The sequence below is a fragment of the Ixodes scapularis genome, unplaced genomic scaffold, assembly GCF_016920785.2.
Source record: "Ixodes scapularis isolate PalLabHiFi unplaced genomic scaffold, ASM1692078v2 PGA_scaffold6__148_contigs__length_123643588, whole genome shotgun sequence".
NCBI lineage: Eukaryota > Metazoa > Arthropoda > Arachnida > Ixodida > Ixodidae > Ixodes > Ixodes scapularis.
In genome coordinates this window covers 14502439-14646617 of record NW_024609881.1, presented here as the reverse complement: position 1 = coordinate 14646617, position 144179 = coordinate 14502439, and the positions used below count along the sequence as shown (strand labels likewise).

Sequence of the window (144179 nt, the reverse complement as noted above, 5' to 3'; positions counted from 1 at the left end):
AACACAGCAGTGCAAAAGACCACAGGAGTGACGCCCTTCCAGCTGGTGTATGGCCGGACGGTGACGATTATGCTAGACTCTATGTTGCCGCACGAGTCAGTCAACGACGGGAGCGATGACGCCCAGGTGGTTGGTCAACGGGCAGAAGAGGTCCGCCAGCTAGTCAGACTACGAATTCAAGACCAGCAACATGTCGACGCTCGCCGGTATAATCTTCGCCGCCGCGACGTCCACTTCCAGCCCGGAGACGGAGTTTGGGTGTGGACGCCGATTCGTCGTCGCGGTCTCAGCGAAAAACTCCTGAAGCGCTACTTTGGGCCCTACAAGATCATCCGACGCCTCGGCGATCTGAACTACGAAGTTCTACCCGACGGAACGCGCCCATCTGCAAGACGTCAGCCGCGACCTGAGGTGGTGCACGTCGTCCGGCTGAAGCCATATTACGAACGATAGGACTCTCCACTCTCGTCGACGAGTGAACTGTGGACTGTGAACTCCGGCTAGCAATTCTGCTGTCCTTTTGTTTTTTGTTTTCCGTTTTTGTGCTGCATCGGGACGATGCACTTTTAAAGGGGGGGATAATGCCGCGCCCAGGGCTGAGAAAGCAACGCTCGGTCACGGACCTCCAGAAAGTTCTCGTTTATTCATGTACCGCATGTAACTTCTATCATTTATTCCTGCTTTTGTTTTCTAGAAAGTGCGTGTTCCTTCTCGCCCGATCACGCGACGCTCGAGCCGCTTTCGCCGAATCTTCGAGATAGCGACGCACTCTAGATAAGAGGCCGCCCGCGACCTTGTCGAGTCAGTTTTCGCCCAGCGTTCGACTCTGCTGCTACGCCGACTTTGACGCCCGCGACGCTCCGTTATTATATTTTGTACCCCTTTTATTTTTGGCACAAGTTCGCCACATTAAACGTTTATTTCTTTCTGTTTATTTATTGTTTATTGGTCACCACCCGTGACAATATTAAGGGTAGCGAAAATGTAGGAGCAGATTTTATGAGGAGGATCTGAATTTTTTTTTCATGCGTTATCTAGCAAATATGAGCTTTGTTTTGGTTTGTTTTTGGTTTACCATGTATATGTCCACCGGTGCAACTGGATTTTCTTTTCTGAAAAAGAAAAAGCTTAAAGGGGGGTTGTGTGGTGAACTGTGATCGGACGTTTCAACGAGGTGCAAGAAAGAAGAAGACGACGGGATTCGGAAAGAAAAGAAGCACGAGACAACGGGGAAAAAAGAAGAAGTGGTTGCTGGAACAACGAGGACGACGGCTGACTGGGGGTTGTCTTCCTGGGAGCCGTCGACGCAAACAGAAACGACTGGGCGTAGCTGCGAAGGACAACCGGGCCGTATCGTGAAGACGATGTTCCGTTGTCCCGGACGACTCCCAGCGGCGGCTGCACCGACCATGGAAGACATCACCACATCGTTGCCACAACGCCACGTCACCACGTCGTTGCCACAACGTCACCACCGTCGTTGTCAGGTGAAGTGAAGTGTCTCACTCTGACCTCCACAAACCTTTTTGACTTGAGACTGTCATTTATTTCTCAATGACTCATCAACTAGTTGTTTTAATGAGTGTCCTAAAGAAATTGTGTATCCTGTAACGTATTTCATGTTTTTCTCTGTATTTGTATCGCTATTGTTTTTCAACAGAATTACTAAAGCTTACACAAAACCAGTACTTGCCTCGTCAATAATTTGATATATTCAAAGAGAGCTTGACCTCAAGTAACAAACCTCCTCACAGACACCAATAAAGTACATTTATCGATCTTGTTTTTGTGTGTATCCTTAGTATAACAATATTTTTTGACAAATTTGGGGAAAACAAATAAAGAAAGTATCTTTGAAGTAACTTTACTTGTACCTAGGTACATTTCTAAGCAAGTACCTAGGCACATTTTTGTATGAGTAACTGTATTCTAGGTACTTTTTTAAGTAACTTTTACAACCCTGCTGTCAATAGCCCATGAGAACACACTTTGGGCTCTTGCGGCTCAACGATAAAAAGTGAATCCGGATACAAGGAGGCGTCCAACAATAGCATCAACGTTGAAAATATTCTTTTGTGGCAATCCTGCTTGGTTTCCGCGATTTCAGTGAAGCTTCAACTATCGCAGCATCGGAATAATACTCTCTGTCTCCCTCACTACACTCTAAAAAAAAAGAGGGAAAACGTGGCAATGGCGCGGTGTCCTCCCTTCTCCTGACGCACCCCCAAGCGGACACGAGAAGAAGGGAGGAACGAGACCTTTTTTCCTTCTGCAGGGAGACAGGAGAGAGGTTACCCCCTCCCGCCTCACCTTCTCTCGGTTTTGTTTTCCGAGCATGTCGCGCACCTTGTTTAATAAACGTTTTTGAGTTGATTGAGCTTCTGTGACATCAAAGGCCGCCTGTAATTCCACTTCCCAGTCCAAACGTGAAGACCCTGTCGGTTCCATTGACACGTTTGCCACTCACTTTGTGCAACGAGCAAACGGAGCCGTTAGAAACAGCGAAGTTCCGGAGCAGTGCCAGTAGGGCTACGTACGCTGGGCTAAGATGGCCGCCTCCGGATTGCGGAACTTCTGTGGAACGACGTTGACAACGTTGTGGAAACTGCGGAAACTGCATCCGAGACAGGCAGGTTTTTACTTCCGGGTGCCTGCCTGTCTTCTGTGCGGAGTTCCGTTCTGTTCCCTGATGCCGAATGAGAATCTTTAATCAACGTGGTTTTATATATTTGCGTGTCAGTGATGACAGTGTTGTTGGTTGTGAAGAAAGACTGCAGTTCTCGCCGATGTGACCGTGTGTTCGCGTACCAGTGGTGGAAACACAAGAGGAGCTGACGTAAACAGTCGGGCTTCGATGCCGCCGTTCGGGCCGTGATCGGAGTGGGCGGTGTGCAGGAGGTTAACATTCTGTTTTGGATTAAAAAGTTTAAGACCGCTTGAGGGATTGCGAGAAGACCTGCGGATAGACATGTTGGAATGTTCGTCTGAACCAGCTAGCTGCTATCGTACAGTGGCCAATGTGACTGTCGGTTGTCTCCTCCCCGAGAGTGATTGCGCTCTGTGGGAAGAACTGTACAGTCTTGAAATAGGAAGAAAAGTACGTATATTTACAGTTTGGAATTTTAGCATTTAGGGAGGATGTCAAAATCGTCAAAAAGCTATAATTTACTTTGCTTTTTAAATATACTACGGTTCCCGGAGAACCCGCTTTCCAAGTGGAGGGCTGGGATGAGAGAAGTTTTCGAGCTCACCACGGCGTAGCTCCGCGCGCGTAACACCTCCTGCGAGTCGCTGATTCAACTGCATTCAAGTTGATCGAAAAGCGATTTCTCTACCCATGGAGCATCGTTTCCAGCTGTGTGAATACCCGCTTACAAAGCTTAATTCAAGACAACAACGGCAGTCTCACGAGAACAGCCACACACAGAAAAACAATTACTACAAAAGAAAAGCTGTATACGACGTGCCGTGCGGGAAAGCAAATACATGGCTTGTATTTGCAGTGGAGCGCCTTATTTCATTGGCTTTTGAAATAATTACTGCATGAGCATTTACTCTTTTCTATGATATTCATCCCCTGAGTTATTCAAAATAGTTTCAGGGGCATGACATTACTGAAAACAAATCAAAATGCTGGTAATCAAATTTATTGCTTAGGTGATCACCGAGAAAATCCGTGCCTTCAAAACGACGAGTAAAAAAGGCGGAAACGCAGAGTTCTGAAGCAGTAATCTGGTTTGTTTGCTGTTGCATAATCCGTTGCAACTCAAGAAGGTAGGGCGAGCGAAGCGGCGAGTCAGGAGGAAGCAGACAGAACGCTGGAGAGAGGACGAGGTTTCCCCTTTCCTCTCCAGCGTTCTGTCTGCTTCCTCCTCCAAGGCCTTTCTTTCCCTCGTCCTACCTTCTTAAGTTGCAGCGGACTATAATGATGTTTGTATGTTCCGTGTGTGTGTATGCGCTGGTTGTATATATTCAGCTGACACTTGTGGTACGCGTCATGTGTCTAGATGTGTGATAATGACGGAAATAAAGCTGCCCGAATTGCAATAGTGGCGTTAGCGAGTAAAACTATTTCTCTAATGCATGAATCGGGTGGTATTTAGCGCCACCTAACCTAGCATCTTGCAACTACTCCGCCAGACCCCGCCATCTTGTGACGAGCGATTTAACCTTCTTTCACGCTAGCGGTACCGCGCAATAATGAGCGAAGTAGGTTGCTTTGAATTTGCACTTTTGAGAGCGGGTTTCGGTTTTGCGAATGGTTTATTCCTTTTCCATGATGTTCGGTGCTGTCGAAGGGATTGGGGCTCGAGGAATAGCAAAGGTAAGACGTAAAGTGTGCGAAGTAACTGGTTATTGGTTGCCTCTGTTTAACATCGCAGTGCTGACGACGATAAGACCAAATCGCTAATTTCGAAACGGAAGTTTTTTTTCTTTTTTTACCTGCGGTTGGCTTTGGAAATCAATGCAGTTCGCGGAAGGCTCGTGTTACGCTTTTAATCGCTACTTCCCTCGCCCCGTATACAAGAGACCTACGGTTCTCGTGGAGCCATATTGAGCTCGATTTGCCCGATTCGTGCCACCATAATGAGATGCAGACGACTGACGAACATTTCTCCCTTGCTTTCAGGGACACTTTTTTTTTCCTTTTCTGAAAGCACATAGGTTACATGAGCAGTCCTCCTTTTATTGAAACCTATAGAAACCCTTTTTCTTAAGGTGTACAGTCCCTTCCATACACCAGCAGTCAAGAGCAAGATCCGCCTCCGAACAAGGAACCGGATGCACGTCGACTAACGGGCACGGTCGAGCACGTCACAAAACAATAGATTCTTGTTTCTTTATTCATGTTCCCTTTTCAACGCCAAAGTCGAAGCACCAAATCACTTCCGCATAAACCGCCTTAAGAGGGCATAGTACCTCCAAGCGCCATAGAGAATACATGTAGATTTTTGACGTTTTCAAAAACTTCCTACCTGAGAACCGCTCTTTGTATTTGCTTGAAACTTTTACGATAAAGGGATTAATACTTAATTGTTTCATTGGCGCAGATCATATTTCTCAGTATTTAGCACAAATATATATTTTTAAATCGAGGAATCGACTCAAAACGGCAGTTTTGACGCTTTTGGGTTTAATGACGTTTTACATAATCTACCAATTTTTTAGAAAACAGTTTTGTTCGCGCAAGTGCCTCTAAAATTTAATACCGAATCGATTGGTATCAAAATAATTAGTGTAGGTTAATCCGTTTCGGAACTACAGCGATATTTTTGAAAACCAGTTTTTTTCTTTCGGAAAAGAAAACAAAAAAAAATGTTCGTGTGTTTTGCAATTTGTTTTCCTTCCGCTAGATGGCGGTCTCTGTCCGTAGTTGGAGTTCGGTGCACACATTTTGTTTTGTATTCATACGCGATCTTCTTTCGTTCGAGCGACAGCGAACGCGGTTCAGTTCAACGCTGCGGCGCTTGGCGTTTGGTGCGTTCGAATATTTGGCGTTCGGTAGTGTTGCGTTCGCCTCTGGCGTCATGGGTCGAAAGCAGGCTTCCTACGGCAAGCGACAGCTAAAGAAGTGCCTGATTGAGAATACTCGTAAGCGACAGTGTGTGGAAGCTTCGCACGTTGAGGTTCGTGGTGAGATCGAGCCATCGTGTTCCAGCCCGGATGGTTTTGTTAGCGAGAGGAGCAAAGGTGGTCCTCAAGCCGCGACCGTGCGAGGCTCGAAGTAAGGTGTTCTTCTGCGGCCGTATTCCACGCCCGTATCCTGTTTCATTGTGCCTGACAAGGCGTCAGCGTACGTGTCTCGCTTTCCTGGTTCTCGGTGGATAGGTCTCCGTGTTTTCGCACGTTGCAAATTCACCTTGGAGCTATGGGTCGAAGACAACCGTCCTATGGCAAGCGGACCGCGAGGTGTTCCACAATCTCGTGATCCGTCAATGCGTTGTGCTGTTTGTACTTTTTTTTTTTTTTCTGACGCAAAGTTTTATTTTCTCGTTATCTTTCACACAAACGTCCTTCCGCCTTGGGGTCGTGGAAGTCGGGGATGAAACGCGCACAGAGTAGATCGTTCTTTGCCTGCTTTATATTTTTCACGGACGTTCTGTGTGCTCCGTACGGTTCGTGGTCACCGCAATCTGACGCGGGGAAAACCGGGTCGCCTGCTCTGTAGTCAGGGTATTCTTAGGGGAGGGTGATAACTCGCTGTTCTTCTGAAAATTCACAAATATCCCAAAATGGTGACGTGGGTAATAATTAAAGTATGTTTTTTCCCGTGTTTATTTTTGAGCAAAAAGTCGGTGCATGTTTTTCGGTGCTTATTTTTTTAAACACCAGTTTATTATGATTGAACGTCTGGTGATGATGCTAAAAAGCGTTGATAACAGAGGAAGAAAAATGCGATTGGACAAGAACATTTCCAATTCTATTCACATATCTCATGCGCTCTTCTCGTGGGAGCATCTATCCCGACCAAAAATGCGTGTGAACGCATAATCAGTGTACAATCTTTTGGCCTAGAGAGCTATTGCACACGCTCGAACGCGCTTCACACCCCAGTAGACGAAGTTGGTGGCACCCAGAAGGCGAGTTTTTGAATGGTCTGTAGTAGGCAAAAGAAACAAATAACAATCAACGCATCTCAGTTCCTCAAGCGAAGAGGCGCGTTTCTAAGGTCAATGGTTCCGGACGACACTAATGTTGTTGACGTTGTCTTCCAAGAACCACACCGACCACTGAATAGGCACTGGAAGGATGGAGGATTGACGAGATAAAATGTTTCACAAACTTCTACAGAGGAGGCGTTTCGAAGAAACTAGCCGTCGCTAGGGCGGGAACAGTCACCGACTGGAGTGTTTTGGTTTTACCCAGGCCGGATAGAATATTTCGAATCACCTGAGTTTTTCGGTTGTAACCAATATAGTATTTTTGTCACCGGCGGATGTTTATCAACTCAGAATAATAAAGTTTCTCCTAAAATTATGTGTTTTTTTTCTTGGTGAATAGAGGTGATTTGTTGAGTTCAAAACTTCGCATTATCAAAATAACAAACATCGAAACCCTGAACACCGGATAATGAACCATTTCGTCGTTTACCCTGAGACTGTTTTTTTCTTTTGAAGAGCAGAAGTAACAGAAAAAACAGGCAGGTCTCAAATAATGAAGTTCCTAAAAGGCCAAAGGGATAATGAAGCTGCCAAAAAGCCAAAGCGCCGGGCAACCCTGAACTGCAACGATATTTATTTACTTCGACTTCGAACGTATTTTTGCAAGGCAAACTGAACGAGGGCAAGAAAGAAGGGAGAATGAAACCCTTAGCAAAAAAAGACCGTACTTCAAACGAAGTTGAAATATATTGAATACGAATATTCAATTTGTATTTATTCTGTATTATTTTGACCGCATTCGAAATACGCGCGTAAGGTATTCAAAATACATTATAAATATGATTCAAAAAATATTTTAGATATACCAAAAGTATTATCCCTTCACATTCAGGGTACCATTTGTGCATTAAAAACCGGTTACACAATTTTTTTTTTATTTTCGATTTTTTCAGCAAATGGTGTCCTTGTGGTATTTGAAGGCACTACTAAATACATCTCACAAAGCTACATTTGAAACGAACACGAACACAAACACCATGACGCACTGAACAGCTCAATCACAGTCCCGTTAGTTAGTTAGAGTATTGGGAGGAGGAAATCAAAGGAATTGTTGCTGAGCCGGAAGCTCAATATGTCACCTTTGAGTCCCGTTGAATGCTCTAGAGCCTTATATAGCCTACATATTGAAGGTAATCATTTTTTCGGTGACCACCTCTGCGCTTATTAAGGTTCCAAGCATTCGATCTTCTCATCGGGAGTCTGTCAAAAGGGAAACAGTGTTTTGAAGTTCGTGGACGATATCTCTTGCTGAAAAGCATTGGTACAACTAATAACAATTCGGCGCAGTCCCTAAAACAATATCAACAGAAACGGCTCATAAAATACATGTTATTGCTTCTCTGCGTAGCACCACTGAGGACAAAGCGAATCAAGGCAGCTTCTTCACTTTAAAATACTGTAAACGACTTTATTTTCGTGAGGACCTAATTCTCGCAAAGTTCGCGAATCACCTTCAATTCCGAAAAATAGGTCCAGTGAACAATTCCGGCAAAATGTAAAAACATTAAAATCTATATTGCGATCCCAGCGCGTGGCGAAAATTAAAATTCGCGAATTATTCCAAAATTCTAACTTTGACCTAAATCGCGAATTCTTGAGCCCGCGAAAAATAAATATTTTACAGTAGTTATTTTGCCTTTCCTTTTTAGTAGTTGACTATTTATTATGGTAGTTAATATCACCATATTAAAGTCACCACTCACATCACGTACAATAGTGAGTATACACGTTCAGTGAACTAACATTGTGCTAACAAAACCACGTCAAGCGTATCTGTTCACAGCACCTGCTGAAGCTTTCCAGCATCAGCAAATGTTGTGGTTGTAGTTCCCGAAACCCGTTTGTGATTGGTGTGCAAGGAACTGATCAGGTGTGTTCTTGATAGAAAAAAAGGAAAGAATAACATAAACTGGGCTGATTTATCAGTGCGATGCTGCGCAATTCAATTGACAAACTAATCAAATGTTGTATTTAGGCGCTTCAGTGTACTTCATATCTGCTTGAAGTGAACTTCTAGAAGGGAAGCTTTTCATTATTTCATTATCATTATACTACCAAAGTATTGCAGTCAAAAGGTACTTAGAGTATAACACAACAGTATTTGCGATTTTCAAGTATTTTAAGAGTATTCTGCACGTATTTTTGATTACTCCATTTTTTTTTAGGGTTGGAGTATATTTTGCATGAATTAAATAAATATTTCAAGAAATATATGTGAAAGGTATTTTGTGCCTATTAATTTAGTATTTACATATTTCAAAACGCATGAAGGGAATTTCAAATGTAGTTTAAGTAAAGGTATTTTAAAATCATTTTTAGAAGTATATTTTAGTACAAAGTAAAAAAAAAAGTTTATATTTTTGGTCTATTTTTTGTGTACTTACAATTATGAACTGTATTTCAAATACACTCAAATTAGAATGTGGTATATTTCAAACGTATTAGTTTTCGCTAAGGGAATGGCCGGGAAGGGAAAGGTAGTTCGGAAGAATAGAGTGAGGAGAATCAAGAGTTTCAGCAGATCGTTTCCGCAACCCGCTGAGCGCCAGTTTAGCTCTGCGTCATCCGCCACGAGACCTTGAACTATGCAGAAAAGACTGGAGGCGTGCATGCTCAGTTGCGACGCGTTCTTTGAGGATACCAATACGGAGGAGAAAAAAAGTGAAAGCTGCTTACAACTCCCTGTAACGCCGAATTAGAGCGCAGCTCTTGAGGAGGAGGAGGGAAGGGCACTGGGGGGGGGGGGGTTAAACTGACCAGGGGGTGGTCACGTGACCCTGGGGGGTCACGTGACCTTGGGGGTCACGTGACCCCCAATGCCGATGATGTCATCACTGAGGTCACTGATGACGTCATCATTGACGATCACGATGCGGGCACCGATGACGTCATTAGTGACGTCACTGATGACTTCACCAGTGATTATGACGATGCGAATGTCGGTGACGTCATCAGTGACGTCGCTGATGACGTCATCAGTGATGATGACGATGCGGATGTCGGTAACGTCATCAGTGATGATGACGATGACGATGCGGATGCCGGTGACGTCATCAGTGATGATGACGATGACGATGCGGATGCCGGTGACGTCATCAGTGACGATGACGATGACGATGTGGATGCCGGTGACGACATCAGTGACGTCACTGATGACATCATCAGTGATGATGACGATGACGATGCGGATGTCGGTAACGTCATCAGTGATGATGACGATGACGATGCGGATGCCGGTGACGTCATCAGTGATGATGACGATGACGATGTGGATGCCGGTGACGTCATCAGTGATGATGACGATGACGATGTGGATGCCGGTGACGTCATCAGTGATGATGACGTCATCAGTGATGATGACGATGACAATGTGGATGCCGGTGACGTCATCAGTGACGATGACGTCATTGGGGGTCACGCGACATCGGCGGGGGTCACGTGACTTCGGGGGGTCACGTGACCTCGGGGGGGTCACGTGCCCCCACGAGGTCACGTGACCCCGGTGGGGGGCTCGCGCGGTGCATTATGGGACATTTCCCATGATGCACCGGGGTCACGTGACCTCGGGGGGTCACGTGCCCCCCACGAGGTCACGTGACCCCGGTGGGGGGCTCGCGCGGTGCATTATGGGACATTTCCCATGATGCACCGCGCGGTTACGCCGACGGCGACGCCGACGGCGACGCCGACGCCGCTCAAGCCGGAAACGGGCCCCTAAGAGCTGCGCTCTAAAACAGCCTGCTGAATCTCGCTATCTCCAAAGCTGACTGGTAACGCCACGCACAGGAAACGGCGGCCAAACGTTCCGGGCGTTGAAAATCAACCTCCTTTCGAGATATGCTCATGAAGGTGGTGCATATGTTATGTTTGCAGCGACGCATAGCAAACGCCTCAACGATCGCGATTCCTTTCAAACTCTGGCCCACGCAAATGATAATCTACAACGCGGTCAAAAGCGATGTCTTGGGCACCCCGATAAGTCGTTTTTGTTCGCACTGCGGATTATCGGTTTCCCGAAGTTAGCACAAAGAAGTTCAAAGTGGGAAGTTTCTATGTGCCTAAAAGAAAATTAAGCACCCTCAACATTCCATAGCTTCGCTTAGTGAAGTGGCCTACTAATCCTTGGGGTCTCGTGCTTAGTTGTTCTGAAAACAGAGAGAAAAAAAAAGAAAGAAGGAACTCTTCAACGTTTTTGTTTAGACTTGAGTGACACACCCAGCCTCTTTCGTAACAAGAGTCGTAAGAAAAGTTCTACCTATCTCCAATATATGTGGCCTCGAAGGACCGCCGAGCTCGTCAAATAACCCCAGCGAAGCACAAGGAACCGCTCCCTTGCGGCAACACAAAAATATTCTATAATATAATTTGTACACTCGTAACTTTCATAAGGGGGTCACATACCTCATATTCTTATCTTCCTCCAGGACAGACGTACAGAGTCATACCGCAGCACGCAGATGTGGAACACACAGAGCTATCGCTCTCCTGTTGGCGGTACAGTAGCAGACGACACGACGTAGCTCCGTGGTCTATCAAGGGCATGGCTTTTTGCCCTCGCCCACGCACCTCCATAGGCAGGGGCGTGGGCGTGCAGCCGCGGCCGTTGAAGACTAAGGAAATGGTCCCGAAGAACCGGAAAATGGTATCTTGGGGGGGGGGGGGGGGGGGTATATAATAATCACGTGCCGTTAGTACACTCTAGTTGCTACGTCAAATAAATATTTGCAGCTTGTGAGAATATGTTTGCGTGACGATTTACCGTTCGCACTACTGACGGATGTTAGCGAATCCTTCATGTTCGTGGCTCGCAGTTATCGGTACCCCTTCAGATGGACTTCATCATATATATATATATATATATGTATTGCTTCCAGGGCGTTGTAACAATCACAAACACGCGAGAAAAAAACAACTTATTGAGTACGCGTGATTTTGGGCGTCGCAGCTCTAAAGATGCCTGATAAATGTCGTCCAGCTTGGGGAAAAACCAATCCTTTTTGTTGTAAGTTTGACTAGCGTATGCTCGCAGCTCGTTCCCTGTCTGTTTTGTCTATACTCCGTTTCACCGTAATTTGGCAAACCTCAGTTAGAGCTGCTGTGAGGGAATCACAGTCGCGGAGCAAAGCACGTGACAGCTACTTTTAGGAGCAGTTCTATGGCACCTGGAGCGCGTTTCCGACTGGTGTGTATAGCGTTCTATCCCGCCCACACATTAAAAGTGGTCCCGCAGTGGTAAAAAATGACGTCACAGAAGCCGGAGTGTCATGCTGTTGTCTGTCGCGGTCCTGGCGATTCATCGTAGAAATGCTGGCGAAAAGCACAAGCGAACGCAAGTTTCGCTGTCGCCATGGCGTCCCAACGAAAAACAATTATGCAATTTTGACGTTTTTGTAATTCGGTAATTTAAATAACTGTATATTTTTTTAAGGAGGTGAAGACATCATAATTAAATAGGAACTTCCATGCTAAAACATGCAGTGCGAAGGGAAGCCAACTACTTTTTTTAATGTCAAAAAAAAAAGAGGCTATGCTGCATCGTTCGTACAGTTTTTTCTCGCTCATTACGTGATGTTTTCTAACGCGAAAGTACCGACGTAAAAACACTGTGGAGACGACATAAAAAAAAAAAAAATTAAGTGAACCCAGTCTTGTAGTGAAACGAAAAAACTACAACAAATATTTAACGATTTTTTATGGTAAACGCTTCACCTCTAAGTAGAACTTCAACCAAGTGGCGGTTACGCGCTTTCATGCCCATTTCAACGAAGTTGGGAGAACGATGTATCGCGTCTTGTGAATACACATGTGGAGCAGCATGTTTATGTTAGAGGCATTGTGTGTAATCGCTGCGCAGTACCTGCCAAAAGAAGATATTATTTGGGCACAGTCTCCGTTTCCGTCTACGTGCGCTACGAATACAGCAACTCTGTTCGTAGAAGTGATGAGGAAATGGCGTGCCCTTGATGATACGATTGTGATGATAAAATACAATTTTTAATGAACCAATAATTGCGACCTGTCCGGTCGCCTGGAACCCCGAAAACTACTATCGTTCTCTGGAAAGTTTATTAGCTAAACCTACACCAGTTCCCGAATCCAACACAGCACTTTTGAATTTTAGTGCTGTAGATAGCTCTGCAAACAGTGTATACGTGTGTGCAAATATTCGTCTGACAGTTTTGCAACGGTGGAAAGCATCAGAATGATTCAGAATCACTGCGGAGTTGCTACTCGGGAAGATAAGACTGGTATTTGGGAGAAACGGACCGTGGGCATTTGAGACAGGGGAACTGCCGCGGGACAAACGTGCTACAATCGCATACCCTTCCAAGGTCGTCGCTTGGGCGACCGCGTGCGCCCAAGAAAACTTTCTTTCTTCTCTTTAGGGGAGGGGGGGGGGGGGAAGTGGTGAAGCACTGATAATCTTCCTCCTTTGTGGCTTTTGACAGACGCAAAACGAGACTGGCAGAACAAGCGCATGATTCATTTCTTTCGATGGAGGCATTCTGTCTGTGTATGCAAACATGATTTTTTTTTCCTGTTAGTAGTTAGTGTTTCTTGCCTTGACTCGGGTCCCAGTGGGTGCGTGGTCATTGTATGCCCATTATTTATTTATTGTTTTAGTTCATGGTAGTTTTTGCGCTGAGGGGGGGTATCAAGGTAGACGAAAAGAAAAAAAAATGACATTGTGCCTCAAAAAAAAAAAAAAAAAGTTGTTGCGATCAGGAGCGTTTTCAAAGCCCGGAGCACCTCGCCTTCGTTACCGTGACCATGTCGCTCGCTTTCGCATGCGCATGCGCACAAAATTCTCTGAAAAAGGTCAATTTGACCTTTTTCAGAGAATTTTGTGCGCATGCCCGAACTTGAGGAGAGGGTAGGAAAGGGAAAGGCGCCATCTTTGCGGGCTCTTGTCTTACGCTGCCCGGCTTCGCTCGCATTGCTAGGCGTGTCTGTTCGGCACTTTCGCGATGCCTCACCGCTGCTCGGTTGTTGGGTGTACAAACAGCAAGAAAAACATGCCGAACGTGAGCTTCTTTAGATTCCCGAAAGCTACCGCGCAGCTCAAGAGAATGGGTTCAAGCGCTGCGACGCCAGAACTCCGACGGGACGCCTTGGCAGCCATCTGCGAACTCGCGTGTTTACAGTGTCCACTTCCATTGAAGGTTAGTTCATTCATATTTGTTTGAACTCTGGAGATACCTGTTATACTCCGTGCGGGCCAGTCATTCATAGCAAGGTTTTTGTTCCTGCTTTTTACGATGCAGGGGTATCTTCACGAGACCAGAATCACCCGGACTTCGCTTCCTCCTCGTTTTCATACAAGCCGACACCTGCCTCCGCGCACCGAGTTTGCTTGCACGGTAGAGCAAGGCAGCGAAGAGGCGGGACACCAAGCCGTTGCCACGAAAAACAGATCTTTACACTGTCGCATAGTGCAAAAAGCAAGCCAGCTATGTGCTAGCATGTTCCGCTCAACCTGCAAAATTTATAGTTACGCTTGAAACTCATTAAAATATTGAGTAAAAAAATGTCCTACTACAAAATTTTATATCAGCACGTCATCTAGTTCGATAAGTAGATCGATGACATAGCTTGGCCATTTTTTAGTTGCATGCTGAAGTACCACGAAAAGACGAAAACGACAAATCTTTTTTTTTTTTGTTTTTTTTTGGATAACTTATAGCGTCATGCATAAAATATGATCAAAGGACTGGCACACACGGATCTCGATACAAATGCGCCGAAACGATAGTGACTATGGAGCTCACGTCCTACAAATATTGACACATCTTGTAATCCTTAAGACACATTATTACATCGCCACGGGTTTTACCGAAGACATAAACTCTCCCTGCGACGCAGTCGCAATACGTTTGAACGATATCGGCGCTCTTGGAAAGCGATATCAGTTGCTTGTAATGTCCCGACTTCACAGACGATGCACACGTGCTCCTTACAAGGTGAACGGTGTGATCGGGATCAAAGTTGTTCACCATGAACTTCTTGACGTAGGCTTCTTCTCTGAAGGTGCATCCTTCTCGGAGTTGTCTGCTGTCCTTCGCGAAGTACCGATCGACGCACACTGTGTTGACGACCAGTACCGATGCAGCATCGGCACTCCATCTGTCTTGAAAAGCGTACAGACGGATGAAGTCCGCAGTGTCGAAGACGGTTACTTTACTCGATCCTCCGGGATCGTCGTCAGCCATTTGTAGAGAATGACAGCCGGAAAACAGCCAGAAAATCTTTCCACAACGAACGCACCAAAACGATCGTGTCGAGGAAGCGAACGGAGTGACAGTGGTGACAGGTTGACGGGAGGACGGACTGAGCCCGCAAACGTTTTGAATTATCTCCACGAGGGTGCGCCACGTTCGCTTCAACGAACTCTGAAAAAGGTCAATTCTGAAGGCCACGGTGTTTTTCAGGGAAGGAGGCGATTTTACGTGCTCGCAGTGTTACCAAAGGTAACACTGCGCGCACCTAAGCGCACGAAAGCGTAACCCAAGCACTTGAAGAGAAGGGGAAGACGGAGCTCTCTTTTTATCGGGACTCTCTTTTATGGGTCTCCACGTCGCGATTGTCCTACAATATCAATTTTCATTTATTTCTCGCTCGTGGCTTCCGAGTACTGCGCGCAACTTTTGAGATTGGGTATAGTCATAGCCGATTAACACGGTGCATATTCTAACACACAATAGTTTTGCGAAATCAAGGTTTCGCTGAAATGGATAACTCGCACGTACAGTTCGACGCGAAATACCTTTCACGTATTGACTCGCGAGAGATGCTCCCAACACGGCTGAGTCTGGTGGTGTTCCAGACCTAACATCTACATTTTGTTGCCTTACCTGTTACTATTTCGCGCGAAATTTGCGCCATATCGAAATGAAAGCTCATGATGAAAGTGACGCTTGTTTTCCGAAATTTCACGCCAGCTCGTTGTCTTCGCTGGTACCTTGAGCGTTTCCTAGCGATGCAGACCGTTCAACAAGAAAAAAGCGTACGATGGCAACATTCGATCGTACACTCGTTACTTCTATAATACCCAGCCGTCTCGTATCCTTCTGTTTTTCTTTCATGGTACTAATTTATTTCTGCGCATTACGGCTGTTACGACGCCAAGTCTGGCTGCACCCTCGAATTTGAACTTAGCTTAGATCAGGGACAGACCAGTGTAAATCAGGAAAATATAATTAACACTGTAGCAAAGTAAATCCATCATATCGATCGGAAATACAATTTGACACATTCCATCTGAGCACATACTGTGCACAGCGAATGCAGTAGAGAGTCAGCGTGTAAAACGCCGCCACACTAGGCTACCATAACATCTAAGCGATTTTTGCATAGCACCGAGCACGGAAAAGAGAAACAGATATTCATTCACATAAACGAAGCAAATTTTTTTAAAGCCCGGCTTTAAAAAAACGTTCAACCTAGCTAAGGTTATCAATAGACTCGACCATGTCATTTGTCGAAACAGATAAAAGACATTGGCGAAAACGATTATACTAAATAGGTGAATCTAACGCACGTATTTTACCAACCGACGGTCGCGCGCCTTCAATACCATTCCCAATTGTCACTGCACACCTTGGACACACTTTGGGAAGCAATACATAATTACATCGCCGCCCGAGGTCTTCATTGAACGTGTAGTGCTCACCAAAATAAAATGCTAACCTGACTCTCAATCGCTCGCCGCAAAGGACGATTTCGACTGTAGGTCACTTGAGATAAAAAAAAAAAAAAAGAAACTCAAGCTATAGAAACGAGCGTCGTAAAAAAGGGGACCGCCATTTTTATTCTTACCTCCGAACAGAAACGAGCGCCACCCACTGCATCACACAGAGTGGAGGCCGGACTCGGCCACCGCGCGTATTATCACTGACATCTGATGCTATGCACTCTGAGCTGACTAACCGCAGACATACCGAGCGCGCGCGAGGGAGGGAGAAAATTCCTCCGCCGGGAGAACACAACACATTTTGGGGATCTATTTCACGTAGCGGATAACGCGGGCCTTTTCACACTTCGATTCTGGCCCCATCTAGAAATTGCTCGTTCAACCACGTTACGATCCGCGCGCCATCTGGTGGCTGAAACGGACGAATAAATAGAGGTACCGCGCCCTCTTAAGACCTGTTCACACATACCACGGAGGGCTCATGTGGCGCTTTTGCCGTGTGACTTAGTTCTAATATAGCGCGCGATTAGCGCTTATGTAGCGCTTTGTTAGCGCTTCAGTAGCGCTTTGTTAGCGCTTCAGTAGCGCCTTGTTAGCTCTTCTTGTACCGCGGTTACTGCTGCGGATTAGCGCGTGCACTGCGGTTCCGTTTCCTGTGGTTGGGTGCATCAGCAGCACCATGGCAGACGGACATGTGGGACGCTGAAATAGAAACGCGACAAATGCTCTTATATACGAAATTAGTACAATGTGTGAAGACGGCTTAACGCTTAGAAGAGCCTCCTGGGTGCGCGAAATATTTCGCCACCGAGATGCCGACGGGTACCCGGCGAACCTTGTTCCCAGGCTGAGGGACCGAGACACAGAGCTCTTTTGAAAGCGATTATTTTTAACTGCGTGTCTTTGAAACCAGGGTCACGCATATCGAATAGAAAGCGATGAGATTGTACCCAATCAATTAGTCGCTCAGAGTCCTTGACTCTGGATCGCCTGCCAGTCCATTTGCTTGGAGGGCTGCTCTTTTACTTCCTCACTTCCTCTTCTTTCAATGCCAAAGGAAAAACAACAACAACGGAATCGCGGTGCACGCGGTATTCCGCAGCAGCAGCACGGCACAAGGAGCGTGAGAGCGTTAACAACGCGCTCCTGTAGCGCTAACTAGCGCTAACAGAGCGCCACTGAAGCGCTAACCGAGCGCTACTTCACGCGCTAGGAAGCCCAACATGAGCGCTCCTTCAAAGAACACACGTAGCGCTAACTTAGCGCTCCACTGTATGTGTGAACCGGCCTTTAAGCAGTGTTTCAAATAACGACTGTAGGCTGTAGATTAACACAGTACAATAAAATAGCTTAAAAATCAACTTCGACGTTTACAGAAAGAACAAAAACTATTCTGACGAAACTTGGGAACAAAATATTGGTTTATAAAAAGTGTCTAATATAAGCAAAATGAAGCGCTACTTGCCAATAAATTTGGTCGAAGCATCAAATCTACTACTCAGCATATTAAATGCATGATCACTATTCTACTATCATAATAAGAAATGTTATCTTGTTTGTATAAAAAATACAACAGCACGCATATTTTAACATCTAATTTAGAATATGCGAACCGCAACGATATCTTGTATACCATATTGAAAACATCCACAATGATATGGCGTGACTAATTTCAGAAGTGGAATAATTTTAGGGTTTTGATATACTGCTGCAATTACATTAAGACCTTAGGTGGAGAAACCAAACACATCAACACAGCGACAGACTGATAGCCTTCAACGATCCTACTCCCTGGTCGCATTATAAGCTCCCCGTTCGGATAGAGGAGGACATACACCTAGACTTCCGGCTCCGCCCACCAGTACGTTATTTTGATTCGAAACTGTCTGCAAGAACATTTGTTGGAAGACCTTGAGGAAAACGAAAATCCCTTTGTTCGGAGTTACGACACATAATAGAGGCCTTGGGTTACATATAAATCCCAAGGGCTGCCAGAAATGTTGTCATTATTACAAGGAACCGTGTTGCTGCTTCTCATTTTGGGAAAACCGGGCATATCTGACACTTTAAAGTATGAAGACAGTGGCATCCAGATGTTCAAAGACATACCCAACGAGATCATCGCCTTACATGAATCGGGGAACGGCTTCATGGACGTCTTTGTGCCTGCAGACTGCCTCAAGGACAACACTGCGCTGTTCAAGGCTTTCCTGGACTCCAGAGAGAAACCGGTGACGTTCTGGACTGACGGCGAGATGCAGTTAAGGCACTGCAAGAGAAAGATATGCTACACATTTAGGAGGTCGTTTATTCAAATAGTTTACTTCATATGTGGAAAACACGATATCAATAACCTATGGCCTAGCCTTCAGACAAATTATTTCATGTCTGCTGTCATCGTAGCGGAACACCGCAAACGTTCCTCGAAAGGTAATCTAAGTTGTTTTAGATTGCCATTTTACCCACCGTACCTTAGAGCCAGCGGTAGATACATACTGAGTTTCGACAACGGCAGTCTCATTTTGACTAGCGAGTTCGAAAGGAAAGTAATCGAACACCAAACTCTTACGAGGGGTGTGTTAGAACGGCAAAGGGAGCTTAATGGGAGCTTAATACGCAACAAGAGCACGCTTGACAAGCTCACAAAGGCGACGGTACAGATCAACGGCATGTTGCGAAGAATTCGCAACCAGCAACACGGACTTAAAGAAAGGGAGGCCATGCAGCTCGTGCACGCGTTTGTAGTGTCGAGGGTGATGTATGGACCCCCACATTTAAACCTCACCAAGAAGGAGGTAGAGAAGCTCGACGTACTGCTTCGCAAAGCATACAAGAATGCCCTGGGACTGCCGGAATATGCAGCCACTAAAAGGCTACTTCAGTTGGGAGTTCACAACACCTTCGAGGAGCTGGCCAACGCCCAGATTGGAGCGCAAATCAGAAGACTCGGAGGAACGGACAGCGGTCGCTGGCTGCTCGATAAGCTGGAGTTGGCGAACCCGAACGCCACCTTTTTACAACAGATCAAGCTGGATGACCATATTCGAGCCGGTGTTCGAACAAGCAGAATCCCAAGGAACATGAACCCGTCACGGGACGCGGAAAGGCGTATGGCAAGGTCCGAGGCCCTCGCTCGGACCTGGGATAGCCGACCAGGCACCCTCTACGTTGACGCCGCGGGGCCTGTTAGTGGGGTGGCCACGGCAGCCGTGGCTACCTCAGACGGGAGGAACATCGTCACGAAAACCTCCTTCAGAGTGTTTTGTGCTACGGAAGCCGAACAGGTGGCCATCGCACTGGCTATCACTTGCAACCGAAAAGCAACTATAATATCGGACTCTCAAGGCGCCGTTCACAACTTCACCGCGGGTTCCGTGGGGGAGGTGGCGGCCGGGCTATGAGAAGACACCCCCCGCAGGCGGCTCAGATCATCTGGTCTCCAGGCCATATGGGGCATCCAGGAAATGAGGTGGCTCACGCCACAGCTCGAGATTCTCTTCCGAGCCGGGACTCTATTCCTGTCTCAGGCACGGGGGAGCGGTGGTCGTTCTCCAAATGTCTACTGGACATCCGACTTGCACGTAAGAAATTTCCAGCACCGCATAAGTTCTTGAGCAAGAAAGGGGAACACATCCTTCGACGGCTACAGACGGATACATTTCTCACCCCAGACAAGCTACACACCTGGTACCCGGACAGATACGCGTCGGCAGCGTGCCCGTGGTGCGGATGGCAAAAGGCAGACACATACCACATGGTGTGGGTTTGCGAGAAGAATGAAGAAACTTCACAATGTGAAGCAAGCGAAGAGGAATGGTATGCGGCGCTCGCAAGCGAGGACCCGGTTAAGCAACAGCTGCTAATCCGGCGGGCCAAGGCGGCGCAAGCAAGTGGAGTCCTGGAATAGGGTCACACAGCTAACTCCTATACTTCTTCTCTATCTCTTTTTACCCCTAACCCCCTTCCCTCTCTCCTGCCTTTGTGCAATAAAGATGTTTTCAACAACAACAACAACAACAACAATACACATCGCATGTGCAGGCGTTTACGCCTGCCTGCACCCGAGTATCAGCGTTACATTACAGCTGTTGGCGCACCGCAACGCTTCGGTTAAATTTGACGAAAACTTCCACTCTTGCGAGGCATATTTCAGCACATTTATAGATGGTTTGAACAATCGTGCAGACAGAGACAGCAGTGGATTCTTTGACCCACTTCATCATTTCGCATCGGCCGGTTTTTCATTTTATGTGCGCAAGCGTGAGCCGGTACTCAAGGAAACAATATTTATCTTGCCATTTTGTTGGGAGGTATGGGTTGGACTTCTGGCGTCTTGCTTATTGTTATTCTTGAGGTATGGCCTAATTGCGAAGTTTACGCTTAAGGGGGATGTGAATATTGCCGTCTTTGTATTTCCGATGGTGGCGGCATTCTTTCAGCAGAGCACTCAGCTCCACAGCAGCCTGCTGATCACGTCTTCGTTACGATTGTTGTACGGCATAATGGCATTAATGTTCGTCATGATGTCCACAGCATTCAAAGGCCGTCTCACTTCGCTCTTGAACGATCTCCCGCTCGATGGAGAAGCCACCCATTTCGTGTCAATTGAGCACCTTGTTGGAACTGGACATCGCCTGTGCTTCCTTGAAAGCCCAGGCGTCCTTGGTGCGCTTGGACCGCAAATCCTCTTTGGAACAAATAAGCCAATCCGGAGTCTTGGTCACTGCTACCAAACCTCGAACTCGGCTCGAAGTACTCCTCGCTCAATTAAAATCGACGCTGACGGAAAGGACACCTTCTTCACCTACAACTCGCGAACAGGTCCCAGCTAGGCACTGAGGCGAGAGCTTCTCGGCAGAAACTATGTCGAGACCCAAGGCGTCGTGTTCTCCTACCCCGTAGGGCCAGGAATGAGGTCATCTTCGGTTTACCGTCAGGACTTTGCTGCAACGTTGAGTCGGGCGATTGAGGTGGGCCTATACGAAAGATACGCTGCCCTAGCCTAGTTCAAAAGCATATTTTTTCACGAAAATAATTTGGAACATAACCAAGAATTTATTCTGAATTTCGACGATCTGAGACCGTTCTTTCTGGCTTGGGTCTTGGGTATGTCCTTCACAGTTCTTGTGTTTATTTTTGAGGTGATGTTATCGCTTGTGAAATGCCCCTATCGCACGAATAACGCAAGGATAACGCCCAAACAACATTCAAAATATGTGATACCAGTCCCACGCCTCACGAAAAAGTGATAGCAATCGCGTCCTCAAAAGAAACTAAAGGGATTTTTCTAAAAATGGTAATCCAGATAACGTTTATCTTTTAATTTAATTATAGAACTTCAATGCTCGAAACATTTTAAAACGAGCAGTGAAATTTTTATTCACTCGCTAGTTTTTTCAGAACTTTAAACTCGTAACTTTTACTCGTAATTCGTCGCGTTTGTATTATTTGTGTTTGCGTTATGGTTTTCAACAATTTTATAATTTATAAATTAAGATTCTAAAGTTCTCAAAATATTGACGGACACGAACTATCACCTTATAGAAACCCTGGACGAGGATTCGCTCGGGACAACTATTTATCGATCGTGAGAAGGACTCTATACACAATTTTAGACCAAATTGTTTTATTTTCTATTGAAAATTTGATAATGAATTAGAATATACTGTGAACCTGACAATGTTTTATTTAAAAACTCATATTTCTTTAGAATGTGCCTTCAAAGTGTTTTTTTTTTATTAAAAGTTTATTTTTATTTAGAATTTACTGCGCAATGAGGCACTAGCTAAGAAAATAATATTTCATTAAAAAAAAAACTGATTGTAGGAGATATTCGTCGAAGATTCATAACGTACTTATTTTCCCAGTAAACTGAACGTTGAAATCCCGATACGTCCTAAGGTTCAATCGGTCCCTGTATTTTATAATGAACAATCGTTGCCTCCAATTTGAGTATAAGCTATATTCTCCCTTCGACGGAAAATTGTTTTCACTTCTGCGCGTTACTTTGTGTGGTCGAGATCTTGTTAACGCAATTCTTAAAATGTGTCATAATTGATGATAAAGATGATTCTAAACAAATGGGGATTCAGGTGCATGTTTTATTCACTGGGTGTTTTTGTGCATAACATTTTTTCACAGACACAGGTGTTATTTCGAATCAAGGACAAAAGTGTTCAGAATCATATTTTCTGAAGAGGGTTTTGACGACCTGATGCTACCCACCATGTGAGACGCTGAAGTTTTGTGCAACACTAATCTGACGCTTTGAAAATATTGATCATATATGCAGAAACTTATTTTGGGTCATTTTGTGCAACACACGTGTTGAATATGGAGTCGATAAATGAAGAAATCTTTCCAACACCCTGACGTTTCGTGTAGTTCGCAAGGTTTTGTCACGTTTGGCATTGAGCCTTGACGTTTAATGGGTAGTCCCACTGAAAAAGTTGCCACCAAAGTCGAGTGAATTATCTGATTATATATCGCATTGAAAATTGCTGTATACAAAAGATTGATGTTAATAAATGTCGTGTTGCTGTGTTTGACATTTTTATAGCTCTGTTTTGTAAAATTATTTACTTAAATAAAGTTATGATATTGTTTACTTTAGCTATCTCTCGTTGTCTGGGATGTCAACAGAATTCTGGGATGTCAACAGGATATTCAATACCAGAATATCCCATGCATGCCTCCTGCTTCCAATCTATCAAGACATATTTATTCACACTATTGTCCATGACTTTGCTGGGAATGGGCGAGATAAAAAGTGATTCTCAATCAACCCCCGAGTACATCTATTTATAACCCTTAAAGGGATGCTGATTCGAAATCTGATTCCACAAAGCACGGCGGCAAAGCGTGCAACGGGATGCTACAAACATAGATACATCACTCATACAACAATGTATCGAACGGATGACCATATTTTTCAAAAAAAGGAAGCGCATTTGACAGATATGTTCACGTCTTCTTTCTCCGAGAAGGAGAAGGAACGGAGCTCGCGTCTTCTCCGCCTCCCCGCCTTGAGGGGGCGAAACGAAGAGAGGAGGAAACGAGATATCTTGACGTCACGCGCCTCGTCGGCCTCGTTCAACCTCGACCTTTTTCTCTAAAAATACGGTCGCGGATTTGAGGTATGAGTAGAGTTGTAGGAATTGCGGCGTCCCGCCTGCACTGTTTGCTGAAATCCAAATGTCGGTTCACCATCCCTTTAAAGGGGAACTCCGCCGATGTTTCGAGCTAGCTAATCTAAGGGCATCATCTAAATGCGGATGGCTTCCTGATTCCGAAAGGCTATCTCGTTCCCCCAGCTTCACTCTAGTTTATTAAAAAACAAAAAAAGTGATTTTTGTTTCCTGCCGAAACCGAAACGTCGTTCTCCCTAGTGTTTCCCCAGTTTTTCCTGCCACCAAAAAGTGACATCACCGGCGGCTCACGCCGCGGCTAGCTTGTTTCGTAAAATGTCTAGAAATTCCGTTCCCCTTTTATTAGAAGTTCGCAGTAACGTTGACGAAGAAATGTTGGCAAGTAAGGCGATGCATTTTTTGACAAATTGCCCGAGCAGCACGGAGAACGCTCGAAATGTGGTTACAGGTGCCCCACACGCTCGTCTTACCTGAAGGAACGTGCCATTTGTTTTAGAATTTCTTTAGGAACGTTACTATTGCAAACGCCAGCACGTTAACTACCCTTAAAATATGCGTATTCTCTTTTTTGCTTAGGTAATGTGACAAAATATCTATAGACCATTTAATAAAAGCGCTTCTGGTCGGTGTTTTTTTCAGCGTTCGTGCTTGTGGTGCGTACTTTGACCACCTTCCAAAGCGATGAACACACACGTGCTGGGCTGTGACCTAACACAAACAGGCTGTGATTCCCGTAAACAATAAAATGTATGTAATATAATGAACTTTCTTTGTGTAGGCCAGTTGGCAAGGTTTTATTCATGAAGATCGCACCAATATACAACCTAATAGATAAGGATAGATAACTGGGCGAGTTGGTGAGAGTTGATGTTGAAAAACAGCGCGACTAAGACGAGGACACAAAGAGACGAAGAGAACACAAGACAAAGCGCTGACTATCAACTGGCTTGTATTACACACTAAGGAAGAATGACAATGAAATGAAAAACATGGAGTCAAATGTTCGCGCGCTTGCTTGGCGCCTCGTGAAATATGTCCCTTTCTTCTTTTTTCTCCGATCGTAGATTGGTTTTCTTCTTTCTTTCCTCAGGAGCTTTTGTTACCCTGAATCCAAAAACTTCATCTCGCTGGGATTCAGAGTCACCGATGGTTAGCTCACACACGAACTGTTGTTCTTCGCGATGTTGTAGGCTTGTACCATCTCTCGACATGTTTGGTCGCAGTGTTGAAACAATATACTGGTGTTTTCGAAGCGTGGTTCGCAACCGCAATCTCTGCAATGTATCGCTGGATGTGAATTAGCGGTGCCCTTCAAGAAGCTATGGTGCTCTCTTAGTCGGATGTTTAAGCACCGGCCAGTCTGCCCGATATACCAGTGCCCACAAGAGAAGGGAATGCGGTAAACCACGCCTTTTACGCACGACACGAACTGTATCCCATGCTTTACCTTACATGTGTTATGTTCTGATCTTGCTTTCCCCTCCTTGCGTGCACGTACAGCGGAACATAATACTCTTAGTTTGTTTTGAGCTGAACGAACAACGTTCACCTCGTATCTGGACGCGACTTTTTTAAGTCCGTGTGAAATGCGGTGAAGATAAGGAATGACTGAAACTTTCTTTTTTTTTTCTTTTTTAACTGGTTCTTCCAGCATGGAATTGAAACTATTCTTTACGATTTTTATTAAACTATCGCATGCTGATGAAATAATCGAGTCTGGGTATCCTGAATCCTTAATTCTTTGAATTTGGGAAGTGAAACTAACCCCCATAGTGTGAACACATGATTTTGTTAAGGCGGATTTCAAACAGGAATACGCTATTCCCCTTTTGACGAGTTTCCAATGTGCTGACTGGCAGTTTAGCAAACTCTTTGATGTACTACGATGATACAACCAGCAAATGTGTTCTATTTTAAATTCAACGAGGAGATCTAAAAACTGAATTCGACTCTCTTTTGGGGTCTCATAAGTGAACGTAAGGCCTTGGCCGAGCTCATGGAATACTTTAAGGACGTATTATAGTGTTTTTTCGCAATCGGAATCTTCAACAAATACCAAACAATCATCAACATACCTAAAGATCTTAATGGTGTGATTTTTCAATTTTGGAACTAGAGCTCTGCCTATCTTCCCGAGGAAAATATCGCTTACTACAGGCGCTACTCTCGACCCTATACAAAAACCTGACTTTTGAATGAACACTTTTTCCTCCCACCCTATAAAAGTGGATTTTATATACATGGATAATAGTTCAAGGAAATGTTCATCTGTTATTCCGCATTGCGTTCTAAACTTAGTTTCGTTGTTATACCCCGAAATGCACCCTTGAACGCTTACCATGAGGTCATCATGAGGCAAAGAGTAGTATAAATGTTCTACATCAATGCTGAGTGCTGTGCACCCCTCTAGATTGCTGTCTCTTAGAAAATCGATAACCACCTTGGAGTTGGGAATGCGTAAAGGATCAACGATTGAAAGGGAATTTAGGTGTTCTTGTAAATATCCCGAGATGGCGTGTTGCCAAGTGTTGCGTTCCGATACTATGGTGTGGAAAGGGATTCCCGGTTTATGGGTTTTAGCGGAGAAAAACACCTTTAACGTGAGGTTTTCTCCTTTCTTGGCTGCTGACGCGACTTTCTCTAAGTTGAGTTGAGTAAGAAGCTTAATTGTTCTTCTTTTTATCTCAGCTGGACGTTCCGATACCTCTCTAAAATCCTTTTGGATCGCTAAATAAGCTTTCACGGAGAATAAACCATTAAGTATGACTACAAAACAGCCTTCTTTGTCGGATAGCATAACATTCAAGTTGTTGGATGAGAGAAAGTTAATCGTAGGATCTGACCTGCGGGATCTTTTGGGGCTACCTTCACTTTTCAGTAAGACGTTTCAGGGTAACAAAAGCTCCTGAAACTCGTCATAAGAGGAATAGTGTACTCCTGTTTGAAATCCGCTTTAACAAAATTATGTGTTCACACTGTGGGCGTTAGCTTTACTTCCCAAATTCAAAGGATTAGGGATTCAGGATACCCAGACTCGATTATTTCATCAGCATGCGATAGTATAATAAAAAACGTAAAGAATAGTTTCAATTCCATGCTGGAAGAACCAGTTAAAAAAGAAAAAAAAAAGAAAGTTTCAGTCATTCCTTATCTTCACCGCATTTCACACGGACTTAAAAAAGTCGCGTCCAGATACGAGGTGAACGTTGTTCGTTCAGCTCAAAACAAACTAAGAGTATTATGTTCCGCTGTACGTGCACGCAAGGAGGGGAAAGCAAGATCAGAACATAACACATGTAAGGTAAAGCATGGGATACAGTTCGTGTCGTGCGTAAAAGGCGTGGTTTACCGCATTCCCTTCTCTTGTGGGCACTGGTATATCGGGCAGACTGGCCGGTGCTTAAACATCCGACTAAGAGAGCACCATAGCTTCTTGAAGGGCACCGCTAATTCACATCCAGCGATACATTGCAGAGATTGCGGTTGCGAACCACGCTTCGAAAACACCAGTATATTGTTTCAACACTGCGACCAAACATGTCGAGAGATGGTAGAAGCCTACAACATCGCGAAGAACAACAGTTCGTGTGTGAGCTAACCATCGGTGACTCTGAATCCCAGCGAGATGAAGTTTTTGGATTCAGGGTAACAAAAGCTCCTGAGGAAAGAAAGAAGAAAACCAATCTACGATCGGAGAAAAAAGAAGAAAGGGACATATTTCACGAGGCGCCAAGCAAGCGCGCGAACATTTGACTCCATGTTTTTCATTTCATTGTCATTCTTCCTTAGTGTGTAATACCATAGCCTCCTCTATACGGAGAAAGCCTGGCGCGTCGCGTGAAAAGACGGCCGCCGTAAATGGGAAAGGAGGGGTGGAGAAACGGGAGTGGAGAGAACCTTTGCTGCTAGCGCCACAAAAGAGCGAGCGGCCAAACGCAGAAACAATCTTTTCTTCTTCTCTCTCTTTTCTTGTCGCTATCGTGGAGAGGAGAAACTCAACGTCCACCCTTTCCCGTTTCTCCCTGCGCCCTTTCGAATCGCCGCGCCCGTTTCTCCCGGAGTACGAAAACGACGGTGACGAAAACAAAAACAAGCGTGGTTCGGGGAGCGGCCGCTCATAACCCAAGCGCTCGCTGTCTAGGTCTGCCTTTTCTGCTCTGCGCTACCATATTGGTCACCGTTCGGCGCGCTCCTCCTCTCCTTTTTCCTGCGGCCGCGCGCCCTATTGCTCCGTCGTCGATGTGCCAGGCTTTCTCCGTATAGAGGAGGCTATGGTAATACAAGCCAGTTGATAGTCAGCGCTTTGTCTTGTGTTCTCTTCATCTCTTTGTGTCCTCGTCATAGTCGCGCTGTGTTTTAACATGAACAACCTAATAGAACTCCGGAACCAGCCAGCCATACATCAAGGTCAAATGAAAGGCGTATATGACACAGCAATACACTATTCTTCTTAAAATGAAGCCTACTTGCTTGAAATGTTGCGTAAAGTATCAAAATGCACTAGAAAATTTTCATTCAAAAGGAGTAGCGAAGTTACCCCCAAAACTTATTTAGCCATATTTCTTTCTTTTCACTGTTGAAGTAGTATGCAACACGCTCATCAAACACTCATCCACAGTGCACATGGGATCAGCGTAATTCTATATAAGATTATTTTTTTAATTGAGTTTTGGTTTTAAAACATTTTAGCCCCATATAACATTTCTCTGGAATAGAGTAAAATAACCATGTTTCCATCACCTCTTCTAGGAGAAACAATTGCATGCCAACCATTTTACAATCGAGGCAATAGCTGTATCGTATCTTAATGGAGCTCAGCACGTGCTTCTTAAACATCTGTAATACCAGACAAGAATAGCCGCGTGTCAAAAGTCCTGTCTAAGCTCCGACTTGAACGTTGTTTTGACGTTTCACTTCTCGTCTTCAAGAAATCGACCGCGTGAGTGGAACTCTTAGAGTAGCCCGAGCTAGATTCGATGTCGAAAACAAATAGTGTGTATAAAAAAATAAAAAAAATATCCCTGAAGCCATTAGGTACAACAAATTTGACTGCGCCAAATTCGGACTATAGTGTTAGAATGTGCGCTACTTTTCCTCACTATTATTAGCGCCCTTCTTTGGACGGATTTCGTAGTGGGAGCTGTTGGCTTGAGTAGGCGCAAGCCGCTATTGAAGCTGTTCCAGCTGCAGAAGGATACTAACACGCGGCGCTCGGGAATAAAGTATGTAGCCGCGTACTCAAGCATTCTAAAAACTATTCCGAGCACAAGTGATAGTGTTTCATGCGGCACAAGTTCTCTTGGCACACAGCTGGCGCAAACACACCTTGACGTGCCTGGCCTCCATTGCTGCCGGGGACAGCATTACTTTTTTATCCCATGAAAACAAGGGTAAAAAAAGAGGCTTTTCCTGGCACTGTTCTTACAATCTACTGCAGAAACCTCCTCCACCGACGAGGGCCACCTGCGCGGTACCGAAAGCGCGCAAAATGTGACGTCTTTGGTCCTGGGCTTTCTACAGGTCAGAGCCGCTAAAACATTCTTTTTGGTCGAAATACAAAATATAAATGGTTCGAACTATTTCAAATATTTATAAAAGCAGTTTTTGTTCAGTATTTTAGATCACAAAAGAAACAAATGCAGTTTATAAAGTACGGAAACAAGAAAGGACCCGTCGACATGCCCGCCACAGAGCGGTGGAAAAGGAGGCGCATACTAGAAAGGAGTAGTCGGCTCATGCATCGACAGGGAAAGGTCCCGGATATACGCGGCGGCGCTGCGGTCGTAGGGACTGCAGGATCCGATCGGCTCCGAGCGTTCCGAAGGCCTTCGGCGAGCAGCTTTGTCTGAGGGTTTGGCCGTTTCGCGGTATGGCAGCGCGAAGTGGCTCCCATTCTGAACTGATCTTTACCCCGTGTTTACTGTCGTTTGTGGCCAATGAAGTGTCATGCCAAATTAGTGTTTAATTGCGAAGCAAATGCAATGAGAGCCACTCTGGCTGCCCGCTGCATACAGCCTATCCAAAACACGCTTTAGTGGCGCCCTCTCGGGCCGTCGACATGGAGTGCGGCAGTCGCGTGAGCGCTCGTTGAGCTCACTACCCCTTCTTTAGTTCACGGCCACTCAAGCAACCAAGGACGTCATGAAGGAGGTTATTTTTTGCTTGTTGTTGTAATTTTAATTTGCCTATAACTTTTAAAACAAAGCTAAATTCGAGAAAAAACGTTTCATAAAGTTACTACGTTCAGTGCGCTCAGGTTCGGTGCAAATTAAAAATTAGTAAAAGAGTCATTGCAGGGACCTTTTAAAGGGTAAATTTTATTCTAATAAAACAATTTGGCTAGTAGTTTAGAAAGGGGGGTTAATGCGGTCTGTCTATTTCCAGCCAAATCGAAGACTATAAAAATCGGCGGAGTTTCCCTATAAAAGGAAATTTTTATGGGAGCACCGCAACCTTACCGTTGTCATGTAATGGCTGACTAGGCTCCAAACCCATGCATAATTCAACAAGTACGTATTAAAATAAAAAAATATGAACAGTCCAGAATCCCGTAGAAGGCAGGTAAAAACATGTTACTTCGTATCAGCAGCAACCTGCCAAGACGCCCCCCCCCCCCCCCTTTTTTTTTCAACTGTTATTCTTTCCCTTTAGCGTGATCAACCGTCAGGAAATTTTTGAATTTAGACTAAGAGTGATACAAAGTTTCCAGTCCAAATTACTTAAATGCAAAGTTTGTTGGCGTTAGATAAATAGGCGGAACGCTGAGAAGTGGTTGCAGTCAGAAATTTCAGATGTGCCGAATAGATGAACTGCTCCCAGAGAATAGGTATGTTTAAGAGGGCTACGGATTTTTAAAGTCTTCCTATTGTTACCATGAAGTCAAATGCGCAGCCATGCTAAAAATTGAGGCAGGGCCAGTGTTTCATCAACTTAAATTCTTGTTATCGGTCGATCAGCGAATTCGCAACTCCTTGGAGTTCGTTTTTGTCAGAAGTCTTGCGGTTTGCACAAACATGTTTGCTTGGATGAATGATCTGACACGTCGTGGGGAGAAAAGGGTAAATTTCGTGTTAATGTCGATACTGTGGTGTCCTTTTTTTTTTTCTTTCTGACGCTGTCGTCTTTTCAGAAAATTAATGCTCTAAATTCTTAAATTAGCGCGAAAGCATTAGGACAACGGAACTCAGTTAATTAAGCGTATGGCGTAGCCTTCTCAAAATTTATGTTCAGTTTTAAATTGCAAAAATCAGTTTACATGCAAACGTATTTTCGTCCCTGCCAAGAAGACGAGTCGATACAGTTTCGATATATTGTCACGGATGAAGAGAAAGAGACGATGAATAATGAACAGAAAACAGGGGTTAAATCGGCGAACTCGATCCAGCAATGAATGGAATAACAAACGTCGAGAAAGCAGCGCCAAGCGTGGACGGCGGCAGCAGCGAGCGACGGTGCGTGGGCATGACAGCTGGCTGGCGCGAGAGAGGGAATGAGACGGCAGGGACCGCCGGTCGGCCCCTACTACACTAGAATCCCAAATATTCAACCTAGAATGTTTGGGAGTGAGCAACGGCCAGACTGACTAGGCAAGGTTATTCTGGACTTCTTACCTTTTACACTGGGGCCAGCAATTACTAAACTGCGGGATCGTCCGGACCAAAATTAATCCTCAGTCCCATCGAGCATATACGGCTTAAGACACACGACTTGCACCACCTCGGGCTGCGAGTGGCGGCGTCCTGAAGACCCAGTTTCGTCTCGAACCACCTCGTAGTTCAGGACAGCGAGGCCGCGGAACACCTCGGTCCGATGTAGCACTTCAAGAGCTTCTTGCTGAGGCCGTGGCGTCGTGACTGTATGTACACCCACACTCTGTCTCCCGTTTCAAAACGAACGTCACGTCGGCAGAGGTTGTACCAGCGTTGTAACGGCTAGCGCAACTCCTTCTATACTTCGTCTCACCCTACGATGGACTAAAGGCAGAAGCTACGAACCGCCAGATCCAATCACGAGCCACTTACAAGTTGCGTGGTATTTCGCTTCGATGCGCGTATCGGCACCCGCGTCTCGAATCACTAATGGGGAGGGGCGGACGGTAGTTTGGATTGAAGAGCACTGAGTGACTCAGCAATTTTACATTGCAAAGAAAAAGCTATGTCATACAGGCTCTTTGCAGTGTCGAAGCTATAAAAATGATGCAGCGCTTTTGGACTCGGATGATCATTCGTCCACCCCTAATCAATGCTAAGCGTGCCATATTTCAGCTTGCAACTTGATTGGACCTTGCGGCCCGTGGCTTTGGCCTTTAGTCCATCGTAGGATGAGACGAAGTATAGAAAATAAAGCCGGCGGGCTTGGTTTTGCTACGTCAGCTACGTCACTACTCCTAGGCCAAGCGAGGAGAGCCAGCGGAGCGTTTTAACCACCGATCATCCGCGTCGATGGTGACTAAGCACTCCAGATGGTCCTGAAAAACACTTTTTTCTTTTTTTAATTCACAGTCATTTTCGGTGCTTTCGGTACGGGCACTGATCTCTATTTTAGTAGGCTGGATCGCGGATCGGGACCCCGTCGGTGTCGCCACTGGCGGCCATTGCTTGACACCAGGCAACGTTACTAAAACACTCAGTTGGGAAACTCCTATAGAGACAGCTTTGAAAAAATGGCCCCAATCTGTCTCCGAGCACCGAGCTAATGACGAACACAACGCCACCATTTCTCCCGCAGCGGCCGCTCGAAGATACAGCGGTAGAGGTTACAGGGGTGCCACCCCCGTCTTCCCGGCGGACTCGCCGCGTTCAACTACTGAAGTTAAGATGCACCTAGGGCGGGACGCGCTACCTGAAAGGCCCGCTGAGGCATGGTTGTATGAAAACAATACTAACTGTTCCGCAAAACCCTGCGAACTAAAGATGATAAAAACGTCACGCGCCCATCATTTAGTACTAAACTCCAATAAATTTCATACAAAAAGAGTCTTTTCCGTTTGTTTTTACGCAAAAACAGGCTTTCAAAAAGCTCGAGGTGACCATAGTACAGACAAACGAAAAAGAGTGGCGCTGTTGTCGCATTTAGCTCGGTCTCGGTGGACGCCAGCGGCCCAGGTTTCGACGGCGAGTTTCCCAACTGAGTGTTTTAGTAACGTTGACACCAGGCAATACACGCAAGTCTATGGGAGAAACACACAAAAGTAAGCATATTGAAGCATGTACGCTGTGCTGAGAGGCGAGTATTTTATGGTGCGGTGCGATCCTTATGTCGAGTGTTTGGAGATCGAATCGGTATTTGTGAAACGTCCGGTCGCCGAAGGAAAAAATCAAACGCACCGGAGCACCTATGACTGAGCTGGCAAGCTTGCTCTTGTAATGGAGTAAACAAAGGGACTTGCCGTCAATAAGACCGTCCTTAGGGAAGCCCAGAAGTTGATGAATGACAAAGAAGTTCCATCTCGACAGCGGCTTTCCGGGAGTGAGCAAATTCCGCGCAGCAAATCTTTCGAGCTTGTCGTCTGCTAAACCCAACTCAACGAAACCGCCACCGACTCCGCGGTAACTCTAGGTAACTCTCGCCTCATTGAGCTGCACTACAGCGGAGTCACTCTCGACCACAAAATATTTATTTCCAAGAACTGCGAGGGCTGTCAGTTTTAATGTTTGTACGCAAGCTATTTGACGGGCTTATCGAAAAGCATCCGAAAAGTTTCAGTGCCGACAACAGCTTAGAAACAGCGGAAACCGTCACCTTTTCTCGTTCTTCCCATAGAGTCCTATGCATTGGCTGGTGTCAATCAATGGCCGCCGGTGGCGACACTCGGCCCCAGCTGCCGAGGCCACGGTCCGCGATCCAGCCTACTACAATAGAGATCAGTGGGTACGAGGTTCGAAGATGGAACGGTGTTGTAGCTTGTACTTGTACCAACGCTGCTAGAACAACTCAGTTCGGAAACTGCCATAGAGCCGGCTTTGCAAAAGCGGCTCCGATTCGTACTCGAAAACCGAACTGAAGGCGACCGCAACGCAGCCATTTCTCACGCATCGGCTACTCCGGGAACCGCACGGCTGCACGTATTGCTTTAGGTCGAGCCGATGAATGGATGGATGAATCCGGCTGAGCCCATTGGGTCGGGCGGTAGCTTACGCCACCTAGCCATTTGGTTTTATCATTTAAGCTTAAAATATTTAAATGTGAAAACTATATTCACTCCGCACTGAAAGGAAAGTGAGGCTATAGAACCCCCTTGCCATCAGTTAATAAAAAAGTACCTAGTGTTCTTTTCTGCCACCATTCACTTAATCTTTGCTTGGTAATCTCTACTGTCTTGAAATCCACTCTTCCTTCGCTGTCTTTAAAACCCAAGGCCTTTATTCAATCTATGTTGTCTTCGGTAGGCATAGGGTGAAGCCCTTTACAGTACAGTATCAAGTGCTCAGAAGTCTCGTCCTCCTCTCCACAAGCAGTGCACACTGTATCCATTTCCTGGTACTTCGCTCTGTGTGTTCTGGTTCGTAGAACACCCGTCCTCACCTCAAACAACAATGAGCTACCCTAGAATTGTCATAAATGCTTTCTTTGGCAATAACTTTTTTGTATAATCTATAGCTTTCCAGAGCCGTCTTTGTCTGCATTGCCCCTAGCCACCGATCTCTTTCTGTGACCTTAACTTTCTTCTTAACTGAGACCTGCTCTTCCGTAACTCCACTATAGCCTAAAAACTTTCCTCTTAAATTCCTAGTGCGCTGTCTCCATTTTGTGTCTATACTCCTCATGTATAAATAGCTGAAAACCTTTTGTGCCCATTGCTCCTCATCCATTTGCCTCAACCGATCCGCAAATTCTATCTTGCTCACAGCTTCCCTGCTTTCAAATGACGCCCATCCCTAGTACTCCCTGGTTTGGCGTTTTGCAATGTGCCCCCAAAGCCAGTCTACCTACTCCGCGCTGGTTTATTTCTAGTCTCGCATGCACTTAGGATTTCATGCATAGCACTGCGTTTTCAAAAATCAAGCCAGACACCATGACCCCTTTCCAAATCTCTCTCACCACCTCATACCTGTTGTAATTTCAAAGTGCTCTATTTAGTATTACAGCTGCATTTCAGTTGCCCTTACCTATTATATACTTTTCATTCTCACTGAGATATTCTGAACCATATGGATACTTGTATTTACTAGCTTTTACTAGCTACGCTGTCCCCCTGCCGTACCTACGCTTTCCCGGCCGTACCTATCTGGAACCTAGTCCCTACGCAAGCGTCCGTTTCTCTGGCAACCGGAGGAGCATTTTCTGCTTTTTGTGAAGCGATGGAAGCCAATCCCTTGCGGCGGCGACCTTCACATCGGCTCTATCTTAAAGAAACTTGTCAAACTAAAAAAAATACACGTGTTCTATTGAAATGAACAACTGATATTGTAGCGGTTCCAGAAAATATTAAATGGAGTAAACTCGCATAAAAGGTTAAAACAACATGCGGGACGCAGATGAGCGCCTAGTTCAAATTACTGGCGCTCATGACTGCTCAAGAAACGGGAGGATGTGGGCTCTCTGGTACGCGGCGCAACTGAGCTGAGCCCGGCGCTGCCCAGAGACGACAAAGTTCGTCTCTGGAACGTGCTTACCTCCCGGCTCAACTTCCTCGGGCCTCAAAGGAAGGAGCCGGAAGGTTGGAAACACTACTGGGCCACGCGGGTGTCGAAGCCGCGGCCGCGGGCTACGGAGCTGGCGAAACAGGCGAGGTAATTTGCGTAGTCTACTCATAGTGTGGACCAAGCTACAGAATTACTTCCTTTACCTGCAGGCAAACAGGGGGCGGAGGCGCACGCCTGCGCTCGCTGGCGTAATCATACTCACGTGTTTTGACGCTGGTGGTCAAGGACTCGGCCCTGGGCGCTCCCGGGTTTTCCTTATTTTAAACCAAGAGATCTGCACTCTAGCCACAACTTGGCACCCGCCTGAAACTGGCCTCCGAGTTTGCCACTTTTCTTTTATCGCAATAAAGTGGAGATTTGGGCCGGTTCGTTCATTGCAAACAGAAAAAGCACTGAAAAAAAAAACACAGGGACGCAGTTGAAGGGAAACAGGACCGTGTGCTCTCTCCTCTGAAGTTGAATTTTCAATAAACTTCAGTTGAGAGTGCATCTTGTCCTGTTTCCTTCGTCTGTGTCCCTGTGTTTTTTGTTTGTTTGTTTTCTTATATCATTGTTGATCTCAACATTCCTCTACTATGGAATCTGTCATGCTTCCATGTGTGACAAACACAAACGAAATGGCAGTGTGCTGAATTAAGTGAAGTGTGAAATAATGTCTGTGATATATCCTGGATAATGACAAAGAATTTATATGGTGTTTACTAGTCCATGCTCAATTTCACTTAAAAGAAAGTATTGCAACCTGTGTTTTGAAACATGTTTATTTTTTACGTTACGGCATTGTTATATAAAAAAAGAACACATTCAAAGACAAACTGCTTGTTGTCTTCTTTATACATTCAAACTGACACAAATCCAATATGTGATTATCGAGTAGTACACCTGGCTTTGTGGTAGCCATAATAGATTGTAAAAGGGAGCAGGGCAATGGAAGCGTCGAGAAAATGAATCGATGTCCAAACCCTATAAAACAATATATTGCAGTAAAAGAAGCAAAACGGGTCTCACCAGTAGCCTCATTGAGTTCTCCGTTTCTTGCAAGGGCGAGCCAGATGCTCCGTTGGCTAGCTAAATAACCCTACAAAACCTTCTGTTATTGTCCCACGCATTTTATGCACCCTGCTTGCAAATTAAAAAAAGGCTCTATCAACATCATCGTGATGCACCGAATAGCTTTTCGGAGACAGTTCTACATGTCTGTAAAGGTAACACGGTGGTTGTGCGATGAACTGCGCAAAGCGTTGGAGTTGACACTGTGGAGCTTATGGACGGCCATGACTGTGGAGCAACAAGTGAAGCACATACTGCCAAGGGGGGGGGGGGGGGGGGGGAGGCGTCTCTGGTGGCGAGGGCGTCAGTCGAGGTGAAGACGACGAGGGGTTCGCCGTCGCCGGTGACGTCCCTGGTGTGCGGGAGTGCCGCCGTGGCGAGGACGATGAGGGGCTCACTGTCGCCGCTGGTGTCCCTGATGAGTGGGACCTTCGTCGTGGCGACGGACTCCTTGGCGCTGGTGGTGTCTCTGGTGGGCGCGACTGCCATCGTGGCTTGCGTGGGGCTCCGGGGAGGCACGGCTGTGGTGGGTTCGGAACTGGGCAACAAGGCGCTGCCTCAAAGCCCTGCCCATGTCTGAGAGGGTGACCCGAGGGTGGGCAGGAGCCAGCCTCTCGTCATCCGCCACTGACCCCTCCGAGCTCGGCCCAGACTTCAACCCTGGCTCGTCAGGGTCACAGTCTGGCTCCGGTTCTGGCTCCCTCGATGAAAGGCAGATATTGTGGAGCACTGCACACGCGGATATAATGACGGTGGCTGTTGTTGGATGATAATACAGAGTCCGGTGCCTTTTCAGACACTGGAATCTGCTTTTTAACAGCCCAATGCAGCGCTCCACAACGGACCTTATTGAAGAATGTGCCTTATTTTACGGGCCGCAAGCCGTGGAGCTCGCGTGGAATCCAGGGACAGGGGTGATAGCCAAGGCTCCAAGGCATAGCCGCTGTCACCTGCAGAGTCAGAGAAGGAAATGTATGATATTAACGCTGTTCTCTTTAAAAAGGAAACTTCAACGACAGTTGTAATATACCCGTCGTGTTCAGAAATAGGCTGAATATGATCCACAATACCCGTAAATACAATTGCACACTTGTATTTTGAGCCTGATGGCTGTGTTTTTTGTTATAAACAGCCCTCACTGGCAAGCGCTCGGAGAGCAGCCAGATGAGAGCACGTCACATCCGGTGCAATCGTGATGTAGTTTATCTCGGGATGAGCAAAGCTGTGGCGAGGCAGACGTCGTCAGGATGCCCTAGTTGTTCCAGCAATTAAAGCGGTCGAAGCACGCCAGCGATCGGGCCACAGCAACTAACCCCAAAGCTGCTTTTGTTTGATTTTTGTGTGACGGGTTAATTTCTATCATCTTGGGACACACAAAAGAGAGTCCCGTTGAGTGTGGACTTCCTCCCTCCCCTTTTCTCTTCTGCTGGCCGTAGAGCTGTCGGGATGACGTCAGGTTCAAAGCATGTATAGTTCTTGGTAAGGCAGTTATCATCACTACCTGTCAAGGTTCCTAGACGGGCATTACAAACGGCTTCAGCGACATCAAGAAAATACTCTTGGCTAATTGCCTAATTTTTTTTTAAATGCCTTTTTTAACAAGATATGGATATGTCCGATGTGATACTGCTCTTTTGAACACGTATAGACCAAAAAATAAGCACCAAAATTTCGTTGTAGTATTCCTTTAAAATTGTTGACAACTAAGCAGGTCAAACTGCTGTTTGCAACCTTTCCCCCCTGTAGTTGACAGCTGCGTCAGAGTGTTTCCAAGGAGACGTGTCACAGGTATGGTCAGAGTGCATTCCAGTTATCCATGTTCGGAGCAGTATATGTGATATTGTAGCTTATTGAGGAGTTTCAGCGAATATAGGGGGCGCTCCGATCGATCCAATATGGCGGACAAGAGGGGGATAGATTTGCGACGCCCGTAGAGCGGTAGGGTATAAATAAAACAAAGCGTGTCGTTCTCTGTTTGTTGCCGTGTGCGAGACGATCATCATTTCAACCAAGACCTACCGTGATGCTACAAATCAAGTGTTCTAGTCAGTCGAAGGCAAGAAATCTTGCCATAGTCAAGATATGTGTGCAAGTGTTCGACGTGAGCTCTCACGCTGGTGCAGCTGTCTTCAAGTTGAAACGAATGTACGCGGGTCCAAAGAAGGTACTTATCAACAATGTTCGCGCGTTGAAACTATGAAGCATACTTTATCTAAAACTAAAATTATCGGTCTGTGGCTACAAACATTTTTGTTGACTGTAGCCATTCAGGCCTCGCATTAAAAGGTGTTGCGAACTCTTCGGTTGTTCCAGTTAATTGTGCTAAAAAGCGGTTGGATGGAAAGTATGACAACTGCAGCATACAAGGGACGATTGAGGTCTTTGTCTTGCGTTCTATGTATCGAAACATTGGTATCCTTGGTGTTATATTGCGATCAGCTGGTCACCGATCGTCCTGTTTTTACGCATAATGTAAACAAGCCCCGGAAGCGCCAATCTCATTTCGATGTGCTTGTGCACCCCTACAAGCCTCGTTTGGCTCTTGTGGAAAGCTTTATTGTAATAGCAATAGTCTCATTGGTCATTCGAGTTGTATGTGCCACGGTGATATCTGCTGACAAACAAGTCTGTTTTAAATGCGAGAAGGAGAACGAAGGTAAAGCTTTTTTAACTTTTTTTTTTTTTTTACAGAACAGGGCAAAGCTTCTAAAACAAGAGCAATCTAAGCTGATATTTTAGTGTGCTCAAGAATGAATGGCAAAAGGTGCTTATGCTAGGTGGTAGATGTACGCAGTTGATTTTCTGTTTGCCTCTGCATTGTAAATTGGAAGACACGTATCAGCAAAAGACACGTGTCCTTTTGAAAATGTATTTTATTAGGGCAAAAATAGGTTTTTATATACAACCGAAGAGTTCGCAACACCATTTAATGCGAGGCCTGAACGGTCACATCATCTAAGCAACGTCAACAAAAATGTTCGTAGCCGCAGACCGATAAATTTAGGTTTAGATAAGTCGTCATAGTTCCAGCCTCAAACACGCAACATTGTTGATAGGTGCCTTTCTTGATGACAACTGCACCAACGTGAGAGAGCCCATGTCGTCGAACACTTGCACACATATCTTGACTATGGTATGGCAAGATTTCTTGCTCGAAGTGAAGATCATCTCACTACGACTAGTTACGACCACCCCCAGCAGCGATGCACGCGTCGAAGGGGCGCAACGCAGTCAGTCGCCGTCACCCAACGCTACTCGTTTGGCATTCACGGCTTTCCGCCCAGGTGCTTCGTTTCTACTTGGCACCGAGTGTTATTTTCTGTGCTTGTGTGTGCTCAGTGGCTCGATATGGGCCTCAAGAGCAGTTCTTCAGGCTCAATAGCGTTCGCCAAAGAACTTCTGAAGAAAATGCCACCCAGGAAAAAAAGCACGAAGACGCAACGCACCGGCTTGGCGGACTATGCACTGGGCGCAGAAATCGGGCCCTGCGGATTATACACCAAATGCAAACTATCTAAACAAAACAAAAAACATTTTTAGGCTCAAATTGGCTTCTGCGGACTATACGCCTGGACACTGGTGACTGTTATTATGCATTGTGTATTCACTGCTGTTTGTTGTGGCTTGAGACTGCCTTCCTGGAATGATGCAGAGGGGTCCACTGAACCTTGAAATAAAGATATTTAAGCACATCTAGATGCAATGTCCCTTAAAGCCAGATGGTCAGGGAAAAGGTATGCCATTATCTAATTTGCCAACAGCACACCAATGGTCATGATCAAAACTCACCGAGTCAATGGGCGGTTTTTCACCACAATATTTAGTGCCGTGGAATCACCAATTTGGTCCATTAAAAATCTTGAGGCAGTAGCCTATAGCACATCAATTCTGGATCTGCAGAGCTTATGCTGTAGACATGCATCATCACATGAGCATGTTTCTTATCAATCTTAAACGTAAAACGCTAGTTATGCAACGAAATTCCCATATCATTACATTTTTAGCAAATTTAATGGTCCCACCTGTCACACTGTTAGCTTTGGAAGTAAATCAATTCACAATACCATTATTGGCATACATCGTGCCAAGCATTAGTGCCGCATGTGGCACAAAAATGTCCTAACTGGGGAAGCGAACTTAATCGATCGTGGGGATTAAAGCACTTAAGTACGGGAGAAATTATCGATCAGAAGGTCACTCGAAAGGGAAGTTTTCTCGCTGAACGAACATGACTTTTTATTGGGCGTTCCGCAATGTAAGGCCGAAGACACTCACTCCGTGATCGGTACAGAAGCATTTGCTTAGCAGTCGGTCGTGCGTGCTAAAAATAACAAAAACAAAGGTGGATGAGACACGCGATAGATTCGCCTTTTCACGGAGTACTTACATTTAAAATCGTGTCAACATAAAGCGACTATGGCCCACCTTGCTAGCAGCAATCTTAAAATTTATCCGTGTAGTCGTCGCACCCGTGCACCAACCGAAAGCGTTGCTGCAAGCCCCTCCGCCGCCAACTTTCAGACGCTGTTGACTCTGAAGAACTGCTCTATGAGGTCGATATCCAGTCACTGAGCACATACACAAATACAGGAAATAATACTCGGTTCCAAGTACAAGCGAAGAACCCGGGGCGGAAAGCCCTGAACGCCGAACGACCTGCGTCGGGCGACGGCGACTGACTGCGTAGTACACTGGTTGCGCTCCTTCGACGCCTGCATGGCCTGCATCGCTGCGGCGGGTGGTCGTAGCTGGTCGTAGCTAGTCGTAGCAGATCGTGTCACCTCTGTTGCTCGTACCGAAACACTAGAGCCACGTAATATTCTTGCGGCCGAAGTTTATAAGCCTACGTTCGCGGCCAACGCATATACACAAAGCCAACGCCCAGTGAACCTATCCCCCTCGTTCTCTTTCGGCGACCGGCCGCCTGGGCGGTGACACCGTCGCTGAAACTCCTCAATAAGTGGTGCAAAGCCATCATGTACAGAACCAACAAATGGACTGTGCTTACCGAGCAGGAGCCTGCCATCGTCTATCAGCCGGCCTTGCTCGAGGTTGCTCCGGAGCCGCGAGTAGCACCACGCGAAGGAGTTGTGCACCGACCCAGGATACCGTAGGTCGATGCTCATCACCCGGCAGTTGGCGTCACACACCTGCAATAATAAGACATATGTAGAATTAATTCAACTGAATCCACAAACAGTTGATTGCACTCATTGTCATGGGGCCCTGTCAAACACTATCTACATGCTGACGAACATACCACCATAAATTATGTGGTTTACAAATTTTAAAAGTATTAAAAAAAAACAAAAAAACACGGACTAAATGAAGGAGGACACACAGAGCGCTGTCTGTGTTACAAAGATTAATATTATATGATATATAGCCACTACCTTTGATCCACGTAATAGTTTAGGCAAATCTGTTTTTTCTTCAAAGGAGAGTCTACACTTTATCATGCAGGATAGGGACTAATGCTTAAAAGCTTAACACATGAAAACAAACAGAGATCGAAAGCTTTTCAGCTAGCAAACCCTCCCTTCCTTCGTCGAACAAAAGCTTGTGCAGAGGATGAACGAGTACTAACATCGGAATTAAAAACAGCGCGGAAAGACGAGGACCAGACAAAGAAGTGACACGGACGTTGCGCTAACAATTCATAACTCTCATTTGTAAAATGGCATATCCACACCGTATTAGTAGTATTAGCGTTACTCTCTTTTTCAAACCCATTCAGAACGGGCATTGACCTATAGCTAAAAGTGCGAGCTAGCTGCTTTGGATAAAGCCCCGGCGGCTGCACGAGCGCTCGTGCATCGAGTGGTCCAGTCAAGCCGTTCGCGCTTGCACAGTCTTTTTAGTTAGTTCATGCTAAGGTGAGACGTAGCATATATGTGATCGTACATACCCCCCTCACGTTCAGAGCGTAGAATTGTTTGCGGCACCAATACGCCGCCTTCGTGACGGTGGGTCGTTCTGTGACGTGCCGACGATGGCGATCATCGTCCCGTCAACGCAACCGATGACGCCGGGTATCCTGCCGAGCCGTTGGAAGCCCCTCTCGACGTCGTCCCTCTTGCCGGTTGTCTGGGGAAAGTCAATCCAGCCGCATCGGATCCCCCGACGCTGCACAATAGCGAGGGACACAGCCCGCACAACTATGCCGACTGTAGCCTGATTCCTCGCTATGTGCTCGTCGCTCGCCACCATGCCCTAAAGCTCCCCGCACAGTCTGCTCCCCGTGGCGTAAAAGCGAAGTGCGCACAACACTTGCTGTTCCACAGACATCACCGTCCACGAACCTCGCAGCCTCAACTCTGGCTCCTCGCGCAGTTCGTCGCACAATCAACGGACCACATTCTTGGTGAGACGGTACTGCCTCCGAAAAGCTTCCTCCGGTAGTTCAAAGGCCTCGCGGTGCTGCCGGTTGAGCCTTTCCGGAGGGGAAAAAAAGTTGAACAATAGAAAGGCTGTCGCTCTGACTCCGAGACGCCGTGTTTCCAATTTCGCTACCTCGAAGAGACCATCGACAGACTCGTTCCCTTTTCAGACGAAACACCGAAGAAACGATACGTCAAAGTGTTGTCGCTTCCGGTGGGAGCGGTCCGCCGTCTCCGCCCACATTTTCGCAGGGAACTTTCGTCATTCGAGCCTCAACCAATCAGACGCGATGTCGTCACTTCCGTTTCTTTTAGGAGAAACGAAACATTTGTCAAACATAGGTCCCCTGGAATGATTGTTTTGTTGCAATTAATATCTTCCCATTCAAGAGAACACCTCCGGATTTTTCTTGCAAGCACAGGAAAATATACATCCCAGTTATAAGCTTCAGCTTATAGGAGCGCACCCGGCGCTTAAGAACAACTTTTTTTTTATTACTATAGACTTCATTTAGATGCTCTCACCTTGCATGAGCTTCCATCCATTGAGAGAACTTGCAATTGCAGCGAAATTGTGGCGCAGCGTTCGACTGTAAGCCGACCGTATTTGACGGCAACGCTGCTGATACTGCACGAGTGCCGCAGCGAAGAAGAGTAAGCGGATATTACTCCACGCCGACAAAAGCAGCAACACGTGCAAACGGACACTCGCGTTCATGTATACACGAGACAAATGCAGAGACAGAATGCATTTATTAAGCAATGTTGGTGCAGGAGAAGGGGAAAGGTTGGGGAAGAATTATCACAACGGTTACGCCGGCTTCATGTTCGGCGAGCTTCAGTTCGTGGGGTGCTGCATGCCGGATCCTCAGGGTTCGACACCGGGCCAGTCGCGCGAGATGTTGGACCGTGGAGCGGGCCCCGGTGTCGCACCTATTGCACGTCACCTTCGCTGGGGTGGGGTCCGAAGGCGGCTCCTCTTGCTCGCTGTCATTCGGTGGCCAGTTGTGGCGCTTCTTCAAGGTGTTGGCGTGCAATTCGGCCAAAAAATCGTCGTTGAGGGCGGCGTCCGTCTTGTCCTTGTGGATTTTTACTTCTGTATCTCGAAGGGGTTCCCGAAGTAGGCGCTATTCGTTCCGCGGTGTCGAGCTTTTTTTGTTCCTTTTTGCACTGGAGCACCTCTACCTCGGGGTACGGGCACGGATTTGCGAGACGAGGCGGTTTTCAACGAGCGGTTCGAAACGATCACGCACACCCAGACGGCCGCTATCTTTTGCTGTCCGACGCCAAACACCGGAAACGTACCAGTCACGTGGTGCAGCGAAAGCCGGAAATCTCGAAACTACAGCGTTCATTTTCAGATGTGACACGGCGTGGCGCTATCTTCGCGCAGGACTTCATGCGCATCCATGTAAACGGGGACGCGTCGTCTTTAGTCCAATGACGATTGGAGTCGATGCGCCGTAGCCGCATTCATGTAAACGCGGCTATAGGGCAGCGTCGGGTTGATAATCGTCGTCACCTTCTGCCATGCACCAGCTGAAATGGTGTCAGCCTGGTGGTCTCTTGAACTGCCGTGTTATGACCAAACGTGACGTGCGGCATCACTTCGTCCCATGTCTTGTGCTCTGCGTCGTGGTACACGAAAATCGTGCAGGCGAGTGTCTTTTTGAGCCGCTCCGTGAGACCGTTGGTCTGCCGAAGGTACGCTGTGGTTCGTCAGTTTCTGGTTTGGTTGAGCCGCAGAGCCTTCCGAGTCAGCGTCGACGTGGGGAATGGCCCGAGTAGGTCCATTTAAACCTGCTTACACAAAGTAGCGCCAAGTTGACATTCCTGGCACGACCTTGTGTACTGGTGGATGGTCTTTGAGAACTTGGGCCAGTAGTTCTTTTCGCGTATTCGTGCGAGAGTTCAACTGTAGCCAAGATGCACTGTTGCTAGGTCGTCGTGGCAGGCTTCGAAGAATTCATGTCGAAGACCGGCAGGATTTACCAAGAGCCACGCTGAATTGTTGCCGCCGAGGTTCTTCTGGTAAAGCATGCCTTGATGGCTGGAGAAGCTTGCCGGGGCTTCCGGGAAGGCACGAGGAGCTCTACTTCTTCCTGCTTCCGAATGTTCAATCACTGCGCGCAGCTCAGGGTCGTCTCATTCCAGTGCCGCTACATCGTCAACGTTCACTCCACCCAGAAGCTATCCCTGTCGAAGTCAACGGTGCCGGCGGGACCTGACTAGACGGCGTCCTTTGAGAGACAGTCCGCGTCCGTGCGCTTGAGGTCAGACTAGTACACCAAGAAAATGTCGAATCATTGCTGTCGTGGGATCTATCGGGCAAGGCGACTTGGCGGATTCTTCAGGTTAGCAAAGCTGGCGGAGCGAGTGGTGCACTATAACCACGCTGAAAGATCTGCCGTAATATGTAGGGACGAAACTTGGTTATTGCCCTGACAACCGCATGGCATTGCTTCTCCGCTGTGGAGTAAGTGCTCTCTGCCTTGAAGAACGTCCGACTTGGATAGGCAATCATTCGTTCTTCGCGGGATCCGGTCAACTCGTCGAAAGCCAACTCGTCGACGGCCAGCTTCTGAACGGCCCATTCGTCAAATAGGCCAGTTCAAAATAGGAGAATTCGAAGGGCAACTTGTCGAAAGCGGCAATCTGTCGAAGGGCGGTTCGTCGAATGGGTTGAATGACGGTCCGAGGTTAAAGTTCGTAGTTCCTTTTTACCTTTTGACCTTTTTTTTTGTGTTTGGACACAGCCCCCTTCTTGGGTTACTAGACGGAAAGAAAAATCACAAGACTGCGAAGACAGGACAGTGTCTTGAGACAAGTGGAAAAATGTTCATTTCGGGATCGTCCTTTTGTATGTTAGTTTTATTACTTTGTGTAATGAGCCGTCGCAGACTGTCGCCGCGAAGCAGCGTGACTGATGGGCCAGGCGGGTTAGCATTTCTGTTATGAGCCGCCGTAGACGGTCGCCGCGAAGCGGGGTGAACGGGTGGACCGTGTATGTTAACACGCGGCCAAGTGATACACGCGCGACGTAGTGGTCGCCTCCCACCGCACTGTGAAAGCGGCGAAAGCTGCAATTTGTTATCTTCATCAAGAAAGAGCACACTGGAGGTTATTACCGTGCGGCGATTTTACGCATTACTATAGTGCAGAATTTGCTTCGAAATTTCAGGACAAAATTATAGATTGTGGCTTTGAAACAGTGGCGACCAGTTGGCCTCTTCGACAATTTTTCCTTCGACGAGTTGCCCTGTGACGAATTGGCCTATTCGACAAATGGGCCACCGACGAGTTGGCTTTCGACGAGTTGGCCTAGACCCGCTTTGTGCCTTCCTGTATTTGTACCCGTTCCGTGCCAAGTCCCGAATTACTGGTGTCCGTGTGAACTTCAATCTGGTCGATATGGCCGAGGATCGGAGGTGTCTGGCATCTGTTTCAGCTCATCGAATGCGCGCTCATGCTCTTCCGCCCAGTGGAACTTAATGATTTCTTTCGTTACATCAGTGAGCGGTGCAGAGATATTGGCGAAATCTCTAACGAAACGCCTGCAGTAGGCGCCCACTGCATGAAATCCTTCACAAGTATCTTGTCCCACGGGGCTAAAACTTCGACCACTGCGTATGTCTTCTCGGGGTAACAAGGAACTCGTTCGTTGCTTACAACCTTACCTAAGAAGTTCCGTTCGCCGTGAACAGTCGAGATTTCGAAGGCTTGGGCGTCGTCAAGGTAGACAAGACAGCTCTGCCATTTCACACCCTCCAGCAGAGTGTCCATGACACGCTGGAAAGTGGCTGGTGCCGTACCAAAAGTTCGAAAGGTATGATCTCAAACTCAGACAATCCTTCGGGTGGGACGAAGCCGTCTTTCGCGGTCCCGCTTATTGACTTCGATCTGCCCATTGTTTCATGGAGACACAATACGGCGACTGACGGACATGCAGAGCATCTTCTTCTATCACACTACGATGCTTCGTAATTGTTGTTTGGGGCACCCTTGATGACGTAGCGATAGATTCGCGGTACTCGGCGAGAAGATCTGTCAGCAGTCGTCGTTCTGGGGCTGGGAGGGTCGGGGTGTTGTCAAGCTCCGAAGGCGGAGTCCACTTGTACAGCAATGAAGAGAAGTCTTCTGAGATGTAGGCGATCGCGGTTCTGGTACTTCATCGACGTACACCACGGCTATGCCCTTTGTCAAGTGCCAGACTTGTACGTAATCCGTTACAAGTAACGAAATTACTTGTAATCCATTGGATTTATCGGTAATTTAGTAAGGGAATAATTACATATTTTCTAGAGTAATTTTAAAGTAATTTCCTTAAATTTTTACGTAACAGATTCCTTTTAATCCGTTACATTTTTTTTAGTACCAGCCTTCCCCCCCCCCCCCCTCTCCTCTTTTGAAAAAAGTTCATATTTATTTTGGTAATGTTGAGCGTGGGGATAGTGTCACGCGAAGTGACCAGCGCAAAGGGAGGCTTGATACACTTCAGTTTCCCAAAGCCTTTTTTTTCAACACTAAGCCCCTGAATCTATTTTTTTAGACCGTAACAACAATGTAAAAAGTCCAAATAAACATTTCTACAAAAAAAAAGGGGGGGGGTGGGGGCAAGTTATATCCGTTTGTTCTAGTGTCTTTGTTTTTTCTTTGCGATCGAAGGCGGGGAGAAGAAGACACCAAGTGATCGTATGCCTCTTCGAAAAGCTCAAGACAGTAAGTGCACAGATAAGAATTAACAACGCTCAGTCTACCCTAAAATCCATTAAAAGAGGTGTGATAATATGTAAAGGTTCTCTTAGAAAACAGGGTGTATTGTTTTTTCTGTTTCTTTCACCTTATTTGGCCCTGTTTTAAAAGCTACTTAAATTGTTTTTGTGGTCCAACATGTATGGTTGGCCTACTTTATTTGTGAATTCCAGCCGGCCGGGTTATCTGCATCTCAGTTACCCTTTTTGTGAGTCAGCTTTTCGCGAGCACTTCGAAAATGGTAGTAGTGTTCTATTTTTTTTTTCTCTTTTTACCACAGCAGGACGCATCTTATCTCAAGCAGAAATGTTTACAAGTAAAACATGATGGTGGCTGACGTGGACTCGATATTCTGAGCTTGAGGAGAGATTGAAACTCGTGATTGAGACCTTTTCGCGACTTACTTCTCTGCCCTTCGCTGCCCGTGGCGTCAGCGGACGTCTATCTGGAGAACACCGGAGTAAACTGCAGTTGGTTCGTGCTCCGTGCGTTTTTGAACGGCAACAAAAAAGGTGCACATGGCAAGTATGCGTTTACATTCCCTTGTTTTAACCGACGTTCTAATTAATTGTTGTTGTGAGTGTCCTGTTGTTTTTTTCTTGGTTACTTATATTTATATATTGGAAACTTTTTCTTATTCACCAACGTCTCAACCGAGGCTCGACCTGTTCAGAACCGAAGAAAGAAGAATATCGAGCCAAACCTTATTTATTATTTAATCATCACCTTACTGGTACCAACTCTACGAAAGCTCTCGAATATCAGGCAACAACTGCAACAGCCAAGCTTTGCTCTATCTTCGAGGCAAATAGCAGTCCCATTGCTTCGTTGAAAAAGCCCAATGTAGAGCATAAAACATTCGAGAGGCACAATATGGCGCTCCCATCCAATGCCTCAGTTCAAATGGTGTTCAGCGTAGCAGTCGACATCTTCAGTACGAAATAACGCAAAATGTTTGACGAGACTTTCAACAGTCAGCTGTTGCTCAAAATACTCAAGGCCAATCAATAACGCAGGTGGCAACAATAAGAACTTGAATAACCTTCTTCCCTTTGTTTCTCAACTGAGGGACATATTGTTGAAAGTAACGCCGCAAAATTAACGGATAACTTTTTGGGGTAACGGTCACTTACTTTTATAAGAGGGTAATTGTAATAAATTGCAATTTAGTCTTCAGTAATTTTACATATAATTCTTACTATTTCTCAGTAACGTGTACAAGTCTGTCAAGTGCTGTGCCCCTTTTCTCGAAGTTCGCACAAGTGTCATTGTTCACCCGTCCCTGAAATCCGATACGCCTCTGGCAGTGCCGATTCATTTTCATAGGAGCAGTTGAACGTTCCCTTGCAACAGTGCTTCACCAGACATAACTGTTGCGTTCCTGACCGGCCCAGAGACACTCGACAGCGGCGGCAGGTTTACGTGGTCGGTAATCGGAAGGTCGTGTCGCGATCTTCCATCGTAGGGATAGGTTTCCTTGCTTCAAGCTGTTCACTCCAAGGTCGGTGACGGCACCGTATTCACAATGAAAGTCCGTGCCCAGTATGAGGTCCTGCCAGCAGTCCTGAAGAATGATGATGTTCACCGAACAAGTCTCACCTTTGATTGCACACGAATGGTATGATGATATGGAAGCCGGCTGTCCGTATCTGCGGGCCATCCCACAGTGTAATCACTTTTCGAAGGCGGTGAGAGAGCTTCCCACTCAAAAAGGAATAGTCTGCTCTAGAGTTACTGAATATTCCGAGTGTACCGAAACTCCAGATCTTCGTTTCAGGACCGGGTAGCGGCGCAGCGGTTGCGATCCCCAATATGGCATTGCCCTGTGTGGTCGAAGCGAAGTGCGTACCGTGTAGCCTTGGTTCCCGTGTGAGCTCATCAATCCGGGTTCCTAGCCTGTCTTGACACTGGCTGGTTTTTATTAAAGTTATTTCCTCTGATACGAGAGGCGCGCGAGTTGCTCCTTGCTGTCTCACCTCTCTCTCTCTCGCGTCGATACACATCGAAGTCGAGAGCAAGGCTTAGCGTCTGAGGCGTCGAGTTTAAAACGCAGCACCAGCGCAACCCGAGTGTTCAAAGGAACCGGCTATCTTTTTTGGCAAACCAGAGGAGCGACTACTTGATATTGCCGAGAAAGCAACGCTTGGTCACGGACTTCTAGAAGACTCGCATTTATTCTTGCTCCAGACGTAACCTTTATGATTTACTTCTGCTTCCTGGTTCTCGAAAGTTCCGGTTCATTCTCGGCCCGAGCGCGTGACGGTCGAACCTTCTTTGCCCAATTCTTGAGATAATAACGCACGGTAAATAAGGAGCTCCCTGTGACCTTGTCGAGTCGATCTCGCTCTCGCTTGCTGTTACGCTGCCAAATCGCCGATTAACTGTTTGGCACAAGTTCGCCGATTAAACCTTTATTTTCAGTTCACTCTTCGTCCTCTCATCAACCTCATTCGCGACATTTCTTGTGGAGGTGCCGAGTACCGCATCCCATGAAGCATACCCCCCCGAGGCCTCGCAGCGCAACCCAGTCCCCGGCTCAAAAAGACCGTCCGTAGAAACGACCAAGACCCGAGGAAGCCGCCATGTCCAAGGTTTGCCCCAAAATTCGGGCTATTGCCGGAGAACACCCACCGGCTGACGAAGCCGACGATGAGCAACCAACCGCCGCACCCGTAAACTACATTGCCGTCGCCCCTCGATCGCCGACGCCCTTTAATGGCGAACTCTATGAAGACGTCGAGGTCTGGATCCTACACTTCGAGCGCGTGGCCCGCCACAACGGATGGAACGCTGAGCAACTCCTCCAGAACCTCTACTTCTCGCTGGAAGGCGCCGCGAGGCACTGGTGCGAGAATCACGAGGCTTCGCGAACTTCCTGGGACATCGACCCTACCAAGCTGGAGGGGACCTTCTCGAGTCAATACCGGTGACAGAAGGCGGAGGACCTGCTCCAGACGCGGACTCAAGCACCCAACGAAAGCGTAACCATCTTCGTTGAAGACGTACTACGACAGTGCGCATGCGCCGACCCGCAAGCCACCGAGGAGAAGTTGCGCTTCCTCATTACGAAAGTCAAGAGCAAAATCTTTGTTGGTCTTGTCCGCCGCCCCCCGACGAGGGCTGCCGGCTTCCGGCCGAGCCGACCAACATCGAGCGAGCGCTGTCGGCCAGAGCTGTTCGTTATAAACGACTCGCCGGTATATCAATGGTTTTGGCTGTTCAAACACGTCACTCTGATGTCGATGGTGCCGGCACCGAACACCTGCGACAGATCATTCGCGACGTTGTTAGTGAAGCACTCAAGAATCTGCTGCCTGCTGCCGACCCACGGCATCGCTGTTCATCGCCGAAGTCGTCCGAGAAAGTGTTCAGCGAGCCTTCCAGCCAGAAGCTCCCGTCACAGTAGCAGCACCTGAAGAGCCCTCTCAGCTACGCCGCAATTGCCCGACGACCGCCGCCTCTTGTTCACCCGCATACGGAGCCACCACGACATGAGCCTCCAACACCGCAGTACTCTTGACGTCGCGAAAAAAGGCAGTCCGTGCGCCTGGAACAACCAAAGTTCAGGACGACCGACGAGTGGAGGACGGCCGACCAACGCCCGTTGTGCTACCACTGCGGGGAAGCCGACCATGTGTACCGCCAATGCCCCTACTGACAATTTGGGCTGCGCGGGTTCCTCCCGAACGACCGGCGCCTTCGAGACATCGATGAATATCTTAGCCGTTCACCATCTCCTGCGCTTCACCATGAGGTACTCGCTCACCTTCACCGCAACGCCCTGCATTGCCTCATCGTAGGTCCCGCCTGGAAAGCCTGTTCCCCCTGCCTCGCCGAGAAAACTAAGTACGGCAATGCCGGGAGGTGATATTGCCGAGGGTGAAGGACGAGGGCTCCCACAATAGCGACAAGACGTTTACGAACGGCGCTTCTGCCACGGTGTTGAATACCCTCGATTTTACCATCGACGGCCACGACGCGAAGGCACTCGTCCACACCGGAACAGACTGTTCCGTTTTAAGTGAGAAGCTCTCTCGCCACCTGCGGAAAGTGATGACGTCGTGGGATGGCCCGAAGATACGAACCGCCGGCGAGCGTCTCATCACACCATTGGGAAGGTGTACTGCGCGCTTGGACATATGTACGGGGAGACCTGTCCCATGAACTGTGTCGTCCTCAATGACTGTTTGAGAGGCGTCACTCTTGGCATGGACTTCCTGTGTGAGTACGGTGCCGTGGTCGACCTTGCAGCGAACAGGTTGACGTTGCGAAAACCCGTCCTACCTCCAGAGGGATCCAAAACGAGAGCCGCCGTCCGAGTAATTTGCGGACCACGTGAACCTGCCGCCACGGTCAAGTGTTCTTGTGCCCGTTGTGAACGATGCAGTCGCCTGCGGGGAAGCAAGGCAACGTCCAACTGCTAGGCGTCGCAAGGAGCGTAGCGGAGATGCAGGATGGACTCACTGTGTTCCTCGTGATGAATTTCCGACAGGAGGCGCAGCGTCTCCCGGATGGTGCCGCTGTAGGACACGTTGAGGAACTCCGGAACGACGCCGAAATCGGCGAGCCTCGCCATGTCTGCCGTACAATAAATACACCGCCGCCGCAGCTCGACTTTAACCCCAAGCTCAGTACCGCGGAACGAAGAGAGCTCAGAGACCTTCCTGCCGAATTCTGCGTCTGCTTTGCGACAACGTCTGAAGTGCGCCCATAAAAGTTGCGAACCATTGCATCGTTACTGTCGACGATGCGCTCCCTGTGCATCGACCGCCGTACCGGGTCTCCTTAAAGGAAAAATAGGCCATTCATGAACAAGTATAAGAGATGCACGACGGCGGTATCATTCAGCCCTCGAGCAGCCCATGGGTTTCTCCCGTCGTGCTGGTGAAAAAGAAAGACGGAACGCTCCGATTCTGCATAGTCTATCGGCGGCTCAACCCGGTCACGAAGAAAGACGTGTATCTGCTCTCGCTCATCCATGGCACGCTGGATCGGTTGCGCCACTCCCGAAACTTCTTGTCGATGGACCTAAACAGTGGCTCTGGCGGATTGAAGTCGACGAACGGGACCGAGAAAAGACTGCCTTCTTCACGATTGATGGACTGTACGAGTTCAAGGTGATGCCTTTCGAATTGTACATGGCGCCGGCAACATTCCAACGAGTCATGGGCACTATACTGAGAGGCCGAGGCCTCAAATGGCAGAGCTGTCTCGTGTACCTCGACGACATCGTGGTATTCACGGCCAACTTCGACGACCACTTGCAGCGCCTTCGGGCCGTTCTTCAAGCAATCAGGACCGCCGGGCTCAACTTAATTCCGACGAAGTGCCTTATCGTCCACGGCGAACTGAAGTTCTTAGCCCACGTTGTGAGCAACGGAGGTGTTCGTCCTGACCCTGAGAAGACTCGCGTCGTTGCGGAATTTCCACCGCCCACCGACAAGAAGGCCGTTCGAAAATTCCTGCGACATTGCGCGTACTCAAGTTCTTCGTGCGGGATTTCGCCAAGCTATCTGTGCCGCTCATGCAGCTCATAAAAAACAGAGTGACCTTCAAATGGGGAGAAGATCAACAACAGGCATTCGACAAGCTCAAGCGACGACTCCAGTCGCCACCCATCCTTGGCCACTTCGAACAGTCAGCCGAAGCAGAAGTTCACGCGGACTCAAGGAATACAGCGCTCGGCCCGCTAAGAAGAGATCCTCCAAGCCTGCCACGACGACCCGACATCTGGTCACCTTCGCTACAGCAGGACTCTCGCAAGGATCCGAGATAAGTACTACTGGCCCAAGCTCCAGAAGACTGTCCACCTTTTCACACGATCGTGCCACGAGTGCCAGCGACGGAAGAAACTTCCGACGAACCCGAACCACCTTCTGCAGCCGATCACGCCTCCGACTGCACCGTTCCAGCATATTGGAATGAATCTACTTGGACCTTTCCGGACGTCGACGCATGGGAAGCCATTGGGTAATCGTGGCAACTGATTATCTCACCCGGAAAGCCGAGACAAATGACTCCCTTCGAAGACCGCTGTGGAAATAGCCAAGTTCTTCGTCGAGCGTATCGTCTTCCGACATGGCGCTCCTCAAGTCCAGATTACGGACTAAGGCTCCGCGCTTATGGCGCAATTGACGCAAGAGATCCTCCGCCTGAGCCACACCGACCGCCGCCGGACCACAGCAGACTTCCTTTGGGAAACGATAACCCTGACCCGTTCACTTTTTTGTTTTTGCTTTACGTTTGCTCCCTCTATTTTTGCTGCCTCTTTTGGCTTCGTTACGGTGTCAGTGTTAGTGTTTCCCAAAGGGGGGACGTGTGGGACCTTTGCCAAGGGTCGTGCTAACACATTCCCTGAGGATCCACCAATGGACCTTCTTTTATGTTTTAATTTTTTTTGCCGCCTAAATGAATCAGCGTTAGCACTTGGTTCACAATCCACTTTGTAGCACAAAGCAAGGCATACGCGCCCCGCACACCCGCAAGTTCAGACTCGCCCCAAGATTCGCGCGCGCATTGGCTTCCGCCACATGACGTCGCCTCCCCCTCGCCTTTGTCCTTCACTACTCTCCTTCCGTTTCCGTTTCCACTTTTCTCTTAATTAACGGACGCCGTCAGCTTTTCTCTGTCATTTTGGTACTAATTAATGTTAACGCATTTATAGTCTGTGTTCGCTAGCCACGATGGCACATCACAAAAATGTCTTGATTTGATCAGTGGGACTGCGAAGAATACAACGCTGGTTGTACACACCTAGCGATCACCACCATTTTTTTTAAGTCTTGGCGCAACTTAGTGAAGCAGCCTGTAAACTAAAGAGTGCATATATACTGCAGATGCTTTGTTCCCAATTTTTTGGCTTATTTTCAGTGCTAAAGTTGAAGAACAATTAGTAACGCGTGTGCAGCAAGAATAACACAATAGACCAGGGGTGGCCAGGCTGACCAGGCCTAAGAGCCGCAAACAGGACCACGAAACTTCCAAGAGCCGTGGGGGGGGGGGGGGGGGGGGGTACTTTTGTTCAGAGCAATAGACGAACCTCGAACTACAGTCAACCTATCGGAGTTAAAAGCAGTCCAACTGTAGGTATAAGGTAGCAGAAGCACAAACCTACCAAACCGCAACCTGTCTTTCGAATTAAAACGAGTTACATTTCTCTTTTTGGGGAAGTGCTCGTGTGACCGGGAGGGAGGTGGGAAAGTCTGTGTGTGTGTGTGGGGGGGGGGGGGGTAGGGTGAGGGAGCCGCGAGTCTCACTTTAACACGCGAAGAGCCGCATGCGGCTCGCGAGCCGCAGCTTGGCCACCCCTGCAATAGACTATAGTTCCTTCAAAAAACTTTGAAGTTTAAGGGAGGTACAAAATATTTCGGCCTGAATAAGGTTATTGATTTATAGAACAAAGTGTCCGTAATATGGTTACGAATGAATTGCAGATAGACGGTTAGTGCAGTAGGAAACAAAACGTTTAATAAGGCAAACTTGAGCCCCCCCCAAAAAAAAAAAAAATACTAAAAAGAATAAAAAGAGCTAGTGTCGCAGCGTCGAAAGTGCGCGGAGTAGCACGATTGAAAGCAAGAACGAAACGGATTCTGGTTTGCCACGCGGAGAACCTTTATTAGCCGCGTAGTTTTTTGGAACATTTGGCCTAGAACGCTCGGCGCGTAGAATATTTGTAACTAAATCAGACGAAAAGTTCTCGAATTTGAGAAAATGCTAAGTAGAAAGAAGAAATAAAAAAGAAAAAAAAAAAATTCCACTCCCTGCAATCGAATTCAGATCCACCGCGCGACAGTCAAGCACAGTAACCCTTCGGCCACGTATACGCGCTCGCTCATCGAAGCGCGTGCAATATATGCAAAGTGCAACGCTACTTGCCAATAACTTAGGTAAAAACATCAACTCTACTACTCGGAATATTTAGGTATGATGACTCTTCTAGCTTCATGATAAAGAAATGTTATCTCGTTTGTCCATGAAATAGACCTCTAAACATATTTTTATATATAACTTAGAACATGCGAACCGCTACAATTCTTTTTACACCTTATTGAAACAATCCACAATGATATCGCGTGAGTAATTCTAAAAATGGGATTATTTCTGGGTTTCCGTATATTGTTCTAATTAACCAAATCCCTGAAATCATCCCATTTCCAGAAATACTCACACCAGTTAATCCACCGCACATTAATACAGTGTCATACTGACAGCCTTCAACAAAGCTACTCCCAAGGCGCTCATGCACCATGACTTTCTGTTACGCCCACCAGTAGGGTACTTTCATGTTAAGACTATCTGCAAGAACAATTATTGGAAAGTTTAAGAGAAAAACAAAACAACCCGTTTCTTCAGAGTTGCGTAAGATAATAGAGACCTTGGGTTACGTATAAGTCCCACGGGTTACACGTGACTCTCTTATAATTCTCCGGGTTCGCGAATCCCCCGCCCGTGTCCTATATTCTTTAAAGGGAAACTCCGCCTCATTCTCGGTTGTTAGCAAACACTGCGACTCTCTTTGGTATCATCTAGAGAGACCGAATGTCAAATATTATAACGTAATACCATCTAAAAGATCACTAAACCGGCAGACAAAAACTGAGATGCGCGAAGTCACCAAAATCCGCTAATTTAGCGGCCGACGTGCGGCGCAGTCAACGTTGTATTTCCGTTTTGGCTGACGTCTGTTGCATACGCAGTTTTTTTCTTGGTATTTTCTTTTCCAGGGAGAGCTTACCAGGCGGCGCTACGGCACCCTAGGATGCGCCTAACGTTTGAGCAAGCAAAGAGGCGAGACCAGTGGGCGAGACAGACAAAGAAAAAAAAATGAACGAGAGCAAGAGAAACAAAAAGAGGGAGAGAGAGTTGTACGGGATGAGTTTCGCTGACACACGTGCCAACCGGTGCCAACAGACTAGCCGCCTGGGTGGCCGCCTACATAGCCTGCTTCGTCGCTGCTTGCGTTGCCTGTTCGCCGCCGCGGCTAGGCCCCGTCCTCCCTACTCCCTCCTCGCCCTTCCCCTCGCATCCGCGTCCTTTCTAGGTTACCGCTGGTAGATCACGTGACCCATTGCATTCCATGTGGGCGCGTATGCAACTGACGTTAGGGTACAATGTTGCCCGGCTGTGCCGAAGTTTCAGTTTCGGTTTGCGATTATGGTAAATAACAAATCGCACGAAAAATATTTTGCTTTTAACGAGACAAACGGTCTTGGGTTGTTTTGAAGTACTTTTCACGCTTATATCACCCACTATCTTAAAATTTCCGAAATCGAGCGGAGTTGCCCTTTAACATATTCACCGACATGTGAAACCTCATTAAAACATTTGTTACAATGGACACTAGTATCGCATTAGGTTAGTGAGGAGTAAACTTCGACTTTTTCTCTATGTCTCGCGGGCTTTTTTTAAACCTCTAAAGACGTAATCACAAGAAGGAGACTCTAATGGAAACGACAAGATGTGATATTTCTCAACCCGTTCTCGACCGTTTGGATTAGAGGGCCTCCGCACTAATTGAAACCTCAAAAGGTAACTTATTAGTCTCTGTTATATCGTGACCTTGGCACAGCGCGAAAACATACAGACATCATCAATAACACTCTGAAAAATACTGGCGTAGCCTAGACCAGCTTTCTTTGAGTCTTGGCACAACTTAGCTGAAGCACAATAAATAAAAAACTATGCGTATATTTCGCAGCTGCTTCAATACGCAAAAGCTCTCTTCTGTATTCTCTTGCGCGTTCGATATTCAGCGCTAAAGTCGAAGTACGATGTCACTAGTGTCACAACCGTTTTGAACGTCTTTTATTGTTTGATTACAGATATAATCTACATAGTAACAGAACACGCCAATTAGCTTAAAAAAAGAACTTTGACGATCCGGGACGATGCAAAAGAATCCGGCCAAAGTAAAAGAAAATATCGACTTATAAACAGTAAAGCACTTAATACACAAAAAATGCAGAGCTATTTGCTAATACATATGGTACGAACATCGATTCATTTACTCAGCCTAATTTGATGCAATCTCTTTTCTAGCTTTGTTCCGTCGAAATGTCATCTCGTTTGGTTCAGGCAACAGAACAGCACTCAGATTTTACCGTAATGTTTAAAATATCTGCACCGCCACAATTCTTCATGTCCTATTTAATCCATCGAAAGCGATAATCTTAATGTTGGCAAAAAATACGTACAGACACATATATGGAGCCAGATTTTATTCATACAACAAGACGGAAGGAGGGCGAGTTCCATATAGGGAGAGAGTTCCTGTGGAAGAGAGTGGACATCATTGTGCCATATAGGCATCTCTGGCTCTGCTATAGAGTAAGGATAGTAACGACATATACAATTCCTCATTAAGAGTGGACATCAACAATCGAAAAAGGTAACTTCCAAAAGTCGATGGTGACTTTATATTGCCAGGAAGTGAATCAACGACTTATAGCTAGTCGTATCCAACAACTGAAACAAGATATTTATAAAAGTGCTGTTTGCATGATGGTATGGTAATACTTGAAATATTTTTTAATATCTTTTGGGGTCAAGTGTTGGCAATGCACTGCACACATTGTGCTGAAAACCAGCGGTTAGAAGGCTCTTCGCAGTTTGAATTTAAGAGGCATCCATCAAATGCATCACATGTGTGCCTGCAGTGCCTGTTCATTGTTAACTTTGTCTTGTTTCAGAAATTAAGTGTCATGCTGGAGGAAAGCAATCCAAGTGCACATACCTTTTTACGAACATAGCATGAGAACCCTCACTCTCAAGAAAAAAGGGTGGGAAAGGGTGTATTGTTACACCCTTTGTCCCATACAATGCACACCTAAACTCCAATTCCATGTACAGCGCCCTACAGTCAAACAGACGGCCCGAAACTTTACGAGGGACTTCATAGCCGTGTGGTACGACTTATTAAAATAGCTAATTTACAGTTTACTGACTAGAAAAAACACAATCGGAGTTTCCTTGGTCCTACTGTAAAAACTCGGTGTTTTCTTTATGTGGTCTTTGATAAGTACTTTAGCTATTTTAATAAGTTGTACCACAAGGCTCTCAAGCCCCTCGTAAAATTTGGGGCCGTCTGTTTGACTATAGACCTTTTCATTTTAGCAGTTGCCTCACCGGCGGATAGAGGGCGCTGACACACTCAACGCCATTAGGTTGCTTCAATTTGGTTGGTTTTGGTTTGAACGTGCACGCGGTTATGTTGCTGTTTTACGTGGTTTTTGCTTCATTTGGCGATACAATTATTTCCCTTGTAGCACACAACCTATGAAACAGTGACATTGAGCCACTTTGAGGACTGCAAGGCGTTTTTGAGCCTAAATTGCGGGATTTTTTACGAACTCTTTTGATGTAGCTAATTATGGTCGGTTGCGAAACGCCCGACTAATGCACAGGGAAGATGACCATCGTCTACGGCCGTATTTTATGACACTAGCTTCCAGAAAATACGACTAATGAAGAGACTAACACGGGAATGTAAAGAAGCATAACGACAACTTGATTAGCAATGTGCTGAATCAGGCAGAACAGAGGAACTCGAGAATTTACTACTCACTGTTTGGTTTTCGTGGGTACCCAACCTTTTAGGAAACTTTGCGGACTAAAAAAGTATCGTGTAATGACGTAGATAATTTATATAAACAAGTATTATCGTCTCAGCCTCTTTTTTTTTTTTCTTCTTAAATTCAGTACTCGAGGATATTTTGACAGTCCGAATAGGAAACTTCTTAAATTATCAGCCCTCCTAAAGTACTCATAAGCAGCATTTCGCGATATTTGCCCTAGGAAATAAATTATTCTTATGTGAGCATTTGCTTAGTCAAGATATTATGTAAGTGACTGACCCGTCAAATTAAATCTGGCATTTGTCTTCCGTAAAATTGGCCAAATAAAATTAAAGGGCGCAGGAGAAATATCTCGGAAAGTTTGACTGAATCCTAGCGCTAGGCACCACTTCATGGGCGTGTGTGAACAAACATTTATTTGTTTGAACAGATTCGCTTCGTAAATTTCGGCGTCGCTAGCCACCAAAAGTGAACCTCTATCCGCCATCGACAGCCCTGGACTCAGGTGATTGTTATGCAGACGGGTTTTTTTGTTTTTTTTCCGGCACCAAAACCCCAGATACTAACAAAAGTTAAAACCGTACGCAAAAACAACAAAAAAAAAAAGCGTTGTCATTATTGCGCATGCGCAGAACCGAAATCGCGTTTGCATTTCAAAATAGAAACAACGTTACTTTTTTTTTTTCACGCGATTCTAAAACTCGTTACTGTTAAGTTTTCCGTGGCAGTTACGCGGGAAGTCCCAACCTTTGTGTTAAAATAAATTAAGCATATTGATCTGGTTATCTAAAGATAATTAATAAATCACTTAAATGACTGTCCAAATGGGAGCGAGCATGGTATAAATTTCTTAAACTTCATAAGTAAACCGACTAACCGAATGTTTACACCGCAAAACAAGATTGAGAACCTCATACACATGTAAGTGTGATATTATGAACAAATAAATCGCCTGCAGTAGACATGCCCATATTTCTAGCCTCAGATAAAACACAAGTTAAACGTTCGTTGTCTATTTTCTCCACGAGTTTCCTCACATAGTCAACAGAAACTGTTTTCGATATATTATGAATAAAAATGATACTTTCATTGAATACAGGTAGCCTTCTTGCGCTGACTATTTTTGACGCCTTCCGATCCTAAATGCGCGGTATAAATATACGCGCTTCTTATGTTCCGCCACTATTAGTAAACAAACCTCAGTTGTCATGAGGACCTTTGAACCCTCGTGATGTCTTAGTCGTCGAGTAGACTTATCGGACTACAGTCTCCGAAGTAAGTCAAGAAAGCGCGGTGAAACGCGGGGAGAAACACAAATACAAGGCATCCGCCAAGGCGCGGAGTGGGGGAGCGGAAGAACAAGTTGAAGCAACCTAATGGCTGCCGCGTCACGTGATTCCAAGATGGCAGCGCCCATGCGAGGGAGGGTGAAATGGTCTATAGGGCTCTTTACGTCGACATAAAGTTTTGGGGTGTATTATATGAGACAAGGGGAGTAACGATACACCCTTTTACACCCTTTTTTCTTGAGAGTGCTGTCCCACAGTGCACTCCCCTCCTTATATCGCAAAGCAAACACTGGAGAGGAAGAAACTATCGATTGTGGCAAGCAGATGTGGTCTCTTTTCCACTGTCCTCGAGTTACAACTGAGTTTAGTGGCCCTGTTGAATCAATAGCAACACCGTCCTTAACAAAAAAATATACAAATATTATCAAGCAGCCAGGAACATAGTTTTTTGCAAGTTTCAACATTGCATTATCATCATGACTTATTTTTCCTTGGGAGACCAGGGGTATTTAACAAGGGAGTGAACACCTTAAAAAATGAAAGACGTACACAATTCTCTGTAGGGCCGAATTAGAGCGCAGCTCTTGAGGAGGAGGAGGGGAGTGCACGGTGGGGGAAGGTATGCCTTTCCTTTCCCTCCGTACCCTCCCCTCCTCCTGTCACGCTCCCCTCCCATTTAGCGGGAAATTTTCGCTAAAATTCCCCGCTAAATTTAGCGGGAAATATTTTAGCCATTTTGCGTCGGCTTCAGTGACGACGTTGGTGTACCGCGCGTTGCGTTATGGGATGTTTCCCATATTGACGTCACGAGGGTTAAATATTTCCACTAAATTTGACGGGAATATTTTCGCTACATTTTGCGGAAAATGTTTCTGGTAAATTTAGCTGGACGCTTCCCATAATGAAGTCACACGTGATGTCACCTGTAACGCCACGAACATAAACTTTCCCAGCTAAACTTAACGGAAAAGTTTACCCCGCTAATTTTAGCGGGAAAATTTCTTCACTGATTTTAGCTGGAAAATATACCCCATGAATTCAGCAGAAATATTTCCCCCCTAAGTTTAGCGGAAAACTTTCCCTGCTAGATTTATCGAACATTTCCTGCCAAATTTAGCAAAAACGTTTCCCATCAAATTTAGTGCGACAATTTTACGCTCGTGACGTCACACCTGACGTCACGTGTGCCGTCATTATGGCAAGTGTCCCGCTAAATTCAGTAAAAGAAATGTTTAGCCAAATTTAGCGAAAATTGCCCGCAATATTTGGAAAGATAATTTTACCCTCGAGAAGTCACACGTGACGTCGCGTGCGACGTCATTATAGGAAACATCCCATTATGCAACGCGCGGTTACGCCAACGCCGTTCAACCCGGAAAAGGGCGCCTAAGAGCTGCGCTCTGAAACAAAAATATTTACATGATCGTACAAGTCTGCATATGTGAGCCTTCAACACTTTTCTGGAACACACCTGTGAGCCGTCGTAAAAGCCTGCCTTCCAGACGAAGTCCTGCGAGTCTGCAGTTTGGAGATTTTTCTTTCAAAAGCGGCAACAAGCTTCATTTGCCATACTATACAAATAAAACATCAAATATTAGACATCTAAATAGAAAACTACCGTTGCACGAATAAAAATCATGACCAATTCGCTTTATAAAAGTTACTCAATGAAGAAACTATAGAGATAGCTTCAGCTCAGTAACTGTCAAAACCCTTTCAGGTGATATTTTTAAGTAAATTAGAACAATGACGCAAAGACACATATGCTGATTTTAAGTGGAGTCTTATTTTAGGCATCACCAATGCACATAAAATTATGATTTATTATTTTGAATTATATTAAGATCGTTTGGTTTTAAAGGAGTTTAGTCTTTATAAAATTTCCAATTATGTTTACAAATGTATCATACTTATATATCTCTACTTATTCTGTGTTTAATCTAAATAAGATATTGTCGTTTTTTTTTCATTTCGTTCTCAATTAATCCCAAGTTGCAATTTAGATATTGACTTTTTGGTGGGGATCATGCACTTGGCGACCCGTCTTGCCCACAGAAGAGCACATAAGCCAGTGCTAAGGGATCCTGTCTTCTTATCGTCTCCGACCGGTCAAAGCTGATATGCAGGGCATGGGACAGGCTCGCTTACTTTGTACAAGCCCTAGGAAGAAATGTCCGCGTTCAGCAGCGGCTCCACAGTCAAGAAAAGAGAGACTGATTCGTCATTTCCAGACGCGATGCAGGAGGCAGGAGCAATGCAATACACCGGACTGCGATGCATTTCCGCTTAAAACGGAACGAAAACAAACGAAATGGCAGAAAGAGCTGTGTCACCTGCTTGCTGTCATAGGATAGAACTCACCAAGGTAAGCTAATTATGCGCTAAACATTTATTGACTACTGACACCGTCCTGTAGACGCTTTTAGAACATGCTTCTGTCTTAAGATGTGCAAGATGAAACATTCGCAAGATGTTGCTCTCGATCAGCATTCTCTTCGCTTTCACCAATTCCATCCCTTAATCAGGCTGAAGAAGACATGTTATTCGAAATACTGCGGTTTTCTGTTTTTAATGCGAAAGCATTAACTGGCTCATGGAGCGAGCAGACGTCATCAGTTTTGAAACCATGCGAAACGGCACCTTAATGAAACCACGCGCAAAGCTAGCCAACGGCACCTTTAGTACTTCGGTCCCATTGGCTGGCGCGCGTCGACGAGGCTCCCATTGGAGGCTGCGCGTTAGTTTGTGTGGTGTCATCCAGACTGCGTTATCACACTCCTGTGTTATCAGAGATCGCCGCGTTCGCTCGCCTCTTATTGACCGACACGCGGGCTTGACGTCGCGGAGCTGCGGCGGCGCTGCGATCGCACCGAAGCTCAAGCCAGAGCCGGGTGGTGTGGGCGAAAGGGCGCGAGTTTTGCATGGGCGTCATAGCATTTCAGAATGCCGCAATGCTGTGAAGCCTTTAACTGCACCGAAAGGTACAGCAAAAGTAGCGGGGTGGGTTTCCACAAGTTCCCGGCTGACTCTGAAAGGGGCAGATGGTGGATAATATCCGTGGATCGAAAATAATGGTCGCCTCGCGCGGACGACCGTTTGTGCGGGAAGCACTTTCTTGGAGGCAAGTGTGGCTTCCATTTCAACCTCCGTCCCGAGGCTTGCTTATGTGCAGGGCAATCATCGTCTGATAGAGACCACCCAGATTTTGTTCGTACGGTGATCGCGCACAAAGCACCGGCCAAGCGCTTGTCCGTAGCTCGCTACCAGTAATGGCGGCAACGCGTTACAAGTAACGGCGTTGTCAGTAACGCGTTACTTTTCCTGTAACGTAATAACGTACTCGTTACTTCTGCAAGACAGTAAAGGGGAATGTACTTAATGCTACTTATTTTGAATAACGCGTACTACTAGTTACGTTACTCGTTGCATATTCGTTTCAAAACCTGAAAAAAAGTATTTTTTTTTTTTATTTTCGTGCTTTCATACTTTCTCTTGCCTTCAGCTCAGACGCAGCCCATGCGACGAGCTGATGTAATCAATCAAACAACGTCAAAAGGGCACCGTCCTGATGTTCGTCTTGTTTCTGTGTGTGTTCTATAATCACTGAACCAATGATAATAAAAAAAAAAGGCCCAGTGACGCGCTGTTGACGCTGCTTGATTTATACAGTTAGCTAACTCGCAGCTTCGGCTACGTCTGGACTTAAGCTGAAACGAAGTATAGGCGCCAAGTCATTAATTATTTTAGTAGGGTACGTTATTGGGCCTAGTTGGTTCATCTTAGTAAAACATATAAAATAGCGCAAAAAAGACAAAGTCCTGTATACCTCTTGTTCTTTTCTTTTTCCCGCTATTTTATATCTTTTACTATCATAAATTATGGCACTATAGTCCACCCAACTTCAAAATTTCGGTGGTCTTTCCCCCAGAAAAAAGTCCCACTTCAGAAAAGCTCCAACGCCCACACGTTGATTTATAAATAAAAAAAAAGTAATGCAAAAGTAACCTGTGTTACTTTTTAACTGTAACGTTTTCATTTTATTTTCAGGTAACGTAGGTCGGTGGCGCGTTCCTTTCATTTGCAACTAACGAGTAACGCATTTCGTTACTGTTTTTCGGTAACGCCCACAACACTTCTCGCTACGCCCGTGATATCAAGCGGAAAAAGGCCGGCGGCAGAACGAAAAAAGCGTTACCGCTCGTCGTGCTTGCAATCATGGGGGTATAGGAAAAATAACATACCTTGACTTGAAGAACGCTGTATTTATTTAATCAATTAATAAATACACTTCCGCAGACCCGCAGCCTGCTGATCCCGCCGGCAGCGCGGAAAGCGACTCGAAGTAATTGTAGGCCTCGAGTTACCTGTATGCCTGTGCCGTGTCGGCCGTGTGGAGAAAAAAACTAAATAAACGAAGACGTGAGCAATGGACATCGGTGGCAGCAACTTCATATCGGAACTCAAGCAGTCCTTGTTTACGGCGTACGGATCGTCTGAGACAACGCCGTCCACGCAAAGTTTTTCTCGATACTGCTGCCGTTCAGGCTCGGGTAGGAAGCTCAAAAAGTCGGGCATAACACACGACATACGTTGACAAGAAATACGACACACAAATAAAGCTAGAAGCGTCTCTAGAACGTCAACAACGAGCGCACGCCAGACAACGCAATAGCGAAAACACGGAGAGCCTGGCCGCTTTTGCCCACATAGTTTCTGCGCATGCGCGGCCTTCCGGCCGTGTTGGTAAGCAGAGCATACGGCGCATGAAATAAACCGAGGGGTTCGTTCTCCTGGGAGCTACGTTGCTGTGTGTTCCTTCCTCGCACCGCAAGGCACACGACAGTTTGAACGATCGCTCACCCGATGGCATTGCGTGTCTGCGAGGCAGCGGCTCCACCGTTCCACGCACAAGGTCAGCACGTTGTACGCCAGAGATTAAAGAAGGAAGCGAAGAGCGGTGTGCGTGCTTTCGCATTCACAACTCATAAGAAGTGCTTAGGTGTACCTGGAGCCTTTTTTATTATAATTATATTTTTCCAACTTTTTTCTCGTGGAATCAGTCATGCATGGGGGCGCTTACCTTAGTTTTGTTTACCCATCAGAATAAAAGATATGATAAAAATTAACAAACTGTAACCACAATTTCTGTAAACTTTCTGATATTTTGGGCTTATTCAATTGAACAATCAAGACGTCTTTATCCAATACTTCGTTACAGGAGGACAGAACTACAACAGTAAGTGAGGATTCGGCGCTTTTCTTTTTTGTTGCGAAATTATTTTCATCGAAACAGGAATTATGTCTGAAGAGCTTCTATTAATGTCTAAACCTTGGGAACAATTGTGGTCCACAAAATGCTTTTTGAATTGAGTATGCTCAAGAGTATGCTTTTCCCCTCTTTAAGGGGGTCATGAAACGATTTTCCTACTTCTTCCTCCTTAGCCTTAATCCTCAACTCAAATGCGAATTGTGATATCACGTCGTCGTGTCTTTCTTTGCGACCGGTGCGATGACTCCTAGCTTCCACCGTGCTTCTTATGCACACCATAGAACTTGTCATTCGCCAGTCACGATAAGTTCCGTTAGTTCACTCATTGGTCACGAACGCGAATCTAGATATTCGTGAACGGATTGATTGTTGACGAGCGCATCCCAGTTAGCAGACCAATGTCGGTCCGACATTGGCCTAAGATTGGCAAAGGCCGGCCTCAATATTGGACAATATTGGAAGCGCTACCCTTTCCAACGCTGGCCCAGTGATTAATGCCAATGTTGGGCCACTGTTCAGCCATCGTTCCAGCCAATGTCGGCCCCATCATTGGGCCAATGTTGGGCCATTGCTAAACCATGGTTCCAGCCAAGGTAATCCCACATTGGCAAAGACCGGCGTAATATTGGACAACACTGGAAGCGCGAACCGATCCAGTGTGTGCCGTCATGCTGATTTTTGGCCATCGTTGCACTCGCCCAGCTCTTTGCAAGTGCACTCGCCAAGTTGTTTGCAAAAAGGAAGGTAAACAGACACAAGGGATTGTTTTGGAATCTCCTAAAAGTTTATTACACACAGCTTATTCTGTAGACAAGTACAAACTCAGCAATTTATAATATGTGAAGAGGTACTACTCAGCTGTAATACAACTAAGAAGATTTCAAAGCAAACAACAAGCTAACAACCGGGGTAATTCTTGGGTAGTGTCCAGTCTCCCGGCAGCTGGCAGAATTTTTTCCCCAAAATTATACCGCTAGTCGCCCCTCATTGGCGGTGCAATCAGTTCATCGAACGACATTTCATGGACAGATCGTTTCATCAACAGGCGATGTTTTATAAAAAAACTCAAAATATGTTTTTTTTCCCTTCTTTTTGTTTGCAATGAACCGCTTCAGACTTAGCATGAAGCGGCGTGAAAGGGTGGGCTGGTTCGGTGAGCACGCACCTCAGGAATACACGTGCGTTGAAATGCCCCTATACAGCGCGCAATTCGCGACTAAGCGCGACTATTTTTTGCGCACGATGTACACGAATATATCTATAAATATATAATATATTTTTATCAATCAATTTAAAATTGTTTGTACACTGTTAGGTTCGCGTTTTTAAACTTCAAATTTTTTTACGAAAGAGTCACACATAAAACACACCCCGAACAGCACATCGTCCGACTTTCAACACACGATGAATCGCCGCCGCTGGCAGACAGAAGGTTGCGATGCTGCGCGAACGGTTTTTGAAAGATGCTGGGCAGGGTACTCCGAGCGCAAGAGCTTCGCGACCGTTCGAAGGGCAAATGATTCGCGACAACAAAGTAGCGTCTAGCAGCTTCAGTAAGCTAACGGGGCTCGAGAGTCCCACGCTCACATTTCCGCAGAGCGAGCGCGGCCGGCCAGATCGAGGCGCAGTATGCTCTCGCGTCACGATTGCTACGTCGTTGATCTGCCTACACTGATGACATGTGCACTGGCAGTCGAAGCAGCCCTCTCGAGACTTAACTCGAGTTTAATATATGACTTTATAGCTCGATAGACTCTCGCAAACTGAGAGTCACTTCGGTTGCGGCGTAAGCGGCGGCTTTATGTTTGTTGACACCTGCGTCGACAATGACTAAATATGCACAGAAACATTAAATATAAAAAAATAGAGCACGCAGAAAGAAATACAAACATGGCAGGGGCACGGACAAAGGGAAGACGTTGACGCTACGTATACATACAAAATACATTGGAAAAGACAAAAAATGCGTAAATCTAAAAAACGGAATTAAGTTGTCAACGCCGAGGTGAGGCAATGCGAAGGGAGAGCAGCCGGCAAAAGACTGCAATAGTCCTATAGGCAGCTAAGGACGTATTTGTGATCGTGGTTATAAAGCACCGGCGACGTGCACCCCATGAAGTTGGCTAAATAAAATTCTCGCCCGAGCGAGCTCATGAATGACACTTTTCCAATTTCCTACCTCTGCAATGCAAAAAAGAGGGTTGCAGGTCTATAGCCAAGGCGACACAAATATCGATAAGCCATTGGCTATGGCAGTACAATATTGACCAGCCTATACCAAGACATCACCAATATTGGAAAACCCTTGGCTTTGACAGTTTAATATTAACCAGGTTAAGCCAGCGTATATTTAATATTGGAAAACCATTGGCTCGGACAGTCCAATATTGTACAGGTTATGCCGGCGTATATCCAATATAGGAAAGCTGTTGGCTTTGACAGTCCAATATTGGACAGCTTATGCCGGCGTATTGCCAATATCAGAAAGCCAGTGGCTCCGACAGTCCAATATTGGACAACTTATGCCGGTATATATCCAATATTGGAAAGCTATTGGCTTTGACAGTCCAATGTTGACCAGCCTATGCCAACGTATCACCAATATTGGAAAACCATTGGCTTTGATAATCCGATTTTCGGATTATCAAAGCCAATGGTTTTCTCCGCGCGCTTGGTGAACATATCACCAAGCGCGCGGAGAACAGCCAGCGGAGACCATGTGACATCCAACGCAATCGTGACGTAGTTCATCTTGGGACCAGCAGAGCCACGGCGAGGTTGACGTCGAGAAGATGGCCTAGTCGTTCCAGCCGCCGAAGCGGCTTCTTTTGTATGAATTTTGAGTGACGGGCTAATCTTACATATTCTTGTTGAGGGACAACACCAATTTCTGGGTCACACAAAAGGGATTCTCGAGATGAGGGGAGTTCTTCCTTCCCCTCTCCTCTTGCCGTGGCCGGAAAGGGATACTGCAACGAGATTCCGGCGCTTATTTTTTAGTCTATATGTGTTCAAAGTAGCAGTGTCACATCGAACACAACAATATCTATTTAAAAAAAAAGTCACGAAAAGGAATTTTAAAACGAATTAAACAATTAGCAAAAACCACTTGGTGGATGTTGCTAACCCCTCGCTTGTAATACCCGTCTAGGAACTTTGAGAGGTAGTGACGGTAACTGTCTCGCCTCCGGCTACGACGAGAGAAGAGGCGGAGGAGGAACTCCCCTTTTCCCGAGAATCCCTTTTGTGGGACCCAGAAGTCGCTATTGTCCCTCTACAAGATTATAGAAGATTAACACATCACTCAAAATTTGTACAAAAGCAGCCGTTTTGGTGGCTGGAACGACCAGGCCATTCTCTCGATGTCAGCCTCGCCGTAGCTTTGCTCGTCCCGAGACGAACTACGTCACGATTACGTTGGATGTCACGTGGTCTCCGCTGGCTGTTCTCCGTGTGCGTGCCAGAGTGGGCAGTTTTGAAAGAAAAATACTGCCATTAGGCTCAAACTACAGATGTGCGATTGACAATTACGGATATTGTGGATGATATTCAACTTATTTTTGAACACGACGGGTATATTTCAAATTTCGTTGATGTATCCCTTTAACGTTTAGAATGTTAACAGCGTTCTCTGCAATGCTATACTCATTTCCGTACGCCCCCTCTTTGTTTAGCTTGTCTTCACCTTACAATGCGCCTGTTTCAAATCCTGATCTTTAGTTTGATTAAAATACTGTTTTGGAAGTCCGTTTCCTAAGATAGCTGAAGAGGTTGGTAAAATAACTTGATTTCAAATAACTCTTCAAGAATCTCAGATTGACCTCAGCATGCCAAACCGTTTTCTATGCTATTGCATGATTCTGAGAGCTCGATCACTTAAAGCGTAATTATACTTTGTCTCCGTCGTGTACAGTTTGGAATTTTCTTTTACTCATACATTCAAAGTAAGTTCTGTGCTACTGCCTGCACAGTATAAATATCAGTCTCAAGAAAGGCAGAATTTAACCACCGAATTGCAACGTATTTCACATCAAAAATATCCACGGACAGATTAGATCTAACAAGGATATTTCTACAGAAAAACTTCTCTGAAATGTGCATGTACAGCTAATAAATCTTCTGAAAAAATGTAATAATTACTCCGACTCTTGACTTCATGTTGTTCATTATTCATACAATGTGCGTGATTTCCCTACTAGTAAGATTCATGATTTTTATAAATTACGCTGCTAGCATATCCTGTGCAATAATTAGATGCCTGAATATGAATTGCATCAATATTTTGTATTTCAAGGCACAGCATGGTTTCTTGAAACTGAACAAGGCTAACAAATAAAATACTATTTCATTTCATTTGTCGTTTTCATTTACTTAGGACGGATGCAGTACATGAGCGAGGATGTTACAATAAAGGAAAATGCACACTATAAAAAGTAACTCTGTAAAAAAAACAAGAACGACAGAGTAACAAAGTTCAGGTTATGTGGGTCAAACAAAGTACCAGATCACCATTCATATTCAAACTATAATCAAGATTGCAATTTTTTTTAAGTTCAAAAGTCCAAAAGCCTATAGTGAGTCTAAGAGGGAAAAGTCATGAAAAGCAACAGAAAGAAATATCGCGTCAGGAATTCACGTTGGCTCGTCCACACATAGCACCATATTATTGGCCACGCTCAATGATTCCTAGTTTTAGAGTACATTTAAAAACGTGTGTTCACACTTTTTTCTAAGCAACAGCTCATCTTGTTCGGCTGTAAGAGATTATGGCAGGGTGTTCGAGTCGGAAATGTACAATAACAACGGGGATTAAGAAAAATCATTACTAAGAGCTGTATCAGGTTGCACTTCTTGTGCGTTATCACTTCTGGCTGAAATATGAACTGCGGGTCTACCGAATGACTGTTTCAAGGTGGATGCACTGTAATAAAGACGATGAAAAAAACACAAACGAGAAATCTGTAGTCGCACCTCTAGGGAAGACAAACCAATATCTTGTTTTATGCACGTAACGCGGGTATGATATGAATAATTTCCAGAGATAAATATCGCGGCTTTGTTTTGCAGTGCTTTAAGACTTTTGACTATGTTATTTTGGTGAGAATTCCAGGTTATATTTGCGTATTAAAGCGTAGGGAGTACGATACTTTTATAGGCAAGCAGACGCTAACCCTGGGGTGCCTGGTGTAATGAACGTCTTAGAAAGCCAAGTTTCTTTGATGCGCCCTGTATAATCATGATTGATGTGTTCGTTCCAGCTTAAATTGTGCCTAATGGGAATTCCTAACTATTTATATGACGTAGCAACTTCCAGTTCAAAATAAACAAGGTTGAATTGGATCGATTCCACATCTGACTTTTTGGTGACCATCATTTGCCGATGTTTTGTAGTATTGATGCTGAGTGGCTATTTCACGCACCATATGCCAATTATGTCAAGGTCATCTTGTAGGGCGAGACTATCATCGAAGACTGCTATTTTCCGATCTAAGACTCAGTAGTCCGCAAACAAGCAGATGGTAAACGTTAAGGTTGATGGAAGGTTGTTGATGTACATCAGGAATAGGAGGAGTCCTATTACGCTGACCTGTGGGACACCTGACGTGACGAGACATTGGGATGAAAGTGTGTAATTTAACTTCACTGACTGTGTTCTGCCACGTAAAAAGGCTGCAATCCAGTCTACAATAAAAAGGTACATTTGAAGATGGGAAAGCTTTAGCAGTAAGCTACAATGCGGAACTGTTTCGAATGCCTTAGCGAAGTTGTTGAAGATGGCGTCGGCCTGGGTGCCAGCATGGTCGTTGAAGTGCAGATTAGTGATCAATAAGAAGAGCTGAGCATTACATGAGTAGTTTTATCTGAAGCCATGTTGATTTGAACAAATGTAGTCATTCCTGTCGAGGTGGCCCATGATGACTGAAAAAATAACATATTCCAATAACACACGAATGCCCACAGAAGGGCACATAAGCACTGGCTTATGTGCCCTTTTGTGGCCAAGACAGGTCGCCAAGTGCATCATCCCCACCAAAAGGTCAATATCTAAATTGCAACTTAAGATTAATTGAGAACGAAATGAAAAAAAAAACGACAAAATCTTATTTAGAATAAACACAGTATAAGTAGAGATATATAAGTATGATATATTTGTAAACATAATTGGAAATGCTATAAAGACTAAACTCATTTTAAACCAAATGATTTTAATATAATTCAAAATATTAAATGATAGTTTGATGTGCATTGGTGAAGCCTAAAATAAGACTCCACTTAAAATCAGCACATGTGTCTTTGCGTCATTGTTCTAATTCACGTAAAAATAGCACCTGAAAGGGTTTTGACAGTTACCGAGCTGAAGCCATGTTTAGTTTCTTCATTGAGTTACCTTTATAAAGCGAATTGGTCATGATTTTATTCGTGCAATGGTAGTTTTCTATTTAGATGTCTAATATTTGATGTTTTATTTATATAGTATGGCAAATGAAGCTTGTTGCCGCTTTTAAATGAAAAATCTCCGAACTGCAGACTCGCAGGACTTCGTCTGGAAGGCAGGCTTTTACGACGGCTCACAGGTGTGCTCCAGGAAAGTTTTCAAGGCCCACATATGCAGACTTGTATGATCATGTAAATATTTGTGTTTCACAGCGCAGCTCTTAGGCGCCCTTTTCCGGGTTGAACGGCGTTGGCGTAACCGCGCGTTACATAATAGGATGTTTCCTACAATGACGTCGCACGTGACGTCACGTGTGACATCACGAGGGTAAAATTTTCTTTCTAAATTTTGCGGGAAATTTTCGCTAAATTTGGCAAAACCTTTCTTTTGCTGAATTTAGCGGGACGCTTCCCATAATGACGTCACACGTGACGTCAGGTGTGACGTCACGAGCGTAAAATTGTCGCACTAAATTTGATGGGAAACGTTTTTGCTAAATTTGGCAGGAAATGTTTCGCTAAATCTAGCAGGGAAAGTTTTCCGCTAAACTTAGGGGGGAAATTTTTCTGCTAAATTCAGGGGGTATATTTTCCCGCTAAAATCAGTGGGGAAATTGTCCCACTAAAATTAGCGGGATAACTTCTTTCGTTAAGTTTAGCTGGGAAATTTTACGTTCGTAACGTCACAGGTGACATCACATGTGACTTCATTATGGGAAGCGTCCAACTAAATTTTGCAGAAACATTTTCCACAAAATTTAGCAAAAATATTCCCTCCAAATTTAGAGAAAAACTTTAACCCTCGTGACGTCAATATGGGAAACATCCCATAACGCAACGCGCGGTTACACCAACGTTGTCACCGACGCCGACGCAAAATGACTCAAATATTTCCCGCTAAATTGAGCGGGGAATTTTAGCGAAAATTTCCCGCTAAATGGGAGGGGAGCATGAGAGGAGGAGGGAAGGGTACGGAGGGAAAGGAAAGGCATACCTTCCCCCACCGTACACTCCCTTCCTCCTCCTCAAGAGCTGCGCTCTAATTCGGCCATACAGAGAATTGTAAACGTCTTTGATTTTTTAAGTGTTCACTCCCTTGTTAAATACCCCTGGGTCCTCAAGGAAAAATAAATAATGATGACAATGCAATGTTGAAACTTGCAAAAAAATATGTTCCTGGCTGCTTGATAATATTTGTATATTTTTTTGTTAACGACGTGTTGGTATTGATTCAACAGGGCCACTAAACTCAGTTGGAACTTGAGGACAGTGGAAAGGAGACCACATCTGCTTGCCATAATCGATAGTTCCTTCCTCTCCAGTGTTTGCTTTGCGATGTAAGGAGGGGAGTGCACTGTGGGACAGCACTCTCAAGAAAAAAGGGTGTAAAAGGGTGTATCGTTACACCCCTTGTCTCATATAATACACCCCAAAACTTCATGTCGAAGTTTAGTCAAACAGACGGCCCCAAATTTTACGAGGACTTGATAGCCTTGTGGTACAACTTATTAAAATAGCTAAAGTACGTATCAAAGACCACATAAAGAAAACACCGAGTTTTTACAGTAGGACCAAGGAAACCCCGATTGTGTTTTTTCTAGTCAGTAAACCGTAAATTAGCCATTTTAATAAGTTGTACCACACGGCTATCAAGTCCCTCGTAAAGTTTCGGGCCGTCTGTTTGACTGTAGGGCGATGTACATGGAATTGGAGTTTTGCTGTGGATTGTATGGGACAAAGGGTGTAACGATACACCCTTTCCCACCCTTTTTTCTTGAGAGTGAGGGTTCTCATGCTATGCTTGTAAAAAGGTATGTGAACTTGGATAGCTTTCCTCCAGCATGACACTTAATTTCTGAAACAAGACAAAGTTAACAATGGACAGGCACTGCAGGCACACATGTGATGCATTTGATGGATGCCTCTTAAATTCAAACTGCAGAGAGCTTTCTAACCGCTGGTTTTCAGCACGATGTGTGCAGTGCATTGCCAACACTTGACTCCAAAAAATATTAAAAATATTTCAAGTATTACCATACCATCATGCGAACAGCACTGTTATAACTAGCTTATTTCAGTTGTTGGGTACAACTAACTATAAGATGCTGATTCACTTCCTGGCAATATAAAGTCACCATCGACTTTTGGAAGTTACCTTTTTAGATTGTTGATGTCCACTCTTAATGAGGAATGGTATTTGTTGTTACTATCCTTACTCTATAGCAGAGCCAGAGATGCCTGTATGGCACAATGATGTCCACTCTCTTCCACAGGCACTCTCTCCCTATTTGGAACTCGCCCTCTTTCCGTCTTGCTGTATGAACAAAATCTGGCTCCATATATGTGTCTGTACGTATTTTTGCTCCAACATTAAGATGATCACGGTCGATGGATTAAATAGAATATGAAGAATTGTGGTGGTGCAGATATTTTAAAGATAACGGTAAAATGTGAGTGCTGTCCTGTTGCCTGAACCAAACGAAATGACATTTCGACGGAACAAAGGTAGACGAGAGATTGCATCAAACTAGTTTGAGTAATGAATCGATGTTCGGACCATATGTATTAGCAAGCAGCTCTGCACTTTCCATGTATTAAGCGCTTTACTGTTTATAAGTCAAAATTTTCTTTTACTTTCGCCGGGTTCTTTTGCATCGTCCAGGAACGCCAAAGTTCTTTTTTTATGCTAATTGGTGTGTTCTGTTACTATGTAGATTATATCCGTAATCAAACAATAAAAAGCGTTCAAACGGTTGTGAAACTAGTGACGTCGTACTTCGACTTTAGCGCCGAATATCGAACGTGCAAGAGAATACAAAAGAGGACTCTTGCGTATTGAAGCTGCTGCGAATTATACGCACTGTTTTTTTTTATTTAGGGTGCTTCAGCTAAGTTGTGCCAAGACTCAAAAAAAGTTGGCTTAGGCTAGGCCAGTCCATCCAAAGCAGTATTGTTCACAGTGTTATTGATGATATCTGTATCTTTTCGCGCTGTGCCAAGGTCATGATTTAACAGAGACCAATGAGTTATCTTCTGAGATTTTAATTTGTGCGGAGGCCCTCTAATCCAAATGGTCGAAAAAGTGTTGAGAAATATGACATCTCTTTGTTTCTATCAGAGTCTCCTTCTTGTGATTACGTCTTTAGAGCTTCAAGGAAAGCACGCGAGACATAGAGAAAAAGTCGAACTTTACTATCCACTAACCTAATGCGATACTAGTGTCCATGGTAACACTTTTTTTTAATGAGCTTTCACATGTCGGTGATTATGTTAAAAAATATAGGATACGGGCAGGGGATTCGCGAACCTGGGGAATTATGGGAGAGTCATACGTAACCCGTGGGACTTATACGTAACCCAAGGTGTCTATTGTCTTCCGTAACTCTGAAGAAACGGGTTGTTTTGTTTTTCTCTTAAACTTTCCAATAATTGTTCTTCCAGATAGTCTTAACACCAAAATACCTTACTGGTGGGCGGAACAGAGTGTCATGGTGCATGTCTTCTTCTGTTCAAAGGACGAAGTATGAGCGCCTTGGGAGTAGCTTTATTGAAGGCTGTCAGTATGACACCGTATTAATGTGCAGTGGATTAACTGGTGAGAGTATTTCTGGAAATTGGATGACGTCAGGGATTTGGTAAATTAGAGTAATATACCAAAACCCAGAAATAATCCAATTTTTAGAATTACTCACGCCATATCATTGTGGATTGTTTCAATAAGGTGTATAAAGAATTGTTGCGGTTCGCATGTTCTACATTATATATGAGAATATGCGTAGAGTTCTATTTCATGGACAAACAAGATAACATTCCTTTATCATGAAGCTAGAAGAGTTATCATACCTAAATATTCCGAGTAGTAGAGTTGATGTTTTTACCTAAGTTATTGGGAAGTAGCGCTGCACTTTGCATATATTCACGCGCTTCGATGAATGAGCGCGTACGAGGCCGAATGGTTACCGTGCTTGACTGTCGCGCGGAGCACCTGGGTTTGATTGCAGAGAGTGGAATTTTTTAAAATTTATTCTTTCTACTTGGAGTTTTCTCAAATTCGAGAACTTTTCGACTGATTAAGTTACAAATGTTCTACGCGCCAAACATTCTAGGCCGAATGTTCCAGAAAACCACGCGGCTACAAAAGGTTCTGCGCGTGGCGAACCGGAGTCCGTTACGTTCTTGCTTTCAATAGTGCTACTCCGTACACTTTCGACGCTGCGACGCTAGCTCTTTCTATTTTTTTTTTTTTGGGGGGGGGTGGTCAAGTTCGCCTCTATTAAACGTTTAATTTCCTACTGGGCTAACCGTCTCTCTGCCATTCACTCACGACAATATTACGGACACTTTGTTTTATAAATCAATGATTTTTATTCAGACCGAAATATTTTGTACTTCCCGTAAACTTCAGTTTTTTTAAGGTACTATAGTCCATTGTGTTATTCTTGCTACACACGCGTTACTTTGTTCTTCAACTTTGGCACTGAAAATAAAAAAAGAAAATAGAAAACAAATAATCTGCATGATATATGCACTCTTTAGTTTACAAGGCGCTTCAGTAAGTTGCGCCAAGACTTAAAAAAAAGGCTGGTGTTCGCTAGGTGTGCACAACCAGCGTTGTTTTCTTCGCAGTCCCGTTGATCAAGTCCAGACATTTTTGTGATGTGCCATCCTGGCTACGGAACGCAGACTATTAATGCGTTAACATTAGTACCAAAATGACAGAGAAAAGCTGACGGCGTCCGTTAATGAAGAGAAAAGTGGAAACGGAAACGGAAGGAGAGTAGTGAAGGACAAAGGCGAGGGGGAGCCGACGTCATGTGGCGGAAGCCAATGCGCGCGCGAATCTTGGGACGAGTCTGAACTTGCGGGTGTGCGGGGCGCGTATGTCTTGCTTTGTGCTACAAAGTGGATTGTGAACCAAGTGCTAACGCTGATTCATTTAGGCGGCAAAAAAAATAAAAACATAAAAGAAGATCCATTGGTGGATCCTCAGGGAATGTGTTAGCACGACCCTTGGGAAAGGCCACACACGTTCCCCCTTTGGGAAACACTAACACTGACACCGTAATGAAGCCAAAAGAGGCAGCAAAAATCGAGGGAGCAAACGTAAAGCAAAAACAGAAAAGTGAACGGGTCAGGGTTATCGTTTCCCAAAGGAAGTATGCTGTGGTCCGGAGGTGGTCGGTGTGGCTCAGGTGGAGGATCTCTTGCGTCAATTGCGCCATAAGCGAGGAGCCTTAGTCCGTAATCAGGACTTGGGGAGTGCCATGTCGGAGGACGGTACGCTCAACGAAGAACCTGGCTACTTCCACAGCGGTCCCCGACGGGAGTGCCTTTTTCTCGGCTTTCCGGGTGAGACAATCAGGTGCCACCATTACCCAATGGTTTCCCATGCGTCGACGTCCGGAAAGGTCCAAGTAGATTCATTCCGATATGCTGGAACGGTGCAGTCGGGGGCGTGATCGGCTGCAGAAGGTCTGTCGGCTTCGTCGGAGGTTTCTTCCGTCGCTGGCACTCGTGGCACGATCGTGTGAAGAGGTGGACAGTCTTCTGGAGCTTGGGCCAGTAGTACTTATCTCGTATCCTTGCGAGAGTCCTGCTGTAGCGAAGGTGACCAGATGTCGGGTCGTCGTGGCAGGCTTAAAAAATTGCGTCTTAGCGCGCCAAGTGCTGTATTGCTTGAGTCCGCGTAAACCTCTGTTTCGGCTGACTGATCGAAGTGGCCTATAATGGATGGTGACTGGAGTCATCGCTTCAGCTTGTCGAATGGCTGTTGTTGATCTTCTCCCTATTTGAAGTTCACTGTGTTTTTATGAGCTGCGTGAGTGGCACAGATAGCTTGTCGAAATCCCGCACGAAGAGCCTGTAGTACGCGCAATGTCGCAGGAATTTTCGAACGGCCTTCTTTTCGGTGGGCGGTGGAAAATCCGCGACGGCGCGAGTCTTCTCAGGGTCAGGGCGAAGACATTCGTTGCTCACAACGTGGGCTAAGAACTTCAGTTCGCCGTAGACGATACGCCACTTTGTCGGAATTAAGTTGAGCCCGGCGGTCCTGATAGCTTGAAGAACGGCCCGAAGGCGTCGACAGTGGTCGTCGAAGTTGGCCGTGCATACCACGATGTCGTCGAGGTAAACGAGGCAGCTCCGTTACTTGAGGCCTGTCAGTATAGTGCCCATGACACGTTGGAAAGTTGTGGCGCCATGTACAATCCAAAAGGCATCACCTTGAACTCGTACAGTCCATCGGGCGTGACGAAGGCAGTCTTTTCTCGGTCCCGTTCGTCGACTTCAATCCGCCAGAAGCCACTGTTTAGGTCCATCGACGGGAAGTTTCGGGAGTGGCGCAACCGGTCCAGCGTGCCGTGGATGAGGGAGAGCGGATAGACGTGTTTCTTCGTGACCGCGTTGAGCCGCCGATAGACAACGCATAATCGAAGCGTTCCGTCTTTCTTTTTCACCAGCACGACGGGAGAGACCCACGGGCTGCTCGAGGGCTGAATGATACCGCCGTTGAGCATCTCTTATACTTGTTCATGAATGGCCTATCTTTCCTTTAAGGAGATCCGGTACGGCGGTCGATGCACAAGGAGCGCATCGTCGTTGGTAATGATGCGATGGTTAGCAAATCTTATTTGGCGCACTTCAGACGTTGTCGCTAAGCAGTCGCAGAATTTGACGAGGTCCCTGAGCTGTCTTCGTTCCGCGGTACTGAGCTTGGGGTTGACGTCGAGCAGCGGCGGCGGTGTATTTATTGTACGGCGGACATGGCGAGGGCTCGTTAGAGATCGTGGCGATTTCAGTGTCGTTCCGGATTTCCTCGACGTGTCCTACAGCGGCACCATCCGGGAGGCGCTGCGCCTCCTGTCGGAAATTCATCAGGAAGACCACAGTGAGTCTATCCTGCATCTCCGCTACGCACCTTGCGACGCCTATTTCTCTTTCGAGAAGCAGTTGGACGTTGCCTTGTTTCCCCGCAGGCGAATGCATCGTTCACGACGGGCACAACAACACTTGACCGTGGCGGCAGGTTCACGTGGTCCGCAAATTACTCGGACGGCGGCTTGCGTTTTCGATCCCTCTGGAGGTAGGACGGGTTTTTGCAGCGTCAACCTCTTCGCTGCAAGGGCGATCACGGCACCGTACTCACACAGGAAGTCCATGCCAAGGCTGACGCCTCTCGAACAGTCATTGAGGACGACACATTTCGCGGGACAGGTCTCCCCGTGGATATTTCCATGCGCACAGTACAGCTTCCCACTGGTGTGATGAGATGTTCGCCGGCAGTTCGTATCTTCGCGGCCTCCCACGACGTCATCATTTTCCTCAGGCGGCGAGAGAGCTTCTCACTTAAAACGGAACAGTCTGCTCCGGTGTGGACGAGTGCCTTCGCGTCGTGGCCGTTGATGGTAACGTCGAGGGTATTCAACACCGTGGTAGACGCGTCGTTTGAAAACGTCTTGTCGCTATTGTGGGAGCTCTCCGACGTTTGTGGAGGATATTGGCGTCCTTCACTCACGGCAATATCACCTCCCGGCATTGCCGTACTTTGTTTTCCCGGCGAGGCAGGAGGCACAGGCTTTCCAGGCGAGACCTACGATGAGGCAATGCAGGGCTTTGTGGTGAAGGCGAGCAAATACCTCATGGTAAAGCGCAGGAGACGGTGAACGGCAAAGACATTCATTGATGTCTCGTTGGCGTGGGTCGTTCGGGAGGAGCCCGCGCAGCCCAAATTGTCGGTAGGGGCATTGGCGGTACACATGGTTTGCCTCCCTGCAGTGGTAGCACAACGGGCGTTGGTCGGCCGTCCTCCACTCGCCGGTCGTCCTGAACTTTGGTTGTTCCAGGCGCACGTACTGCCTTTTTTCGCGACGTTAAGAGTACTGCGGTGTTGGATGCTCATGTCGTGGTGGCTTTGTATACGGGTGAACAAGAGGCGGCGGTCGTCGGGCTATTGCGGAGCAGCTGAGAGGGCTCTTCAAGCGGTGCCACGGTGGCGGGAGCTTCTGGCTGGAAGGCTCGCTGAACACCTTCTCGGACGACTTCGGCGATGAACAACGATGCCTGGGGTCGGCAGCAGGCAGCACCTTCTTGAGTTCTCCACTAACAACGTCGCGGATGATCTGTCGCAGGTGTTCGGTGCCGACACCATCGACATCGGAGCGAGGTGTTTGAACAGCCGAAACCATTGATATACCGGAGTGTCGTTTATAATGACTAGCTCTGGCGGACAGCGCTCGGTCGATTTTGGTCGCTTAGGCCACGAAGCCTTCGACCGTTGTCGGGGGGTGGCGGACAAGACCACCGAAGATTTGGCTCTTAACGCCCCTCATGAGGAAGCGCAACTTCTCGGTGGCTTGCGGGTCGGCGCATGTGCACAGTCGTACGTCTTAAACGAAGCTGGTCACGCTTTCGTTGGATGCTTGAGTCCGCGTCCGGAGCAGGTCCTCCGCCTCCTGTCGCCGGTGTTGGCTCGAGTAGGTCGACTCGACTCGGTGGGGCAGATATCCCACGAATTGAGTGAAGCCTCATTGTTCTCGCACCAGTGACTCGCGGCGTCTTCCAGCGAGAAGTAGAGGTTCTGGAGGAGTTGCTCAGCGTTCGATCCGTTGTGGCGGGCCACGCGCTCGAAGTGTAGGATCCAGACCTCGACGTCTTCATAGAGGTCGCCATTAAAGGGCGTTGGCGATCGAGGGACGACGCGAAGGTAGTTGACGGGTGCGGCGGCAGGGGTCTGCGACGATTGGTTGCTCATCGTCGGCTTCGTCGTCCGGTGGGTGTTCATTGCTGCACAAATGAACGCCGCCTTCGGAGCTTGACAACGCCCCAACCCTCCCAGACCAAGAACGACGACTGCTGACAGATCTTCTCGTCTAGTACACCGAATGTTTCGCTACGTCAACAAGGCTTCGCCAAACAACAATTACGAAACATTGTATTGTTATGGAAGAAGATGCTCTGCATGCCCGCCAGTCGCCGTACCGTGTCTCCATAAAGCAACGGGCAGATCGAAGTCGACAAGCGGTACCGGGAAAACGGTTTCTTCACACCCGAATGATTGTCTGAGTTTGAGATGATACCTTTCGGACTTGGTAAGGCACTAGCCACTTTCCAGCGTGTCATGGACACTGCTGGCGGGTCTGAAATGGCAGAGCTGTCTTGTCTACCTCAACGACGCTCAAGGCTTCGAAATGTTGGCTTTTCACGGCGAATGGAACTTCTTAGGTGACGTTGTAAGCAACGAACGTGTTCCTTGTTACCCCGAGAAAACATACGCGGTGGTCGAAGTTTTAGCCCCGTGGGACATGATACTTGTGAAGGGATTTTACGCAGTGGGCGCCTACTGCAGTCGTTTAGTTAGAGATTTCGCCAATATCTCCGCGCCGCTCACTGACGTAACGAAAGAAGTCATTACGTCCCACTGGGCGAAAGAGCATCAGCGTGCATTCGATGAGCTGAAACAGAGACCCCAGACGCCTCCGATCCTCGGTCATATCGACCAGCATGCAGAGACTGAAGTTCACACGGACGCCAGTAATTCGGGACTTGGCACGGAATGGGTACGAATAGTGGAAGGCACAGAACGAATGATCGCCTATCCAAGTCGGACGTTCCTCAAGGCAGAGAGCAGTTACTACACAACAAAGAAGGAATGCCATGCGGTTGTCAGGGCAATAACCAAGTTTCGTCCCTACAAATTACGGCAGATCTTTCAGAGTGGTCATAGTGCACCCCTTGCTCCGCCGGCTTGCTAACCTGAAGAATCCACCAGGTTATCTTGCCCGATGGATCTCACGACAGCAATAATTCGACATGTTCTTGATGCACAAGTCTGACCTCCAGCACAGGGACGCGGACTGTCTCTCAAGGAACGCCGTCTAGTCAAGTCCCGCCAGCACCGTCGACGACGACAAGGATAGTTTTTCCGGTACAGTGAACGTTGACGATGTAGCGGCACTGCAATGAGACGACCCTGAGCTGCGCGCAGTGATCGAACATTCGGAAGGAGGAAGAAGGAGAGCTCCCCGTGGCCTTCCCGCAAGCCCTGTCAACCTTCCTCAGTCAACAAGGCGTGCTTTACCAAAAGAACCTCGACGGCAACAATTGAGCGTGGCTCTTGGTAAATCCCACCGGTATTCGACATGAATTTTTCAAAGCCTGCCATGACGACCTAAAAACAGTGCATCTTGGCTACAGTTGAACTCTCGCATGAATACGCGAAAAGAACTACTGGCCCAAACTCTCTAAGACCATCCACCAGTACACAAAGTCGTGCTAGGAATGTCAACGTGGCACGACCCTGTGTAAGCAGGATTAAATGGACCTACTCGGGCCATTCCCCACGTCGACGCTGAGAAATCGGTGGATAGTGGGCTCGACGGATTACCTCACCTGATACGACGATACGAAAGACAAAGGAGAAACATTTCCGGCTCAGCTGACTCGGAAGGCTCTTCGGCTCAACCAAACCAGTCTCCGACGAACCACAGCGTACCACCTGCAGACCAACGGGCTCACGGAGCGGCTCAGCAAGGCCCTGGCCTACATGATTTTCATGTACGTCGACATGAAACACAAGACATGGGACGAAGTGTTGCCAGACGTCACGTTTGCTCATACCACGGCAGTTCAAGAGACCACAAGACTAACACCATTTCAGCTGGTGCATGGCAGAAGTGACGACGATGATCGACTCGATGCTGCCCCATGAGCCAGTTGAGGACGGGAGCGTAAACCCCTCTGTAATCTGTCAGCGAGCAGAAGAGGTGCATCAGCTAGCCCGTTAGCGGAATCAAGGCCAGCTACGTGTCGACCCTAGCCATCTAAATCCTGCGCGCATGCTCCGAGCCGTCACTGTAGCTAGGTCGCCCTGCAGAAAAGCGACAATCGGCTGGGCGCTGGGCTTCGCTGTGCCGACACGCCGACGGGGTGGCTTGTAGCTTTAATTAGAATAAGTGTACGAATGTCACTCACCCGTGCGTGGCGACGACATGATGAATCGAATTAGTCTTTTAATATTAAAATGTCATATAACTGCGGTAACTTCTACAGTTTTCGTATTAAGTTACGACGACTGAAAACACTCATGATAGGTATTAGAGACTACCCGATTGCCACAATTATTTATCTTAACCCCTCTTCTAACACAAAATCACTGCTCTGCAACCAGAAATGTTTTAATTTGAAAGCTATTTTTGACGTCTATGGTTAACACACGCATAAAAAAGGTGAAACAGCATTTTACGCCCAGCGCCATCCAAGTGGTGTCTTGAAGGATAAAATAAAAGCGGCACTCTCGTCCTCCCAGCACAATTTGGATAGCCACTTTTCTATCTAAAATGTAAGAGTATAGGTGACGGCCCTGAAGGCTGGCTATTTAGGGAATAATTTGTTTTATTATAAAAGATAGTTCTAAAAAAGTTACACAAGCTAAAGCGACACAAAATGTGACTGACTGACTTCGTGTCAAAAGGTCATAATGAACGAGATAAAATGTATAGTTCGTCTCATTAGACAACTTGCTTTTGGCCTTTGTTTCGAGTTTTAGTTTGTCGGTCTACAGTTAAGTCGTGGTTCCTCCCTTATCATTTTTAATACAAGGCAAACCTTTTGCAAAAACAAACAGTTGCTTTCTGGCTGTAGCAGACCTTGCATTCTACTCAAGGCATCATTTTTCTATATCCAAACACTGTTGAGAAGAATGTTTCTCGATCTTCTTGCACAAGTGTCAAACTTTTTAAACTCTGGTGGCATTTGTTACGTCCCGGCGAAATTTCCGTTGGTCACGTAACCGCAGAAACTGAGCGATGTAGTGGATTGAGATAAGCTTTTTCATATCAGCTTCAGCATGCATTGCCACACTGACGATCAGCTGTGTTGGAGGGTCAGTCCCCCCAGTTTAAAGCATCTGTGAGATGATGAACCACTGCATGCATCGCGTGAAAATGTATTCTCCAATACCGAATGTTCTCTACGGTATTCGCACTTGAATATTTTCACAGTCAAAGAGATGATGTATTCAGCTACGTCGGTCAGAATAGGAGTTTTGGACGACTGCGCTGCTAAACCATAGTCCGTGATGTCAAATGCAAAAACTAGTATACAAAGGAAAACTCCGCTTAGGTGACTCGCATAATAAACCCAAGAAGCAGTTTGAAAACATTTTGGAAGTGGTAACTCGTTCTAAAAATAACTACCATAACTCCTTGTAAAAACAAAACAACAACAACAACAACAGCAGGGAGTTGTTTATTATGTTAGCATCCTTCCAAGCACATTGACAATTCGGAAGTCCAAGAATGCAAGTATAAAACCAAAGTTTGCCTAACCAACACATCTTCGAAGAGCTCGCAACTTGAACTACTTTCTCGAGGAATTGCCTTTATCCAATGAATACGCCGTTGTTCGTCGGTTAGGAAGGAGAGCATGTGAACCTTTCATTCTCCGGCATAATTTTCCCGACACCACGGCACACAACACTTTAAAGCATTGGTCCTCATTTTCGTACACACGAAAACACTAGAGATTCTGGTCGCCAACGGACGCAGTGAATACATAGGCAACCTGCCTCCGCATCTCCAACGGCTTTCTACGATGCCCGATTGCGTATCTGTCTGGATTTGTTCGTCTATAAAATTGCGTCGTCAAGTTGCGTTATCTTCTTTTTTAATATTTTTTTTTTATTTATTCCGTACAAGTCAACGTTACTGAAACACTCAGGTGCGAAACTCACCCTTGAAACACGCACCGCTCGTGTGCAACGAGGCCAAACTAAATACGATAAAAGCACCACGCTCTAGCGACGAGTAAGAACATGAAAGTTGATTTATATAGCTACTGCGAGATAACGCTACCTGCCCTTGCGCGGCTTGACCTGAAGCAATACGTGCAGCCGTGCGGTCCCGGAGTAGCCGCTGCGGGAGAAATGGCGGCGTTGCGATCGCCTTTAGTTCGGTTCTCCAGTACGAATCAGAGCCACTTTTGCAAAGCCCGCTCTATGGCAGTTTCCGAACTGAGTTGTTCTACTATACTTTGTCTCATCCTACGATGAACTAAAGGCCAAAGCCACGGGCCGCCAGGTCCAATCATGTTCCACGGTATACTATGACACACTTACCATTGATTAGGGGTGAACGAATAATGCTCGAATCCAAAAGCGCCGCATCATTTCCATAGCTTCGACGCTGCAAAGAGCCTATATGTCGTGGCTTTCTTTGCAGTGTAAAATTGTTGAGTCACTCGGTGCTCTTCGATTCGAACCACTGGCTACCCGTCCCCTCATCAGTTATCCGAGACGCGGGCACCGATACGTGCATCGAAGCGAAATACCGCACAATTTCTAAGTGGATCGTGATTGGGTCTGGCGGTCCGTAGCTTTTGCCTTTAGTCCATCGTAGCATGAGACGAAGTATAACGTTGGTACAGGTACAACCTACAACAGTGTTCCATCTTTGAAGCTCAGACCGAAGACAACAAAGATAAGTGTGATTTAAAAAAAAAAAAATTAAAAAAGGAAGTGTTTTCCAGGGCCATCCGGAGTGCTTAGTCAGCATCGTCGTAAATGTTCGGAGGTGAAAACCTTCAGTTAGCTCTCCTCGCTTGGCCTAGGAGCAGTGACGTAGCTGACGTAGCAAAAGCAAGCGCGCAGGTTTTAGTTTCAAAAAGGAGTTGCGCCAGCCGTTACAACCTGGTACAACCTCTGCCGACATGACGTTTGTTTTGAAACGGAAGAGAGTGTGGGCGTAGACCCATTCACTACGGCGAGGCCTCAGAGAGAAGCTCTTGAAGCGCTATTTTGGACCCTAGAAAATGTTCCGTCGCCTCGGAGTCCTGAACTACGAGGCGGTTCGAGACGAAACGCGGTAGTCAGGACGCGGCCAGCCGCGGTGCGAGGTGGTGCAAGTCGTGCGTCTCAAGCCGTATTATGCTCGATAGGGCTGAGGCTTATTTTTGGTCCAGTCGATCTCGCAGTTCCTTGATTTCTGGTATTTGGTTTAGCTTTGTGTTCGTTTACTTAATGTTGCACCAGGGCGATGCACTTTTGAAGGGGGGAGTAATGCCGCGTGCGTACATCAGATGTACGTCTGCGGCGTCTTAGATGTACGTCTGCGTACATCTAAAAGATTCTAAAAGATTCGTGTTTATTCTTACCCAGGTGTAAAAGAAGTCCAGCATGACCTTGCGTATTCAGTCTCGCCATTGCTCACTCCCAAACATTCTAGGTTGACTATTTTGGATTCCGAGTGTAGGAGGTAAGGAGCCGACCGCGGTCCCTGCCGTCTCATTCCCTCTCTCGCGCCAGCCAGCTGTCATGCCCACGCACCGTCACTCGCTGTTGCCGCCGTCCACGCTCGGCGCTGCTTTCTCGACGTTTGTTATTCCATTCATTGCTGGATCGAGTTCGCCGATTTAACCCCTGTTTTCAGTTCATTATTCATCGTCTCTTTCTCTTCATCCGTGACAATATATCAAAACTGTGTCGACTCGTCTTCTTGGCAGGGACGAAAATACGTTTGCATGTAAACTGATTTTTGCAATTTAAAACTGAACATAAATTTTGAGAAGGCTACGCCATACGCTTAATTAACTGAGTTCCGTCGTCCTAATGCTTTCGCGGTAATTTAAGAATTTAGAGCATTAATTTTACAAAAGGACGACAGCGTCAAAAAGAAAGAAAAAAGACACCACAGTATCGACATTAACACGAAATTTACCCTTTTCTCGCCACTCTTTGCCGCCACGTGTCAGATCATTCATCCAAGCAAACATGTTTGTGCAAACCGCAAGACTTCTGACAAAAACGAACTCCAAGAAGTTTCGAATTCGCTGATCGACCGATAACGAGAATCGAAGTCGATGAAACACTGGCCCTGCCTCAATTTTTAGCATGGCTGCGCATTTGACTTCATAGTAACAATAGGAAGAGTTTAAAAATCCGTAGCCCACTTAAACATACCTATTCTCTGGGACCAGTTCATCTATTCGTCTCATCTGAAATTTCCGACTGAAAACACTTCCCAACGTTCCGCGTGTTTATCTGACGCCAACAAACGTTGTATTTAAATAATTTGGACTGGAAACTTTCTATCGCTCTTAGTCTAAATTCAAAAATTTCCTGACGGTTGATCACGCTAAAGGGAAAGAATAACAGTTGAAAAACAAAGCGGGGGGGGGGGGGGGGGGGGGGGGCGTCTTGGCAGGTGGCTGTTGGTACGAAGTAACACGTTTTTACCTGCCAACTACAGGATTGTGGATTGTTAATTTTTTTATAATTTAATACGTACTTGTTGAATTATGCATGGGCTTGGAGCCTAGTCAGCCATTACATGACAACGGTAAGGTTGCGATGCTCCCATAGAAATTGCCTTTTAAAGGGGAACTCCGCCGATTTTTCATAATCTTCGATTTCGCTGGAAATTGACAAAATGCATCAATCCCCCTTTGTGAACTACTAGCCAAATTATTTTATAAAAATAAAATTTCCCCTTTAAAGGGTCCCTGCGATGACTCTTTTACTAATTTTTAATTTGCACCGAACCTGAGCGCACTGAACTTAATGAAACTTTTTTTTCTCGAATTAAGCTTTATTTTAAGTTATAGGCAAATTAAAATTACAACAACAAGCAGAAAATAACCTCCTTCATGACGTCCTTGGTAGCTTGAGTGGCCGTGAATTAAAGAAGGGGTAGTGAGCTCAGCGAGCGCTCACGCGACTGCCGCACTCCATGTCCAGGGCCCGAGAGGGCGCCACTAAAGCATGTTTTGGATAGGCTGTATGCAGCGGACAGCCAGAGCGGTTCTTATAGCATTTGCTGCGCGATTAAACACAAATTCGGCATGACACTTCATTGGCCACAAACGACAGTAAACATGGGGTAAAGATCAGTTCAGAATGGGAGCCACTTCGCGCTGCCATACCGCGAAACGGCCAGACCGGCAGACAAAGCTGCTCGGCGAAGGCAATCGGAACGCTCGGAGCCGGTCGGATCCTGCAGTTCCTACGATCGCAGCGCTGCCGCGTACATCCGGGACCTTTCCGTGTCGGTGCATGATCCGACTACTCCTTTCTTGTATGAGCCGCCTTTTCCACCGCTTGGTGGCGGGTATGTCGACGGGTCATTTCTTGTTTCCGTACTTTATAAACTGCATTTGTTTCTTTTCTGATCTAAAATACTGAACAAAAGCTGCTTTTATAAAATATTTGAAATGGTTCGCACCATTTATATTTTGTATTTCGACCAAAAAGAAGCTTTTAGCGGCTCTGACCAGTAGTAAGCCCAGGACCAAAGACGTCACATTTTGCGCGCTTTCGGTACCGCGCAGGTCGCCCTCGTCGGTGGAGGAGGTTTCTGCAGTAGATTGTAAGAACAGTGCCAGGAAACGCTTCTTTTTTTACCCTTGTTTTCGTGGGATACAGAAATAATGCTGTCCCCGACAGCAATGGAGGCCAGCCACGTCAAGGTGTGTTTGCGCCAGCTGTGTGCCAAGAGAACTTGTGCTGCATGAGACACTATCACTTGTGCTCGGAATAGTTTTTAGAATGCTTGAGTACGCGGCTACATACGTTATTGCCGAATGCCGCGTGTTAGTATCCTTCTGCAGCTGGAAGAGCTTCAAGGGCGGCAAGCGCCTACTCAAGCCAACAGCTACCACTACGACATCCGTCCAAAGAAGGGCGCTAATAATAGTGAGGAAAATAGCGCACATTCTAACACTATAGTCGAAATTTGGCGCAGTCAAATTTGTTGTATCTAATGGCTTCACGGATTTCCTTTTTTTTTATCAACAGTATTTGTTTTGGACATCGAATCTAGCTCGGGCTACTCTAAGAGTTCTACTCACGCGGCCGATTTGTTAAAGACCAGAAGTGAAACGTCTAAACAAAGTTCAAGTCAGAGTTTAGACATGACTTTCGACACGCGGCTATTCTTGTCTGGTATTACAGATGGTTAAGAAGCACGTGCTGAGCTCCATTAAGATACGATACAGCTATTGCCTCAATTGTAAAATGGTTGGCATGCAATTGTTTCTCCTAGAAGAGGTGGTGGAAACGTGGTTATTTTACTCTATTCCAGAGAAATGTTATATGGGGCTAAAATTTTTTAAAACCAAAACTCAGTTAAAAAAATAATATTATATAGAATTACGCTGATACCATATGTGCACTGTGGATGAGTGTTTGATCAGGGTGTTGCATTCTACTTCAAGAGTAAAAAGAAAAAAAATATTGCCGCGCGCGCAGCAGGCCAAGTAGGCAGCACGCGCGTGGCCTAACGGTTATCGCGCTTGCTTTCCACGCTGAAAGCCAGGGTTCGACTCCTGGCCGCGGAGGCAAATTTTTGTTGACTCTGTAAAGTAATGTTCTGGTAAATTCGAGAACCATGTTGCTTGTTCGAGGTCGGAATGTTCTACACGCCGAACCTTCTACGCCGATTATTCCAGAAGACCAGGCATGTACTGTCGTAAGCAAAAGTCTGGATAACACGGGAGCGCCGACCGAATTGCATCGCCGCGCTCCCTGACGGCGCGGCGCCTGGTGCCGAGACCCGCGCCATGCGCACGCGCGTCCTTTCTTATCTGCTGGCTCACTCGTTCGCTCGCTTCAACGCGATGCGCTCCTGAGCGATTAAATGGGCGCTAGGTGCCGCCCCGGGAACCAAGATTCCGAGAGCCTCGCTCACTGCTCGGGACGAGCTCGCGTGCTCCGCTGCACGCGCTGTTCGCCCATATCTTTCCCGCGACTCGGCGACGCGTTAAAAACTCTCGCTTATGTTGATGCAGCCGCAATGAATTGTAGAACTTGCTTTCGCGTACTCGAGGCAGCCTTGGGCTTCCTTCCGAGTGATCATGCACGCGCGGTAAAGTGGTGAATGACGAGCAAAAAGAAAACGCCAAATAAGAAAGAAATATTTTTTTCAACCCACCTCCCAAGAAAAAGAAGAAACAAAACGGAAGGAAAAAGAGGCGCTGGTTCAGTTTGGGTGGCTTGTAATTTTTATATTGTTGATAGCGTCAGAACGAATCGAAAAAGCATCACTTTCCTGCAAAATGTTGCAATTCTGTTGGTTAATCGCAAAGCAGAAATGGAACTATTTCCCCCTCTGCAGCCGTGCGCGGCGGCCATGGGAAACGCGCCATGACGGCGACGCGGGGATCGCTGCAGCTCAACGCCTCACGAAGAGCAGTAGAGCGAGAAAGAGTAAACATCCTTGAGGAGAGCGCTCGGAAACCGGTGCATCCTCACGTCGACGTCACTGAGCACGTCATTCGGAGAGTTGAGGGGTGCCGGAAACTTGAATCTTTGCTATTGTTTAAAATTATAATTAGGGAACACAGAATAAATCGCTTTTCTGTTCTTTACTTTAGAAGTGTCGGAGAACAACTCCCATAATTATTTGGCAATTGTCCGTAAATCGTTGCATAGCCGCTTTATTTTATGACTTCCGGTACAAGTCTTTACAGCTGATGTCAAACTGAACATTTTAGGGTCACTTCGCGAACAACCATGCTGAGAATTTGTGGCCAGTACCATGTTTTTTCTCGTTGTTTTCTTGATTTTTGACCCTTTACAACGCGTGCATAATAAATTGAGCAGCAGCTGTTTGCATTGTAGCCGGGGCAAATATAGGGGGAAGCTTAAAAATAACGAATGGAGGGAAGCGATAGTTTTTAACGCGTCGCCGAGTCTCGGCAAAGATATGCGCGAACGGCGCGTGTCGCGGAGCACGCGAGCTCGTCCCGAGCAGTGAGCGAGGCTCTCGGAATCTTGGTTCCCGGGGCGGCACCTAGCGCCCATTTAATCGCTCAAGAGCGCATCGCGTTGAAGCGAGCGAACGAGTGGGCCAGCAGATAAGAAAGGACGCGCGTGCGCATTGCGCGGGTCTCGGCACCAGGCGCCGCGCCGTCAGGGAGCGCGGCGATGCAATTCGGTCGGCGCTCCCGTGTTATCCAGACTTTTGCTCACGACAGTACATAAGGGGCTCCGCGTGGCGAGCCACAGTGAGTCTCGCCCCAGCGTTCGACTCTGCTGCCACGCCGACTTCGACGCCCGCGACGCTCTATTATTATCTTTTATACTATTTTATTTTTGGCACAAGTTCGCCACATTAAACGTTTGTTTCTTCCTTTTTATTTCCTGTTTTTTTGGTCACCACCCGTGACATTTTGGCGCCGTATACGGTTGTGTTTTCCAGCGACTTCGACGAGCACCTTCGACGACTACGAGCTGTTCTCCAAGCCATACGGATCGCCGGACTCACCCTGAAGCCGTCAAAGTGTCGGTTCGCCTATGACGAGCTGAAGTTCCTAGGTCACGTGGTCAGTAACGAAGGCGTTCGCCCCGACCCAGAGAAGACTCGCGCCGTCGCAGCATTTCCAGCGCCGGCAGACAAGAAGGCCGTGCGAAGGTTCCTTGGGCTATGTGCCTACTATCGGTGCTTCGTTCGAGATTTCGCGAGGATTTCCGCACCGCTCACAAGCCTCACGAAGGACGCCGAGAAGTTCGAATGGGCCGAGGAGCAGCAGCAGGCATTCCACGAGCTGAAGCGACGACTGCAGGCGCCTCCTGTTCTTGGACATTTCGACCAGGATGCGGAAACCGAGATTCACACGGACGCAAGTAACGCAGGACTTGGTTCGGTACTGGTTGAAGTACAAGAAGGCACCGAGCGAGTCATCGCCTACGCAAGTCGGACATTGTCCAAGGCGGAGCGAAATTACTCCACGACTGAAAAAGAATGCCTTGCGGTCGTCTGGGCGATCACGAAGTTTCGTCCGTACTTATACGGAAGCCCGTTCTGCATAGTCACGGACCACCATTCGCTCTGCTGGCTTGCGAACATCAAGGACCCGTCAGGACGCCTTGCGCGATGGAGTCTCCGACTACAAGAGTTCAACATGACCGTAGTCTACAAGTCAGGCCGCAAGCACAGCGACACCGACTGCCTGTCCGGAGCTCCCATCGAAACACCTTCCGACAGCAGCGACGACGATGACGACGAGTGTTTCCTGGGCGCAGTGAACAGCGACGACATGGCCCGTCGTCAACGAGACGATCCTGAGCTGCGCGCACTAATAGAGTACCTGGAAGGGCGTGGGAGTGCCATACCACGTGTTTTTTCACAAGCCCTGCCGACCTTCGCCATTAGACAAGGTGTACTCTACAAAGAGAACTTCGGGAACAACAACTCGACGTGGCTGCTGGTAATCCCGATCGACCTTCGGGAGGAGATCTTCCAAGCCTGCCACGACGACCCGACGTCCGGACACCTTGGTTACAGCCGGACACTGGCCCGTATTCGTGAAAAGTATTACTAGCCCAAGCTCCCCAAAACCGTCCACATATACACACGATCATGCCATGAATGCCAGCGACGAAAGAAGCCTCCAACGAAGCCGGCCGGACTCTTGCAGTCCATTCCTCCGCCAATGGCACCCTTCCAACAGATCGGAATGGATCTACTTGGCCCTTTTCCGCCGTCGACGTCGGGAAATCACTGGATCATCGTCGCCACAGATTATCTTACGCGGTACGCCGAAACGAAAGCCCTTCCTTCCGGAACTGCTGTGGAAGTTGCCAAGTTTTTCATTGAATCCGTCGTCCTCCGGCACGGTGCTCCTGAAGTCCTGATCTCAGACCGTGGATCCTCGTTCATGGCCCAGCTGACACAAGAAGTCCTTCGTCTCAGCCACACCTGCCATTGTCGCACTACGGCGTACCACCCTCAGACCAACGGGCTGACGGAAAGACTCAACAAGACCATCGCCGACATGATTTCCATGTACGTCGACGTGGAGCACAAGACATGGGACGAGGTGTTGCCGTATGTCACCTTTGCCTACAATACGGCCGTGCAAGAAACCACCGGGGTTACACCCTTTCAACTGGTTCATGGTCGCAAAGTGACGACAATGGTGGACGCAATATTACCCCACGAACCGGCTGTCGACAGAAGCGACGACGCCCAGGTGGTTGCCCAACGGGCAGAAGAAGTCCGCCAGCTCGCCAGACTCCGGATTCAAGCCCAACAACGTATCGACACTGGCCGCTACAACCTTCGTCGCCGGGACGTCCACTTCCAGCCCGGAGACAGGGTGTGGGTATGGACACCCATCCGCCGCCGTGGTCTCAGCGAGAAACTCCTGAAACGCTACTTTGGACCCTACAAAGGGCTTCGTCGACTCGGTGATCTGAACTACGAGGTGATGCCCGACGGAACACGGACTTCCTCACGCCGCCCTCCACGACCGGAAGTCGTCCACGTCGTGCGACTGAAGCCGTACTACGCTCGATAGGACTGTGGATCTTATGTGTTCCAAATGACTCTTTAGTTTACCGTCCTTTTTATTTGCTTTGTTTTGTTTTTGGGTTGCATCGGGACGATGCACTTTTTTAAAGGAGGGAGTAATGCCGCGCGCGCAGCTGGCCAAGTAGGCAGCGCGCGCGTGGCCTAACGGTTATCGCGCTTGCTTTCCACGCTGAAAGCCAGGGTTCGACTCCTGGCCGCGGAGGCACATTTTTGTTGACTCTGTAAAGTAATGTTCTGGTAAATTCGAGAACCATGTTGCTTGTTCGAGGTCGGAATGTTCTACACGCCGAACCTTCTACGTCGATTATTCCAGAAGACCACGCATGTACATAAGGGGCTCCGCGTGGCGAGCCACAGTGAGTCTCGCCCCAGCGTTCGACTCTGCTGCCACGCCGACTTCGACGCCCGCGACGCTCTATTATTATCTTTTATATTCTTTTATTTTTGGCACAAGTTCGCCACATTAAACGTTTGTTTCTTCCTGTTTATTTCCTGTTTTTTTGGTCACCACCCGTGACAATATGGCTAAATAATGTTTGGGGGTAACTTCGCTACTCCTTTTGAATGAAAATTTTCTAATGCATTTTGGTGTTTTACGCAACATTTCAAGCAAGTAGGCTTCATTTTAAGACGAATAGTGTATTTGTGTATCATATACGCTTTTCATTTGACCTTGATGTATGGCTTGGTGGTTCCGGAGTTTTATTAGGTTGTATTTTGGCGCGATCTTCATGAATAAAAACCTGCCAACTGGCCTACACGAAGAAAGTTCATTATATTACATTCATTTTATTGTTTACGAGAATCACAGCCTGTATGTGTTAGGTCACAGCCCAGCACGTGTATGTTCATCGCTTTGGAAGGCGGTGAGCATACGCATATTTTAAGGGTAGTTAACGTGCTGGGGTTTGCAATAGTAACGTTCCTAAAGAAATTCTAAAACAAATGGCACGTACCTTCAGGCAAGACGAGCGTGTGGGGCACCTGTATCCACATTTCGAGCGTTCTCCGTGCTGCTCGGGCAATTTGTCAAAAAATGCATCGCCTTACTTGCCAACATTTCTTCGTCAGCGTTACTGCGAGCTTGTAATAAAAGGGGAACGGATTTTCTAGAGATTTTACGAAACAAGCTAGCCGCGGCTTGAGCCGCCGGTGATGTCACTTTTTGGTGGCAGGAAAAACTGGGGAAACACTAGGGAGAACGACGTTTCGGTTTCGGCAGGAAACAAAAATAACTTTTTTTGTTTTTTTAATAAACTAGAGTGAAGCTGGGGGAACGAGATAGCCTTTCGGAATCAGGAAGCCATCCGCATTTAGATGATGCCTTTGGATTAGCTAGCTCGAAACATCGGCGGAGTTCCCCTTTAAAGGGATGGTGGACCGACATTTGGATTTCAGCAACCAGTGCAGGCGGGACGTCGCAATCCCTACAACACTACTCGTAAGGCGATATCTCGAATCGGCGACCGTATTTTTAGAAAAAAAGGTCGAGATTGAACGAGGCCAACAAGGCGCGTGACGTCAAGTTATCTCTTTTCCTCCCCTCTTCGTTTCGCCCCCTCAAGGCGGCGAGGCGGAGAAGGCGTGAGGTCGTTCCTTCTCCTTCTCGGAGAAACAAGACGTGAACATATCTGTCAATTGCGCCTCCTTTTTTTGAAAAATACGGTCATCCGTTCGATACATTGTTGTATGAGTGATGTCTTGATGTTAGTAGCATCCCGTTGCAAGCTTTGCCGCCGTGCTTTGTGCAATCAGATTTCGGTTCAGCATTCCTTAAAGGGTTATAAATAGATATACTCGGGGGTTGATTGAAAATCACTTTTTATCTCGGCCATTCCCAGCAAAGTCGTGGACAATAGCGTGATTAAATATGTTTTGAGAGATTGGAAGCAGGAGGCATGTATTCATGGGATATTCTGGTATCGAATATCCTGTTGACATTCCAGACAACGAGAGATAGCTAAAGTAAACAATATCAGAACTTTATTCAGGTAAATAATTTCACAAAACACAGCTATGAAAATGTCCAACACAGCAACACGACATTTATTAACATCAATCTTTTGTATACAGCAATTTTCAATGTGATATATAATCAGATAATTCACTCAACTTTGGTGGCAACTTTTTCAGTGCGACTACACATTAAACGTCAAGGATCAATGCCAAACGTGACAAAACCTCGCGAACTACACGAAAAGTCAGGGTGTTGGAAAGATTTCTTCATTTATCAACTCCATATTCAACACGTGTGTTGCACAAAATGATCCAAAATAAGTTTCTGCGTATATGATAAATATGTTCAAAGCGTCAGATTAGTGTTACACAAAACTTCAGCGTCTCTCATGGTGGGTAGCATCAGGTCGACAAAACGCTCTCCAGAAAATATGATTCTGAACACCCTTCCAGAGCTTTTGACCTTGATTCGAAATAACACCTGTGTCTGTGAAAAAAATGCTATGCACAAAAACACCCAGTGAATAAAACATGCCCCTGAATCCCCATTTGTTTAGAATCCTCTTTATCATCGATTATGACACATTTTCAGAATTTCGTTAACAAGATCTCGACCACACAAAGTAACGCGCAGAAGTGAGAACAATTTTCCGTCGAAGAGAGAATATAGCTTATACTCAAATTGGAGGCAACGATTGTTCATTATAAAATAGAGGAACGGATTGAACCTTAGGACATATCGGGATTTCAACGTTCAGTTTACTGGGAAAATAAGTACGTTATGAATCTTCGTCGAATATCTCCTACAATCAGTTCTTTCGTTTTTTTTATGAAATATTATTTTCTTAGTTAGTGCCTCATTGCGCAATGAATTCTAAATAAAAATAAACTTTTAATAAAAAAAAAAACAGTTTGACGGCACATTCTAAAGAAATATGAGTTTTTAAATAAAACATTGTCAGGTTCACAGTATATTCTAATTCATTATCAAATTTTATATAGAAAAGAAAAAAATTTGGTCTACAAATTGTGTATAGAGTCCTTCTCACGATCGATAAATAGTTGTGCCGAGCGAATCCTCGTTCAGGGTTTCTATAGGCTGATAGTTCGTGTCCGTCAATATTTCGAGAACTTTAAAATCTTAATTTAAAAATTATAAAATTGTTGAAAACCATAACGCAAATACAAATAATACAAATGCGACGAATTACGAGTAAAAGTTACGAGTTTAAAGTTCTGAAAAAAAAAACTAGCGAGTGAATAAAACTTTCTCTGCTCATTTTAAAGTGTTTCGACCATTGAAGTTCTATAATTCGGTTAAAAGATAAACGATATCTGGATTACCAATTTTATAAATGTCCCTTTAGTTTCTTTCGAGGACGCGATTATTATCTTTTTTTCGTAAGGCGTGGGACTGGTATCACATATTTTGAATGTTGTTTGGGTTTCATCCTCGCGTTATTCGTGCGATTGGGGCATTTCACACGCAATAAGATCACCTCACAAATAAACACAAGAACTGAGAAGGACATACCCAAGACCCAAGCCAGAAAGAACGGTCTCAGATCGTCGAAATTCAAGATAAATTCTTGGGTATGTTCCAAATTATTTTCGTGAAAAAATATGCTTTTGAACTCGGCTAGGGCAGCGTATCTTTCGTATAAACCCGCCTCAATCGCCCGACTCAACGATGCACCAAAGTCCTGACGGTAAACCGAAGATGACCTCATTCCTGGCCCTACGGGGTAGGAGAACACGACGCCTTGGGTCTCGACATAGTTTCTTCCGAGAAGCTCTCGCCTCAATGCCTCGCTGGGACCTGTTCGCGAGTTGTAGGTGAAAAGGGTGTCCCTTCCGTCAGCGTCGATTTTAATCGAGCGAGGACTACTTCGAGCCGAGTTCGAGGTTTGGTAGCATTGACCAAGACTCCGGATTAGGTTATTTTTTCCGAAGATGATTTGCGGTCCAAGTGCAGCAAGGACGCCTGGACTTTCAAGGAAGCACAGGCGATGTCCAGTTCCAACAAGGTGCTCAATTGAGACAAAATGGGTGGCTTCTCCATCGAGCGGGAGATCGTTCAAGAGCGAAGTGAGACGGCCTTTGAATGCTGTCGACATCACGACGAACATTAATGCCATTATGCCGTACAACAATCGTAACGAAGACGTGATCAGCAGGCTGCTGTGGAGCTGAGTGCTCTGCTGAAAGAATGCCGCCACCATCGGAAATACAAAGACGGCAATAATCACATCCCGCTTAAGCGTTAACTTCGCAGTTAGGCCATACATCAAGACTAACAATAAGCAAGACGCCAGAAGTCCAACCCATACCTCCGGACAAAATGGCAAGATAAATATTGTTTCCTTGAGTACCTGCTCACGCTTGCGAACATAAAATGAAAAACCTGCCGATGCGAAATGATGAAGTGGGTCAAAGAAGCCACTGCTGTCTCTGTCTGCACGATTGTTCAAACCATCTATAAATGTGCTGAAATATGCCTCGCAAGAGTGGAAGTTTTTGTCAAATCTAACCGAAGCGTTGCGGTGCACCAACAGCTGTGATGTAACGTTGATACTCGGATGCTGGCAGGCGTAAGCCCCTGCACATGCGATGCGTATTGAACTCCCATTAAGCGCCCGCTGCCGTTCTAACCTACTTTTCGTAAGAGTTTGGTATTCGATTATTTCCCTTTTGAACTCGCTAGTCAAAGTGAGACTGCCGTTGTCGAAGCTCAGTAAGTACCTACCGCTGGCTCTAGGGTACGGTGGGTGAAACGGTAATCCTAAAAAAAATTGATCACCTTTCGAGGAACGTTTGCGGTGTTCCGCTACGATGAAAGCAGACATGAAATAATTTGTCTGAAGGCTAGGCCATAGGTTATTAATATCGTATTTTCCACATATGAAGTAAACTATTTGAAAAAACGACCTCCTAAATGTGTAGCATATCTTTCTCTTGCAGTGCCTTAAGTGCATCTCGCCGTCAGTCCAGAACGTCACCGGTTTCTCGGTGGAGTCCAGGAAAGCCTTGAACAGCGCAGTGTTGTCCTTGAGGCAGTCTGCAGGCACAAAGACATCCATGAAGCCGTTCCCCGATTCAAATAAGGGGATGATCTCGTTGAGTATGTCTTTAAACATCTTGAGGCCACTGTCTTCGTACTTCAAAGTGTCAGAGATCGCCGCTTTTTCCAAAATTAGAAGCAACAACAAGGTTTCTTGTAATAATGACAACATTTCTGGCAGCCCTTGGGATTTATATGTAACCCAAGGTCTCTATTATATGTCGTAACTCCGAACAAACAAATTTTTGTTTTTCTCAGAGACTTCTAACAATCGTTCTTGCAGACAGTTCTGAACCAAAATAACGTACTGGCAGGCGGAGCCGGCAGTCTAGGTGTATGTCCTACTCTATCCGAACGAGGAGCTTATAATGGGACCAGAGAGTAGGATCGTTGAAGGCTATCAGTCTGTCGCTGTGTCAATGTGTTTGCTTTCTTCACCTAAGGTCCTAATGTAATTGCAGCAGTATACCGAAACCCTAAAATTATTCTACTACTAAAATTAGTCACGCCATATTACTGTGGATGTATTCAAAATGGTATACAAGAAAGTGTTGCAGTTTGCATATTCTAAATTAGCTGTAAACATATGCGCGCTGTCCTATTTCCTGTACAAACGAGATAACGTTTTTTTTATTATAATACTAGAGTAGTGATCATGCATTTAATATGCTGAGTAGTAGATTTGATGTTTTGACCAAATTTATTGGCAAGTATCGCTGCACTTTGTTTATATTAAAAACACTTTTTTAGAGCGCAGCTCTTAGGGGCCCGTTTCCAGCCTGAGCGGCGTCGCCGTTGGCGTCGGCGTCGCCGTTGGCGTCGGCGTCGCCGTCGGCGTCGGCGTCGGCGTCGGCGTAACCGCGCCCCTCCCTCTCCTCCTCCTCCCTTTCCTTCTCCCCCTCCTCCTCCCCTCCTCCTCCTCCCCCCCCCTCTTCCTCCTCCCCCTACTTCTCCTCCTCCTCCCCTCATTGTCCGGCTTGAGCGGCAAGGAGGAAAGCAGTACGAAGGTGGAGGAGGGGGGGGAGGAGAGACGAGGAGGCGGAGGCGAGGGGAGGGGAGGAGCTTGAAGGACGAGGAGGTGGTAAAGGACAGGGAGGGGGAGCAGGAGGGGAGGAGGACTAGCAGGCATGATCACGAGGGAGGAGGAGGAATATACCCTCCACTCCTCCTCCTCAAGAGCTGCGCTCCAATTCGGCGTTACAGGAAGTTGTAAACGGCTTTCACTTTTTTAAATCAATATTTTGTTCCCAAATGAGGTCAGAATAATTTTTGTTCTTTCTGTAAACGTCGAAGTTGATTTTTAAGCTATTTTATTGTACTGTGTTAACCTAGCCTTCTTTATTTGAAAGACTGCTTAAAGGCCGATTCACACATACAGCGGAGCGCTAAGTTAGCGCTACGTGAGTGCTTGAAGGAGCGCTCATGTGGCGCTTTTTAGCGCGTGAAGTAGCGCTCGGTTAGCGCTTCAGTAGCGCTCTGTTAGCGCTTCAGAAGCTCTCTGTTAGCACTTCAGAAGCGCTTTGCTAGCGCTCTGTTAGCGCTACAGAAGCGCTTTGTTAACGCTATCACGCTCCTTGTGCCGTGCTTGCTGCTGCGGAACAGCGCGTGCACGGTGATTCCGTTGTTGTTGTTTTTCCTTTGGCACTGAAAGAAGAGGAAGTAAAAGAATCGCTCTCCAGGCAAAGGGTCGGGCAGGCGATCCAGAGTCATGGACTCTGAGCGACTAATTGATTCGGTATGACCTCATCCCTTCCTATTCGATATGCGTGACCCTGGTTTCAACGACCCACAGTTAAAAATAATCGCCTTCAAAAGAGCTCTGTGTCTCGGTCCCTCAGAGGAACAAGGTTTGCCGGGTACCCGTCGGCATCTCGGTGGCGAAAGATTTCGCGCACCCAGGAGGCTCTTCTGAGCGTTAAGCCGCCTACACACACTGCACTAATTATGTATGTAAGAGCATTTGTCGCGTTTCTATTTCAGCGTCACACATGTCCGCCATGATGCTGCTGATGCACCCAACCACGGGAAACGTAACCAGAGCGCACGCGCTTATCCGGAGCAGTAACCGCGGTACGAGAAGCGCTAACAAGGTGCTACTGAAGCGCTAAAGGCCCGTTCACACTCTTGCGACCTCTTAAAACTGGGTTCCTTAAAACTTCTTACAACGAGAGGACACACTGGCGCCATCTATTGGGCAGCAGTGTAAACTTGGCGGTCCGGAATTTTACTATTTTTCTTGCGCATTATCCTTTCTTTCTTGGCTCGAAAAACTTTTGTGAACGCTATAAACGAGCCTTTCTTATAGGTATTACGCACGTTTGACCTCGGAAATCCCGCGAAACCTCGCTCTTGTGAAATGCAGTTCCAGGGTCACCGCATAGATGGCGCCAGAACGCCATTGTGTTTCCTCGTCCTAAGAACTTTTAAGAAGTTTTAACAGATCTCGTCTCTCTCGGTCGTACTCGGTTGCAAGAGTGTGAACGGGCCTTAACAAAGCGCTACTGAAGCGCTAAAAAAGCGCAACATAAGCGCTAATCGCGCGCTATATTAGAACTAATGTCACGCGCCAGGAAGCGCCACATGAGGCACCTTGGAGCGCTCACGCAGCGCTAACTTAGCGCTCCGCTGTATATGTGAACAGGCCTTAAAGAGGCACTGACACATCAAAATTATATATATTTTTTATTCACCGAAACGATTGAAAACGATGCCAGAACATTACCCTCAAGATTAGAAATTTGAGAATTCAGTATTTGTGAAGTAAAAAAACAATTTCCAAATGCCGAATTCGAAGTTCCCGCGCGATCCGCGCCGGTGCCTTGACGTCAAATATTACGGAGTCCTGAGAGTCCACTTTCTTTCACGACTCACTGCTGTTGCCATGGCGACCCAAAGCGAGGAGGAAAGGAGCGAGAGCCGGCGGACCGGTTTTGAAAGGTGTCGCCTGTTTTCCGTGGGAGGATACAAATCCAGGAGACGGCACCACAACGGACTCCGATTTTTTGTATTTCAAAAAGAAGGGCCGTAGTGCGTTCGGAATTCCGTTAAAAAACATGTTTTATGATTGCCGTTATTAAATGTTATAGAAATGTCGCCTACGAAGCATCTAAATTTTATGATTCTTGACTTTACGAAGCAAAAGAAGAGAGGAGGCGAAAAGCGGGAGAGGAAAACGCAAAAAATAAAAAGGCGCGCGCGCGCGTAAGAACTTTTTTTTTTTTTTTTGCGATGCGCTTTTTTTGGGTGTTTATGACTACAACGTTCATCGTTTAACTGCTCATTCACACTGGAAGCGGATCCGCGTTCGCAAGGCGGTTGCGAACGCGGTTGTATAAAAATCCAGTACAATTGCACGCGCACTCGATGACATCACGTTCGCGTGCAATTGTACTGGGTCTTTATACAACCGCGTTCGGAACCGCTTTGCGAACGTGGATCCGCTTCCAGTGTGAATGAGCGGTTATACAATAAAAAAATACGACACTTCGCGTGTCAGTGCCCCTTTAAAGGGCCGCCCACACTGGCGAGAAAACGCGCGCGGCGCGCAGATCGCGTTGAAAACGCGTTCCGCAAAATCGGTTGAGCGGGAGGATGCTTCAAGAGTGCACGAGGCCTCTTGTGCTGTCACTTGACATTCGCGGCGGCAGAGCTCTATCTAGTGTGGTCTTCAGAATGCGGGACGCGTCTTCCCGCGATCGGCGTGCCACGTGCGTTTTCTCGCTAGTGTGGGCGGCCCTTAAGACGGTTTTAGCGGAAGCGATTTGGTTCTTGGACTTTGGCGTTGAAAACCGATCATGAACAAAGAAACAAAAATGTCTTTTCTTTTTACTTGCTCGACCGCGACCGTTAGTCGACGTGAGTCCGGTTCCTTGTTTGGAGACGGATCTTGCTTTCGACTGCTGGTGTATGGAAGGGGCTACACCTTAAGAGAAAAGGCTCTATATGTAGTCCTCGATTAAAGGGAGGAATGCTCTTGTAACCTATGTTCTTTCAGAAAAGGAGAAACCTTTGACCCTGTAAGCAAGGGAGCAATGTTTCTCCGTCGTCTGCATCTCATTATGGCGGCACAAATCGAGCAAATCGAGCTCAATATGGCTCAACGAGAGCTGTAGGTCTCTTGCACACGGGGCGAGGGGAGCGGCAATTAAAAGCGGAAAACGAGCCTTCCGCGACATTTATTCCCGAGGCCAGCTTCCCTCTCGGGTAAAAAACTTCCGTTTCGAAACCAGTCACTTAGTCTTCTCGTCGTCAGCACTGCGATGTTAAACGGAGACAATCGATACTCAGTTACCTCGCACACTTTACGTCTTACCTTTCCTATTCCTCGAGCCCCAATCCCTTCGACAGCACCGCACATCATGGAGGAAAAATAAACCATTCCCAAAACCAAAACCCGCTTTCAAAAGTGCAAATTCAAAGCAGCCTACTTCGCCTATTATTGCGCGTGAAAGAAGGTTAAATCGCGGCTAGCGTGAATGAAGGTTAAATCGCTCGCCACGAGATGGCGGTGTCTAGCGGAGTAGTTGCAAGAAGCTAGGTTAGGTGGCGCTAAATACCCCCCGATTCATGCGCTACAAAAATAGCTTTACTCGCTAACGCCACTCTTGCAATTTGGGCACCTTTATTAGAGAGTTTTAGAATAGCGCACGCTAAGGCTTTGCGTACGCAAAGAATAGCGTCTTCGCCACTGCGCATGCTCCGAACGCACATCAGGATTTGCGCTTTGCGTGCGCAATTTTAGCGTGCGCTATTTCTCAGAAATAGCGTGCGTACGCAAAAGGTCTTTGCGCTTCTCCAAGGAGGATTTGTGATGACAAGCTGGCTAAAACCAAGACGAGCAGAGTTGAAAAAAAAAATGGCGGCTTCCGGGATTGTGTCGGCGGCTGCTTTGGCGGCGTCGTAGGTGCGACGTCGGCGGCATCCTCGCGACTGAGATTTTCAATACGGGATGACATTGCACTTGGTTTGGCAACGCTCACCGGCAACTTGATGCTGGCGACGCGCAAACATTTCTCGGCGAAGGTACGATGTGCGAAGGTCAGTACACGAGACCTCTCTTGCCGAGGCGACGCAAGCGGACACGACCGGTCAATCGCAGGCGTCGCATTCTCACGTTTAAACAAATCTAAAATGCTACTCTGGACCAAAAAACTTGCTTTTTTTCTAAAGTTACAGCATTTCGTGTGTGAAATAAAAATTGTTACTGTATCTTGGTGGCGTCGCAAGCGCGAGTTGCTTGGGCTTTTGCGTCAAAAAAGAGAAACGGTATTCTAAAACTCTCTTACGTCGCGTGCGCTAATACTAGCGCTAAATTTAGCGCTAGCGTGCGCTAAAATTGCGCACGTTATTCTAAAACTCCCTATTGCCTTCATTATCACACATCTAGAAACATTGCGCGTACCAGAAATGTCATCTGAATATATACAACCAGCGCATACACACACAGGGAACATACAAACATCAATGTAGACCGCTGCAACTCAAGAAGGTAGGGCGGGGGAAAGGAAGGCCGGGGAGGAGGAAACAGGCGGAAGGCTGGAGAGGACAGGGGGGGAACCTCGTCCTCTCTCCAGCGTTCCGTCTAGGGTGACCACCTTCCTGCTAGCAAAATGCGGGACGCGCCAAAGAGGAGGGGGGGGGGGGGGGGGGGGGCGGGGGCTGGTAGAGGAAATTTATTAACAACGCACCACGAACTCAGGCTCTGTTAACACATATAATATACTGTGCTGTTTATGCACCTGCTAATTGTATTGCGGCAATTAAGCTCGATTAATTTTCACTCCCAGTGATATATCTTTTATGCCAAATGTGTTATTAATGTGTCGAAGTTGAAAATATAAAAATCGACTGTAGCAGAACTCAATGAATCAAATGGAAATAAGAAACAGTAAATCTCTTTCGGTTTATTGTTTCCTGTCAACGCTTACTTTTATAAACATGGTCCTACACAAATTTTTAACATTATATTCTTTTTCGACCGTTGCGAGTTGTAGGCTTTTTGCCTTGTATGGCTGACTTCCCTAAAAGAAAACTCCACAGCAACCCTTTCGCATTGACGCAGTGAATTAAAAATAATTACCCTATTTTATATTGAAACTTCTGGTGAGCAATTCTTCTTAGAATATTTTTCCAAGGGGAGAGGCACAACGGAGCATGCGCGTCGGTTCTCCTGCGAGAATGACGGTTGCTTCCTACAATGCTTGGATAGGAAATGGTGTTACTATTGCGATTCACACGATAACCAGCGACATCCGCGCTTCCCCGTGCTCCGTTGTTCACTGTAAAAAATTTTCACCCCATTTTACGGGCAAAAGCTGCTGGTTCAATATTGCCGGTATGGTTTGCCGTAATCTAGAAACTGGACCGTCCGTAAAAACAAGGCCTATAATTTCGTAGAACGACGGAACATCTGTAGCCCACATTACGGACAGCTATCCGTAGGAAATGTGAAAGCTATTTGCACTGAATACCGAAGGACTATACCTTTCCGCCTTATAAGGCCAAAGCCTCGTGCCATCCGTACCGCCTGCACCTTCGATACATCATGCGACTCACCTGGCAGAGCTCTAGATCTGCCAGGGGTGTCACCTGACGTATCGGAGGTGCAGGACTGGTGCGGATGACTCGTAGCTTTGGCCTTATATCATTCGGAAAGGTATAGTCCTTCGTTATTTAGTGCGGACAGCTTTCACATTTCATATGGATAGCTGTCCATAATGTGGGCTACAAACATTTCCCCTTTCTATAAAATTATATGCCTTGTTTTTACGGAGAGTACAGTTCAAAAAGACGTAAAGGTCAAGTGCTTTATTATTTAGTGCAAAAAGCTTCCATATCCAAGCAAGCCTAAGTCACATGAAGCTTTTGGGGTAGATTGGTATGGAGAGTTCATAGCTCCGTCATTTAATATATGAACTGGAATAATCTTTCATCCTCAGCCAAAAAGTTCATGTTTTGCAAAAGAGAAGGAGCACACAACCTGTACTTCTCAATGCCAGGATTTTGTTTGTGTGAGCTCGGCTGTTCCTATAGATGACAGCTCAACAAACGAACCAATTGAGAAGTTTCGCCACAATACCTTTATTGGAAGAAGGCATGCCTTGCTTTAACTTTGGAGAAAATTTACATTAGAGTTGTCCTTGTGCTGGCCATTTAGATGCCCCTCCATGCTTGTGCTTGAAGTTGTCATTCAATTGAAGACGACCTCGGTATCTTCATGGTGCATGTAAGAGCAGCTTGAAATAAAGAGCAGAAGAGGATTTGCATTCAAGCACAATCGCAACAAATTGTATATGACATGCACGGTTAAAGTAAGTGAGCAACGTGCTTACCAACTAGCCTAGCTCCTACTAAACATGACATAAAATAAACCCCCCATAAATTGAACCAAAGTAAAAATTTGCATTGATTTGAATACCGAACATATCAAGTGCTTGAGAAATAAAACTAGCCAATTAAAATCGCACAACTATTCAGTGATATTAAGCGCATTGGATTGAGCCAGATCTCCCTTAGTATATAAAGTAGGCTCGCGATAATTCAAACTCGGATATTTAATACTTCTGGTTAAATCAAACAAATTTCAAAACTTTGGTTGACCCGCTATGTTTTCAATGTATTCATAAGCCGCTTAACTCGAACGATGTTTTCGTGCATACTTTTTGTTCTCGCAGCACCGTTGAGCGCACTTCTTTCGGAGCACCGGTGCACTGCGGAGAAGCAACACCCGTGGAGCTTGCTTCCGCTGGTGTTGCTTTTCCGCAGTGCACCGGTGCTTGGTAAGAAGTTTGTTTAACGGGGTTAAAGCAGAGCAGAACCGTGTATAAACTGTCTTACTAAAAGAGTGCGAGAGATAAAAGGGGAAAGGGCTACCGGCGCTTTCCCCCTTGCTGGAGCATTAAAGACAGTGAAAGCCCCAGGTGAGAGGCTTTGCCGGTGTTCGGTGTAAGCATTGCCCGAACTTCGTTCGTGTTTTGTTCTCTGTTTTAAACTCCCAAACTTAATTAGAGCCACGGGTTTGGATGGCAACAGTCCCCCGGTCATCAAGACACCATTGCTCAGTTATACGGTGCACGAATAACGACAGAAAGCATCGAATACTGTCAGAGAGCCTGTGCAGCTTGCACGAAATCCGGCAAGGCGAGTGCGACTGCAGTGTCTTTAAGCTCCATCGCTTTCCACATGACCCCGATTTCCGGCAGTAGTGGCTTGCGTCCCAAAATCGAAAAGACTTTTCCCCAGCGCCATCCTCTCGACTGTGCTCGGAACATTTTGTGAATGGAGTGGGCATCACATTTAACGCTGTACCGTCGATGAACACGGGGTGCGCTCGCAAGGTGTGTGCAAGTTTTCTCCTGATATTTGCTTTCAGCTTGTAACATTTTGGAACTGAATTTATTTTAATATAGATATTTCGAAGTGGTGACATTGACTCAATTTTATTATCTATAGCACTTAGTTGAAGGCTGATTTTCGTCGCAAGGTGTGGCTAGCGATTGTCAAAAAGTTAGTTCTGTTGCTTTGCCTGAATCGCAATCTCCTGTGCAATACCAGAGAGCCATGAGCCCATGCTGACCGTCACAATGCGACTAGATTCTTCTTATTTTCAAAATTAGTACATAATGTAGCTGGAAAGAAACCTTCAATTTCTGTTGCTTAAAGTTGAAACATGCTCATGCATCACTGTTTATAAACATAGAAACATGCTCATGCATCACTGTTTATAAACATATAAACATGCCCATGCAACGGTGTTTATAAACGTCTTATTTGAGGATCACATGCCAACGAGTGTGTCTTTTGTCGAGAACTGAAAACAGCAAAGTCGAGATGGGCCTTTTGCCGGAGCGAGTCGGTCAATGATTCAACGATTCGAAATTGATGCATATCGTATATAGGGAGCTCTCCCTATATACGTCTCTGAAACAGAGGAGACATGAGCGACAAAAAGGGGTGCTGCACTGCAGTTTCAACAGCAACTTGCGTGGACGCTGTGATGTGGAGGCGTGGCTTTACGTCACAGCATTCACACAAGTACACGGTGATTCAAGGAGAGGCCAGGCTCTTTGATTCGATTGCAAAATTCGGTTTCTTAACCTATCGCGCTGCGACTTTGTGCAGCGTTGCCCACAGATGGTGCATTTTTTTTTGTAAAATTTGCAAAGAGCCAATTTACCCGAGAAAAAAGTAAAGAAAGAAAAAGGCTTAGCTCCTATGGAAACACAGCGAAGCCACCGGTCTTCAAACAACACGGTACTGTTTCGCACGGGAAACAAGAGATGGCGCAAGCTGTCGCAACGCCAACTGCCGCCAACCAACCAGCAGACGACGCTGAGAGCCGGCGTCTTTAGCAGACAAGGAACTGCAGTTCCTTGTTGTTACAGCGCCTGTTTATGTTTCTGCGAATGTCGCCGCCTGCGGACCGCGCACCGCTTTTGAGTCGAAAAGATTGTCTGCAAAAGACGCCCGCTCTCGGTGCCGTACGCTCGTTTGTTGGCGGCGTTCATTGCGCCATCTCTTGTCTCCCGTGCGAAATGGCACCGTGTTGTATGCAGACCGGTGGCTTCACTGCGTTTCCATAGGAGCTAAGCCTTTTTCTTTCTTTACTTTTTCATCAAATAAGTTCGCTCTTTGCAAAGTTTACAAAAAAAATGCACCATCTGTGGGCAAAGCTGCACAAAGTCGTAGCGCGATAGGTTAAGAAACCGAATTTTGCGGTCGATTTAAAGAGTCAGGCCTTTCCTTGCATCACCCTGTATAAGAGGCAACATTTTTGCTGGTTGAACAAAATTTTGTTTTGAGGTGTCATGCGCTGTCTAAACAGTCCCCGATAAACAACATTTTTGAGGGTTGAATAAACTTGTGTCATAAATTTTACCAATGTTTCATGAGTGGCATACTTGCTTATTATTAGTAGGCCTACGTAGAGGAAATCATCAGATATCTGTTTTGTGTGTGCAGCCATCCATGTAGCAAATCATAATTTATCTTCCAACATATTTGATGAACTGATAACTCGAGCTTTTGACAATTCATGCAAAATTCGTGGCTTCCTGGAATTTGAATTAATTAGAGTTTACTGTATGTCACATTCAAATTAATAGCTTAGCTTCTTGGGCTTAATGTAAACTGGAACCGGCTTGTGCAACGAAGTCAAAGTAGCAGTAAAAAGAAGCTGAAGCACTTTTTAAGAAATCTGAGTTAAGGGTGGACTTCCATAGCATTTTGTCTCATGAATTCAGCGATCGCACTAAACTTGGGCGAAAGTCAACGTAAACTGCATTTATTTTTCAAAAATATGTGCAGTGATTGCAGCAGGGCATGCAGTGAGTCTCTCTTCCACCTCTAATCTGCCCAAAACGTCTTGACGTCATTGTTGACATCCCCAATTCAGCCGATTGCTGAATAAGGGTTATCGGACCCTGCCAATGACGTCACTTTTGCTAGTTTTTCTTTTCACCGTTCTTGCTTTGTTCGGTGTGCCACAACATGCAGGGCTACGCTGAAATTTTAATGAATGATTATGACACTCCTACTAACAAGATCAAAAGAAAACTTAAGACACCATTTTTAAGATGTCCACATTCTAACTTTTTTCTTTTTGTAATTCAAGGATTTTTTTGTTTTTCTTTAAACAGGGTGCCTATAAAGTACTTCATTAACCTGAAATAGCCGCCTCGGTGGCTCTGAGGCGAGAGCGCTGGCCTACGGATCCCCATGTGGCGGGTTCGAATCCCGGCCGAGGAGCCCGCAATCTGACGGAGGCTTATTGCGGAGAAGGCGCCGTGTAATCGAGCTTTCGGTCGCACGTCAAAAGATCCCCAGGTGGTCCAGATTAATCCTCAGTCCTCCGCTGGGGCGTGCCAGATGACCGTCGTTGGTTTGGCACGTAAAACCCACAAATTTGACTTTTAACCTGAAATACTATACCCGTTTTCACCTCAAGAACCGTAGTAAACAAGATTTTCCACACTAGTGTCAAATTAGAACAATGAGAGCAAAGTTGTTTCATTAAGAGGTGCTCACCTGATATGCATCTGTGGAATCAGGCATTGACTAGCGATGACTTATTCCCCCCAAACTGAAGAGTTGGAAGAGACAAAAGATACTGTTAAAAATCAGCAACACTTCTGATGTGCAAACTTTACTGTTCAAGGCTGCTATTAGCAATTTACGGCACTGGTGCTCAATCAAGACAATTAGAGAAAAGTTGTTTCTTTAAAGTAAAAACATTATTTAAAATTGGAAGTGACTTTTACCTTCAAAGTGCTATAACGCATGAAATCAAGTATTCAAAAGGTAGTTTTTTTTTGTTTTTTTTTTCATTTTATTTTAAACTGAATGTGTGTATAGGCCACATGGCCGCAGATCACGTGACATCAATTTTCTGCCAAATTCAGTGGGAAAGCTGAATTGGTGCAAAGGTCACGTAACATAAATCGCTCTGCTAAATTTAGCGGGAACCTTACTTTGTCTCTAGGTCACATGACGTCAGATCACGCAATATAAATTTTTCTGCCAAATTTGGTGGGGAAACTGAATTGGTGTATAGGTTCCGTGAAATCAATTTTTCCGCTAAATCTAGCAGGTAACCTGAATTTGTCTGTAGGTCGCATGACGTCAGATCATGTGAAATCAATTTTCCCACCAAATTTAGCAGGGGAACTGAATTGGTGCATAGCTCAGATGACATCAATTTTTCCGCTAAATTTAGAGGGAAAACTGAATTGCTGCATAGTTCACGTGACATCCATTTTTCCGCTAAATTTATCAGAGAGCTTGAAATTGTCTGTAGGTCCTGTGACATCAATTTTCTGCTAAATTTAGAGAGGAAACTGAACTTGTGCAGAGGTCATGCAACAAAAATGTCCCCACTAAATTTAGCGGCAAAGCGCACGGACGGATGGACAACATTTTGGGATTGGAGGGCAACGTTAAAAAGCACCTCATGTTTAAGAGAAAAAAAAAAGCCGCTCACCTGATGGGCTTTTCTGGAAACAGGCTTTGACTAGCAATAAATTATTGCCTCAGGAATGAAGTGCTGCTTCAGTAATGGTTCCTGCACAAACAATTCAAGTGTAAGAACACAAGCCCCAAAATTTTCTTGCCATCCTCCTCCCCCTACTTTTTTGTGCATCTAATTAATTTTATCCCTTGGCAAATCCTAAAGATTTCGAAGTGCTTATCCTACGCCTTTCTCTTAGAGCCTAGTTCATGTTGCAGAAACTTGGCTGAGTGGATTAGCTGGAGCATTCATTGTTCATCGAGACACTTTTTCTTTCACCCCATCCTGTTCTTGAAAGCAGAAACTCCTCTCCCTTGACCACGGTCATTAAGGACTTTTTACAGATCATACACAGGAGGTTGGCATTGCCAAGACAAACTCATGTCCTTACTTTGAGCATGGAATAAACGTATGTCTGATCTACGGAAAGTTCCTGTTATGCCAAGGCTCGTACTATTCCGTTGTCAAAGGAGCAGGCATTGTTTATAAAAACTTCCTTTCATTACATTGTTTCAGAGAACAATTGTTCTTTTTTTAATAGGGATCAATTAATCATATTAGGACAATTGTCAAATAATGGCAGATTGACGCGATGGATTGAATCGCAATTTTCATCCGTGGACCGTTTGTCACATTACCATCATGTCGGCTATTCCTTCGATTTGCACCTCGTCAGCAGACGGCCAGACTTAAGGGCAAACTGCCCTTCCATGCCCAGATTTTTAGGGGGTGAGTAACAGTAAAAGCGTTTACGGTAGAGCACCAACAGCAGAGCAATATTTTTTGGTTTTCGAATGAGCCAAACAAAGATAGTGCACTGTACTTTGTCCATTCGCTGTTTCATTTTCTCGAACCATTCTTATTTTCCACTCGTGAAAGAAGCTGCAAGAACTTTGCCCAGCCAAGAAGCAGCAGGTTCTGATACTCCTCTGGGTTGGTGTTAAGAAGCTTCAGTGAAAACTTGCCTAGCAAGTTGCAAGCTTCCCTGCATGTCCACCCAGTTTTCAACCCAGCCAAGACCTTTCTTACGGCTGTAGTGTGCTGAAGAGTGGTGCACAAGCAAGCAGTGCGTGAAGGCATTTCCAAATGCCCCTCCGCAACACCAGGACTTCATCACTTAGACGCTGAAGCCTCCTGGAGCAGGACGATGCTTGTGTCATGTGGTTAGTAAAGCTAGTAGCGCTTCACGCTAAGCCTGTCATGATGCTTTGTCTCGCTCGGTATGTAACAGCAGCACACGATACTTTTTCATAATAGCACAGTGATCGTAATCGCGAACATCACTTCTGACCTTGGAAAACTGTGCCACAGTGCGATGTTGGCATTTCGCGGAAATGCAGGGCCGGGAATAGGTTCAGTTTGTCCTCGCTGTCATCTGCTCGTCTCCTCCGTATGGATGTGCTTGGGGGACTGATGTTCCGTGGACGTCTTGTCACTTGATCAATTTATCTGCGGATAAGTTCATCATGTGAATTGGCCATAAGTGGACAGCGGAGTCTGCAGTGACTTAATGGGGTTATGACACGAAAATTAAACGGATCCATTATTCTTGAAATGGATTGCTCATAGACTACTTAGTATATACACCAAGTTACGCAATTTTAGAGCTCTGGTAATTGCCCTATTCAATTTACGAATTTGTATCATTTTCATCTGGCGACCAGGCAACACTGCCCAAGTTAGTCACATCATGGTGCCCATAAAGCATGTGACCATGAACGCTCTCTCATTCTAGGGGCCCCATGAACGCCCAAGCTCTCCTCGCCGCGGTACGATCAAAAACGCTCGCGCAACTCGGTAACCCAAATGCTTTTGTCGCTCTTGCCGCCGGCCCGTTGACCTTCCACACTGCGTGCGCCTGCAAGATATTCCCGGGCGACAGTGACCACAACAAGTTCGTTTGTAACTCGCCGTCACTGGAGTTTGTCGCCAGCGGGTCGCAGTCAAAATGAACAGCTTTCAACATCTCTTGATAGCAATCATACTCATCGCTGCTGCAATCAATGTCGAACACTTTGACAAGGCGAGCAATGTCGTAGACGTAATCATCACAAACCGCATGCTCGAAACGTGGAAGGTAAACGAGAAAACTGAAGCTCGAGAAGCCTAGATAGCCAAATCTGTGAGTGCGTGCAAGGAGACATCGCGCTGGAGGCTGGCTACAAAGCCAGCCTCCAGTTCTGCTCGGATCCGCCCCTCCGAGGGATTCACATATAAGTGGATTTATCCACGAAAGTTTCGCGCCATTCTCAAAACAAATTTAGCAGGGTTACAGGAACATACAATGGGTCCTAGCAGTATAGCTATCTTATATTGTATTTCTGGCGTGTCATTTCACGCCAGACATTTCTGTTGACGTTGCCTGCACGTCATAAAAGTGTGTCTCGTATCCAATTAGACATTGTCGAAGGAACGAGGAAACTGCATAATAATGTCACACACTGTTTACCTTAACCGTTTCTTTTTTTCTTCAGTTTTTGATCCTAAGTTGTTTTTTTCTATATTTATTGCACGTACGGCCCAAGCTGCACATGTCTCCCCAATCAGACGCCACCCTTAAAAATGTGTACAATAAAAAAAATACATGCTGCCATGTCTGAGCAGCACCGCAAACTATGCTCGGAACAAGCCTGGGATGTCCAAAAAGAGCCAAGGGGTGAGGTATAGTGCGCGGATGAGTTACACTCATCCTAAACGGTTTAGGAACGGCCCTAGGTGGACGAGCGAGGCTCGTCCAAAATGGGTTAAGGTGCACCAACACCTTCCACGTCGTTGAATCTTATGTAGTAGTATATGATCCTAAATTACCAGACCAGGTTACAGAAAATAAAGAGTAAGAGGAGGACGGGACGTCATACCTTTTCATGTTCTCATTTTTTCGCCAGTCCTGTACTAAAAGGTTTTCATAGTAAAAGTGACGGTTGTATTTTATCCACCCTTTTGTTTCTCGCAATCTCCTGCCTACCAACTCAACCAGCAAAGTAATGCCCCCCCCCCCCCCCCCCCCCCCAACACACATCCAACCCACAATAGATATTTTTGGATAGAAGATGCCATGAATGCGCTGCGCATGTGAACCAAGCTGAAGACAAATTTGCGGTCTGAGGGAATAAAGAGTTACAAAACTGACAAACATTGGCAGTAGCATACTTTTCACTTTTGCACATGTACAAGAACCGCTAATTTCTATTAGAAAAGCGGAAAAGCCCAAGGCTATCAGGTTGCTCACCGACAGCAACTACCAGAAAGAGAAAGGGGGGGTCATGATTGTGAGGGCAGCTGGTCTGTAATGCTTGTGCTTTCCTGAAAGTTGCAAGTAAGACTTTTAAAGAAAAAGGAACTAAACTATTGTAACAAAATATTCTTTCATTTCATTTCTCATACCAAAACGGTTGGCATCAGGAACTTTGCCCAACTGACACGACGCAGAATCTGGTACTCATCTGCGTCGAAAAGCTTCTGTAAAGACGCGTCTACCACGCCGCAATCACTTTGAATCTCCAATCAACCTTTCACCCAGCAAGCCTTTTCTTGTGGCTGTGGTGTACTGAAGGCGCAAGTGCAAAGTGAGTGAAGGCATCTCCAAATGCCACTTAGCGGGCCCAGGACTTCACCGCCTCTACGCCAAAGTCTCCTCGAGCAGGACCATGCTTCTGTCTCTGCCATGGTTTAGTTTAGTAAGGCTAGTGGCGCTTCGCACTAAGCCTATCATGGTGTTATGTCTCACTCTGCATGTAACAGTGGCGCGCAGTTCTTGTTCAAAGCAGCAAATGTCGATTTCCATCTTGGACAACAGTGCCACAGTGTGGTCGCAAACATGTTCGGCTCGTCCTGGCTGTCATTTGCGCGTCTGCTCCTTCGTGTGGATGCGCTTGGGAGACGGACGAACCGCGGATATGATCAATCCGTCTGTGGATCAGTTCGTCGTGTGAACCAGCCATCAATGAAGAGTGCTGTTCATTTTGAACGTGATATAAATAGCCCTTTTGCAAAATCCCCCAAGCACGAGGATTTGTGGGAGAGACTGTCCCTCGCCTAGCCGCTCTGCCTTGAGGTTGCATTGCCTTGGTGCTTGCTTCCTTTTAATCCTCTGTCTTTTGATTCCATTACCTGTTTTTATCTATTCTAATGTATTTTTATTGCTTCTAAGCATAGGCGTAGACTTCAGGGGGGTATCGGGACTCGTGCCACCCCTGGTGAGATCCGCGGAGGGGAGAGGGGGGCAGGGCAGGGCCCCACCCTCGGGCCCTGCCTTGCCCCCCTAAGATACAGCGGTGTGCTGTATCTTAGTTAAGTAAGCGGCACTCGAAGGCATACGCTACAGTGCGAGTAAATGGAGCGAGCGTGGGTGGCCAAATCACAGCGCGCTCGGCTCTCGCGTCACGATAGTTGATTCAGAGCTGTGCCTATCCCTATGACATGTGCGCGGGTGTTCATAAACGGCTCCTCTCGACTGTACGCGGGTCAAATTGAACCAACACAAACAGCTAACAGCGCGATAGGAATCTGTAGCAATGGTAGTACTCATCCCGGGAAACGACGCGCGAAGCAGCATGTTGTCCGTCGGCACTCCCGTCGAAAAAGGCAAAATAAAGCCACAAATACTATATACGTATATACAAGAAATATTGTGCACAGAAGAGAATAGAAACCCTTAAAAGCGATAAACAATACACTGGAATAGATAAAAATATGTAATGGAATCGAAAAACAAGATTAAGAGAAGGCAAGCGACAAGGCAATGCAATCTCAAGGCAGAGCGGCCAGACGAGGACAATCTCTCGTACAATTCCTCGCGGGCGGGCCGGGGCCCTCGGGAAAATAGCGAATCGTCTATTAACTGAGCAGCACCTTTCAGTAGAATGGCTAACCTAACCTAAAACCCCTGGATATGTTTGTGTTAGTTTCTTAAGTGGTGTCAAAGTGCCAGTGCACGAGGCCCGTGAAGCACTTGGACGCAAATGGCAGTGTAGCCCTGAAATGAAAGGCATTTGGAAGTGAGTTGCATGTGTCTCTCGCGTTCATACAATTCAAGCTGAACCGTATGTATGCGATTTAGCGAGCGACGGCAATGAGTGACGGAGAGCTCTCATTGCTTGGTTTTTGGATTTCTAGAAAGCTTTGCTCATCGCCTCGGTCGCTTCCTCCCGTCGCTTTCATGTGGCTTGCCTCGTCGTGCAGCTGATCGAGCGATAGCAAAAAGGGTCGCTATCACTTTTCTTGTTGCTCGCTAAATTGCTTACATGCGTTTTATACTTTATAGTTGTTGGCACTTGCCAAAATGTGAAGCATGCAATTTATTAAGGGCTTTGCCCTTGCTGACTCTCAGACTGCTGGGATAACTTTGGGTTCCAGTAAAATACGACCACGTGATTTCTCCCTTTGCTTATGAGCTGAGGAGGAAATAGTTTAAAGGGATACTACAACGAAATTTCGGCGCTCATTTTTTGGTCTATATGTGTTCAAAAGAGCAGTATCACATGGAACATACCAATATCGTGTTAAAAAAGTATCGAAAAAGAATTTTAAAACGAATTAAACGATTAGCAAAGGGCACCTGGTGGATGTCGCTAACGCCTCGTTTGTAATGCTCGTCTAGGAACCTTGACAGCTAGTGACGGAGGTTGTCTCGTCTCCGGCCACGACGAGAGAAGGGGGAAGGAGGAACTCCCCTTTTCCCGAGAATCCATTTTGTGTGTCGCAGAACTCGCTATTGTCCCCCTAGAAGATTATAGAAGATTAACCCGTCACTCAAAATTCGTACAAAAGCAGCCACTTCGGTGGCTGGAACGACTAGGCCATCCTCTCGACGTCAGCCTCGCCGTAGCTTTGCTCGTCTTGAGACGACCTACGTCGCGATTGCGTTGGATGTCACGTGCTCTAAGCTGGGCCTTCTCCGAGCGCTTGCCAGAGTGGGCCGCTTATAACGATAAATACAGCGACCAGGATCAAAATACAAACGTGCGATTGTCATTTACGGGTATTGTGGATCATATTCAACCTATTTTTGAACACGACGGGAATATTTCAAATTTCGTTGAAGTATCCCTTTAAAAGACTTTTTTTTTTTTTCTGTTTCTTTCGACACTAGTCAATGCACTTTTTTTTTCTCCTAACCTTTACAGTGAGGTACTGCCAGAGGGTTAGTAAATAAGTGCACCATATACAGAATTTTTTTTATAAGAAGTCAGTGCCCCAGTCGAGAGAGAACTCGTTTATACCCTTCGCAAGCAACGTCATCAATACAGACCTTACTTCTAAAGGCGCACGTCACGCAATGTTTGGAGTAGTTTCCGAGGACGAAAATCGAGCTTGAATCTAACCTCCCACAGTGGAAGCGAATACAAGCGCCATCACACTAATGGGTACCTTTAGCAGTCATGGGTTCCGCAAAACACACCGCCTAGCTATCTGGTACCAAGCCGCCACCCGGTTTGCAGAAATCAAGCTCCCTGATACACTCACCAAGTGCCCCGCTTGGCCCCCCTTGCCTCCGGTGGGACCTTTGCCTTTGGATGCGTTCCCGCAATCTGAGTGCCCGTGCAGTGACACGTCGGTTCCGTGGCTTCCTTGGCAAAAGCTCGAGGGTCATCCAATGCGGAAAGCACCTGTGCGACAAAGGAACCGCACACGTTCGCTTTCACGCCGACTGCACACAAAAGGATCACGTCATAAACGTTCCGAACAGAAAGGACTCAAAAAGTAAAACGAGTGAGCGAGCACTCACCAATTAGACTCATATCCACAGCTGGTTTTATGGGCGCGCCGGCACCTAGGACACTTCCCTTTTCCAAGAACGTTCTTCAATGTTTGTTCCTAAAGTCTGAAAGCGCCCGAAAGTTGCGAAAGTTTTGAAACTCGCTTCGTTTTCGAAAGTTTTTCCGTTTTGTTACGATGGCGATGGCGATGCGGCGATGCTCGTTGGTTCCGAGTTCTGACCGAGTTTATTTGACGCAACGTGAATTTGCTTGTTTTATTCGACTTAAATTAAAACTTTAAGATACAAAAAATTGTTTTAAGATTTATAAAATTATTTGTAATAAAGCATGTCGAAGCGCATTGTGTACTAAACTGGAGCTTGGCTTCGTCAGCTTCGTTTCAATTTAACATGGAAGTGCTTCCTCCGACGGGCGTCGGAGGAGTGGGACCTGTGTGGAAATCGTTCCTCCGACGCCGGAAGTGACGTAGTCGCGTCGGAGGAGAGACGGCTGTGTGGAAATCGTTCCTTCGACGCCGGAAGTAACGTATCATCCCCGGCCCCGGATGTTGCCTTTGTTATGACATGTGCCCGACCATGTGCGTTTGCCGCTGTAGCAGCTGTAGTCTTCTGTGGTCGGGTCCTGCCCCGTGCTGCACGTACCATTCCTCCCTGCCCGCGCTGCTGTCGGCTCCGGTCACGCAAGCTATTTTGGCTGATTTTTCGCACTCTTTGAAGCGTTTTGTTTAGCATTGTCTTGTTCTTTTTAGCAATACTTTTTTCCGTATCTAGTGCTACTCTTTGTATTTTAGCTTTGATCGCACCCCCAACATGCCTCGAGTTTTGGTAGCCGGCGATTCGATGGTGAAGTACTTGCCCCAGTACTTCCCATTGAATAGTCGGTTGGCTGTTGAGGTTGCGGCGTTTAGTGGTATTAGAATCGAGCACTTGTTTTCCCAGGTGTCTGAGAGGCTACCCGATTTTGATGTTGTCATCCTGCACGTTGGCACTAATAATTCCCATATTAGTGCCAGCGTGTACATCGACAAATATCGTCGTCTAGCTGCCCAGATCTGTGAACGCAATCCAATGATGCAGATCGCCTTTTCTGCCGTTCTTCCGAGACGGGAGAATAGGTTCTGCTCATTGGAATGGCAGCGTAGTCACGCTGCAGAGATCGAGGCTTTGAATGACCGTTACCGAGAGGTGAACTCGCTGCTGCGAGAGTTGTGTCGCAGGGAAGGGTTCACGTTCCTTGACGGGCTGGCTGACGAGTGGCACCAGTGGATCGGCCGCGACGGCGTCCACCCAAGCCGGATCGGCAACAAGGTATGTACACGTGCGTTATGTCGCTGCACTAAAGAGCGCGAATATAGGGCGGCAACGATTGCAAGGCTCGCCGTAAAGAGGGGAACTGAAAATTGACCTGCGCACGTGGCGAGCTAAATTACTGGTTGGATTCAACTGGTTGACAGAACGGTGCCAACTCCAGCAACGAAACACGGCACAACTTGGAAGGTTGACCAGTCTTTATTGTCAAAAACAGAGAATGAAAATAAATAGGTTCGGTGACGTCCACGTTTCCGGGTTCAAGGAAGCACAGCGTAGCTCTAAGGACCGCTTCAGTTGCCTCGTTAGCTAATTGCGACGATTGAATCGCCCAGAGCTAATATTCGTGCGTGGTGAAAGATTAGCCGCTGGCGTCTGTCAGCATCCGTGACGACGTCCCTAGGTTCTCTCCATCGCGTGAAGAAAGGTGCTCATCCGTGTTTCCGCGTTGCGCAGGTGAAGTCCCGATAGGATGCGGTTGCGCTCCCACCTTACAATCAAACATTTCCAATTGCTTGTGTCACAACAGCTGCCAGTTCGGGTAGACTTTCCGCCATTTTTACCATTGTGCCCTCCGCGGCTGTTTTCTCTTCCGTCTGGTTTTTCCCTGGGTGCCCTCCGGTCGCTGAACTGCATCTTTCTGCCCTCGAAGTTCACCGTGACCACCATGGCGTATTTAGTTGGGTCGCAAGAAGCGCAGATATGGTTTTGACATTTTCATAACGACACGTTTATCAAAACACCAACCTCGGCGATGGTTTCCCTTCTCTACCGACCACTGGATGGATGGATGGATGAATCCGGCTGAGCCCTTTGGATCGGGCGGTAGCTTGCGCCACCTAGCCATTTTGTTTTACCATTTAAGCTTAGAATATTTAAATTTGAAAGCTATATTCACTCCGCACTGCACAGAAAGTGAGGCTATAAAACACCCTTGCCATCAGTTAATAAGAAAATACCTAGTTTTCTCTCGCTTGCTGCCACCATTCACTTAATCTTTGCTTGGTAACCTCTACTGTCTTGAAATCCACTGTTCCTTCGCTGTTTCTCAAACCCAATGACTTATTAAATCTATGTTGTCTTCGGTCGGCGTAGGATGAAGCCCTTTACAGCAGAGTATCAAGCGCTCAGCCGTCTCGTCCTCCTCTCCACAAGCAGTGCGCACTGTATCCATTTCCTGGTACTTCGCTCTGTATGTTCTGGTTCGCTGAATGCCCTTACCTCAAACAACAATGAGCTTCCCCTAGAATTGTCATAAATGCTTTCTTTGGCAATAACTGTTTTGTTTAATCTATAGCTTTCCAGAGCCGTCTTTGTCTGCATTCCCTCTAGCTACCGATCTCTTTCTGTGGCCTTAACTTTCTTCTTAAAGGGGCCCTGCAATCATACTTAAGCGTCTACCTTTTTTGCGGTTTCCATGTCTCTTGCGGTTCGGGCAAGCCAGCGGGCACGGAGAGAGTAACTAAATATCAGTGCGTCATATTTTAACCGGACGACGCGGAAACCTCCGCCACAGACGAGGGCGACTTGCGGTACCGAAAGCGCGCGAAATGTGACGTCTTTGGTCCTGGGCTTACTACTGGTCAAAGCTGCTAAAGTTTCTTTTTAGTCGAAATAGAAAATATAAGTGGCGCGAACCATTTCCATTATTTATAAAAGTAGTTCTTGTTCAGTATTTTAGATAGAAAAAGAAACGAATGCAGTTCATAAAGTACGGAAACAAGAAATGACCTGTCGACATACCCGCCACCAAGCGGTGGAAAAGGCGGCGCATACTAGAAAGGAGTAGTGGGATCAGGCGCCGACACGGAAAGGTCCCGGATGTATGCGGCGGCGCTGCGGTCGTATGGGCAGGAGGATCCGACCGGCTCCGAGCGTTCCGAAGGCCTTCGGCGAGAAGCTTTGTCTTGCGGTTTGGCTGTTTCGCGGTATGGCAGCGCAAAGTAGCTCTCATTCTGAACTGACATTTACCCCGTGTTTGCTGCCGTTTGTGGCCAATGAAGTGTCATGCCGAATTACCGTAGTATTTAATCGTCCAGCAAATGCAATGAGAGCCGCTCTGGCTGCCCGCTGCATGCAGCCTATCCAGAACACGCTTTGATGGCGCCCTCTCGCGCCGTCGACACGGAGTGCGGCAGCCGTGAGCGCTCGATGAGCTCACTACTCCTCCTCTAGTTCAGGGCCACACTCAAGCAACCAAGGACGTCATGAGGGGGGTTATTTTTTGCTTGTCTTTGTAATTTTAGTTCGCCTATAACTTTTAAAATAAAGGGAATTTTGAGAAAAGAAAAGTTTCACTAAGTTACTACGTTCAGCGCGCTCGGGTTCGGTGCAAATTAAAAATTAGTAAAAAAGTCATTGCAGGGCCCCTTTAACTGAGACTTGCTCTTCCGTATCTCCACTATAGCCTAAAATCTTTTCTCTTAATTTTCTAGTGTGCTGTCTCCACTTTCTGTCTACACTCCTCATGTATAAATAGCTGAAAACCTTTCGTGCCCATTGCTCCCCGTCCATTTGCCTCAACCGATCCTCAAATTCTATATTGCTCACCGCTTCACTGCTCTCAGATGACGCCCACCCCATGTCTCCTTGTACTCCCTGGTTTGGCATTTTGCAATGTGCCCCCAAAGCCAGCCTACCTACTCTGCACTGTTTTGTTTCTAGTCCCGCATGCACTTCGGATTTCATGCATATCACTGTGTTTCCAAAAGTCAAGCCAGGCACCATGACCCCTTTCCAAATCTCTCTCACCACCTCATACCTGTTGTAATTTCAAGGTGCTCTATTTTTCATTACAGCTGCATTTCTGTTGCCCTTACCTATTATATACTTTTCATGCTCACTGAGATATTCTGCACCATCACATATCCATACTCCTAGATACTTGTGTTTACTAGCTCTCTCAACTGTAATATTCTGTACCTTCAGCCTCTTAACTTCATCATCGTTAAAAATCATGATTGGTGATTTTTCACTGCGTCACATGTGCCATCTGTCGACAGTGCGTAAAACTAATCTGCGTGTGCGTCACTGCAACCTGCTGGGTGCGATTAAAAAACAAAGGGTAGGTCTTTGCTTCAATGTTTAATACATTTTTATACATGTACATAAATGTTGATTTAAGTAAACATTTTTTATGCCACTAACTATATCGCAATTTATAAAAGAATATGTACATTGAAATTTGAAATATTTTTTTAAATACATAAATGTATACCTAGTAATTAAATGTTTATTTATTTCTGTAAATCTATAAATTTAAGTTTTTTTTTCCTTCACTAGCAAAGATCAATACACCCCCATCTTGTCGAAATCGACGCAGCATGTGAACCCCAACAGGGAATGGGAAAACAATTGAAACTCCCCCTTGGGAATCCCTCTAACCAGTTAACTCCTTAACTGGTCCCACTTACCCATACCCGTTCCCCATCTGGGCATAGTCAAGCCAGTTGACCCCTCAGCTAGTCCCAGTTGGACTCCTATTGGTAACAGCCAATTCCCACTTGGGACCAGTTAGTTCCAATTGTAACCAGTCGAGATGCCAACCGGTCCCAGTTAGACGTTTTGGCATAGGTGCCTTGTATATAAAGCTAAAGGTGCAGCACCTTTTCTGTGAAATCTTCAAGGCAACATCTTTAACAATTTGAACAAGTGAGGTGACTGCAGCTGCCAATCAGCTTTGGTGCTAATGTCAAGTACCGTGTGCAGGTCCTCGCTGGGTTCATGGGCCAGCAAGTGCGGAGCATCCTGGAGAAGATGGCCAGGGCCAAGATCCAGCAGGACCACATGGAGGCAATGCCAGGGACCCGCTCGTGGGACGGCTGGACCATCGAGGGTGCCCCATTGACCGCGCCATGTGAGCTCGAGTTCCCACCGCTTGGCTCTCCTTCAGCTCCTGCGGCTCCTTCGGCATGCGACGATGAGCCACCTCCGCTTTGCTCTGTGGAGCTTCCTTCTCTCACTTCTGCTGCTGCTTCGCTTTGCTCTGTGCAGCCTCCTCTTTCTTCTGCTGCTCCTTCTGCATGCGAGGATGAGCCACCACCGCTTTGCTCTGTGCAGCCTCCTCCTCTTGCATCTGTGCAACCCCTTCCTGTTGCTTCTGCTGCTCCTTCCGTGAAGAGCCCGCCACTAACCATGGCATGTGAGGTTGACTTTCCGCTGCTTGGCTCTCCTGTGCAACCCCTCCTTGCTTCTCCTGCTCTTTCCGTTGAGACCACCCTTGCGCCTTGTGAGGCAGCTGCTGATCGGAGGGCCACCTGGGCAGAGATGTCAAAATCTGCAGGCCCTCCTGTCCCAACTGCCAGCACGGCACCCGAGCTCGGATCGGACACAAGCCAACCAGTTGCCACATGTGTAACTGCTGAACGGAGGCACAAACGAGGCAAGCACTCTGATGAGCCCAGGATGGGAAGCTGTGGTGCTGGATTCAGGCTGGTTGGTGGCGTTCGAGTCCGCAGCAAGGGCAGCCGGGTATGGCAGACCTGGGAGAGTGCATCCACGGCCACTTGTGCTCCCTCTAGTACATGCGTACCTGTTTGGGGAAAGGTTCAGCCGAGGCCGGAAGGACAGCAACCTTCTGAGAAGCCTACGAAGCTGGACCGAGGTGGAGTCACCGATGTTGCTATGAGTACAGAATTTAGTGCAGAGGGGCGCCCCAGGGCTTCCTCGAGGAGCACAGCTTTTGTAGGGGCCGGTGAGCAGGCTGCCTCGGCAGCAGCTGAACCCAGGGTAGTCTACCCTATCCAAAGTATAGTGGGCGGAGAGCGGTGGCAGAGGGTGAAGTCCAAGCGCAAGGGACGAAAGTCTCCGGGACTGCGCAAGGTACCAAACCGTGCTGCCACTATTGCGTCCCCCACTATTACTTGGGATGGAGAAGACTTTGCAGTAGGGTGCCTCTCAACCCTTTCTCCTTTGCCTGTTTGTGACAATCCTTTCTCTGACTTAGGTGAGTGCAGCCCAGCATGTGTGACAGAGAGCAGGGTCGTTGGAGGGAAACGTCCTTCGAAGGCCCTGTTGCAGAGTCGAAGGGCACTCACGCATGCAAAGAATGTGTCTGCAGTGCATGACGGAGAGCAGGGCTTCAGCATGGGATTAGTGAATGCGGGCATAGAGCATGATGCAAGGGTCTCAGGGGAAGGCGAGCATGCAGTGCATGTTACAGGGGGGACTTCTGGCTGTGGGCATGGTGGGGAGGGTGGAGAAGGAAGGCATGCGTTGCATGCCACAGGGCGGACTTCTGGCTGTGAGGTTGCATGCTGTGGGTGTGATGGGGTGGGTGGAGAAGGCAGGAATGTACTGCATGCCACAGGGCAGACTACTGGCTGTGGGGTTGCATGCTGTGGGCCTGATAGGGAGGGTGGAGAAGGCAGGAATGTGCTGCATGCCACAGGGCAGACTACTGGCTGTGGGGTTGCATGCTGTGGGCCTGATGGGGAGAGTGGGGCAGGCAAGCATGTGCTGCATGCCGCAGGGCAGACTTCTGGCTGTGGGGTTGCATGCTCTGTGCTTGATGGGGAGGGTGGACAAGGCAAGCATGTGCTGCATGATACAGGGGGTACTCCTGGCTGTGGGTTTACGCCCTGTGGTCATGATGGGGGTGGTGCTGACTATGTGACTGCATGCAGAAGGCATGACGCGGGGACAGAGTTTTTCTCAGAAATGGCATGTCTCAAGCATGATGGTTGTGGGGAGGGCTCTAGCATAGAGATAGCTGTCGGAGGGCATCATGTAGGCGAAGGCGTTGCTGCAGATGATAAGTGCGTTGCCCAGGGAGTCAAGTACCCTTCCGAGGTTCCAGAGAAAAGCCCTGGATCTGCCGTTAGTAACCTGCAGAATGCCCCCAGTCCTTCAAAATCCTGTACTTTGTATGGAGGTGGCGGTGTCATTTTTGCGCAGGCCAAGTTTTCTAACTACTCTACCTTTCTAGCTGCATTTGAGGATTGGTGCAAACAAGGGTTGCATGTGTTTACAAAAAGGAGGTCTAGAACATGTCCATTAGCTCAGTGTGAGGAATTTAAATACTCCTCAGTTGAATTCATCTGTGTCCATGGACGCCCTCTATCAGCCATGGGCAGCGGAAAGCGCCCACAACAGTCTTATTATTTTTCAGGTTGCCAGGCACGCCTCTTGTTAGTTTTGAAGACAAAGCCAGATATGTGCTATGTAATCTCAAAACTTGTTGTTGAACATAACCATAGTCTGGAATTATGCAGCACATACCCCCAAAACAGGCTTCTGACTACATCTGAGAAGGAGACATTTGCAGATGTAGCAAAATGCAATATTAAACCTAAGGATTTCAAAAATTATGTCTATGAAAAAACTGGCAAGACTCTAACAACACAAGACATTAACAATTACAAAAACCGTAGTGTGAATTCTGTGACTGCAGTTAAAACTAGTGAGGCTCATGGGGCCCTGTTGTTAGAGCAATTGCATAGTCTTGCCTCCAAGAACCCTAATTGGATCATACATTATGAAAAAGATAAAAACAATGAGCTGTTATTTGTGTTGTTCCAGACGTCCGTTATGCGAGAAACTTTTGAAAAGTATCCTGAAATTCTGTTCATCGATGGGACATATAAGGTTAACGTAGAAGGTTACATTCTCTATTCAATTCTTTGTGAAGACGCTCGTGGTAGGGGTCGATGCATTTGCTATGCATTTTTGCAAAGGGAAACCTCCCTAATTGTTCGCCCTGTTTTTGCCGGCCGCAGGTGCCGGGCCGCAGGTATGCAAATGACTTCACCGGCACTCTTGCACAACGTTTCAGATTCAGTTTGATGCCATGTATCGGGGTGCGATTTCTCGACCTCGTAGTGCCTACTAGGAATTTTTTAAATCAAAATTTGACTGCACTGTTAGATCATATTGAGGTTGAGCTTCAATTCTCCAAAAGCAATATGTGCCCTCAAGGGCACATATTGCTTTTGGCCTCGTGATGTTGACTCCACATGTCTGGGAATTTCTGCTCCTTAGCTATCTGCAACATGTTTTAATTTTTTTTAATTGAGATGACCTTCCTACTGATACTGTGTTAATTCATTCATTTATTGAGCTTGGCAGAAATTGTATGGTGAAATATCCATCCCAATCAGTTGGCTAATTAGCTAAAATTTGTCAATTAACTTTTTAATTAGTAGCATTACAGCTTCTCAATTATTTGGACATGATGTGACCCCTTGCTTTACAAGTGTTAACTTTCACTGTTGATGTATGATGCTTTTAATCTTTCTTTTTTTTTAATTAAATTTAGGTCTCTCGGCGGAGCCTGACCGCTAGAGAGCGCGTTCTCGGGTGGCGGATAGAGAAATGTTCTGTGCTAGGAAGTTGTGTGGGATGATAATTGGGGTTTAATAGTGCAACAAAAGCTTGGGATATATTGTGCCACTGAAGTTGTGTAAGCAACTTCCTAACACAGGATAGGCATTCGTGCCCGCGGACCAACAGGCTTTTTCGTGTTAGGATGAACTTATTGAAGAGTGTTGTGTGAAGCAGCAAAACCAGGCCTACACAGAGGCTTATGATTTTGTCGGGCTTGAAGTCTCGAGCAGGTTACTGCCTTTTAAGCTTACAATAATGAATATGATTTATTGTCTCACTTTGCTGCATATGAGCCACCATGCAGGCTGATTCGCTACAGTGTTTGCCTGTGGGCAATTCCTTCATTTTGTTTGCATATTGTTAACCTGTCATTTTTGCCGATGGATTCAGCATCCATTGTGGTGAAATAAAAGAAGAGTGCTTATTTGGTTCCCAATTGTGACATTCTTGATCCAGACCCTTATAGCAACATATTTTCTGTGCCGAACAGGTTATGGTGCTGCATTATCTCGGGGTGTCTGCCAAGTTGTCTCTTCAGAATTCTCCGACTTTTCCAGCAAAGTTTTCTTCATCTGACCACATAGTAGAGGCTGGGGAAATTATAGCAAAAAGTTTGTGGGCCTCACATCTGGTAACAAGAAGGCTCCAAAAACAAGGCCCCTTGAAAACTGAGCAAGTTGCTACTTGTGTAAATTGGCTCTGAAGAAACCAACAGCTAGGCGCTGCACAGTCCGATGATTCTTTCCGAGTCTGAAGTGGTACGGGGAAATCGGAATTTTGTGTTATAATGTGAATAAACTGTTCTGCATTACAAATCGATTTTGATGTCGTTTACTTACATTTGGTGGGGTGCCAATTTGTTTTATACCTTAGTAGTTACATCAACACACTGCATTTTATATCAATCCTGCCCCAACAATAGCTAGCGCACATGGGCCCCTTTTTTTCCTTTCTGATCACTCCACAAATAATGCCCGGTTCTTCTCTGCGTGCACCAGAGCAACGTAAGAAAGCTAACTGCGAGAGCACTGGCATTTCTCCGCATTCACCGGCGCAGCGTGGAGAAGGTTACCAAAAAAGAGCTGGTGCTTTTCACATGCACCGGTGCGATGTGGGAAAACTTCTTGCAGGCATGTCCACCCTATTTAAAGTAGGAGTCTGTGAAGATGTCCACCGATGCCTTTGTAAACAACTACAGGCAAACTAGAGCTGAACTGTTTCATGTTCCTTCATGTGTAACCAGACATTTCGTATGCTTTTATGTGTGCTCACTGTGCAATACCTCACGTCTCTCGGATTCAGTCATTAATGCCATCGCTCCACCTCACCTTTATATATCTGCATCTGTTGCAATGTACCATCGCCATTTGGATAATCTTACATTTACTTGTTTGCTAACTTTTAAGTGTGTTTAGGATTTTTTTTGTTTGCTGGTTTTGTTGTTTGTTTTGGTGCACCACGGGGCATCCAAGATAAAGACTGATGGCACCCAAAATAAAGATGATTATTATAAACCTGTTGCTGACCCTCCTAATTCGAGGGCCACAAATGACAGCCCTTTTTTGCCAGCACTATGTACAATCGCTGTAGCACTGACCACTCGTTTGCAGATATCTCTGGACTAGTCAAGCCTGCCAAATCGTTATTTGCAAAGAAAAGTGGTGTAACAATTCCTCGCATCTCTGCGGTACAAGGCAGCGTTTGCCTTTGCCTGATTGACACCTACACAGAGTCGCAAATACTTTTCCAGAAGCTCTTGTCTCCACTATAATGAAGTATATAAAGAACATGACATTGCCACTCTTTCTGAGCATTTGTGCTACCCACTTATCTACACTTTGAAGCATAAAAGCAGCAATATTACAATATTAGTAAGTTAGCTATAAAAAAATTAAACAGTTTGGTCCCTGCATGGGACATCCTGATTCAATCGACTTATAGATTCAGTGTCCATCCGATCGATTCCAGAAAAGCAGACCGTACCGAATTTCATCTACAGAGTGCAAAGTTATCTAATAGTATATCAACAAAATGTTGGAAAAAATTTGTTCAGCCCATCTTCATCCATTGGCCATCCCCCATTGCCCTCGTATAAAGAATTGAGGGCTCAATGTCGCATGCTGCAAATGAAATGATTGGCAATGGTCATGCACTGACACATATCGACAGAATGGAAGATGAAAATCAAGTTGATTTAAATTGAAATCATGATTTAGACCACATTTTTAATCATACAGGTAAATTACTTCTAAAATTTAATTTAATTACAATTACTTTGCTCCAAAAGTAGTTTAACTACGGTTACAATTACTACTACCTGAGAAATAATTCATTGCAATTACAAATTACTTTTAAAAACCAATGCTATTACTTTACAATTACTTATTTCTGAAACCGACCCTACTTGGGCCACATAACTTTAAACCAGTTAATTAGAATGCAACGCATTTGTTCATTTCTTGCCCCAGTGTCGGAGGAGGCTTAAGCATCGCTGTGTAAATGTCACATATTGTACTTTCCTTTTATACATTTTGTTAAATTAATAATAGAACCTGACAGTTTGGGCAATGAAGTTTTACATTCTTATATCTTAAATAATATAAATCAGTTCATATACTGGAGGATGCCAGATTGCTAAAGTAAAATTGGGTTGACACACTTTTGTTAGCCAGGCAAGTAAAAATGACAATTAGTGATATCTAAATATTTGAATAAAGTTTCCAAGTAACACACATAGGTGTAAAGGAACATGCTCTTTGTACAGTTGGAAAAAAGAAGTGAAAGCCGTTTACAACTCCCTGTAACGCCGAATTAGAGTGCAGCTCTTGAGGAGGAGGAGGGAAGGGTACTGGGGGGGGGGTGGAGTGACCTGAGGTGGGGGGTCACGTGACGATGACAATGCCGATGATGTCATCAGTGACGTCACTGATGACATTATCGATGACGATGCGGATACCGATGACGTCATTAGTGACGTCACCAGTGATGATGACGATGCGGATGTCGGTGACGTCATCTGTGATGATGACGATGTGGATGCTGGTGACATCAGTGACGTCACTGATGACGTCATCAGTGGTGATGACGATGCGGATGTTGGCGACGTCACTGATGTCGTCATCAGTGATGATGATGCAAGGATTTCCGGTTGGCACCGGAAATCCTTGCAAAAGTAATTGTAATTGTGCCTCAAAGTTTGTAATTACTGATGCTAGAAAGCAAATAAAGTACAATTGCAACTCCTTTTAGCAGAAAGTAATGAATTACAAATTACCAGAAAAGTAATTAAATTACAGTAATTTAATTACTGTAATTGAATGACTTCCCAAGTACGATTTGAATACCGATGTTTCAAATCAAACATTTTGATATAAGATATTTTTTAAAAAAACATTAATTTTAGCACTGGAACCTTAACTATTTTATTGCTTTCAGGTGTATTTATCTTTTCATTCCATGTAAAATAATTATCAAGTAATATTGATATGCGGATAACGAGCAAATATAAGACTTCTTCGAGGCAAAAGTAAATTGGAGAATTGAACGCTCTCTCTACTTTTCAGCTCGTTCTTCAGGTATAGCAAAACAAGGGAACGGTTAGAATCAACAAAAGAACTGCGTGCGTGAGCAAGCATACAAACTCAAATACCAGCAGAGAGAGGTATAGAATCAGGCAGACAGACTAAAGTATATGTTTCTGGTTGATCTTGCATATTGAATCTAGTGTACTTATTATTTTCAGAGAAATTATATTTCTCTCGAAAAATTATTTTGAGAAAACAGTTTAAATCAAATCAATGATTTTTTTCTTTTCTTAATTTTGCCAGTGAGAAATCTGTAATTTGGTTAGTTATAAAGTCATGTTCAGTCAATCAATGTGGCCTATTGCCATAAGTGCTCTTCGGAGGATGAGATTCGCGCATGGATTTCTTGCAGTAAATGTAGATAATGAAGTATTTCTAGGTCGCTTTTCCGCAGTACACAACTTCGTAAGGTGAAGCGCACTTGCGGGTTTTTTTTTTGCTTTCCTGCAAAACTCAGTGTTTCAGGGAGAAGCACGCTTATGTAACGTTAGGTCTACTGCTTTCCCATCTTACTGCAACTGACAAGTACATTTGCTGGTTCTGCGCTTTCCCACAAGGAAAATACCTGCAAGGGGAAGCGCACTTGCGAGTTACTTGGTCTGCCGCTTTCCCGCCGTACAGCAAATAGAAGGGGAAACCCTCCTTCCAGGGTACAAGCTCTTTTCTGAGTTTAAACTGTTCCACAAGGCACATTCTCGTAGGAAGAACCGCTTTTGCGGGTCGCGCTATTCTGGATAGCGTGCGTTTTTAATTAGAAGCACGCTTGTGGGCTTTTTACTGCACAGATGTCATAGAAAAATGTCCTTCCAGAAACAAGCAGACTTCCAAGTTAATTGTATTTGTTCCTTGAAACCTCTACTTCAGCAATGTTCCTATTGTGATGAAGCACATGTTTCCTCCCAATTATAAGGTTAGTACAAATAAGTGGTGTACAAAACACGTCTTAGCTTCAGCCGAAACTCTGTACTCAGCATACAATGTGTATGTAAAAGAAAACACATGGTGGTATAGATTTGAATGATTAAATCAGTATAAAACTAATAATAATAAAACTTTGTGGTGAGGAACACTTCAAATGTTAAAATGTAAAGTTGCATAAGCAACGATGTACTAGAATAATGCTTTCTTTTTATTTCTTGCCTGTTTAATAATTCCTACACTTGGAGAGTTCATTTAATAATTAATAATCACCACAATTCAGTACCATCTAACCTCTGAAACAATAATTACATTCAGGAAGTCATCTCCAGCTATCCCATACTCACCTGTTCAATCGATCATTTTCTTGCACAGCCACATAAACTACCCTAGCTCGCATAGGACTCCAGCTCGACTGACGCAGGCTTGGCCCTTTCATACATAATTTTTTCTGAATAATCATACAAAATTTAAGGCTTCATCAGCAAATTTTAATGAGAAGGAGATGGTGGGTCTTTCTGTGAATTATGATAAATAAATTAAAGATTGTGGAGGGAAGATAAAAAGAAAGGATCAACCAATCTATGGGGGATAGAGGTAAAAGAGATGGAAGAATAAGCAGAGAAGTGAAACAAATTATTTAGGGCAGAAATATAAGTGTGCACCTAAGAGGATTATGTAGAGTGAAGAGACGGGAGTATAGCAAAGTCACATAGTCTAGCCGTGGGTCTCATGATCAGGATTTTGTCAGGAGACAAAAGGGAATGTAAAATATAGTAAAAATGTTTACAAGAAAATTATTCATACAAGATTTTTGTGCCAAGTGTCACCATATGACACCATATGAGGTTTTGTGGGGGAATGCCCTAACCAATGATTCCTCAGGAAACTGAAGTGCACGTGACTCTAAGGAATTTCTCGGAATACTCCAGAAAATTTCCCTTGAAATATAGTTTCCTTAATGTTTATAAGGTTCATGCAGAATTTCCTGCTGATTTTATTATTGGAAGCTTCTTAGTTTCGACACAATCTGAATTATAGCAATAATCCTCTGCCTCTCTGTATGTGAGTCTCTCTTTAAAAATGCAATCATCATGGTCAGCATCAAGGTGTTTGTAAAATTTTATCAGGACACTCCAAAACAATCTAAAAATTATGAAAAGCTGTTAATGCTGAGAAAGAATCCAAGAATTTCAGACATGCAGTTACTGGTCAATCAACGAATGTTTCCACACAAGGTTGTGCAACAGGTGGTCATCTAATAGGTGGTCGGCCTCCATCAGGGGAGGCCAAACTAACATTGCTCAAGAGCTGCAAGCAAAAGTGTAAATTTTTAGGAAGCCGCAAGGCGTGATGGGGGTAAAATGGTGGAAATCTCGTCCTTTCCTCATGCTTTCAAGAAGGCTGCGATGTATACTGATGCAAATATTTACATCAGTATACATTGCACAGCTGTCCCGTCTGTGTTCCTTTCGAGCCTTCTTGCCCACGTGCCACCTCTTCTTTCTCCCCTGCACCCAGTTGGCTTGTCCGCTATGGAGTCATTAGTACCACTGCCACCATTAAATCACTGGCTTTGTGACATGGCGTTTGAATTGCAGCTTGGAAGTCTTAGTGACAGCGATTATACTGAGATTACTTGATTGCTTTGATTCTGGACGAATATGCACAGTATGAATGCGGAAATTCATAATGGTGCAACAGTTAATATTCGTTCAGAACAGGTAGTGTAGGTATGATTGAGGCATAATTCAGAAAAATTAGACATATATTCTAAGAATCTTCAAATTTTAGAGCTGATCAGGTTTGAAAGTCCGGAAATTGTTAAAGTTCGAAAAGTATAGAATTTCTCAACATAAGAAGTTCAAAATGTTCGGAAAATTCCCAAATGTTTTGAAACCCGTGTTTGATCTTTGAACCTCTGGTTCAAAAAAAAGTTTCAGCATATACTTCTATATGCAACTGAACAGTCGGTTTAGCATAACTAAATGCAGAAATGTAAAGTGGGGCAGCACGTTAGGGTGTTGGGGCAGGAGAGAGCGTTGTGTTTTTAATATAAACGCCTATGTCAGACAGTACGGAAAAACCAGCTGCTCCATCTCGTGCTCCATTCGTATCCCCCTTCCTCTTCGTCCTCGTCTACCAGCAGCCAGGATCAGCTTGTGCACACAACACAATCCCCTTTCGAAGCAGAGTTCAACAGGGGAAGAACCTGTCTGGACGTTTCTTATTCCTTGAGTATTTTCACGGAGCTGGAAGCGGCGGCTGTGCATCTGCTGCAGCTCCTGGATTTGTGCACTCCACCTGTGCTTTGTGTCTTGCTGGAAGGCGTGCTCGAGACAACCTCAATGAATTCCAGCATCCTCCTCCTGACGTGACGAAGGTGCTTGGCCCCTCCACTTCATAAATTATTTCAGAGGGGTCAAATGATGGTGTTCCCTTCGGTCATAATCTCAGACATAATCTCCTACACCCGCTGTAAATGGTTTGGCTCTTCGCCTATCATCTGTCTATTGCTTGCTGTGCTTCTGGTAATCAGCAATGCGTTGGCGGAGTTGCTGCATCTCGATGTGAACGGACTTGTCAGAGCCCCCTTCCTCTTCGTCCTCGTCTACCAGCAGCCAGGATCAGCTTGTGCACACAACACAATCCCCTTTCGAAGCAGAGTTCAACAGGGGAAGAACCTGTCTGGACGTTTCTTATTCCTTGAGTATTTTCACGGAGCTGGAAGCGGCGGCTGTGCATCTGCTGCAGCTCCTGGATTTGTGCACTCCACCTGTGCTTTGTGTCTTGCTGGAAGGCGTGCTCGAGACAACCTCAATGAATTCCAGCATCCTCCTCCTGACGTGACGAAGGTGCTTGGCCCCTCCACTTCATAAATTCTTTCAGAGGGGTCAAATGATGGTGTTCCCTTCGGTCATAATCTCAGACATAATCTCCTACACCCGCTGTAAATGGTTTGGCTCTTCGCCTATCATCTGTCTATTGCTTGCTGTGCTTCTGGTAATCAGCAATGCGTTGGCGGAGTTGCTGCATCTCGATGTGAACGGACTTGTCAGAGCTTGGGAAGCCGACGATGTCCATACAGGTACGCATTTTACGTCCGTGAATGAGCTCAACGGGGCAGAGCTTCGTCGCTGCATGTGGTGTGCTTCGGTAGACACTCAGAAACTCTTCAAGGCCTGTACGAACGTTGGTTTGTTTCTGCACGATAGTTTGGACGTACTGCTTAAGCACTCGGTTGAAGCGCTCAACCCGACCATTGGCTTGTGGATGGTGTGTCACAGACCGATAGTGGTAAACCCCTATGGACTTCAGGAACTCCTGGAATATGCGGGATTCAAACTATGGGCCATGATCAGAAACAATCACCTTCGGATACCGTTCCCGGCTGAGGATTCTAATGAGGAATTCACATACAGCTTCAGCCGTAACTTGGTTACAAAGAGCTACCTCTGGCCACTTACTGAAGTAGTCGACTAGGGCGACTGCAAATCTGAATTGCGATGGAAGTTTGTAAAAAGGTCCGACAATGTCTATTCCTAGTTGTTTCCATGCACCCGATGGGAGTGGAACTGGTTGTAGGGGTGCCGCTGCCGTCACAGCTGTCTTGCCGTTCGTCTGACAGGTGTTGCAGTCTCTAATGTAGGTGCCGGCCTCGATGTCCACTCTGGGCCAACAGAAGCGCTGGTGTAGACGCTGCTTCGTCCGCACAATTCCAGGGTGTGACTCATGAGCTAGATCAATGAGTCGATGCCGTAGCCAAATAGGTGGAACCAACACTTCACCACGTAGTAGTAAGTCATCCACGGAGGAAAGCTCTTCTCGCAACTTGTAGTATGTAGATAGTACTTTATCACGTTGTTCCTCGTGACCCCATCCGGTGCAGATACACTGGATTACTCGAGGCAAATTAGGGTCTTGCCTGGTCTCTTTGATTTCTTCTTGATTGATTGTGCATAGATTGCTTACCAGGCAAGTGAATTCTTCCTCGTCACTAAACTCGCTGCAATTCGAAGGATTCAGAGTAGGCAGGCGTGACAGTACGTCTGCTACGACACTCTTGTTTCCTTTCTGGTAATGTACCTCGTAGTCGTACCTGAGGAGTCTCATAACCCACCTGGTTATCCTCATTGGTTGTCGACCGGATCCTCGTGTAGAAAGCAAAGTAACGAGAGCCTGATGATTTGTCTTGAGCGTGAAATGGCGCCCGAAGAGGAAAACGCTCCATTTCTCGCAGGCCCAAAGGCACGCCAATGCCTCTTTCTCCCCTGCAGAGTAGTTGCGTTCGGCGCTTGAAAGTTTTCACAGTGCAAACGACACCGTTCGAATTCCTTCTGGATGTACTTGCTGCAGAACCGCGCTTAATCCGTAATTAGATGCATCCGTTGTGACGACGGTGGGCAGCACCACGTCAAAAAATCAGTGGATTGCTGTTTCGTATCAGATCCTTCACAGCAGTGAATGCCTCTTTTTGTGCCTTTTTCCATTAAAAAGGAACATCCTTCCGCAGGAGCACGTGCAGAGGCTCCATGATGGTCGCAAAGTTTGGTACAAACTTGAGGTAATATGTGAGCAGGCCGAGTAATGATAGTAGTGATGTTATGTTTGTGGGGGTGAAGCCTGCATGATAGCCTCAATACTATCTTCCCATTGCTTGATTCCCTGTGGTGTCAGCTCGTGTCCTAGGAATTGAAGCTGCTGGACTGCAAAAAAAACATTTGTGCTGGTTTAGTTTCAAGCCTGCATCTTGAAGGCGTGAAAAGAACTTGCCTCAGGCGGGCATGATGCTCTTCTCTTGTGCGCCCGAAAATAAGTACATCATCCAGGTAGACGATGGTACCTGGAGTACCTCAGAGTATGTAGTCCATCATTTTTTTAAAGGCAGGGGCGGCGGATGCCAGCCCGAAACATACTCTGGTGAACCTGAAGAGACATTCATGCGTCACAAATGCCGTCAGGTCTCTGCTTTCCTGTGCCAGGTCCAACTGGTGACATGCCGATGAGAGGTCTAGCTTGCTGAAGACGCGGGCACCGGAAAGCTGATGAAAAAGTTTGTCGGGGCACGGTAGAGGGTGGGAATCCAAAACTATTGCAGTGTTCGGCTTGCATAGGCCTACACAGAGCCGGATCTCCCCATTCTTCTTGCGGGCCACTACGGTGGGAGACACCCACTCCAAAGCATCGATGCGCTCGATAACCCCGGAGTGTTCCAGCTTCGCCAGTTCCTCAGAAACTTTCTCGCGCACTGCGAAGGGTAGTCTTGGTAGCTTTCCTTGGAAAGGAGCGACGGAGTCTTTTGTCTTTACCTTATGTACAAATCCTTTCGCGTGACCTAATCCCTCGGAGAACAGATGGGGGAAGTCTTGCGCGATCTCTGGAAGGTTTCTTGCGGAGACCGTTGCCACCTGTCCCCCGGTGGGAGGAGCAAAGTTTAGTTGGATGTCCAATGCACGTAAGGCGTTTAGGCCCATGACAGCCGCGCCTGTTCGTACGACGGGAAATGTGCTTTGAGCGAACTGCACCGGTCTGTTGAATTTCCCCAGAAAGGGGAATGTCTTTTCCAGAGTAGTCCAGAAGTGTTGTACTCGAACATACCAACTTGTAATAGAGGAAGTGTCTTCGGTAGACGTCTTTTGACAGGATTGAAACGGATGAACCCGTGTCGACTAAACGTTTGGTGGGAACATGTGCCAGATGTATCTTGCACGTAACCGATTGTTTGGTAAAGCTGGTAGTTAGCACCTGGACTTGGTCGTGCGCTTGTTCCACTCTTCGTACATGGGATTTTGCTTGTGAAACTCCCTGCTTGCAAACGGAGGCGAAGTGTCCCTTCTTGTTGCATTTTCTGCAAGCTTCATTCTTTGCCAGCACTTAGGATGGTCCGCCATGTGGTGCGGTGACCCACATCTGTAACAAGTGCCGGACGACTTGCTGGGACTTGCCCTCGAATTTTTGGCTTTTATTTTTGCCACTTGTGAACTGGATCCCTCTTCCGTCAAGAGCTTGGCCTCCTTTATCGCTTGCTCAACTTGAGAGGCGATGGCAAGAGCAGATTCTAGGGAAAGTTCAGACTCTAGGAGGAGTCCTAGAGTCCTGTCGACTGCACCAAATGTGTTTTTAATACGAACGCCTATGTCAGACAGTACAGAAAAACCAGCTGCTCCATCTCGTGCTCCATTCGTATCCCCCTTCCTCTTCGTCCTCGTCTACCAGCAGCCAGGATCAGCTTGTAGACACAACAGAGAGTATACGCTGCTATTTAATAGAGTTGCAGGACGGTGAGGGCGACGCGCTCACTGAACGAGTCGAGTATCACATTCGTACATTCGTCCCCTTCTGTGTTCCTGAGTCTCGGGTTTTATTACCATGTATCACATTGTACTCTGATAACACTCTACGCGTTTTACTGCAGTGACAAGGCCAGGCAACATATGTGACCCGAGTGGTCCGGTCAGCTTTAACCGTGTGTCATATGGTGGGCACACCTTTTCAGTACTGCTCGGTTTGATCGAAGGTGCAAGTGTCAACACCTACACAAAAATCAGCCTCAGAAGAAAAAACTAAATCTGGTTCTATATAAAAACAAACATAAAGAACAAATGCATAATATGTAAAATTAATATGCATGATTACAAATTGAGTTAAATCCCAGTTACAATTCTTTGCTTCAAGTTGATTCCCAGTTAGGTCCCCATTGGTTCCCAACTGGAACCGGCATATCTCAGTAGTAGTGACTCCAAGTGGACCCAGTTTCAAATCTAACTGGCGTACCCGCAACGACCCCCCTCCCCCCTCCCACCCCGTTCCCTCCCGGGGTTCCGCGGGGGGTCCCGGGGGTCGCTCCTATCCGTTCAACCTTCTTGCAGCTGGATTATGCACACTTCCCACCTGTAACTGATAACCTTAACGTAACTCAGCTGTTGGCTCGTTGAAAACTACTCATTAGGTGCGATAATCAATGATTCTGGTCACGTTTAAGATCTTTGCAACAGCGAACACCCATCTAAGCGCGCGGGCGCACTCGGCCGGCCGTCACTACCGCCGGTCACGCTGGTGCAAGAAAGCATTGAGCGTCGTGCTATGTTCCGCTCGCTGGCAGTGTAACGAAGGCTACGGGCACGAGATCAGCTGCGAGACGTTTTTTTCACAGGACGAGCGCCCGGGCTGTGACAGCCGAAGCGGAGCACACTACCGCACGCGACGCAAGCGCTAGGGCCACGGCAGCCACGCCCACAATAATAACGTCACGTGACACAAAGACAATAAAAAGGTATTTATATGCATTAATACTATTTTTGTAACTCACAACTTTTGTCAGGCTGCGTTTAAAAAGTTGTAAATAAACAAATGTTCTGACAAAAATGTTTAGTCACGTGACTTTTTACTGTAAAGCTACATTAAAATCGAACGGGTTTATTTTTATTTGTACTTATTTTCAAAGGCACATTATATTCTGTATGCAGTAATGATTTATATTAGTTTTTAATAATTAAGAGGGTGACGTCACTTCCGTTACGTCACTTCCGGCGTCGGAGGAGTGATTTCCACACAGATGTCACTCCTTCGACGGGCGTCGGAGGAACTGCGGCCATTTAACATGGCGGCGGCCACTATTGTGCCGTGTACCGTGCTCGACCTATTTGCTGTGCATTGGTTGTCTTGTTATCCCCCTCCTGCGATCCTCATCAGCCCCAAGCTTGCTGTCTAAGTATTGTGTCCTCGCCGGAAAGAATATCCAGTCTTCTTGGAAGCGTTGCTCGAATGTCTTCGGCACCCACGAACCGACTCGGCAAGCCTTACGTCGTTGCTTGGTTCCTCCGCGTTTCCTGCGATGGATCCCCCAGCCCTGGCCTCAGCCCTACAGGACGTAGCCGGTGAAAAACCATCTACGACAACGCGGTGTCTTTGGAATGCGATAGCTACGATCAGTGACTCTTAAAACCTCAGTAGCCCCCCTTCAATAGTGAACTCTTTGATGTGAACGCCCTTACCTTCAGTGTCCGGAGACTGCTGCAAACCTCCGACGAGAGCGGACGTCTTCTCCGGGCTCCGCAAACCCCAAAGAACTGTACGCGACTGTACGTGATCCTGGTATAAACATCGCCGCGCTCCGTCGGCCCGCCGCAGCACGTCCGCCGAGAGATCGGTTCGCTCGAGTCTCGTTCTGCGAGCGGCACGGCCGTTTCTGCTTCGAATATGGCTACAGCCGACATCGCCGCTTCGCAGCTCACCAATATCTTTGCGTCCATCCTGAGCCAGGACATGAAAATCTCTCTGAAGTGAGACGACAAAGGTGAGAAATGGATCACCCCTGGAAAGCCCCGCAAATCTCGTCTTCCGGCCGACTTTGACCCCGAACTTCACGTAGTTATAGTGCATTTCCCAGTCCGTCCTGCTGGCGCAGCTGCGCTGCCCCTTGACAGTTTGCCGGCGTTCTTGCAAGCCGCACAGCTCCCTGCTCATACATGTACCGACGTGTCGCTCCACCTCCGGCAAAATAACCGTCCTCCGCACCCATCACGAAGCATCGTCAACTGGCTACTTCGCATCACCAATATCACCTTACAAAACACTTCCCCTCCCGTCCACTCCTACCTAGCCGCTCCAAACAACTCCTACCGAGGTGTTATACGTGGAATTGCCTCGGAGGCCACCCCCGACGAGATCATCAATGATCTGGAGTCTTATCAAGGTGACATCCTTCACGCAAGGCGAGTAGGCACAACAGGTTCAACCATCATCACCTTCATCGGAACCCAGATCCCTTACACAGTGTACTACCGCCGCCTTGAATTTCGCTGCCGTCCCCACAAACCTCGAGCCCATCATTGCAACAGCTGTGTCGAGTACGGACACCGCACTCTGGCCAGCCCGGGCAACCAGCGACGCTGCCCCCCGTGTTCCACCACCTTGGCCCGCCCAGACGAACCCCATCCCTGTACTCCCTGGTTTGCGTTGCTTCAACTCGCAGTGTGGTTCTTAAACAGGGCACTTGGTCCCGAATAAGCTGCTGCACCTTCACTCACTCCATGAGACGCATCCCTGAACAGTTCTAGCGGCATGTAAAGTGTGGATGCAGGATTCGGTTTATGGCAGTCACCTTGTCAATTGCTACAGTGGAGCACACTGCTTACAGAAAGGATCGTGCTAAGAACTGTAGGCTCACTCCGGATCACTCACTCCTTTGACATTGGCTAGAATTCTGGCCCTTCACAGGACGACCAGAGTTGATCTCAAGTGTGGCCCTCCAGTGGGTTGTCTTATTATACCTCCTAAACAGCGTTGTGGAACTGCAAGTTCATGAGACAGCACTGAAGGGAGTTTGCAAGAATTGTGCTGGTGCATTTCAACCGTTTCGTACTGTAGAGCAACAGCCTTCCTTCTTGGTGTGGTCTTCACTGTTCTGGCAATCCCTTTATTTGCACTCACGCCGAACCCCCCTAACAATCATCACAAGCTCGAAAACATCTGTAGACAGGAACCTCGCTACCTTCACTCCCACTGAGGTAGAGCAGTGCCTATGTGCTTTAACGTGAATTGCAGACTTTTACTTGATTTTTATTTCGTGTTTCCCCCCACTTTTATTTGTTCTTTTTGCAGGGTACTCGGGTTTCTTGGTATAGTCTTCGGCCTCTTTACTATAACGAATTGCTCTTAGCAGGATTAGACGATAAAAGCACTTCTAACGCTTTTATCTTTTACTATGGTACTCTTTGGCACACAACTGTACTATTTTATTCAACCTAACAAAAAACGGGTTTTATGTCCGTTAACTAAGAAACGGACACACTGTCCGTCAGAATTACGACAAAGTGTTTGTAAAATTACGGAAATTTTTTACAGTGTTCGGCAGCGCCATGAGTTGCAGAGTGAATTTTACTACAGTATAAAATGCGGGACATTTTGAACATTTGAGAATTTCTTGCGGGACGCGGGACACGAGCCCTCAATGCGGGACAGTCCCGCGAGTCGCGGAACGGGTGGTCACCCTAGTTCCGTCTGTTTCCTCCTGACTCGCCTTCGCTTCGCTCGCCCTACCTTCTTGAGTTGCAACGGACTATAGAACAGCAAACTAACCAGATTACTGCTTCAAAGCTCTGCGTTTCCGCCTTTTATACTCGTCGTTTTGACGGTACGGATTTTCTCGGTCATCACCTAAGCAATAAATTTGATTACCAGCATTTTAATTTGTTTTCAGTAATGTCATGCCCCTGAAACTATTTTGAATAACTCAGGGGATGAATATCTTAGAAAATAGTAAATGCTCATGCAGTAATTATTTCAGAAGCCAATAAAATAAGCCGCTCCACTGCAGATACAAGCCATGTGTTTGCTTTCCCGCACGGCGCGTAGTATACAGCTAGTCTTTTGTAGTATTTGTTTTTCTGTGTGTGGTTGTTCTCGTGCGACTGCCGTTGTTGTCTTGAATTAAGCTCTGTAAGGGGGTATTTACACAGCTGGAAACGATGCTCCATGGGTAGAGAATTTGCTTTTCGATCAACTTGAATGCAGTTGAATCGGCGACTTGCGGGAGGCGTTAAGCGCGCGGAGCTACGCCGTGGTGAGCTCGAAAACTTCTCTCATCCCAGCCCGCCACTTGGAAAGCAGGTTCTCCGGGAACCGTAGTATATTTAAAAAGCAAAATAAATTATAGCTTTTAAAGCGCAGCTCTGAGGCGCCCGTTCCCGGCTTGAGCGGCGTCGGCGTCGCCGTCGCCGTCGGCGTCGCCGTCGCCATCGGCGTAACCGCAACCCTCGTAACCCTCGTGAGGGTTACGAGGGTTACGAGGGTTAATCTCATGAGGGTTACCCTCACGAGGATCACGAGGGCCACGAGGGTTACTTACCCTTGTAACCCTCACGAGGGTTACGAGGGTTAGTTACCCTCAAAAGGGTTACCTTCACGAGGGTTACCCTCACGAGGGTTACGTACCCTCGTAACCCTCACGAGGGTTACTAGGGTTAGTTACCCTCAAAAGGGTTACCTTCACGAGGGTTACCCTCCCAAGGGTCACGAGGGTTATGAGAGTTACCCTCACGAGGGTCACGAGAGTTACCCTCACGAGGGTCACGAGAGTTGCCCTCACAAGGGTTACTAGGGTTACCCTCACGAGGGTCGCGATGGTTACCCAGGTCACGTGACCCCCCGTTGACGTCATCGCCACTGATGACGTCGTCAGTGACGTCACTGATGACGTCACCGACATCCGCATCGTCATCGTATCATCACTGATGACGTCATCAGTGACGTCACTGATGACGTCATCGGCATCGTCACGTGGCCCCAGGTCACGTGACCCCCCCGACGTCACGTGACGCCCCAAGGTCACGTGACTCCCACAAGGTCACCTGACCCCCAAGGTCACGTGACCCCCCCCGCCCCCCGAGGTCACTTGACCCACCCCCCCCCAGTACCCTTCCCTCCTCCTCCTCAAGAGCTGCGCTCTAATTCGGCGTTACAGGGAGTTGTAAACGGCTTTCATTTTTTTCACAATTTTGCCATCCTCCCTTAATGCTAAAATTCCAAACTGTAAATATACGTACTTTCCTTCCTATTTCAAGACTGTACAGTTCTTCCCCCAGGGCGCAATCACTTTCGGGGAGGAGACAACCGACAGTCACCGTGGCCACTGTACGATAGCAGCTAGCTGGTTCAGTCTAGCATTCCAACATGTCTGTCCGCAGGTCGATCGGTTTTTTCGCAATCCCTCAAGAGGTCTTGAAGTTTTTAATATAAAACAGAATGCCAACCTCCTGCACACCGCCCACTCCGATCACGGCCCGAACGGCGGCATCGAAGGCCGACTGTTTACGTCACTCCTCTTGTGTTTCACCACTGGTACGCAAACGCACGGTCACATCGGCGAGAACTGCAGTCTTTGTTCACAACAAACAACACTGCCATCATTGACAGGCAAATATATAAAACCACGTTGATTAAAGATTCTCATTCGGCATCAGGGAACAGAAGGAAACTCCGCACAGAAGGCAGGCAGGCACCCGGAAGTAAAAACCTGCCTGTCTCGGATGCAGTTTCCGCCGCAGTTTAAACAACGTTGTCAACGTCGTTCCACAGAAGTTCCGCAATCCGGAGGCGGCCATCTTAGCCCAGCGTACGTAGCCCTGCTGGCACTGCTCCGGGACTTCGCTGTTTCTAACGGCTCCGTTAGCTCGTTGCACAAAGTGAGTGGCAAACGCGTCAATGGAGCCGACAGGGTCTTCACGTTTGGACTGGGAGCTAGAATTACAGGCGGCCTTTGATGCCACAGAAGCTCAATCAACTCAACAACGTTCATTAAACAAGGTGCGCGACATGCTCGGAAAACGAAACCGAGAGAAGATGACGTGGGAGGGCGTAATATTTCTCCTGCCTTCCTGCAGAAGGAGAAATATACAGGGTGCGGCCGTAAAAACTTTCACATTTGGCACGCCTAGCAAAAAACGAATTTCACACGTACATACCTGAAATTGGGCACACGAATGTCGTTTATTCCAAAGTATTCCAAAGTGCCTATTTTTTTTCAGTCTTCAACTCTGGAATAGCCAATTATTAGAAAGATAACAAAAATGGCAGACGTGCAGTTCCTATGGCCTATACCCGCCCGTTCACCGTCTGCTATCTAATTCGTGACGCCGCTCCCAGATGGCGCACTGAACGCAAAAACGCTGGAAACGCCGCACGAAAGGCTGGTGTCGGGCGAGATAATCGCCATAAAAAGTGATTTTACCGAAATATGTGAACGATTATGCCCTTCTACTAGAAACTTAGAAACTGGCGGACGCCCTCGTTTAATAAAAATATGTTCTAGAGCAGACGAACGTGTGTCTTCCTTTGTCGTCTGCTTATCTGTAGACGGGTCCGTTCCCGGTGGAAGCTCAACTTTGGAATCAAGAGTGCCGCTGCTGAGGCATCTTGATTGTTCCTATTTATTGTTTTTGTTGCACTATCTTCTGCAGTTATTATCAAAATATTTGCCGCGATGCCGCAATACTCGGCAAGTGAGTGTGCCCAGGCAGTCAAGTGCTACGTGGAGCGGAACTCGGTGGCCACAGCACAACGAAAATTTCGCACTGCATTTCATAAACGCCGGCCTTCACGCCCGACTGTTTTGACTTGGGCGGATCGTTTTGTGAGTGGAGAAGACTTTAAAAAGAAGAATCCAGTCAGTGAACGTGAGAGCCTGCTGAAAAATGAGGAGCTCATTGAAGCGGTGCTTGCTGTCTTCGAGAGCGACCCGCAGTCAACAAGACGAGCAGCTGTAAATAAATGATCTCGTCGCATCATGGTGTCTTCTTGCTTGCATGACGATCTGTCAAAACTTGACTTCAAAGAGGTAATTTCAACAATCGTTCATATATTTCGTTCAAATCACTTTTTATCGCGATTATCTCGCCCAAAACCAGCCTTTCCTGCGGCGTTTCCCGCGTTTTTGCGTTCAGTGCGCCACCTGGGAGCGGCGTCGCGAACCAGATAGCAGACTGCGAACGGGCGGGTATAGGCCATAGGAAATGCACGTCTGCCATTTTTGTTATCTTTCTAATAATTCACTACTCCCGAGTTGACGTCCGAAAAAAATAGGCAAAAAACTTTGGAATAAACGACGTTCGTGTGCCCAATTTCAGATATGTATGTTTGAAATTCGATTTTTGCTAGGCGTGCCAAATGTGAAAGTTTTTACGGCCGCACCCTGTACTTGGCAGCCGCGACGGCAGTCCACGCATCGTTCTAAAACTGCGCTACTTTGCAGACTGCTTCAATCGCCGGTTCCGGTTGATAACGCTACCCCTGCAATCGTCGACAGCCTACGATCCTGTGCCTGGCTGGATACGCTCCGTCATTGCTGCTGCCTTCCACTCGGACGTCTACGATACCAACTGACCGCTGTATGAGGCCGCTGCTGTCGTCTGCACTAAAAGAAGAGGATCCTTGCATCGCTCATCACTTGGCAGCCGCGACGGCAGTCCACGCATCGTTCTAAAACTGCGCTACTTTGCAGACTGCTTCAATCGCCTGTTCCGGTTGATAACGCTACCCCTGCAATCGTCGACAGCCTACGATCCTGTGCCTGGCTGGATACGCTCCGTCATTGCTGCTGCCTTCCCCTCGGA

At 46.4% G+C, this 144179-nt stretch overlaps 1 protein-coding gene and 1 pseudogene across 1 annotated transcript; one reads left to right on the top strand and one right to left on the bottom strand.

Moving 5' to 3' along the window:
* Positions 1-36500: 36500 nt before the first annotated feature.
* Positions 36501-98289, bottom strand: LOC120844188 (annotated as a pseudogene).
* Positions 98290-117594: 19305 nt separating this feature from the next.
* LOC120844187 lies at positions 117595-137304 on the top strand. The gene is made up of 2 exons (XM_042294496.1): positions 117595-118243; positions 137222-137304. The coding sequence occupies exons 1-2, from the start codon at positions 117746-117748 to the stop codon at positions 137282-137284; spliced, it is 561 nt and encodes a 186-aa protein (XP_042150430.1). The 5' UTR covers positions 117595-117745; the 3' UTR covers positions 137285-137304.
* Positions 137305-144179: the final 6875 nt, after the last annotated feature.

Excerpts from the sequence above, each read along its gene's own strand:
- LOC120844187 (XM_042294496.1), top strand. The coding sequence starts at position 117,746 with ATGCCTCGAGTTTTGGTAGCCGGCGATTCGATGGTGAAGTACTTGCCC. Across the intron at positions 118,244-137,221 it reads CAAGCCGGATCGGCAACAAG|GACGAGCGCCCGGGCTGTGA; the intron begins GTATGTACACGT and ends TTTTTTTCACAG.